The following is a 114842-nucleotide window of genomic DNA, read 5'->3' as shown; positions in this document are numbered from 1 at the left end:
TTGTACAAATGGGGGGTTTTGGCAGTTTACGACTCAGAGACCTTCAGCATGGGGGGGGTGTGGTGGTTTAGTCCCTGCTGGGGTCTGAGACCACGCAGGCCGCTGCCCCTCCCCCACAAAGGGAGTGAAAGGCAAAGCCCCGGGCTGAGATAAGGAAAGGTTTAATACAACAGTGCAACAGCAACACAACAAACAACAACAACAACAGTGATAACAATGAACAGAGCAAAATATCTACCAATACAGCAGCGAGAAGCGCGATGGCACAACACACGTGTTAACCGACCCCTCTGGCTTCCGCGCCAGGATGTGATGTCAGTCCCAATGGTATCTGAGTAACCCGTCCCAATGGTATCTGAGTAACCCGTCCCAATGGTATCTGAGTAACCCGTCCCAATGGTATCTGAGTAACCCGTCCCAATGGTATCTGAATAACCTGTCCCAATGGTATCTGAATAACCCGTCCCAATGGTATCTGAATAACCCGTCCCAATGGTATCTGAATAACCTGTCCCAATGGTATCTGAATAACCCGTCCCAATGGTATCTGAGTAACCCGTCCCAATGGTATCTGAGTAACCCGTCCCAATGGTATCTGAATAACCCGTCCCAATGGTATCTGAATAACCCGTCCCAATGGTATCTGAATAACCCGTCCAATGGTATCTGAATAACCCGTCCCAATGGTATCTGAATAACCCGTCCCAATGGTATCTGAATAACCCGTCCCAATGGTATCTGAATAACCCGTCCCAATGGTATCTGAATAACCCGTCCCAATGGTATCTGAATAACCCGTCCCAATGGTATCTGAATAACCCGTCCCAATGGTATCTGAATAACCCGTCCAATGGTATCTGAGTAACCCGTCCCAATGGTATCTGAGTAACCCGTCCCAATGGTATCTGAATAACCTGTCCCAATGGTATCTGAGTAACCCCTCCCAATGGTATCTGAATAACCCGGCTAGAGCTCCCCCCCCACTGCGGGGGAAACTTAACCCTATCCTGGCTAAGCCAGGACAGGAGGGCTTATGGATTTTTATTCCCCTTAATATTTTTTTTTTTAAACCATACAATTCTAAAGCCTTCATTTGCCAGAATTTACAAGAGATTCTCCTCTCCCATATATAAAATATAAAAATACTTTTTTGGCAAATATTGAACAATTCTTCTCTGAAACAAACCCAAGTAGGTTTTTTTGCCCCAAAAAGCCTGCGGGTTTATGGAGCCCGGGCTCCTGCCGAGGTGCTGCAGCTGCGTGTCAGTCCGTGAGGCTCCCAAATCAGAGGTTATGAGCCAAAAAGCCAGTGAAAAGATCACTGGAAAGGTAAAGGAAGGGCAGAGCTGTGGTTGTACTGGAGGCATGGGCCAGGGCAGAGCTCGCAAGGCTGCCAGAGGTGGATGGTGGGCTTACTTTGAACAAAAAATTTTAAAAAATTTAAAACCGCCCCCAAAATAAAAAAATTAAAAACCCCAAAAATAAACCCCCCAAAACCCCCTAAATAAAACCCAAAAACCCCCACAAAAATCCCCAATCCCCAAATCCAAAATACTGCAAAAATCCCTCCAAAACACCAAAAAACAACTGAAAAACCCCAAAACACCAAAAAAACAAAAACCCCAAATCCCCCCCAAAACCAAAACACCCCAAAACCTGAAAACCCCCCAAACCCCAAAACCCCCCAAACCCCCCAAACCCCAACCCCAAAACCCCCCCCACCCCAAAACCCCCAAACCCCCCAAACCCCAACCCCAAAACCCCCCCCACCCCAAAACCCCCAAACCCCCCAAACCCCCCCAAACCCCCCAAACCCCCCACACCCAAACCCCAAACCCACCAAACCCACCAAACCCCAAAACCCCCCAAACCGCCCAAAAAAAACCGCAAAAAAACCCGCAAAAAAGACGCAAAAAAACCCGCAAAAAAGACGCAAAAAAACCCGCAAAAAAGACGCAAAAAAGACCCGCAAAAAAGACGCAAAAAACCCGCAAAGACGCAAAAAACCCGCAAAAAACGGAAAAAAAACCCCCCGCAAAAAATCCGCAAAACCGCAAAAATCCCTACAAAAAAATCTCCCAAACCCCTGTAAAAAAACCTCCCAAACTGCGGCAAAAAAACTGTAAAAACCTGCAAAAAACCTCCAAAAAACCTGAAAAACAACCCGCAAAAAAACCACGGAAAAAAACCTGCAAAAAACCCACAAAGCAACCTGCAAAAAAACCCGCAAAAAAATCCGCAAAAAAACCCTGCAAATAACTTCCCAGACATCGGCAAATAAACTGCAAAATCCTCCCAAACCTCGGCAAAAAACCTGCAAAAAACTGCAAAAAAACACCCGCAAAAAATGCCCGCAAAAACCCCCTGCAAAAAGCGCACAAAAATCCCGAGCAAAAACGCACAATAAAACCCCACGTAAAAAAACCCGCAAAAACCGCAAAAAAACGCGCAAAAAACCCGCAGAAAAACCTGCAAAAAAATCTGAAAAAAACCCCTGCAAAAAACCCTCCCAAAACTCGGCAAAATACCCGTAAAAAACCGCGCCAAAAAAAGCGCAAAAAAACGCGCCCAAAAAAAGCGCCCAAAACTGGGCCAAAAACCGCGCCAAAAAAAAAAACGCGCCAAAAAAAGCCTGCGCCAGAAAAAAAACCTGCGCCAGAAAAATAATCTGTGCCAGAAAAAAAAGGTGCAAAAAAAAAGGCGCAAAAATGTGCGCCAAAAAAGGGCGCAAAAAAGGCGCCAAAAAAACCCGCGCCAAAAAAGGCGCAAAAAACACCGTGCCAAAAAACACCGTGCCAAAAAAAAAAGGCACCAAAAAAAAAAGGCACCAAAAAAAAAAGGCACCAAAAAAAAGGCACCAAAAAAAAAAGGCACCAAAAAAAAAGGCACCAAAAAAAAAAGGCACCAAAAAAAAAGGCACCAAAAAAAAAGGCACCAAAAAAAAAGGCACCAAAAAAAAGGCACCAAAAAAAAAGGCACCAAAAAAAAAAGGCACCAAAAAAAAAAGGCACCAAAAAAAGGCACCAAAAAAAGGCACCAAAAAAAAGGCACGAAAAAAAAAGGCACCAAAATAGGCACCAAAAAAAGGCACCAAAAAAAAAGGCACCAAAAAAAGGCACCAAAAAAAAAGGCACCAAAAAAAAAGGCACCAAAAGGCACCAAAAAAAAGGCACCAAAAAAAAGCACAAAAAAAAGGCACCAAAAAAAAAGGCACCAAAAAAAAGGCACCAAAAAAAAAGGCACCAAAAAAAAAGGCACCAAAAAAAAGCACCAAAAAAAAGCACCAAAAAAAGGCACCAAAAAAAAAGGCACAAAAAACGCGCCAAAAAAGGCGCAAAAAAACACCGCGCCAAAAAAAGGCACAGAAAAAAGCGTCAAAAAAAAAGGCGCACAAAAAAACCGCGCCAAAAAAAAAAAGGTGCCAAAAAAAAAAGGTGCCAAAAAAAAAAAGGTGCCAAAAAAAAAAGGCGCAGGAAAACGGCGCAGAAAAACCCGCAAAAAAAACGCAAAAAAAAAACAAACCCCCCCAAACCACCCCAAAACCCAAACCACCCCTAAAAACCCCCCAACCCCCCCAACCCCCCCCAAACCCCCCAACCCCCCCCAACCCCCCCCAAACCCCCCAACCCCCCCCAACCCCCCCCCCAACCCCCCCCAACCCCCCCTTACCCCCCCCCCAGTCCCAAGGGTTCCCATCGGCCCTCGGTCCCCTCTGGCGCCGGCGGCTCCTGCCCTCGCCCAGATCCCTGGGCCCTTCCTCGCAGCTGCGCACACCCTCGGCAGGGCCCGGCCAGCCCCCGGAGGCAGGGGGGGGTTAGTCCCGGCATCAGTTCAACTCGGTTCTGCGGGGACCCAGAACAGAACAGAAACGGCAAAAGGCTTTGAAACAGGAGCCCTTGGGGCGAGGAGCCGGGAAGAGAAAACCCGCCGGGGGTTTGGACGCGGGGTCGTCCCGGCAGCAAAACATTTTAAATAATATCGTCCCCAAACCTGCCCGGGGAATGCCCAATGCTTCCCCTTCCGCCCACAAAATCCAACTGAAGTGGTCCATTTTCGTAGTCAGTCCGTGTCAATCCACAACGGAACGATGCTGCTCGGTTCCTCTCGCCATCGTTCCTCGGAGCCGCGGCCTGCGGGGATGTTACTCTCCAAAAATCCACAGGACGTTGACACCGGATAAACCCAGATTGACACGCCTGCAGAAATGAACAGGGTCGGAGTGAACGGCACGGAAATTTAGGCGTCTCTTTCAAATACTACATGAAAAACTATCCTTCGTGCACCACCAAAAACCCAAAAAACCCACCGAAACCACCAAAACCACAAAAACCCACCAAAACTACAGACAACCCACCAAAACCACAAAAACCCCACCAAACCCCCCCACCCGCCAAGCACCTGTTTCAAACATTCAATGAAAAACTCCCCAGGGGGCACTTTACCGCGCAGCATCGGGCTTTGCCGTGACTCCAGCGCGGCTCTTTGAGGCCGAAGCGGAATCTGGACGTCGCTGGTCGCTCCCACCCGTTCACATTTCTCCAATTTTACAAAAAAGCCGCGACCGTTGCAGACGCGAAGGTGGTTTTAGCCCCGTTCCCGTCCCCCCGCTGGAGCGGTTCCAGCTCGACGAGGAGCCTCGCGGCAGGATGTTCCCCTCACCCCGGCACTACTCACCCCAGCATCCCCGACTCCTTGGTCTTGATGATGTACAGGAACATGAGCAAGGTGTGGAACAGGTTGTTTCTGCCCTGAAGCCACAGAGAGAGAAAAAAAACTTTGAAGTCAAGTCCCCGAGGAGAAATCCCAGCGGGATTTTCAGGCGGAGGAAGCGGCCGTTGAGAAAGCCACCGCAAAACGGCCTCACGGGGGGGCTGGCGGCGTTTTTGCCTTCATCCTCGGCTTTTTTCAGCGAGAGAAATGCCAGGAAAAAGACCAAACGTGGGTTTTGGCTGGGTTATCATCTCTAAATACTTGACGTGCTGGAGGTTTTTGGAAAGCAGAGCAGGGATCGATCGAAAATTAAAATTCACTGGAGAATTTTGCTAGTTTGAGAGCGGAAGCTGCGCTGGGGCTGTGCGTGTGGTGGGGTTTTGGGGGTTTTGGTGTCCTTGGGTTTTTGGGTTTTTTGTATTTTTGAGGCTTCAGTGGTTTGGTTTTTTCGGGGTTTTTTGGTGGGGTTGGGCGGGTTTTGGTGGTTTGGGGGGTTTTGGGAGTTTTTAGGGGTTTTGGGGGCTTTGGTTTTCTTTGGGGTTTTGGGGGGTTTTGAGTTTTGTTTTTTGGGGGGTGGGTGGGGGTTTTCGGGATATTTTGGCGGTTTTGGGTATTTTTGGATGATGGGGTTTTGGGGGGTTTTGGTGATTGTTTGGGGGACATAAAAAGGCCTGAACCTTAGGCCTCAAACCAAAGCCTGACCCACAGGCCTCGCACCAGAGTTGACTTCTGAGTGAACCTCCCGACCAGCACCCTATCCGCATGAAATACGACCAGATTTCCTCTGAAAACTAGATAAAGAATATCTCTTTTTGGACCCTAAGCCAGCTGTTTCCTACAAGACAGGAACTCCTCGGATGCGCCCCGGATCCTGGCCAGATCCGGGATGCGCCCGAGTGAAGCCGATCTACCGGATGTTTCCACGCCCCTTTTTTTTTTATTTTAATAGGATTTGTTTGTTAAACTGTATAAAAGCAGGACCCTCAAACAAAACTGAGCCCGGGAAGAAGGGAGGGGTGAGGGGAGGTGTTTTGTAATGCTTCTCTCTGTCCCAGTCTGCCTGTTAAGTGTTGGGTTTGTGAGTGTTTGAATCAAAGCGATGTTCTTGTTCTCCTTCCCCTAACGAGTCTGGGGTTTTGCCTGTTTTAACGGGTGAGGAAACCCCTCCCTGTCCTCATCTCAATTCCTGAGCCTTTTTGTTTAAATTTTCCTCCTTCCCAGCGCTGAGGGGGAAGGAGCGAGTGAAGGGCTGCGTGGGGCTTAGTTACCCTCCGGGCCTAAACCAGGACAGAAGCTTCCCCCCAGGATTCTTAGGGACAAGCCCCGGGTGACAACACACATCAAGGATTACGTGATGTGGTATTTTAAAATAAGTTGTTAGAAAACAAACAAGAGGAAGCTACTGCCTAGGTACGTATGGACCTTAAACAGATACTAAATCTACTATTTAGGAGCAGACTAAGTACAACATCATGGTCAAAGGCCAAGCTAAGGTTTACTGCCTGCACTGAGCCAGCCTAAGTGTCAACAGTCAATAAATGTGGCTAAATTGAGAAAAAAAAAAGCCCCAAATCAGACCCCAATCAGATTTCCTGACAGCCGGAGGACACCGCTACCACCACCGTACCTTGGGCAGGTTGTAGACGCGGCGCCGGTAGATCAGCTCGTGGTGGGGCGGATTGATGCTGCTCTGGTAGATGCAAAATACGTTTTCATTCGAAGTGTCTGCAAGTGAAAAGTTCCAAAGGTGTCGGGGATTTCAAGGGTGCTGACGTGATCCCAGAGGCCAAGGGCAGCTCAATGTGAGCGCCGGTACCTGGTTTATCCGGTGTCTGAATGAAGTGTTGGGAAGTGAAGGTTTTGCCGTCGGGATATTTGGGGTGAGGCGGCAGCCTGGAGTCGAGGTAAGTGCAGAACACGTGCATGAGGATCTGGAAAAATTAAAACAAATCTCCCTTGGAATCCTTTGCGACTTGTCTCATCCATAAAAGCCAATCTCCGATAAACCCAACCCCTTCTCCTGACCAAGCTTTTCCGATCAAATCAGTTTGGTTTTTTTACCTAGTTGAACTCTCTGCTGCTTCTGTTCTTCGTTCCGAAGGAAGGTGTGCAGTGCCTTGAGGTCTGTCATATAATCTTCTTCGCCCGTAGGAGAATGACACAGACCGGGGGAAGAGCAGTAACGAGACCTTAAGCTGCTGCTTTCCACTGGCCCAATGCCAGTGGGGGACGGTGACCCGCTAGGAGAGCAGCTGCAGCTGGAAACCTTGGGCAAATTAAAAAAAAACGCTTGTATCATATAAAGAAGACAGAATTCCACCTTGATTTGTAAATGACATGAATATAAAAGACTCTTGTTTGGGGTTTGGGTTGGGTTCTTTTGGTCTCCTTTGCGCTGACAGTTTGATTTCTTGTTTTTGCTTTGTTCTGAAACAAACCAGCTGCTCCAACCCGATGAGGTGACACGAGGGAAAAAGGACAGATCCCGATAGGACAAACTGAGATCTGCTTTGCCAAAGGAGCAAAGACACACACAGACAACTCTCCGCTGGCTGCTGCTCCCCTTCAGCGGCACAGGGCACAAAGCACAGACCCAAACCGTACCCTCGGGAGCTGGCCTGGTCCTTACCTGACTGGAGCTGCTGCCTGGGGAATAGGTTCCAGCACTGCCGTAAGCAGCGCTGGTGCTTGACAGAGCCCGTCGTTGAGGGCTGTACCCTGGGGTACAACCGGTAGTAAACTTTGGACTGGCGCTTGGGGAGCGGGACGGGCTGGAACTCAGCACACTCTGGCCCTGGATCGGAGGAGAAGGTGTCAGAGACGGGGCTTTCTTTGCCGCCAGCTCACGCGCTGGAGTTGTTTGTACCGCTGCAAGGAGGAAAAACAGAATTAGCATTGTGGATGCAGCAGCCCCAAACTCTCCTCCCCCCTTCAAACGCAGACACAACGCTATCTTAAGGCAATTTAAAAAAGATGCTAGAAGGGACGCTAGAAAAACCAGTGTCCCTACAGAACTCCGCAGTCAAGCCACTGACAGAAAAAAAGAGAAGACTGAGACACAGGACCACAACTCAGCACGAATCCTGCAGCTTCAGATTTCAGTTCAGTGTTACCAGGCACCTTGAGTAACCCAGGGGGGGTCTCTATTTCATCAGCTCGTCCACCTGCCTACTCTGGGCATCTTTAGGCATTGAATGTCTTAATTTATCTCTGCAAATAAACACAGGAGATGCTTGAACCTTGTTGTTGCAGCATTATAACCACCTGCTGCCCATTTCCTAGGGGCAGACCAGCAGAGTGCAATACTACCGTGCTAGCATTTTGCTTTTGGTCTATTTACCTTGTCAGGCTCTTTTCAGAACTTTGCTTGGATCTTCAAAAGCTTTCTGAGTGTCCGCTCTCTAGGCTCATTTTCTGACGAAGGTCTGTCTGTCCCTCTCATTTGGTTCTCGTTACCCAGCGTGACAGCAGTAGGACATCAAAATAAAATATAAACCTGCGCTCTCTGCCTTGCTCCTAGTTCCATGGATAAGTCACAAATTCCTTGTCACACCTCACAGTGTTCAAGTCCCTCTCTGCCCTTCAGCAGCCGCTCTCATCCTGCCCTTGTTCACCGTCTCTGTGTTTGTTTCCCCACCAGTTCTCCCCACAAACACTCATCAAATTATCACTTGACATTGTGAATTTTAATAGGCTGCAGGAAATTCAGTTCACCGCTCCTGTCAGATGAGGCCATTCAGAACTCACTCCACTAAAGAATCCCACCGCTGAGAGAGACACCATCTTGAAACAAAAAAGAAGAATTAAAAAAGATTGCCGGAGATGTTTATTGCACCCACCTGCATTCTGCAACCCCAGCAGGGTCTGCTGGCGAGGACTCATGACCAAGCTGGTCGGTGCCACCGTGTATTTGAAGTACATCCAGAAATCAAATAAGGCATTCAGGCTGAACAGAGATGCAAGTGCAAGTTCTAGAAGAAACAGAGAAGTTTTTACTGTAGCTTGAGCGTGGGGAATAACAAAAGTGGGTTGTTTGCAAACATGGGCATATGCCTATTACAAACAGGTCATTATTAGTGCTGTCAAGAAGTACCAGTTTGGGCAATATCTAAGATTTCTTCACCTTTTTATGTAAGAACCTTCGGAGATAATTTTCCTTTCTATATTGAGATTAATTTATACTGCTACAATTGAATTTCTAAAGACAGACAGTCATTTTCCAAATCTACTACAATTAAGTTTCACAGTCTTTCTCAAAAACCATCCTCTGTCAAATCATCTGTCACTCATCTCAGGATTTTTCTCCTCCTCTTGCTTCATCCTCTAATCACGTTTGATGCAGCTGGCTTAGAGTCTGCTCCTCCGAAACAAACTTTAATTCTTGTGAAATGCCATCCACGCCCACGGTACAACACGGCAGTAAAATCTGCCGTGTCCCCCAAAGCCTTACTCCACACATTAAACAGATTTAATGCACCAAATAAGTTCTCCATACCTAAGAAAGCTGTTAACACTCCTTACCTGTCACTAAAATGGAAGAAATTCCAAGTTTCAAGGGAGATGGCAGAAAGCAAACCAAAGTTTTGGTTTAAATTTAAAAAAAAACAATTTAAAAAAAAAAAAAAGAGCTGGTTTAAAGACCACCTCTCCAGCAATAAAACTGAACAAGTGAATAAAAGAAGAGAACCCTGAAAACTAATTTAAATGCTGCAGCAACTCACCAATATACCAGAGTGGCCAGTAGGTGATGTTGTAATAGGAGCTTATGAGTTTTCCAGACCTGAGAAGAAAACAAAGAAGTTATCCTTTTGCAACTATTCAGTCCCAGGAAACATTCAGGCAGATACAAAGGAGGAGGCTTTGCTTGTTTGACTCAGATGTAACAAATTCACGCACATTTCAGTATAGATCATGCCTGCGATAGACACATTAAGGAGCCCCCAGGCCAAGACCACTTTCCGGGCTTCCATCTCCTTCCTCATCTTGACGGCCCTGTCGATGACGGAACTTGCTGGACTCTGCTCTGCTGCCATGATCTGCAACAACAAACACAGAGAAATGACAGAATTTGACAACTTTTGTACAGTAAGACCCTCAGTCAGCACATGATTAAAGAAAAAACAGCAGTAGTCTAAAACAGACTATGTAAATGGACTTTTCCTTTAGCCAGAGTCATGTTTAGCATATTTAAAAAAAACAGATTCTTTTTACCAGGAAAAATAGGTCATATTTCTTCAATGAACTCTACTGTCAGCACTGTCACCTCATCACCTGACTTTTTCTTCTAGTCCCATCACCAAAATATGCGACTCTTCCTTCCTGCCACTCACTGAAAAACTTGTCACATCATTCTGCACTAGATGGGAACATAAAGAATTTGCTTTCTGGGACAAATACTGCACCTTTACATTACTGCCTTCTTACTGGTACAACGATTCAACGGTGAAATAGTGAGTGAACATCAGGATTACCGGGAGAATTCTACAAGAGCACATTGCCTGGTAGTTTTTTTGACAGGTTTTTCACACGCTTTCAGCCCCAAGACTTCCCTTCCCACACTGACAAATGGAGCAGCCCTGAGCAGAGATCCTCTCCCCAACCCTCACACTCCCAACCTCTCTCCCTGAACCACGTCCTCCTGCAGAAGCAGAAGCTGCACTGTTAGGACACTGAAATCAAAGGGACATTTGGTCCCTTTCTACTCGCTGAGGGGGGCTGGCTGTGGGGTGTTCACCTCCAGACTGAACTACGTCCTGCCCCGTCCCCTGCCCTCTTCTGCTAAGGCACAGGCATGAGGGGAGGCCTCACCCTGACACCCCAGCAGGCGCTGACCCCAGGGCCACACAGGGAGGTCCCACACACCTCCCCTTGCCCCAAACCCCCCAGCTTCCCCCCACGCCATCCCCTCTGCCACACACAGCCCCAGCTTCCCACACCCTCGGCACCCCCCCCCCCCCAGCCCTGTCACACACAGACAAGTGTCACAGCTTCCCCTGCCACGCACAGGGACCCTCGGGGCTCCCCCTGCACAGACCCCACTGTCACACGCAGGCAGCCTCCACAGCTGCCCCCAGACACCACCCCCCCACACCACCCCGGGGGGGTCTCCACAGCTGCCCCCACTGTCAGAGAAGCTGCCTCACGGCTCCCCGCAACCACACCTCACCGTTACACACCGGCAGCCCCACAGCTCACACCGCCCTCACACAGAAGAGGCCCGACATGTCCCCCCCCATCCCGGCCCCTGTCACACAGAGGTGGCCCCGCACCCCCCCCAGTCCTGACCCACCACACAGAGGCGGCCCCAAATCTCCCCCCTCAGACCCCCCCGACCCTGTGCAGGCCCCAGGCGCCAGGCGGTGCCGGCGCGGGGCAGCCACAGTACCTGCCGCAGAGCTCGGGCTCCGGAGAGGTGAGGAGACACCCCCTTCCCCTCAGGCAGCGCAGGGGGTCCCCTTTTTCCAGTCGAGACGGAGGCGGCGGGTGCCGGCAGAGCGCGATCCCCACACCCCTCAGAGCCGCCGGCCGCCCCGGCTGCGCCTGCGCGAGTGTCGCCGGGGCGACCCGGGCTGCGTAACACGGGGGGACGCGGAGCCTGTTGCCGTGGAGACGGGGAGGGGGGCGGGACCGCGGGGAACGCTCGCGCCGCGGCCATTGGGCGGGGGCGGCCTTTTGGCGGGAAGAGGCGCGTGAGGCGGGCGCCGGGGCCGCCACGTTGGCCGCGCTGTGGAGAGGGTGAAGATGGCGGGGAAGGGGTGAGCGGCTGGCTGGCTGTGCTGGGCGCCCTTGCCGTGGTGCAGAGCCACACGTTGCCGTGCTTTTGCTGAGGTATCTTTATAGCTAAATGTGCTGGTTTTGGCTAAGGGGAGAGTTAAGTTTTCTTCACAGTAGCTAGTACGAGCTCTGTTTTGGATTTGTGCTGGAAACAGTGTGGATAACGCAGGGATGTTTCAGTTATCACTGAGCAGCTCTTACACAGAGCCGAGGCCTTTTCTGCTCCTCACCCCACCCCACCAGCGAGTGGCTGGGGGTGCACAAGGAGTTGGGAGGGGGTGATACGGAAAATCCGGTCGAGGAAGAACTCTCTAAGACTCAGAATCAGAGTATTAGAAAGCAGGCATTGTTTATTACAGCGCTGGGTGCACGGGGGATTGCTCCTCCACAAGCGTGCACCCCTTGGAGCGAAAAGCGGCTCCTTTCTATAGTGTAAAGCGTTTACCTATTCATTATAATTCCGAGAATAGGGAGAGATATTACAATCAGTTTTGAGAAATCACTGACGTAAATGCCGCCCCAAGTCCCTCTCCGTTGCGCCTGCGCGGTGGCTCCTGGTGGTCTTGGGCGGGGGTCTGCAGGATGAAGATTGAAGATGCCTCCTCTGCCTCTCGTGACTTTTCACCTAGTTAGCATTTCTATAGTCATGACAACTTAGCCTTCGTTGAGTCCCCATTCCTTATCTTGGGACTCAGTAGTTGCAGCTCCTTCCTTATCTCCAGAGCCCCTCCTGCTGAGAGCCCACCCTTTTATTGCGTTATCCTGCCTGACCAGTGTCTCTCTTAGTTGTCTTGCATCCATTTTGTTAAGGTTCCTCACTTCGGGGGCACAGCCGGGACAGCTGACCCCAACTGACCCAAGGGATGTCCCAGCCCATACGGCGTCATGCTCAGCCTGTAGAACTGGGGGAAAAAGAAGGAAAGGGGGGGACGTTCAGAGTGATGGCGTTTGTCTTCCCAAGTTGCCGTTACGCGTGATGGAGCCCTGATGTCCTGGAGGTGGCTGAGCGCCCGCCTGCCCATGGGAAGTGGGGAATGAATTCCTCCTGACCTGCCACGTTAACGGGTGAAGCATCGCTACAAGTCTTCTCTCACGTGGGGTACGCAACAGATTTCAGATTTCTGCAAAATATTACAGAATTAAACTGCACTCATGCCACTCCATCTGCATTTTTCCCCTCTATCCATTAGAGCAAAGAAAAACGAGACAAGGTGAAAGGTTTTCCTTGCATTAGAAATTGTTGGGTTAAGGCAGACGTTTGGCTTTTTAAAAAGAATACAACAAGAGAAGCATCTCAAGGAGATCCCCACCTGCCAGGCTGCTCCTGTAGTTATCTGACAGACATTTCAGAGGAGTCTAAGAGCCCGGCCTAAGGCTAAGATGCGCAATTGCATTTTTGGGATCGACGCAACGTCCAATCCCCAGGGAACCCCACTGACTGCAACGGGATTATCTGTGGAAATGACGCAAACCGGATTTTACCATGTTCCTCAAAAGACTGACAGGCTACTCCCTCCAGAAAACCTCTGCTGAAAGGCAACCCGCTTTAAGCTGTCGTATCAAGACGGCTGCGAAAACTTACAGAGGAGTCGGTGGGCAAGTCAGTGTACCACTTGCGGCCTTTGAATTCCCCTCCTCTGTTCTGGGGGGTACACAGTGTATTGGGGTACCCAGGGAGCAGGGTACACGGTACATTGGGGTACACGGTACATTGGGGTACACGGTGTGTCGGGGTACACGGTGTATTGGTGTATGTACCCCGTACATTGAGGTACACAGGGTGTGTGGTTTATGGGGGTGCCTGGGGACCAGGCGCAGGGTATTATCGGGGTGCAGAGTTATGGGGGTGCGCAGGGACCTGGGCCCCGGGGCTGCTTCTAGAGAAACACCCAGGTTTAGGTCCAAAAAAAGAGAATTTCTGCCCATCAAGAGCCTTTTGCAGGCGAGTAACGGGGTACAGCTGGGGAGGGGGGAGGCAGGGGGTCAAGCCCAGCTAAACCCGGTTCTTCCAAGTCCCCCCTTGGTACGGCGATGGATTTAGGGGTGGTGAACCCCAAGAAAAACCCAAAGGAGCGTTTGCTAAAACAAACTCCTTTAATACAGGGAAAGCCCGGCGGCTTCCGGGGGAGACAAGAATCACCAATAACGGTCGGTTCACACCAATAACCAGCAGCTCCCCCGGCCCCACAGAGATAAAATACAGTACAAAAAATACATTTTCTCATCCCAAAACACGTGGGGTTCCCCGCCCCCGCTGGAGTTCTCACAGCTTTTATGTACAAATGGGGGGGTTTTGGCAGTTTACGACTCAGAGACCTTCAGCATGGGGGGGGCTTATGGATTTTTATTCCCCTTAATATTTTTTTTTTTTAAAATCATACAATTCTAAAGCCTTCATTTGCCAGCATTTACGAGAGATTCTTCTCTCCCATATAGAAAACATAAAAATTGTTTGGCAAATATTGAACAATTCTTCTCTGAAACAAACCCAAGTAGGTTTTTTTGCCCCAAAAAGCCTGCGGGTTTATGGAGCCCGGGCTCCTGCCGAGGTGCTGCAGCTGCGTGTCAGTCCGTGAGGCTCCCAAATCAGAGGTTATGAGCCAAAAAGCCAGTGAAAAGATCACTGGAAAGGTAAAGGAAGGGCAGAGCTGTGGTTGTACTGGAGGCATGGGCCAGGGCAGAGCTCGCAAGGCTGCCAGAGGTGGATGGTGGGCTTACTTTGAACAAAAAATTTTAAAAAATTTAAAAACCCCCCAAAAAGAAAAAAACTTAAAAAACACCAAAAAACCCCAAAAATAAACCCAAAAAATCCCCAAAATAAAACCCAAAAAACCCCACAAAAATCCCCAATCCCCCAAACCTCCAAATCCAAAAAAGCACAAAAATCCCTCCAAAGCACCAAAAAACACCCGAAAAACCCCAAAACACCAAAAAAACAAAAAACCCAAATCCCCCCAAAACCAAAACACCCCAAAACCTGAAAACCCCCCAAAACCCTACAAACCGCCAAAAAACCCCGACAAAAACCCGCAAAAAAGACGCAAAAAAAAGCCGCAGAAAAAGGGCGCAAAAAACCCACCGCGCCAAAGAAAAGGCGCAAAAAAAGGTCAAAAAAAAAGGGAGCAAAAAAAAAAACCATGCCAAAAAAAGGCGCCAAGAAACACCGCGCCATAAAAAGGCACAAAAAAAGGGCGCAAAAAAACCGCAAAACAACCCAACCCCCTCCAAACGACCCCAAATCCCAAACCACCCCTAAAAACCCCCCAACACCCCCTTAAACACCCCCCAACCCCCCCCCAAATCCCCCCCTTAACCCCCCAACCCCCCCTTAAACCCGCACCTTACCCCCCCAACCCCCCCCCCAGTCCCAAGGGTTCCCATCGGCCCTCGGTCCCCTCTGGCGCCGGCGGCTCCTGCCCTCGCCCAGATCCCTGGGCCCTTCCTCGCAGCTGCGCACACCCTCGGCAGGGCCCGGCCAGCCCCCGGAGGCAGGGGGGGGTTAGTCCCGGCATCAGTTCAACTCGGTTCTGCGGGGACCCAGAACGGAACAGAAACGGCAAAAGGCTTTGAAACAGGAGCCCTTGGGGCGAGGAGCCGGGAAGAGAAAACCCGCCGGGGGTTTGGACGCGGGGTCGTCCCGGCAGCAAAACATTTTAAATAATATCGTCCCCAAACCTGCCCGGGGAATGCCCAATGCTTCCCCTTCCGCCCACAAAATCCAACTGAAGTGGTCCATTTTCGTAGTCAGTCCGTGTCAATCCACAACGGAACGATGCTGCTCGGTTCCTCTCGCCATCGTTCCTCGGAGCCGCGGCCTGCGGGGATGTTACTCTCCAAAAATCCACAGGACGTTGACACCGGATAAACCCAGATTGACACGCCTGCAGAAATGAACAGGGTCGGAGTGAACGGCACGGAAATTTAGGCGTCTCTTTCAAATACTACATGAAAAACTATCCTTCGTGCACCACCAAAAACCCAAAAAACCCACCGAAACCACCAAAACCACAAAAACCCACCAAAACTACAGACAACCCACCAAAACCACAAAAACCCCACCAAACCCCCCCACCCGCCAAGCACCTGTTTCAAACATTCAATGAAAAACTCCCCAGGGGGCACTTTACCGCGCAGCATCGGGCTTTGCCGTGACTCCAGCGCGGCTCTTTGAGGCCGAAGCGGAATCTGGACGTCGCTGGTCGCTCCCACCCGTTCACATTTCTCCAATTTTACAAAAAAGCCGCGACCGTTGCAGACGCGAAGGTGGTTTTAGCCCCGTTCCCGTCCCCCCGCTGGAGCGGTTCCAGCTCGACGAGGAGCCTCGCGGCAGGATGTTCCCCTCACCCCGGCACTACTCACCCCAGCATCCCCGACTCCTTGGTCTTGATGATGTACAGGAACATGAGCAAGGTGTGGAACAGGTTGTTTCTGCCCTGAAGCCACAGAGAGAGAAAAAAAACTTTGAAGTCAAGTCCCCGAGGAGAAATCCCAGCGGGATTTTCAGGCGGAGGAAGCGGCCGTTGAGAAAGCCACTGCAAAATGGCCTCACGGGGGGGCTGGCGGCGTTTTTGCCTTCATCCTCGGCTTTTTTCAGCGAGAGAAATGCCAGGAAAAAGACCAAACGTGGGTTTTGGCTGGGTTATCATCTCTAAATACTTGACGTGCTGGAGGTTTTTGGAAAGCAGAGCAGGGATCGATCGAAAATTAAAATTCACTGGAGAATTTTGCTAGTTTGAGAGCGGAAGCTGCGCTGGGGCTGTGCGTGTGGTGGGGTTTTGGGGGTTTTGGTGTCCTTGGGTTTTTGGGTTTTTTGTATTTTTGAGGCTTCAGTGGTTTGGTTTTTTCGGGGTTTTTTGGTGGGGTTGGGCGGGTTTTGGTGGTTTGGGGGGTTTTGGGAGTTTTTAGGGGTTTTGGGGGCTTTGGTTTTCTTTTGGGTTTTGGGGTTTTGGGGGGTTTTGAGTTTTGTTTTTTGGGGGGTGGGTGGGGGTTTTCGGGATATTTTGGCGGTTTTGGGTATTTTTGGATGATGGGGTTTTGGGGGGTTTTGGTGATTGTTTGGGGGACATAAAAAGGCCTGAACCTTAGGCCTCAAACCAAAGCCTGACCCACAGGCCTCGCACCAGAGTTGACTTCTGAGTGAACCTCCCGACCAGCACCCTATCCGCATGAAATACGACCAGATTTCCTCTGAAAACTAGATAAAGAATATCTCTTTTTGGACCCTAAGCCAGCTGTTTCCTACAAGACAGGAACTCCTCGGATGCGCCCCGGATCCTGGCCAGATCCGGGATGCGCCCGAGTGAAGCCGATCTACCGGATGTTTCCACGCCCCTTTTTTTTTATTTTAATAGGATTTGTTTGTTAAACTGTATAAAAGCAGGACCCTCAAACAAAACTGAGCCCGGGAAGAAGGGAGGGGTGAGGGGAGGTGTTTTGTAATGCTTCTCTCTGTCCCAGTCTGCCTGTTAAGTGTTGGGTTTGTGAGTGTTTGAATCAAAGCGATGTTCTTGTTCTCCTTCCCCTAACGAGTCTGGGGTTTTGCCTGTTTTAACGGGTGAGGAAACCCCTCCCTGTCCTCATCTCAATTCCTGAGCCTTTTTGTTTAAATTTTCCTCCTTCCCAGCGCTGAGGGGGAAGGAGCGAGTGAAGGGCTGCGTGGGGCTTAGTTACCCTCCGGGCCTAAACCAGGACAGAAGCTTCCCCCCAGGATTCTTAGGGACAAGCCCCGGGTGACAACACACATCAAGGATTACGTGATGTGGTATTTTAAAATAAGTTGTTAGAAAACAAACAAGAGGAAGCTACTGCCTAGGTACGTATGGACCTTAAACAGATACTAAATCTACTATTTAGGAGCAGACTAAGTACAACATCATGGTCAAAGGCCAAGCTAAGGTTTACTGCCTGCACTGAGCCAGCCTAGGTGTCAACAGTCAATAAATGTGGCTAAATTGAGAAAAAAAAAAAGCCCCAAATCAGACCCCAATCAGATTTCCTGACAGCCGGAGGACACCGCTACCACCACCGTACCTTGGGCAGGTTGTAGACGTGGCGCTGGTAGATCAGCTCGTAGTGGGGCGGATTGATGCTGCTCTGGTAGATGCAAAATACGTTTTCATTCGAAGTGTCTGCAAGTGAAAAGTTCCAAAGGTGTCGGGGATTTCAAGGGTGCTGACGTGATCCCAGAGGCCAAGGGCAGCTCAATGTGAGCGCCGGTACCTGGTTTATCCGGTGTCTGAATGAAGTGTTGGGAAGTGAAGGTTTTGCCGTCGGGATATTTGGGGTGAGGCGGCAGCCTGGAGTCGAGGTAAGTGCAGAACACGTGCATGACGATCTGGAAAAATTAAAACAATTCTCACTTTAGTGTCCTTAAAAATACAGCAGCTTTCTTGCCATAATCTCAGGTGTTAGTTAGTTTTTGTAATTGCAACGTTGACTCAACCCCTGTGTGTTCAGGAGCCTGAGGCAGTTTAACGCTTAAAGCGGAGATTTCAACGGGCCCAGCACGCCACGGCCGTGAAGGCCGATTTGTTTTTTCCAGTAAGTGAAACAGCATCAGTCACAACACTAAGAACTGATGCTGCGCGTCAGGAGCTCGGTTCCCCCACGAGCAACTCTATCGCGGCATCCTGCAGAATTTGGCAGAGTCATAGATTTAGCAGATTTAGGCCATGAACTCCAAGCAAATTGTTTTAGCCACGGGTTCTGTGCTAGCTGTGAGGATTCGGCTCAGAAGGGCAGATGAAACCAAATTACAGCAAATCTCTTCCCTCACAAAAGGCCAAACAAAAATCACTGGAAAAACCTGAGCTGGCCACGAGTCTTACTGAGAATGCCAAAATTTGGAAATAAAATCCTAAAACAAGTATCCAGAAAACCACACTGCAGCCTGCTATTGGTGGTTTAACCCTTCCCGGGGAGTTCTCAACATTTTATGTGAGCAACATCACCCAATTATCTGTAATCTGATAATTTCTGTGTTTGTTCTATATAACGGGATCTGTTTCACATAAAAAACAAGAGTTTCTCTGGGCTAAATGGCCAAAGTCTAAAGAAATCTGGGAGATGCACCTTGGATAGTACAGCTTTGTATTACCTGCAGTGTGATCAACAAAAATGCAAAATTGTATTTTTTTTTTTATTCTTACAGTAATTGTTTTGAGTAATTTAATGTCAGAACTTCATGGCAAGTGTTTCTTTTACTCTCTTAGATCAGAACTTCTTTCCCAGAATTCCTGGAAGTTTCATTGCAGGGTGCCCTCCTCTGTCTCATGATCTTTAAACACTTTTGAGCTGCTCACCCCGCTGTGGATCAAGACACAGAGTTCCTCCGTGGCCAGTCACTATCAAATATTTAATCATCTTCAGAAATAGAAAATCAAATCCTATTTCAAGATGGATTTTGTACAACTTCAGCTTCCAAGCAACTGACTCTTGTTATATCTTTGTCAGCAAAGCTGTGAAGCTCTGACATTCAGATCTCCTGGGTTTTATTCTCCCAAGTAACTGAAAATCTCTTGATAGTGGGGAAAAAATAAATAAATCACCCTAACTTGACTTTCAGATACAGAGTTCAACTGAAGACTCACACTGTAAAGCTTCTTTTTTCCATGAATTCAATTTCCATTCATTTCCCTGAATTGTTCTGTGGTCTTCCTTTTAATACTTTTTATCACCTCAGTTGAATTTTCAAGTCATTGTTTACACTGAGGTGCTGTTCCTCCTGACCTGCCACGTTAACGAGCGAAGCATCGCTACAAGCCTTCTGTCATGTGGGATATGCAACAGATCTCAGATTTCTACAAAATATTACAGAATTAAACTGCACTCATGCCACTCCATCTGCATTTTTCCCCTCTATCCATTAGAGCAAAGAAAAACGAGACAAGGTGAAAGGTTTTCCTTGCATTAGAAATTGTTGGGTTAAGGCAGACGTTTGGCTTTTTAAAAAGAATACAACAAGAGAAGCATCTCAAGGAGATCCCCACCTGCCAGGCTGCTCCTGTAGTTATCTGACAGACATTTCAGAGGAGTCTAAGAGCCCGGCCTAAGGCTAAGATGCGCAATTGCATTTTTGGGATCGACGCAACGTCCAATCCCCAGGGAACCCCACTGACTGCAACGGGATTATCTGTGGAAATGACGCAAACCGGATTTTACCATGTTCCTCAAAAGACTGACAGGCTACTCCCTCCAGAAAACCTCTGCTGAAAGGCAACCCGCTTTAAGCTGTCGTATCAAGACGGCTGCGAAAACTTACAGAGGAGTCGGTGGGCAAGTCAGTGTACCACTTGCGGCCTTTGAATTCCCCTCCTCTGTTCCATCGGAATGAACTCATGCATCCTCCCTGAGAAAGCTCTGCAAGCAACAAGATTTATGCAGTTACTGGGGGTTGAAAGTGCATGAAAGCAGAATTCTGTGCTAGTTTCAAGGGCTTCATACATGTTTCCGGTGTAGAAAATAGGAAAAGTTCAGCTAATGAAATGCTTGTAAAGATGGTAATAGAGGGAGGTAAATTTACAGGATAATTTCTATTTTTAGTTAATGAAGAGATTAACTGGAGCACTTTGCACCCTGAGCATGCAGGAGGGAAATGAGAAATAAAGCTTTTAAAAAACATTCCCAAAGTTACATCCAAATCTCACATCTTTCCATCGCTATAAAAAATTGTGAAGAAACATCTCTGCTGCTGCTCTCATCCCCACCGTGACTCTTCAAACACGTCCGCTGAAGGAACATCTGACACCACCAACACTTGACTGGTCACGGGAGAGTTTTAAAGTCAGTCCGGTGACACCACGTACCTTTGATCCTCTCAACCAAATACTCCTGGTTTGGGGTAAGATCCAGATACTGCACGAGAGCGTTGAGGGTTGGAATGAGTGGAGCTTTAACGAGCGCTGCCTGCTTCAGACTGCTGATGCTGGCTTCTGCAAGAGAGGAAGAGCCAGCGCAGGTCAGCCCCGAGCACCACAGGACCCCCAAGCACCTCCCATGCCATGCGTCGCTACAAAGAGCTCCCCTTTCTGGTGCATCACTTAAAGTCCTAGAAACACTGACCATCTGACACTACCCCAAACACTCATTTCAATTCCAATGAAGTAGCAGATGTCGCCTTTACATCACAGAATAGAAAAGCTACAAGGAACCAACATCGACTTTGAAGAGCAGAGGGAGAGTAACAAAGTGGGGACAAGAGTGGCACTGACCAGTTTTTCTAGAGGCATCGCAAGAGCTGCGGCTCTTGAGGAGACGCAGCAAAGAGCCCCCGAAAGGTGGGTGTAATTTAAATGCAGCCTATCAAATCCACTTCTCGATTAAGGACATATGGATTTGAAGCAAGAAGAGAAGCAGTTCTTTCAGAATTGTATAGTGACAGAAAAAACAGAACTGGAATTTATCAGAATTTTAAAAACCAGTTTTTTAAGGAAGCATTTGGAAACAGCCGTAGTAGTGGAGACAGTGAGACTTTGTAGGGAGACACTGCGAATTTACAGCACACTAAATGGGGCTGGGGTGGGGGGGTAAGAAGGGGTGGGGATGAAAGGGGGGTGAAGACAGGGGCTCCAAAGCCTCATCCTACCTCCGATCTGCAACTCCGGACACCCCATTCTTCGCAGCTGAGTGCTCACAGACTCAATCTCCTGGACAAGTGGCACTAGAATAGTCTCATTAATCCACTAGGAAAGAAAAAGGTGAAAATTCAAGAGGTCAGAAGCAAGAACAATGTTTAAAAAACCCCAACCTTTAGCTTCCATCCTACTAATCATCACCGTTACAATCACAAAGAAGCTTAACAACAGAAATACTGAAGCCAACCAAGGAGAAAAGTAATTAAATTAGAATATCAAGTTAGGCGGAGTTTAAATGACTCTAATACTTTCTAAAAGACCAGAAAATTCAATATAAAATTGGACTAAAAGATGTAAAAGACCTAAAAGGTCTAAAAGACTAGAGGTCTAAAAGACCAGAAAATCCAAATAAAGGAGTCAGGAAAACAAATCTCTAGAAAGTATCAGATAAAGCTTTTCTTTCTAAAGCTTTTCTGAACAATGAGGAAAGGGGTGTTATAAAGTACAGCCCTCCAACCATAAAGGGAATTTATACTTTGATGAGGCCACTCCCCCTCACAATTGTTTGAGGAAATCAAGAAGCTGATAAACACTATTTTGTGTGGGATTTGTATGCGACAGCAGTTGGGAACTGAAGCGTGCTGGCCCTGGGTTTAGGAACAGATGCTCAGGAATCTGGCATGGATCTCATACTCATCTTTGCTTTTCACCAATCTTACTAAAAGCCAAAAAACCACACAAAACACACAAGCAAAATTATATACCTGATAGATGCTATGACTGATGGGACAATTCAAAGCTAGATTTACTAATTATTTTGCCGTTGTGCGCAATTAAGTTTCCCCTGCTCTAGCAATTCCTATTTCTAAGATCAAGGTTTTTCATTTTGCTTTTATTATGCTGCTCAGGACAGTCAGAAAAAACCCAACCTTTGGGTTGGAATTTTCCACACTTTGAGCCCAGGAGAGTGAGTTAGAAATACTGCAGAAATATCAATTTGGGTTACAGCAAGGAAAACCAGACCTCGCCATAGAGACGGGACGTCTTGTCCTAAGACGGGACTTACGTTTCTGAACTTTGCGGTCCAGGAATCCATGTGATCAAGGAGCTGGCGGTTCATCGTCACCCGTGCCCAAACCTATGGAAAGGTTTATTAAGCACATGTAGGAACTTAAGAGAACACCAAGAGTTTTTAGGGTCTGTGACAATTTCTGATACGAACTACATCATTCAAATAGCATTTTTCCCTTATACATCTGCTGGCTGTATCATGTGACTTCTACAGCAGCTTCACATACAACGCTCTCACTCTCCAGTCACGCTACAATCATCCTGCATGAGTCCAAATTCAGTTTGAAGCTCTCTGCTCTATTAGGACAAAATTGCTCTGAACTGTAGGAAGTTTCATTAGGTTAACGTAGGAAATAATCGATCAAATTTAATTGAAGCCATGTGAATTGTATTCCTTGGCATCAGGCTTCTTTCAGACGCAAGCGTATAGGCTTTATGCTTTATATCCTCCAGCTGTTCCACTGGGTTAAATACAGATCCGTTTCAACTCCATTTTTAGATCAGAAATGTATTTTATCCAGTGTAAGCCTTGCTCTCCAAGGGAGAAATACTTTTCCCACTACAGTTCAGAGTTTGAAACGGCCATTTACAGTGACAAGGAGCCTTGCAAGCTGTATGAAGACAGCTCAGTGCTAGAGGATTTCTCTCTCCCACATTTTTGATGCAGCTCAAATCCAAACCTTTGCACAAAGCTGTGTACTTTACAGCCCCGGTTCTCTCTCCTGACCACTTTTGCTGTGGAATTTACCTCTTCTGCAGCCTGTTTCGAGCTCAGATCAGCTTCATCCTTGTGTGCTGATGGTGCCTGGGACCTGCAAGCCAGCTGATACTGGAACTTTCTCAGCATCTGTGCGCAGTCGGCTATGGAACGGCTGTAGTTCCAGAAAGTTGGGCTGGTGGAAGGGGAGCTGGAATCCGAACTTCCTGAAACAATTCGTTCATTAAACAGTCACTTACAATTATTGCCAGGAAGTTCTCGAAGCAACAGCACAGGCACAGTAGGTCAGTATGTGAAAGCTTTGACAAGAGACACAAACTGCCATGAACACTGAGGTCAGTCTGCAGAAACACCGATTTCACCCCGATTGTCCCAATCCAGGACAAAAACTGCCTGCAGGTAATTCACCCCCCATATCTGAAATGCCTCCTCCACAAGATATCCCTCTCATCACACGGCGACAGAGCCCGGCAGCTTATCACGGGCCACTACAGCCAACAAATGCCACAGAGACAATCTATCAGCACACGTTCCCATCCGATCCCCAGGAAAACTTTGGAGGAAAACTTTCTGAAGATCCTAAGCCACAGAGACAGCTAGAAATCACGCCCTAATCACTCAGGAGAGGACTAAACTAGTCAGCAGCCACTTTTACCAAGGTCACAGGCGATTACCATAAACGAGTTAGGTCTATTTACTAGTAAGATGACGCCGGAATCCTCTGCGAATTTTTTCATCTGTAAAAGCCAATCTCCGATAAACCCAACCCCTTCTCCTGACCAAGCTTTTCCGATCAAATCAGTTTGGTTTTTTTACCTAGTTGAACTCTCTGCTGCTTCTGTTCTTCGTTCCGAAGGAAGGTGTGCAGTGCCTTGAGGTCTGTCATATAATCTTCTTCGCCCGTAGGAGAATTATACAGAACAGGGGAAGAGCGGTAACGAGACCTTAAGCTGCTGCTTTCCACTGGCCCAACACTAGTAGGGTACGGTGACCCGCTAGGAGAGCAGCTGCAGCTGGAAACCTTGGGCAAATTAAAAAAAACCGCTTGTATCATATAAAGAAGACAGAATTCCACCTTGATTTGTAAATGACATGAATACAAAAGACTCTTGTTTGGGGTTTGGGTTGGGTTTTTTTGGTCTCCTTTGCGCTGACAGTTTGATTTCTTGTTTTTGCTTTGTTCTGAAACAAACCAGCTGCTCCAACCCAATGAGGTGACACGAGGGAAAAAGGACAGATCCTGATAGGACAAACTGAGATCTGCTTTGCCAAAGGAGCAAAGACACACACAGACAACTCTCCGCTGGCTGCTGCTCCCCTTCAGCGGCACAGGGCACAAAGCACAGACCCAAACCGTACCCTCGGGAGCTGGCCTGGTCCTTACCTTACTGTAGCTGCTGCCTGGGGAATAGGTTCCAGCACTGCCGTAAGCAGCGCTGGTGCTTGACAGAGCCTGTAGTTGAGGGCTGTACCCTGGGATACAACCGGTAGTAAACTTTGGACTGGCGCTTGGGGAGCGGGACGGGCTGTAACTCAGCACACTCTGGCCCTGGATCGGAGGAGAAGGTGTCAGAGACGGGGCTTTCTTTGCCGCCAGCTCACGCGGTGGAGTTGTTTGTACCGCTGCAAGGAGGAAAAACAGAATTAGCATTGTGGATGCAGCAGCCCCAAACTCTCCTCCCCCCTTCAAACGCAGACACAACGCTATCTTAAGGCAATTTAAAAAAGATGCTAGAAGGGACGCTAGAAAAACCAGTGTCCCTACAGAACTCCGCAGTCAAGCCACTGACAGAAAAAAAGAGAAGACTGAGACACAGGACCACAACTCAGCACGAATCCTGCAGCTTCAGATTTCAGTTCAGTGTTACCAGGCACCTTGAGTAACCCAGGGGGGGGTCTCTATTTCATCAGCTCGTCCACCTGCCTACTCTGGGCATCTTTAGGCATTGAATGTCTTAATTTATCTCTGCAAATAAACACAGGAGATGCTTGAACCTTGTTGTTGCAGCATTATAACCACCTGCTGCCCATTTCCTAGGGGCAGACCAGCAGAGTGCAATACTACCGTGCTAGCATTTTGCTTTTGGTCTATTTACCTTGTCAGGCTCTTTTCAGAACTTTGCTTGGATCTTCAAAAGTTTTCTGAGTGTCCGCTCTCTAGGCTCATTTTCTGACTTCACACGAAGGTCTGTCTGCCCCTCTCATTTGGTTCTCGTTACCCAGCGTGACAGCAGTAGGACATCAAAATAAAATATAAACCTGCGCTCTCTGCCTTGCTCCTAGTTCCATGGATAAGTCACAAATTCCTTGTCACACCTCCCAGTGTTCAAGTCTCTCTCTGCCCTTCAGCAGCCGCTCTCATCCTGCCCTTGTTCACCGTCTCTGTGTTTGTTTCCCCACCAGTTCTCCCCACAAACACTCATCAAATTATCACTTGACATTGTGAATTTTAATAGGCTGCAGGAAATTCAGTTCACCGCTCCTGTCAGATGAGGCCATTCAGAACTCACTCCACTAAAGAATCCCACCGCTGAGAGAGACACCATCTTGAAACAAAAAAGAAGAATTAAAAAAGATTGCCGGAGATGTTTATTGCACCCACCTGCATTCTGCAACCCCAGCAGGGTCTGCTGGCGAGGACTCATGACCAAGCTGGTCGGTGCCACCGTGTATTTGAAGTACATCCAGAAATCAAATAAGGCATTCAGGCTGAACAGAGATGCAAGTGCAAGTTCTAGAAGAAACAGAGAAGTTTTTACTGTAGCTTGAGCGTGGGGAATAACAAAAGTGGGTTGTTTGCAAACATGGGCATATGCCTATTACAAACAGGTCATTATTAGTGCTGTCAAGAAGTACCAGTTTGGGCAATATCTAAGATTTCTTCACCTTTTTATGTAAGAACCTTCGGAGATAATTTTCCTTTCTATATTGAGAGTAATTTATACTGCTACAATTGAATTTCTAAAGACAGACAGTCATTTTCCAAATCTACTACAATTAAGTTTCACAGTCTTTCTCAAAAACCATCCTCTGTCAAATCATCTGTCACTCATCTCAGGATTTTTCTCCTCCTCTTGCTTCATCCTCTAATCACGTTTGATGCAGCTGGCTTAGAGTCTGCTCCTCCGAAACAAACTTTAATTCTTGTGAAATGCCATCCACGCCCACGGTACGACACGGCAGTAAAATCTGCCGTGTCCCCCAAAGCCTTACTCCACACATTAAACAGATTTAATGCACCAAATAAGTTCTCCATACCTAAGAAAGCTGTTAACACTCCTTACCTGTCACTAAAATGGAAGAAATTCCAAGTTTCAAGGGAGATGGCAGAAAGCAAACCAAAGTTTTGGTTTAAATTTAAAAAAAAACAATTTAAAAAAAAAAAAAAAGAGCTGGTTTAAAGACCACCTCTCCAGCAATAAAACTGAACAAGTGAATAAAAGAAGAGAACCCTGAAAACTAATTTAAATGCTGCAGCAACTCACCAATATACCAGAGTGGCCAGTAGGTGATGTTGTAATAGGAGCTTATGAGTTTTCCAGACCTGAGAAGAAAACAAAGAAGTTATCCTTTTGCAACTATTCAGTCCCAGGAAACATTCAGGCAGATACAAAGGAGGAGGCTTTGCTTGTTTGACTCAGATGTAACAAATTCACGCACATTTCAGTATAGATCATGCCTGCGATAGACACATTAAGGAGCCCCCAGGCCAAGACCACTTTCCGGGCTTCCATCTCCTTCCTCATCTTGACGGCCCTGTCGATGACGGAACTTGCTGGACTCTGCTCTGCTGCCATGATCTGCAACAACAAACACAGAGAAATGACAGAATTTGACAACTTTTGTACAGTAAGACCCTCAGTCAGCACATGATTAAAGAAAAAACAGCAGTAGTCTAAAACAGACTATGTAAATGGACTTTTCCTTTAGCCAGAGTCATGTTTAGCATATTTAAAAAAACCAGATTCTTTTTACCAGGAAAAATAGGTCATATTTCTTCAATGAACTCTACTGTCAGCACTGTCACCTCATCACCTGACTTTTTCTTCTAGTCCCATCACCAAAATATGCGACTCTTCCTTCCTGCCACTCACTGAAAAACTTGTCACATCATTCTGCACTAGATGGGAACATAAAGAATTTGCTTTCTGGGACAAATACTGCACCTTTACATTACTGCCTTCTTACTGGTACAACGATTCAACGGTGAAATAGTGAGTGAACATCAGGATTACCGGGAGAATTCTACAAGAGCACATTGCCTGGTAGTTTTTTTGACAGGTTTTTCACACGCTTTCAGCCCCAAGACTTCCCTTCCCACACTGACAAATGGAGCAGCCCTGAGCAGAGATCCTCTCCCCGACCCTCACACTCCCAACCTCTCTCCCTGAACCACGTCCTCCTGCAGAAGCAGAAGCTGCACTGTTAGGACACTGAAATCAAAGGGACATTTGGTCCCTTTCTACTCGCTGAGGGGGGCTGGCTGTGGGGTGTTCACCTCCAGACTGAACTACGTCCTGCCCCGTCCCCTGCCCTCTTCTGCTAAGGCACAGGCATGAGGGGAGGCCTCACCCTGACACCCCAGCAGGCGCTGACCCCAGGGCCACACAGGGAGGTCCCACACACCTCCCCTTGCCCCAAACCCCCCAGCTTCCCCCCACGCCATCCCCTCTGCCACACACAGCCCCAGCTTCCCACACCCTCGGCACCCCCCCCCCCCCAGCCCTGTCACACACAGACAAGTGTCACAGCTTCCCCTGCCACGCACAGGGACCCTCGGGGCTCCCCCTGCACAGACCCCACTGTCACACGCAGGCAGCCTCCACAGCTGCCCCCAGACACCACCCCCCCACACCACCCCGGGGGGGTCTCCACAGCTGCCCCCACTGTCAGAGAAGCTGCCTCACGGCTCCCCGCAACCACACCTCACCGTTACACACCGGCAGCCCCACAGCTCACACCGCCCTCACACAGAAGAGGCCCGACATGTCCCTCCCCATCCCGGCCCCTGTCACACAGAGGTGGCCCCGCACCCCCCCCAGTCCTGACCCACCACACAGAGGCGGCCCCAAATCTCCCCCCTCAGACCCCCCCGACCCTGTGCAGGCCCCAGGCGCCAGGCGGTGCCGGCGCGGGGCAGCCACAGTACCTGCCGCAGAGCTCGGGCTCCGGAGAGGTGAGGAGACACCCCCTTCCCCTCAGGCAGCGCAGGGGGTCCCCTTTTTCCAGTCGAGACGGAGGCGGCGGGTGCCGGCAGAGCGCGATCCCCACACCCCTCAGAGCCGCCGGCCGCCCCGGCTGCGCCTGCGCGAATGTCGCCGCGGCATCCCGGCTGCGCAGCACAGAGGAGGCGCGGCCTGTTGCCGTGAAGACCGGGACGGGGGCGGGACCGCGGGGAACGCTCGCGCCACGGCCATTGGGCGGGTGCGGTTTTTTTGGCGGGAAGAGGCGCGTGAGGCGGGTGCCGGGGTTGCCATGTTGGCCGCGCTGTGGAGAGGGTGAAGATGGCGGGGAAGGGGTGAGCGGCTGGTTGGCTGTGCTGGGCGCCCTTGCCGTGGTGCAGAGCCACATGTTGCCGTGCTTTTGCTGAGGTATCTTTATAGCTAAATGTGCTGGTTTTGGCTAGGGGGAGAGTTAAGTTTTCTTCACAGTAGCTAGTACGAGCTCTGTTTTGGATTTGTGCTGGAAACAGTGTGGATAACGCAGGGATGTTTCAGTTATCACTGAGCAGCTCTTACACAGAGCCGAGGCCTTTTCTGCTCCTCACCCCACCCCACCAGCGAGTGGCTGGGGGGGGCACAAGGAGTTGGGAGGGGGCACAGCCGGGACAGCTGACCCCAACTGACCCAAGGGATGTCCCAGCCCATACGGCGTCATGCTCAGCCTGTAGAGCTGAGGGAAAAAGAAGGAAGGGGGGGAAGTTCCGAGTGATGGCAGTTGTTTACCCAAGTCACTGTTATGTCTGATGGAGCTGTGATGTCCTGGAGATGGCTGAGTGCCACCTGCCCATAGGAAGTGGGGAATGAATTCCTTGTTTTGCTTTGCATGCACATTTGGCTTTTGCTTTACCTATCAAACTGTCTTTATCTCAATCCACAAGTCTTCTCACTTTTACCCTTTTTGTTTTCTCTTGCATCTGACTGGGGGGGAGTGAGCAAGTGGCTGTGGTGCTCAATTACCAGCTGGGCTTATAGCATGACACTAAATTGACTACACATAGTAGTATACGTCAGACTGCATGTTGCCAAGGTCACAGTTAAAACTTTAAGAGATTTTGGGTCTCTTTGCATGCTGTACAGGTGTAACTTCTTACTTCTGTTCTGAAATGCTGTAAATGAAGAGGGTTGTGTGAATTGCATGCTAAATCAGTATATTCAGAATGTTTCACCTGAGGTAAAGATGGTCCCACTGGACAGGGTGGCTTCCAGTGGCCTGCGTGACTTAGACAACTGGATGGTAAATCATGCGACATTGTCAGTGTGGTGACATACTGACTTGTCTTGGTGACATTTTCATGTAATACGTCCTTTTGGGGCAAAAAGTGCAGGGTATGACAGCAGATGGGAAGAACTGGGAGGTAGCAAAGCGAGAGGAGCTGGACAGGGGAGCTGGACCTGGCCTGGGGAGGCATATTGAGCTTAGGTGGCTGCAACAGCTTGTACAAGACAAGGGCAGCAGCTCTGCAAAAGAAAAATTATCTGGGATATTCTAATTATCTGGGATATCCAACCTATTTCTTACTTTTTTCCACTCTGCTTCTAGTTTGGTTAAATACAGTAACTTTCAAGTTGCCCCACCATAAAGGCTGGGGGAATGTGTTATTCCTTTATAAAAAGCTGCTTATAGGAAACATATGGTAATAAAAATAGAATTGGAGAAAGGGAGGAGACTAAGCAGGGTGAAAGTTGATTTGATAGATCCACACCAATGGGTGATTTTGGTTAGTTTGAAAGTCTCTTGACTGACTCACTTCCTAAGCGAGGGGATGAAAGCAAGAAAAGCAATATTGATAATATTGAGATAATATTGAAGGACTGTTTAGAAGTTCAAAGTAGGCTTTTTGTCTCAAACAGCTATTTGAAGATGGGGTGAATGGCTCTTAATCAGTTACAGAAGAAGAGTAGTCTTGTTTTGGTGCAATTCCCAGCCTTGACACGGCTTGAGTGGGAGGAGGTGAATCCCATGCAACAACTCCCAAAGGCTACGGACCACAGGACTGGAGGGCACTCCAGCCTTCCCTGGATTGCAGCTGGAGGACTTACCGGGCAGAAAAGAGACCGCTTTGTGATGCCCTCCTACCTGCCGACACATCGGGACTTCCTGAGGTGGTTGACTGGACAATGTGTTGCTGAGGGGCTGCTCCAAACACGGAAACTCTCGCCCCTTGGAGAGGGGAGAGCCCCGTGTCCCACGTCCAGCGCTGAGGCTCCATGGGAGACCCTTTTTGCTCACTTTGGTGGTATTACTGGCAGAATCACACCTTGCTCTCTGGTGCTAGTCAAAAACCAGATGAGAAGGAAGAGGATGAGGAAGGCTTTGGGGGGATCAGAGGAAAGATCCTGCTCTGCTCCTGCAGTGGCATTTTGATTATCTGTCTTGTCTGCTGTGCTGGAGTAAGACGTTATTTAATTCTGTGTTTTCTGCTGACACCTGCTGGCCCTTAGCAGAAGGTTATTGTGGGCCTTCTATGAAACTTTCCTGCCTAAAGGTCTTTCACAACCTTGGAAGTTGTTATTATTTATAACTATCTCATGGGATGATGTCACTGTTAGAACCAGTCTTTAATCTCTAATGAGTAACTGACTGTATCTCTCCCTGTACCCTTCCCATCCCCTTCTTGTTATTACCAACTACAATTAATCTGTGTGCTTTCTGTCCTAAAATGCAAAGCAACAACGTGATCTGGTGGAGTGTGTGGTGTGTTATAAACTGCTGTATGACTCAAAGACGTGAAATCTAGGGACAACCCTGAAAAGTTGAAGGTCTTGATTTCCCCTAATTTAAGGATATTTGAGTTGGAAGCAAGTAGCTCCACTGCAGTCAGTGTTACTACACAGGCATACAGCTGCAGATTTTCCAGAGACGTCAGAACGAGGGTTCTGCTCCTAAAATTATGTCAGTCACGCCTTCAAATGGTGAGCCACATTCTGAAATCCCTACTCATTCTTTATCCAGGGCATTCCCAAAGTGTCTTGCAGATTAGGAACATGGAAATAATCCATTACTTACAGAAATAATAGTTCTCTCACCAGTAATCCAAAATTAATTGTGTTATAGCCAATTAACTTTGATCATTCAGGAGATGACTTGCCAACAGAGCCCTTTGCCATGTCAGCGTTACAGGTCTAGCTCGAGAAGATGAGAAAAGAAACATTTTCACCCAAAAGGTGAAACACGTATGGGATTTCTGAGGAATATGGGGTTGTTGAGAGTCTCAGTAGAAATGGTGAAGGCGTGAGGGATCCCTTCCTGGCTGTGTTTTCCTGGGGCAGGGGCTGGCACTGCTCCTTGTGCTGTAGCTGTGTGAGAACCAGTCAGTCCCAGAGCTTCTCTCACAAACTCACGCATGGAGTGAGAATTATCATTATATAAGGAATTAATGTTTATATGTTGCTCTAAGTAACATCATATGTACAATGTCATTTCCCTGAAACAGATCCTCCAGAAAGTCCAGGATAAAAGATTATGTTCTGACGAAAGGAAGAGCAATTCTAAAGGTAAATATGAGTTTTCTTAAGCGTAAGGTTTAAAAAAACATTAAAGAAAATGCTTGAGACCCTGTGAGAGAGCAGGAGGTGATGCAGAATGGATGTGGAGAGAGCAGAGGGAACAAGTGGGGCAGCAGGAGCACAAGGAAAGCTCAGTCCAGCACGGGTTGTCTCCCCTCTCTTTCCCTTTCCTACTGAATTGCTGAACATTTATTTGGAGAGGATGGGAGGTAAGGGGGACAGTGGGCTCGAGCTCAGGCATGCTCTGTGGGTATGGCAAGGACAGAGGCTGCCTCTTTCCTAACGGGGACAGGAGAGACTACTATGCTGTATCTTGGTTGTAAGAACCTTTTTTAGGCAGGGGCAATAACAGGGGGTGCAGACGTTACAGAAAAGGAGTGACTCCACCTAAATTTGATGACTTTTGAGGCCTTTCTAGTTAGCGGGGGGGGTGTGTGTGTGTGTGTCATATCTGTTCTGGCCCTCTGCCAATGACAGCCCAGGCAAACTGTCTGTACATCAGTACACCAATTTTAAGCAATAAAGTTTGGTTCACCAGGGTGTTTGTGATTCATTGTACGATCCCACATCCTCTTAGGAGTCTGCAGAGAGTATGTCCCACCCTGTCCACGTTAGTGTGCCAGGGCCCTGCGACCGCTAATTGCCCTGACAGGGCTGATGTGGGGCCCCCACCCACACACCCTCCGCCCCTTGGCGTGGGAGCTGCATTTAAGCTGAGGCCGTTTGTTTTGGTCCTTGTTTGAGCTGCTGTGGGTGCACAGTGGACTTGGGCTTGTAAGTTCTTGACATCCTGGCCGCAGACCTGCTGTGTGACTGTCCATTTCCCTGAGGATCTGGATTGTGGTTTTTCCTGGTCAGTGCCACCAGACCTGCTCCGCTCCTCTCGTTTGGGTCCGTGCTGCTTGTGGTGAGCTCTCTACCCTTGCTGCTTTGCTGTCACCTTTGGCTTCTGGCTTGCTGTGGCAGTGCACCCCTGCTCTTGCTGCTCCCCAGTTTGCTCGGGTGTTTTGGGATCTGAGCACCGCAGAGGCTTCTCCCATAGGGCAGGACTTCTCCTACAGCGCTTCCTCTGTGGTTCAAGGCTGATCTCCAAACTCTGCAGGGCCTTATGGCTATAGCGGGAGGTCACAGTGCTGCAGGCTCCTGTAGCCCCTTCAGTGGGGATTAGTAGGTACAAAGGTTTGGGTTTAAATGCAGCTCCTTAAACACAGTGGGTGGAGGACCCGGATGAGACTGGTCAGGGCACTTGGAGCTCTTTAGACCCTGACATCACGTTTGGCGGGATCTCTTGGCAGCCTTTAAATCCATGCGGGATGTAACATGAGTAATGAAGCAAGCTATAATTTTGCCTCAAATTAAGTCCCTCCTTCCTGTTTTCAATGAGTGAATCCACAGGAGGTGGTGCGGACAGTCTGCTGGTTCTTTATGAAATGTTGAAGGCCGTAAACTACGGGTGGGATTTGACTTCCACCAGAATCACTGTAGTGCTAGAAGCAGGAAATTCTCATGATGGCTCCTGTCTCTTAGGATAAACTCGTGTTAATCTGATTTACACTGAGGGGAGTGGAGATCTTGTTTCCCAAGGACTGGGTTGGGTTAAACCTCAAAGACCTGGCGACTTGCAGGAACATACCTCCCTGCAGAGCGTATGTTCTCCAGTGTGCCCCCAAGATACAACAGTTGCAGGATGACTAATTCCTATGTATCAAAAGAGACAGAATCCTTGCCTGAGGCTCTTTTTGTTCCCAAAAACATGAGGTCTGGCCTTACAAAAGACTTGCTTGGAGTCTGCTATGAGCACATGACAAGAAGCCCCTGCCCTGGCTGCAGAGGAGTAGGGTGGGAGTGGAGATAATGAGAGGTTTGGCACAGGTGAGAGCTTCCTCTGGGGATTGTCAGAGACTTCCTTCCTCTCCTGAGGTTGATTACAGAGTGGCCGAACCATCTCCCTTCTGTCCCGTGGTAGTTCGCAGGAACTCCTTCTGCAGGTATTACGGCAGAGTCAGCACCTGGCTCTTCCTCAGTAACATTTTTAATGGGATGAACAAAAAGTCTTATCCAACAGCCCTCTGGCTCTACCTGTCATTCTGGGACAACCTCAGCTGGGTGTTCCCATGACCAAGGGCAAGAGAGATGGTTCCCAAAGCTCAGGCAGGAGACTGCCCGTCGCTGTTACTCCTTCAACGTCGATAACAACAACTCAAATATCTGGGCGTGGAAGGCGAACAAGATGGAGGCTATTCCCTGTGAAGCAAGACGTAGACTGAGTCCAGCACAAGAGAGCTACTGGATCAGGGAACAGCCCTGTGGGCATTGTAAAGCTGAGGGGACCCGGCTGTTCCAGCACTTCCTTAAACCTGTGTCACCTCTTCCTGAGGAGGATATTTTGTTAGAAGAGAAGTCTAGCAAGCCTGTCCAAGGAGGAGGATCTAGCTGCAGAGTTGAGCTCCTCTAAATTCCCGTTCATCCAAGGCTTTTTTCTGCTCTTACTATACAACTCGCTTTCATGTGAATCTTGCTGCAACCTTAATTTGCTTGAAACACCAGCTGGCTGGATCTGTCTGGAACCATCCCAGCTGAAGACTGGCAAAGTGCTGGTAATTTCAATAAATATATTTAAACTCTCTGGCTTATATCTAGAACTGTGTAATTTGTATATAAGAGTGAATCTCTAGCATGGCCTCAGAGACAACTTGTTGCATAGCAGGCAGGACCCAGCGTTCATCCTTCAAAACAATCACTCGTGTTGAGTATTTTTGCCGGATGAGACTGCTGGCTGCCTCTCTGTAACAAGGAGTGCGCTACTAGAAATCTATCGGAGGAAAACCGATGACCGAGAGTCTACTGGTAGAGCTCCTCACCCCCAGTAACAGCTGGGATGACATTCAGTTTGTCCCTGTTTTTCTCTATCTAAAAAAATGTGTAAAAGGACACTGAGGAGCTTTGAGGGCAAAGCTTTGAGAATGACTCCTCCCTTACAGGTTCCAATGTGTCAGTGGAAAATATTTTTTTGGAGGTGAAATTGGCCTCCTATCTGTTGATTGCCTTGAAAGATCTGATAAATGTGAGAATTTAGTCACATGAAATACAGATGTGTTTTATCTGCAAAAGGGTTTCTTAACGAGTCCTGTATAAATTCACCTTTGCTAGGCTGAGTTGAACTTCACATCAAACATGAAGCTGATTTTGATCTTCAGTGCCCTCTTCGGGGTTTCCTTGTGCCTGGAAACTTTTGTTGGGTGAGTTATGCTTTTGTGGAAGACCTTTCATTTAAGGCTGTATTATCCAGTTGTTATTTTTCATGATCTTAACTTTACAAAATCTGCTTGGGGCACATTCTTTGCTTTTTATGACTGACTTCGTCTTGTTGCTTTGGTATGCCAGTATTTGAAGGAATCATAGAATCTCAGAATGGTTTGGGTTGGAAGGGACCTTAAAGACTGTCTAGTCCAACTTCCCTGCCCTGGGCAGGGACACCTTCCACTAGCCCAGGTTGCCCAAAGCCCCGTCCAACCTGGCCTTGAACCCTTCCAGGGAGGGGGCAGCCACAGCTTCTCTGGGCAACCTGTGCCAGGGCCTCACCACCCTCACAGGGAAGAATTTCTTCCTTAGATCTAACCTAAATCTCCCCTCTTTCAGTTTAAAACCGTTCTCCCTTATCCTATCCCTACCCCCCTGATCAGGAGTCCCCCACCCCTTTCCTGTAGCCCCTTTCAGTCCTGGGAGGCCGCTCTAAGGTCTCCCCGGAGCCTTCTCTTCTCCAGCTGAACCCTCCAACTCTCTCAGCCTGTCCTCACAGGGGGGTGCTCCAGCCCCCCGAGCATCTTCGTGGCCTCCTCTGGCCCCGCTTGAGCAGGTCCATGTCCTTCTGCTGTTGGTGCCCCCAGAGCTGGACCCAGCACTGCAGGGGGGTCTCACCAGAGCGGAGCAGAGGGGGAGAATCCCCCCCCTCGCCCTGCTGCCCACACTGCTCTGGGTGCAGCCCAGCACACGGGTGGCTTTCTGGGCTGCGAGCGCACGTTGCTGGCTCACGGTCAATTTTCCACCCACCAACCCCCCAAAGTCCTTCTCCTTGGGGCTGCTCTCCATCCCCTCCTTGCCCAGCCTGGATTTGTGTTTGGGATTGCCCCAACCCATGGGCAGGACCTTGCCCTTGGTCTTGTTGACCTCCATGAGGTTTGCATGTTCCACCTCTCCAGCCTGTCCAGGTCCCTCTGGATCCCTTCCCTCCAGCGTGTCACCGTACCACACAGCTCGGTGTTGCTGGTGAACTTGCTGAGGGTGCCTCAATCCCATTGTCCATGTTGCCAACAAAGATGTTAAACTGGTCCCACCCCCTGAGGACGCCACTCGTCACTGCTAGAGAGGGAACCCCTCTCTACTTTCATTTGGGTTTTCTAAGGAGAAGGGTCTCGCTGTGGAGTTGAGCCCCTAAATTCATGTTCACCAAGGCTTTGTCTTGGCTTTGGCTGTACCTAGGGAGCAGTCTCAAGCCTTGATCCAGAGCCGAACCTCGCTGCAAAGCTTGAGTGTTCAGTTAGACAGATCTGGTCTGGCACAAAGAAAGAGCTGAAAGACCAGAACCTGGCCTTGGATCAGAAAGGTCACTAGCTTCCCTTTGTTTTTGAAGATTCTAATTTCTCTTTAAATACTTAATTCTCTTCACAGCCTTTCTAAATACATCTGAAGATGTAAGGATTAGGATTAAGAAATAATACACATAATTTACTAAAACCCTAGGATTTGTAAAGCCAGGAGAAGCTATTTTGATTATTTAATCTGGGCTCTGGCATAATGTAGACTGGATTCTTGTGAATTCATTCGTCAGTCGTGTCCAGTAGCTGTGGTTAATGAGCCTCATCTCCTCTTTACAGAAGAATCCAATTCAGAAATAAAGTTTATGGTGGTGGAGAATCCAATAATAAGTTATTAATGTGGTAAAGTGCCTTTAGTGTTGATTTAACTTGGTTCAACAAAAGAGTCTTACACCTCACCTGCCCTGACTCAAGAACCTGGTATTAATGAGTGTCTCTTCTCAGCAGCTGAGGCCACGCTAGTAAATAAACATACACATAACTGAGCTCATATGCAGAGTCCCTTGTTTACCCTGTCTTAAGATGTGTTTTCCAATTCTGCAGTTATTCATGTCTATTTGCTCTGAGTTGTCTCCATTTTTCAGTACTGTTTGCAGCGGGTGCTGGCAGAGCAGCTGGGCCACGTCAGAATATGGGACTCCATGGACTTTTGCTCTGGCTCCAACAGTGGCCAAAGGCAGATGCCTAAGGAAGAGAATGAAAACAAACACACCAAATGCTTTAACCACCAAATGTCCTTTGTAAATGCAGCGTTAAGCTCGGCTTGCTTGCAGTAAGCCCCAGGCTATACAGCTAAGGAGCACATTGGTGCTTTTGCCGACAGCATTGATGCTGGGCTGTACTTCCGACTGATTAATCATTGTGGCTCCCAGGTTTCCTTCAGAATCCCCCCTGGTTTTGTCATTTCATGAAAGCATTAGGTGGGAGGGACCTCCAGAAGTTTTCATCCACCCTCCTGCTCAGCCCAGGGCATGGAGCTGTTTCCCTTGCTATCATCTACCCCTACAGAGAAGAATCCCAGAATCATTCAGGCTGGAAAAGACCCTTGGGATCATGGAGTCCAACCCTCAGCCCCACTCTACAAAGTTCTCCCCTACACCACATCCCCCAACAGCTCATCCAAATGACCCTTAAACACACCCAGGGATGGGGACTCCACCCTCTCCCTGGGCAGCCTATTCCACTCTCTGACCACAAACAAGAGTTTGTCCTTTTTTTGTAACTCCCCTTCAAGCAGTTGTAGGCTGCAGTTAGATCAGCCTGAACAAGCCTGAGCTCATCAGCCTGTCCTCGTGGTACTGTTTGCTTGTACCTATTTCACCAAGCAGCCTGGAACATTGTGTATTTGAACGGGATATATGTTTTTAGTGATCTAAAAACTACGTAGAGACTGTATGTTGTGATCACTGTACGTTGTACAACGCACGGTCTGAGTTAATCGTGGAGGTTATCTCTGTAACCGGCAGTGAGATACTTCCAGATGGTGATTCATTGCACCTGGAATGGTGCAAGCCACCCTCTGATGCTATCACCTTCTGACAACACAGGGAAGTTTGTCAACAGTCTTTGACTAAACCAAAGAAAGGTGAAATTAATCCCGTATTTAGGAGTTGGTTTTCTTTGTTGTATAGTGCTCCCCACTATACAGCATTTGCAAACTCAACCAGAACATTTCTTTCTGTAAGATGTTGACAAAAAATAACTAATTGATTCAAGACTGATCCTTGTAAGCATTTAAAAACTCATCCACTTGATGTCTTGTTTATGATGAAATCTTAAAAATTGCCATTTAACTAGTTACTAATCTAGTGCACATATAACAGGCTGGCCCTGCAGGTGGTTGGTTGAACTCTTGGGTGACACTAAGTCAGCTGCATTGAAGAAGCCTGTATGGTAACATCCAAGTAACGACCCATGACATTCATGATCTCAGTAACGAGCTTGTTCAACCAGACCCCTTTCTGAGACTGTTTCTGAAGAGTTACTGATTTATTGCAGGCACCAGGTTCTCCGAATCAAGACAAAAAATGAGGAGGAGGTTAAGGAGTTACAGCTTTTGGAATCGCTGGAACACCTTGAGGTATGTTATTACCACAGAGACCTTTTTTTAACGTTTCAGACTGGGGTGAGGCTTTTCAGGGTAGGACTTTGCATCGCATTTAAAAGGTTCGTACCATATTGTGGCAGCTGCCATAAATAAATTTGCTGTGTCAATACTTGGTGTTTGATCTGCCAGTTCTAGTACCACCGTGGTATTCAGGAGTGCCTGCAATTAAATTAAAAATATTTTTCCTACTGGATTTACAATCATATTTGAACTGATCTGCTCTTAATCTTAGTATCAAAAAGCTTATCTTGAAAGTGGGGATGCTAATGTTTTTGTACTTGTCTCCCAGCGTTGTGGGAGGAATTTATTGGTCTACACTGTATTGAAACAGCGAAAGACACTATAAAATTCTATGTTATTATTGTTCTTGTTGTCATTGGTGAGAATTTTTATTACCACTTTCTTTAAAAATATTGATTTGAATAGTATAGAAATGAAAATTTAGAAAAGCCCTACCAAAGGACAAATAAAAGGAGAAATAAACCCAATGGCTTTCATATTATCTAATACTGTAATACAGACCTTTTCTTGAAACTATTTCTGGTAAAAGGGAGAACAGTAAAATAATCATTACAGAAGACTAAAATTTCCTCTTGCTTGTATGACTGAAGCTCTGAAGTTGGTGGAAATGCTGACTTTAGCCTCCTGCAGACATTTGTTATTTTTTTGTGGGTTTGTCACGTTAACTGATACAAGGTTGTGGTGAGGCCACGCTAAAGAATGGAGCGTGCTGTACACATGGTGGGCTGCAATACTGCAGGAGTCATTCCATTTGGGAGAAATCAGCATTTCTAAAGCTTTAGAAGAGCTGTTTGCAGAACACTTTCCCCAAACCAAATCCATTTTCCTTTCTCTTTTTCAGCTTGATTTCTGGATAAATCCCTCCACCCCTACACTCCCTGTGGATGTGCGAATCCCCGCTAACAGCCTCCAAGAAGTCAAAGCCTTCCTGGAGTCCCATGGGATTGAGTACTCCATCCTGATTGAAGACCTGCAGGTAGGCAATGCCATTGGCACATATTTAGCTTTTATATTCTTTGGAAACAAATCATGATTCACAATCTGGCCTCTTTCATTAACATGGACTCTTCTATACTCTGCTTTCCATGAGGTCCTGCCCTTATTTTTGTGGTCTGTGGATTAATTTCTCAAAGATGATCTGTGGATCACAGCTGCACTGGGAAGCTGTGGAGATCTGCAGATGCTCTCTGAAACCGTGTTGAATAGTGACATCAATAAACTCATCTGCTCCACAGGGTTCTTCTGATAACCCCTGAGGAATTTTGTGTGGTCTTTTGGCCCCAAACATTTAGGAATCACAATGCTAATGTTACTCATAATTCAGTAAACTGTGTGAAGAGTAGTTCAGGATCATAATCTGAAAGAACTGTACAACAGCATGTGAGAGAAAAGACACCCACTTGAGTACTAATCTGACATTTCTTCATGAACATTAATCCCCAAATAGCATCTAAATTAGCATTAAGTCAGCAGAAACACTGCTTCCCTCCGCGCCCCCCCCCCCCCCCCAAGCTTTCCAACGCTATTCTTGTTCATCTTAAGAAGTGTTTAAAACCCAATGCTGACCATTTAAACTCTGATATTCTTGCCCACTTTGCTGCAGATACATTCAGCAGAAGCATCAGTTTGCTTCATAGCTGTGGGAAGTTTGGGGCTGGAGTCAGTATGCAGCACCACCATTTTGTTATTGATGATAAACATTTGGTCAGCAGTTTGCAAATTAAGCAGGATTTTATCAACATTTGAATGGCTTCTTTTAGGTTGTTCTTGATAAAGAAAAGGAAGATATGGCCTACAATCAACAGAGGGATCGCAGCAGCAACAGCTTCAACTATGGGACTTACCACTCTCTAGATTCCGTGAGTACCTCAGCTCTGGGGGAAGAGGATTCTTTTTTGCTGCCCTTTTTTCATGCTGTCTTCAATTAAACATCCTATATATTAGGATCTAAAATGTATTTCCAGCTTCTTTTGGCACATGGTTTTGTTTTTAAATGTATTAATTGTGTGGTCAGGATAATGAACCAGCACTCTCCCTGATGGTGTTGGAACAGGCAAGTGTTGGTCATATGTTTTTATAAACTCTTCTGCAGAGTTCTGCTAAAACCCTTCCTAAAACCCTCAAAAGAGATTGAGAAATAAATGAATCTTGAAATAGGGAAATACAGGAAACCGGTAGCTATCAAGCAGAGCAGAGGGTAAGGTATTTTTATTACCAGAAGTTCTTAAAGAGGGTTTTGAACTTATTCCTGAAATAAGTAGATCTTGACGATACAGCAGTGCTTCCTTCTTCTTTGTGACGTTAGGAACAGCACTGACTACACCGACATAAGGTGGGATGGGGCTTTGAAGGGATCGCAGTAAGGAAGGCAAAAGGAAAGAAAAGTAGATTTCATCAGGTCCTACAGTTGTTCTAAGTGGTACGATACATAAACGTAAATGGCACCATGACTTTTCATTTCAGATTTATGCAGAGCTGGATCATCTTGTGTCTGAGTACAGCGACATTGTCAGTAAGCTCCAGATCGGGCAATCCTATGAAAAACGACCTTTGTATGTGCTCAAGGTACAGAATATATCACAGAATGTGTGCCTGCCTGTATGTAGACATGTACTAATATACACGTGCATTATAGATACAGCACAATTCAGGCCAAAGCATCCCACTCTATACAGGATGTTCTTGACTAAAAGCCGTCAGTGAGAGTTTTAAAACTTTCTGTTTTGTTTGACAGTTCAGCACTGGAGGAAGCAACCGTCCTGCAATCTGGATTGATGCCGGTATCCATTCCCGAGAGTGGGTTACCCAAGCGAGTGCAATATGGATAGCTAGAAAGGTAGCTTCAGCAGTGATTAATTTTCTTTTTTTGTAATCTTAGCAATGCCTCTGACAATTTAAAAGTATACCACACCTGTATGCGTTTAACCAGCTCTGCTAACTCTCCTTCACCCCTCTTAAAACACAGCCAACTCCAGAGAGAATATGGCAGTTGCCTAGACAAAGAATTGAAAACTGCTGTGTGTTGTTAGAGCAGCTGGGAGAGGTTTAGGTAGACAGAATGTACTAGTCCAGGTGAAATTGTTGAGGACTGCAGGGCTGATAGTTATACAAATAACCCAGGACTTTGAGATTAGTTTGCTGCTTTGGTCTGCTGTCACAGAGAAACCCTGTGTGGCTGGTTACCTTCTACAAAAGTGCCAAAACTTCCAGCTCTGTATAAATGAGCATTTACATTCTTCTGAAAATGGTGAGGCCACAAGAGAAGTGCAGCACAGTTGTATGTTCCCAGCCTGGCTAATTCATCTCAATCTTAGTGACGGCCTTTGCCCATTCTCTGGGACATGCGGGAGAAAATTTTGTTGCCCTCTCCCATTAACTTCCTGTCTTCAGAATAAAATATTAAAACAGATTCATTGCTCTCTCCAAGCTCGAAGTCTAATGAGGAACAGTTATGGCCAGCAGATAATTGATGCTTCTTGTTTGCCTGCCCCAGAAGCCAGACTTGCCTCTGTACCTGGCTGTTAGAGCGTAAGCATGCGGGAAAGAAATCTACTGATAATCACGGTGTGCTACACTGTCTCTGCTTAGATTGCATCTGACTATGGGAAGGATCCATCCATCACCTCTCTGCTGAACAAAATGGACATTTTTCTGCTGACAGTCACAAACCCTGATGGATACGTATTCACTCACACCACAGTGAGTAGGCATGCTCTGTGTCTAAGCTGGTTTAGAAAGCTGTTGTGCTCTTCCAAGTGAACAATAAATGCCAGGGAAGTAGGCTCTGAAAGTCCATTTCTTAATGCTGTACGAAGGAGTTACAAAAGATACTAATTCGGGCAGCCAAAGATACTAATTGTCCAACCCATCTTAACCCCCTGTAAATTCACCAGCCCTTTGATTTCTGTCCATTGGCCCATCTTGGCAGACAGCCCATCGGAAATAATCTTAGGCTTGCGCCTAGGATCGCTTCCTGGTGAATGGCAACTATTTCTGGGTAGCAGTTTTAATGCAAGGACTCAGATTTGCTCCTTTTCAAAGCCATTGTGTGTGTTTGTTGTAGAATCGCATGTGGCGGAAGACCCGCTCCAAGAATCAAGGCAGCGTGTGTGTTGGAGTTGATCCAAACAGGAACTGGGATGCAGGTTTTGGAGGTAGGAAGAAAGTTTCTGGATTCTGGCTGTCACTAAGAAGAAAGTGCCCTTTCACCTTATTGGATCCTGTTACACAGGACCAGCAGTTGCCTTAATATAAGGGAGTCAGAAAGAAAATGGTCAAATAGGATGGTGGCTGTCTTTTGTAAAGATGATTTTGTATGGATTAATTGCCAGTGAGCACAAGATGAAGGCAGTAATGTGTAGAAGTTTTTTACTTGAGTATTCATGCTCTGTTGCTGCTCTTTGAGCATTTATCAGCATTTAAGGCCTTGCCTTTGGCTGAAAACCTGTTCTTAGGAAAGCTTGGCTTTGTGTTGGTCTGCTCTGACCTTTCGTGAATGCCAGTTCTTACAGGTTTGCCTTTGTTCCCTCTTTGCACCAACAGGTCCTGGAGCCAGTAATAATCCCTGTTCTGACTCTTACCGTGGGCCCAGTGCCAACTCAGAGGTGGAAGTTAGATCTGTTGTCAACTTTATTAAGAATCATGGAAACATCCGGGCTTTCCTCACGCTCCACAGCTACTCTCAGCTTCTGATGTATCCCTATGGCTACAAGTGCACTGAACCGGCAGACCACGCCGAGCTGGTGAGACAGAATGCCTTGGCTTTAGCTTCCTCTGGTCTATCCAGCTGGCTTTTTATACTCAAGGATTACAGTGAGATATCAGGATAAAAACAAGAGGCTAAACTCTGCCATCCATAACTAACCACCCACGAGAGGGAACAAAATCCCGGTGCAATGCCACGCTGTTAAAAGAGAAACCTCGGTCATATGCGACCACGTGCTGTCCCCACCCCTTCTCAGCCCTCTTTGCTCATCCATATTTCCCTTTTCTTTAGTGACAGCATCACAGCTGTGACAACATCTTTGAGGCGATAAGGATCTCATGATCGTAATTCAAATGGCACAGACCTCTGGAGGTCTCTAGTCTAACCGCTGCCGAAAGCAGGCAGGCTGTGGAGTCAGAGCTGAATTTAAAGCTGATTGGGTAGCTTAGAGATTTGCTCAGCTGAGCTTTGATTAATTGTTTTGATTTGGTTTGCTATTTCTAAAGACAAATCCCACAGCTTCTTCAAGCCCACCCCAAAATTTCCCGACTATTGTGGGATTTTCTTTTTCCCTAACATCTAAATGCAATTTTCCCCTGTGTGCCTGTTTGGTGCCACTCGTCCTTTTGCCCTGCTCCAAGAAGAGCCTGGCTCTGTTTTCTCCACAACCACCCGTTACATCGTTGAATTGAGCACAAAGCTGATCGCTAACTATTGGAAGATCTCCCACTGCCTTGGGATTTTCTGGTATCTCTTGAACCTTCTCTTGACGAGACAGTGGGTGAGATAAACCACTGGATGATCAGATATAGAACCCGCTGGGATGAGTCTCCTGAACCAAGGGACAAGCACCAGGCCAAGAGGGAATGGCCTCAAGCTGCGCCAGGGCAGGGTCAGACTGGCTCTTAGGAAGGATTTCTTTGCAGAAGGGGTTGTTGGGCGTTGGAATGGGCTGCCCAGGGCAGGGGGGGAGTCCCCATCCCTGGAGGGGTTGAAGAGTCGGGTTGACCCAGCGCTGAGGGATCTGGTGGAGTTGGGAACGGTCAGGGTGAGGTTCATGGTTGGACTGGAGGAGCTTCAAGGGCTTTTCCAACCAAGATGATTCTGGGATTCTGTGAATTCACTTACAATGTCACTTCCCCAAAATACTGTGGAGACTGTGAGCGCTGTCACTAGTATTAGTGATTGAGAAATGGATTGATTTGACACTTTTTTATTGGGGGGTGAAAGATTGGAGATTTTGTGAAAGACTCTGGAGATTTCCCTGAGAATGGTTCAATCTGGCACAATCTTAACATCTAGCCTCATTAAGTGTGGCTACTTCCTGACTTGTCCTTCATTTTCTCCTCTCCAGGATGCCTTGGGAAGAGCTGCTGCCAGTTCCATCCGCTCCCTGTACGGCACCACCTTTACAGTGGGGAGCATCTGCACCACTATCTGTGAGTATTTTGCTAGTCTGAGCTTTTATGGGCTGGCCCAGGCCAACAGTTTTGGGCCCCTGACTCCAAAAAGGCCATTGAATGACTCGAGCGTGTCCAGAGAAGGGCAACGGAGCTGGTGCAGGGTCTGGAGCACAGGTGTGATGGGGAGCGGCTGAGGGAACTGGGGGGGTTTAGTGTGGAGAAGAGGAGGCTGAGGGGAGACCTCATGGCCCTCTGCAACTGCCTGAAAGGAGGGTGCAGAGAGGGGGGATGAGTCTCTTGAGCCAAGTAACAAGCAACAGGCCAAGAGGGAATGGCCTCAAGCTGCGCCAGGGCAGGGTCAGACTGGCTCTTAGGAAGGATTTCTTTGCAGAAGGGGTTGTTGGGCGTTGGAATGGGCTGCCCAGGGCAGGGGGGGAGTCCCCATCCCTGGAGGGGTTGAAGAGTCGGGTTGACCCAGCGCTGAGGGATCTGGTGGAGTTGGGAACGGTCAGTGTGAGGTTCATGGTTGGACTGGAGGAGCTTCAAGGGCTTTTCCAACCGAGACAATTCTGTGATTCTGTGAACAGTCCCTGTCCCCCCGCCAGGGTCTCTCCCTCTTGGCAGCAGTGACATCACCAAACAACCATCGGGGCTGAGTGTTCACATAAAAACCTAATACTTGTCCCTCGTGGCTATAAAAAGTAGGACAGCAGGACCCAAATCAAGCCTCCATTCACCCCCCGGCTCTTTGCCTGTTCTCTTGCAGACCAAGCCAGTGGAGGCAGCATTGACTGGAGCTACGATTACGGCATCAAATATTCTTTTGCCTTTGAACTGCGAGACACGGGTCGCTACGGTTTCCTCCTGCCAGCCAGCCAAATCATCCCAACCGCAGAGGAGACCTGGCTGGGTCTGAAAACAATCATGGAGCACGTGCGAGACAATTCGTACTAAAAGCTGGGGTGGGAATCAGCTGGAGCTGCAAGCCCATAAATCCTCTTCCCTTGGCGTGCTTGCGACGGCTGTAACGATATGGCACCCGGCTGAATAAAACCCCTCTGTGCTTTCCTCCCGCGGCGATACATGTCTGCACATAAAAAACATTTAATGCTCGTCTTGTTCGCTGCATCTCGGTGTGCGTGGTAGACCCTGCAGATTATTTTAAGACACGGTTGTGGTCCGTCTCAACGAACCACGGTAGGAACAGGGATGAGGAGGAGCCCACCTTACACTCCGGTAGTGCCCGTTGGCTGTCTAGAGGAAGGGAGGAATTTCTGTCCAGGCAAGAATTTCTTTTTTTTTTGTGAGTAACAGCTCCATGTTGCTGCTCTTGTCAACCTGGGGGCTCTGCCAGAGCTTCTGGGGGCAGAACACGCTGTGGTGGAAGGCCTGATGTTAAGCAGCATAATCCAGGCTGTGAGACTGATTAATGTAATTTCCTTTAACAAGCCTCGGGATGCTGCCAGGTCACCGGCCACTGGTGGGAGGTGGGGTCTCCTTGTCTAATATATTTGTCCTGCCCTTTTTTTCCCTCCCAGCTGTGCTCGGCAGGCACGGTTAGAGGGAGGATGGTGGTGGGAGGATGCCTGCTCTCACCCAGCACAGCCTATCCCCATCCCTCAAGAACCTGCCTCCCTCCTTCTCTTGTTCCACCTGCTAATTTCTTGGGGATTAAGCACAAACAGCTCGGGGTGTGCACACAGAGATTAATCAGAGATTAGCAATCCCTGCTGTTTTGCAGTCATTATTGAGTCTAAACCAGGTTTATCTCCGTGTCCTGTGCTCCCCCTGGCAGCTGGGGAATTACCCACTGCTCTGTCAGCTCCACCTCAGAGCAAACACACCTGATGCAGCCGGTAAAATATTAGTTCAGACTCAAAGGCTGCAGGGCTGTTGGCCAGGGAGGGAAGGTGAAGGTGGGTTTAGTTTTGGGTTAAGTGTAGGTGTTTTGGGGTGCGGGGCAGCTCATCCCCTTCGCTCATGGCCCTGTTTGGTGGCACCTGCTTCCCAAACTGACTCACCCTTCCAAAAGGGATAAAAACACCCCTGGGAAAACCCCGCTGACGGGCGAGGGCGCGCGGCTGGCTCGTGGACCTGGCCAACTTGTTGCCACCTCTGCGCGGTGGGCAGGAGCTGCAGAGCCCGAGGAGCCTCAGCCGGGGTTGTAGACCCATGGCTTTGAAACTTTGTCCAACTGTTTGCGTCTTGAGGCCACCTGTGCCCAATTTGGGGGCTTGGTGATGGCTGGAGCCAGATTTTGGACCCCTGGCACTGAAGAGACCCAGAGCAAGTCCCCACCAAGAGGGACGGGAGTGTCCCACGGTGGGATGCTGAGGGAGATGGGCTGGAGGGACCTAACAGGGGACCTGCCGTCCCTACGAGGAGGTTGAGAAAACAGAGCCAAGCTCTTTGCTGTGGCTTCAGCTGAAAAAAGAGTGAGCCAGGCTGGGTGTAGGAAAACACTTTTCCACCAGGAGTGAAAAACATCGATGGACACATCGCTGAGGGGTTGTGGAGCCTCCATCCTCGGAGGACTCCAAAACCCGACGTGGAGGGACCTTGGTCTGCCTCCAGAGCTTGACCTTGCTTCAGCCAGGAGGTCGGACACAGCCCTCCTGCCACCCCTCCCCAGGCTGCCTCAGCGAGGAGGATCCCCGGCACCATGTTCATGTTATAAAACTGTGACAGACCCCCGACCGTGGCACCTTCAAACCCCGCTGTCGGTGCCACCAGAAAGACGACCCGATTTTAATGGGGGAAAAAAAACCCCAAAACCAAACAGATGTCTGCTAAAATACTGACCAAGATGATGTCTGCCAGCCCGGGAACCCGGCCCAGGAACCCGGAGCATCCTTGAGAGCGCGGGCGGGAGCGCGGGGGCATCGTAGATAAGCACCCGACAAAGGCGCTGCTATAACCTGCGGAACAAAGACTCTGCTATAACCTGCAGAACAAAGGAACCACTATAACAACTGCCCTAAGACAGCAGAAATCAGCAACGGCTGCTCCAGGAGCTGCCGACCTGCGCCCACTCGTGTAGCAACACGAAAGATGTAAAAATAACTCGCTTTCGACCCCAAAACGAACCCCTCTTTCTCTGAGCATTACCCCCAGGTGAATGTCCTCGCCGGGGACACGCAATGCCTGTCGTCTTTGAAGTGAGGCTTCGTCCATCATCAACTGGCCCCGCTCCAGGGAGAGGTTTGAGGAACAGCGCTGGTAATAATTGGAATATTTGGAATTTTATATGGAGATAGGTGTGTGTAGAATTAATCATAAATATATATGTATATATACTTAATTTGCTGCTAGGAATTTTGTAGCAACTTGTAATAGACAAATGCTTTACTAATCATAATTGACTTATTAATAGTCATCTCTAATAAATTAATTCATGGAAACAAAGGGCCATGTCCTTGCGTACTCTGGGGTCCTCCGACCATGGGTTGGGTGGTGACCGTGACCACGACACCTCACGCCAACCTTGGCCACGCAGCCTCCCCGGCTGCCCGCAGCAGGACCCGAGCCGTTATCAGATCCTCCCTAATTTGGCTGCTCTTTTATTGACTTTGCCAAATAAAACAAACATTTGGGCTCACGGGAGCCATTCCTGGCTTATCGGTTTGCTGCTGCCGGCTCTGCGGGGACGGCAGATGTGGCCTTGGTGAGAAGGTCCGCGGGTGCCCCCAGAGCACTATATAGGGGGGTTAGAGATGCCCTCGGGGGCTGAGGTTCCTCTGCGTCCTCTCGCCATGAAGATCCTCCTGCTCTTCGCCGCCCTCGCGGCAGCCGCCCGCAGTGAGCAGCTTTTTGTGGGGTGAGTCCTGCCGAAAGCGGGGTGGGGGTGGTGGGGGGACAACATCCTGACTGGGAACCTGGGGTGGGAGATGCCCAGCCCCGGCCGCTCTCCTCTGGGTGACATCCCGAAGGAGGGAAATGCGGCAGCTTTTGCTGCGTGGACAGAGGGAAAGATGCGGTTTCAGCCCAGCTTTGGGGGTGCTCAAAGCCCAAGAGCAGCACCCCGAGCTTTGCCAGGGGAAGGACTGGCCCAAGCTGGGGAGACCTCGCTGCCGGAGGAGAGCGTTTCCTTTGCCGCCGGCCCTGGGCGAGCCCAGCCCGGCTGGGGGAGAGAAGATATCGATATCTTAGATATGAAAATATCTATCCATATATTAGATATTTATATATCAGTATATATTTATATATCAACAGAATATATTGATATATTAGATATTTTTATATATATTGATATATTAGATATTTGTATATTGACAGAAGATATTGCTATATCAGATATTTTCATATATATCAATATATTAGAGATTTATATATCAACAGAAGATATTGATATATTAGATATTTTTATATGTATCGATATATATTTATATATTGACAGAAGATATCAATATATTAGATATTTATAGATATCAGTATATTAGATATTTATCAACAGAAGATATCATTAGATATATAATCTAATATATATAATATATATAATATATATATAATATATTAGATATATATCTTTATATATTAGATATTTATATATTGATATATTAGATATTTTTATATATATTGATAGATATTTTTATATATTGATATATTAGATATATATTGGCAGAAGATATCAATATATATTTATATAAATCTCAATATATTAGATATATTTATAAATTGGCAGAAGGTATTGATATATTAGATATTTCCTAACATTTTGGGAGCTCTTGTCATCAAAGGAAGGATGGAGACCACCTCGGGCTGTGTGGCACTTGCTCTTTTTCCCATCGCGGCTGTTCTAAACCCGCATTTTTCACTCTCGCCACCAAACCTCCACCAACTGATGCACTGTCCAACCCAACCGAGCCAGCGTAGACCTTTCACAGCCTCCACCCGGGTCGTGATAGGCCCATGCCAGAGCTGGAGGCTCAGCTCCTTCCCCCTGGCCCGGGAGCCCTCCCGCAGGTGCTGACGGCTCTGCCTCCCCGCAGGGACCAGGTCCTCCGCGTCACGGCCAGCGATGAGGAGCAGATCACCCTGCTCAGGGGGCTGGGCGAGCGGGCGGAGCTGCAGGTGAGCTGCGACGGGGCCCCACGCGTGCCCTGCTGTACAACAGAGACCCTGGTGACATCCAGGGCTCCCTCCTTTTGACCTCCCATCCAATTTTCCTTCCCGTTTTGGGTACGTGTAATTTATAACAATATAATATTTAGCTTGGGGCACCTTGAGCTCAGCTCTCCTGTTTCATATGAAGCAGGAACACCCCCAGCCACTGCAGCATCGTCGTACGCAGGCTGAGCATGCAGATCCAAAATGTCATTGCATTTTTTTGGGCTCAAATGATGACGTAATTACAACTCTGCTCCGGCTGCGTTTGCCCTGCTTGATGTGTGGGGTGGATCCTGGTGAAAAATTTAAGCAGTGGGAGCAGCAAGAGAGAGAGACGGGTGGTGGGGAACAGCATCTGCATCACAAAGCTGATGTCAGGAGTTACCTCTATCGAATTAAAGAGCAAACTGGGCGCACAGCGACCCTGGTGTCTTGCCACATCTGCTCCAATCACAAGTACTCATTGGTCAGAGGGACGTTTGTAGCCAACAAGCTGAAGGATGTTTCTGTAGAAGATCCACTGAGGCAGGCAGAGGGACCCTGACCCATCCTGGTAGCCCTGCATGTCCCAAAACTTGCCCAAAGATCATTTCAGATCCCTCATGGGAGACTTACAAGCCCCGTCTTGGTCCTGGGGAGCTCAATGGATGAGCAGCAGCATGGGACGAGGCCAAACTCTCTCCTCTCCTTCACACCAGGTTGACTTTTGGCGCCACCCCACTCGACCTGGCCACCCAGCTGACCTGCGGGTGCCCTTCCACAGCCTCCAAGCAGTCAAAATATTCCTGGAGTCCAATAGAATTTCCTACAGCATCATGATCAAGGACGTGCAGGTAAGGGCTGCAGTGGGGAGTGGGATGAGCTCCTGCAGTTTAGTCCCAAGAGAATGTCCAAAAAGTTGGAAACCATGAGGAGATGAAAGAAAAACCCAACAAGCCCCTGCTCCTTCCAGCCTGTTTGATGTTTTGTTTTTTTCCCTCCTCAACAGGAGTTATTGGATGAGGAAAAAAAAACCATGATGAAGTCTAGGAGGATGGAGAGAAGCACCAGCACATTTGATTTTGCCTCCTACCACACGCTAGATGAGGTACTTTTTGCTCTGCAGAATATTCACTTTGTCTCACTGGGGGTCATGCTCAGCCCGTGCCATGGTTGCATCCATGTGGTGACGTTCGTGGTGGCAGGTGAGACACCCCGGGACACGTTTCTCCTCCTTGGGTGAGCCAGGAGACCGGGCGTCCCTCCACGTGCAGCATGGCCTCTCCTGGCATCTCCCCACCTCAGTGGAAGACATCTTCAACTTAATTTTGGAGGACAAACCCTGTGCTTGGAGCCCAGTGGGTGGCTGACTGAGGCTGTGATGGTTTGGGGGGATCTCAGAGATTTTCTTCCCCTTAGAGCTTTTGCAAAAACCTTTGTGATGTGCACCTCCCTGTTTGCACAGAGGTCCAAGCACCTGGTCTTCTCCAGGGAAGCACCAGGTTCTTCTCCAGGGAAACTCTGTGTGTTGCATCTGGTTGCTGGATACCCTAAAAACCAAAAAAAAACCCAAAGCCAGGGTGAGACTCGTGACCCAGCAGCTCCTCCTTTCAGATCTACAACTGGATGGACACACTGGTGGACGATCATCCCAGCCTCGTTAGCAAGATCCAGATTGGGCAAAGCTACGAGAACAGGCCCCTGTATGTACTGAAGGTGGGTACGGGGAGGGGCACCCTCGTTTTGCCCAGCCCTGGGAGGGCACGGGGCTGAAATCCCCCTCTCTCCCTGTCCAGTTCAGCACCGGGGGATCAAAGCGGCCAGCCATCTGGCTGGACACGGGCATCCACTCACGGGAGTGGATCACCCAAGCCACCGGCATCTGGACGGCCAACAAGGTAACCACGTGTCCTGGGAACGTGGGACCCCCAAATCTTACCCCAGCCCTTTTTTTAACACCTCCCCACGGCACCACTTGGTTACATCCCTCATCCCTGAGGGGCACCAACGCCGCTCTCGCTCCCCTCCCTGAGCAGATCGCCACGGAGTACGGCCGGGACCCCTCCGTCACCGCCATCCTGGACAGCATGGACATTTTCTTTGAGATTGTCACCAACCCCGATGGCTTCGCCTTCACCCACAGCTCCGTGAGTGCAGGACACTGTGGGGGGCGGGACACACTTGTCCTAATGCTTGTTGCTGGCCACGTTTTTTGGGTGGGGAGGGATGTTCCTTCCCATGTGGGATGGTGAGGGGGTGGAATTGGTCTCCTGCCATCCTGGAGATGCTTGGGCAGGAGGGGACCAGCTGTCCCCCCCGAGGGTGTGGGATTCACAGCCCCGCAATGGTCTTGCCCCCCACCCCCTCTGCTCTTAGAACCGCATGTGGCGTAAGACGAGGTCCATCAATGCCGGCTCCTCCTGCGTTGGTGTGGACCCCAACCGAAACTGGGACGCTGGCTTTGGAGGTGAGAGCCGGACCACCAGGTCCCCACTCTGGGCAACGCTTGTGCCTCAAAGCATCAAAACTTCCTGCTAGAGGGGAGAAACTTGGTGGTGGTGGTGGTGGGGGTTAGAAACCCTTCCCGGGGGCAGCCTCTCTGCATGGTGCCTCCTCCACCATGCCCCAGGCTCCGGCTCCAGCAGCAATCCCTGCTCCGAGACCTACCACGGCCCGTACGCCCACTCCGAGAGAGAAGTAAAAGCCATTGTGGACTTCATCCGCAGCCACGGGAACGTGAAATCGGTCATCTCCATCCACAGCTACTCCCAGATGCTGATGTTCCCCTACGGCTACAAGACAGCACCTGCACCCGACCACCAGGAACTGGTGAGATGGCCCCAAAATGTAGACATGGGGCTGTGAGCACCAGCCTTGCTGGAAAAGTCAGGTGGGATCAGCCCAGGATCACAGAATCATCTTGGTTGGAAAAGCCCTTGAAGATCCTCCAGTCCAACCATGAACCTCACCCTGACCGTTCCCAACTCCACCAGATCCCTCAGCGCTGGGTCAGCCCGACTCTTCAACCCCTCCAGGGATGGGGACTCCCCCCCTGCCCTGGGCAGCCCATTCCAACGCCCAACAACCCCTTCTGCAAAGAAATCCTTCCTAAGAGCCAGTCTGACCCTGCCCTGGCGCAGCTTGAGGCCATTCCCTCTTGTGTCACTTGTTCCTTGGTTGTATCCCCTGCTCCTCTCGTTAGGTGCAAGCTGTGCATTGAAGCTCATCACTGTGTTCTAGGAGGGAGGACAAGTGCAAGATGTACCTCCTGTCCACCAAAAATTAAGGGTGGTTTGGGGAAAAGCAAGAGCAAAGGGGGTGGGAAAGGATGCTGGGCTCTAGACCCCACTGCCCCGGGGTTTCTGCTGCCCCAAGGTCCTGGTCCACTGAGTCTCAGCCACTTTTGGGCTCTCCCTTGCAGAATGAACTGGCTAAAAAGGCTGTGAGCGACTTGGCTGCTGTGTACGGGACGAAATACACCTACGGCAGCATCGTGGACACCATCTGTAAGTGTCCCTTCCTCATCCCTCAGGGTCGTGTGCCCCACAAACGCCCAGCATTGGGATCCCGCCTGTCCCTTCCTCTCCCTCTAGACAAGGCAGACGGCACCACCATTGACTGGGCCTATGACAACGGGGTGAAATATTCCTTCACCTTTGAGCTGAGGGACACAGGGCGCTACGGCTTCCTCCTGCCCAGCACCCAGATCATCCCCACCGCTACCGAGACCTGGCCGGCGCTCCTGGACATCATGGCCTACGTCCTGGAACATCCATACTGAACCCGGCACCTCCCCCTTGTCTCAATAAATAATCCTGGAAATTTCATGGTTTAAGGCTGGTGCCTTTATTTTTTCATGCTAGACTTCAAAAAGCAGTGAAAAACGTTTCCCAGCCCTGCAGGTGTTTATTTTCCCGCCTTGTGGCTCCGGCCCTACAAGTCCCCATCCTTTGAGGCCAACAGCCCTGAAGGACTTGGGGTGGTTTTTGGGCAACAAAACCCAAAGTTGTGGGATTTTGGGCAGTATGGCTCCATCATCCCTCCCCCAGGGACATCGGGCCCCCTCAGGGCCATCGCTGGGTGCAAAGTGTTTTCAGAAATTTCCTGGTTTATTTTTGCCACCTGGGCTGACCGTCACCCACTCTGACCTCTGTCCTGTGCCAAACTTTAAACCAATTTCCCCGCCACCACCATGGCCACGGTTTAGGTATCCAGCTGAACGAGTCCTCCCCCCCTCCCATCCACCCCCTGAGAGAATCTGCATCTCGCACTTTCTGGCCCCAAATTTATCCTCTTCCTCCCCGCCGCAAACACCGTGGGCGGTGGGATTTGGGCACCTCCCTGTGACTCACCGACGGCCCCGGCCAGTTCCTGGGACAGGTTTGGCCGGGACTGGGAGTGCCGTGGTGGGGTGGGGGGGGGGACGGCAGGGCCTGACCTTGGCAGGTGCCAGCCGGAGCCTTCCCACGGCCCTGGGAAAGGGGACAGCTGGGGGGGGGGGGGGGGGGGGGCGGGGCCAGGGGCCACCATCCCGATGGGATTTAAGAGGCCCCGGGGTGCTGTCAGGACACCAGACAGACTCTTTCGGCTGACGATGAGGGGCCTCGTGTTGTTGGCTGCGCTGGTGGCAGCAGCCGCTGGCACCGAGACTTTTGTTGGGTAAGGGGGGGCTGGATGGTGGTGGGGGGGTGGCCGGGATGGGGACGGTGGCACCAGTCAGGGCAGAAGGAGCTGGTTCAGTGCCGAGGGAGCACAGACCCCCCCTTGGGAAGAGGCTCAGCGCAAATCCCCAGGGTAGGGGGGAGATGGATGGGGGTTAGGCTGGACCCACGGAGGTCGGAGCTTGGCCTTGCCACCCCCCCAGCACCCCCTGACCCCGCAGGCACCAGGTGCTGCGCATCATCCCCACCAGCGATGAGGAGCTGCAGAAGGTGCAGGAGCTGCAGGACCTCGAGGAGCTGCAGGTACTGGGTGTAACGAGCAGGGGGGGACTTTTGGGGACACCCTCTCCACCAGCCTGTGTCCCCCCCAAACCACACTGTAGAGCAGGGATGGGTCTGGGGGGGGGCTGGATGTGGGATGATGGGGACCAGTTGGGGAGAAACAAGACACAAGCTGGTACAGGGAAGCGGGGGGCGGCCCAAGACGGACTCTGAACCCCCCATCTCGCTTTCTCCTCCTCCAGCTGGATTTCTGGCTGGCACCCCGTGGCCTCGGGCACCCGGTCGATGTCCGCGTGCCCTTCCCCAGCCTACAGCCCCTCAAAGCCCACCTGGAGGCCAACGGCGTCTCCTACTCCATCATGATCGAGGATGTGCAGGTCAGCGGTGGCGGAGGGGAGGTGGGGAAGATGCAGGGGGAGGGCTCAATGCGGGACAAGGGCTCATCCTGCCCCATGTCCCCCAGGAACTGCTGGACCAGGAGCAGATGGAGATGCTTCGTGGCCGGCGCCAGATGCCAGTCACCACCAACACCTTCAACTATGCCTCCTACCATACCCTGGATGAGGTGAGAAAGCACAAAATTTGGGGTATTTTAGGCATTCTGGAATTGCTCTTGTAAAGCCCTTTTGCTCCACATGCAGCAAGGGCAGGGGGTGAGCTGGGAGTGACACACACCCCCCCCACCCCCCCCCCCAATCCGTCTCCCCCAGATCTACACCTTCATGGACCTGCTGGTGGCTGAAAACCCCAACCTGGTCAGCAAGCTGGAGATCGGTCGGTCGACGGAGAACCGCCCCCTCTACGTGCTCAAGGTGAGGATTTGGGGTTTGTGGGGTGACCGGAGAGGGGGCAAGGACAAAACCAACCCCCCAGTCTCTGCTCTTTCCAGTTCAGCAAAGGGGGTACGAACCGTCCGGCCGTCTGGATCGACACCGGCATCCACTCCCGCGAATGGGTGACGCAGGCCAGCGGGGTCTGGTTCGCCAAGCAGGTACGGGCACCTCCCGGCCACGCCCTACGTCCCCAAAGGGCCACAAGGTCCTGCAGCCACTGTGGACAGTGGGTGGCTGACCCCACGGAGGGGATGGTGATCCAGCAGTGCCAGGGAGCCCCAAAACCACTGTCCTCTGTAGATTGTCCTGGATCATGAGAATGATGAAGGTCTGGCCTCTGTCCTGGACAAGATGGACATCTTCCTGGAGATTGTTACCAACCCCGACGGCTTTGCCTTCACCCAAACCCAGGTACCAGCCCAGCTTTCCTCTCCTCTCCTGTATCAGCTCTAGCGTGGCCAGCAGGGACAGGGAAGGGATCTTACCCCTGGACTCGGCACTGGTGAGGCCGCCCCTCGATGAGTGGGTTCAGTTTTGGGCCCCTCACTCCAAAAAGGCCATTGAATGACTCGAGCGTGTCCAGAGAAGGGCAACGGAGCTGGTGCAGGGTCTGGAGCACAGGTGTGATGGGGAGCGGCTGAGGGAACTGGGGGGGTTTAGTCTGGAGAAGAGGAGGCTGAGGGGAGACCTCATGGCCCTCTGCAACTGCCTGAAAGGAGGGTGCAGAGAGGGGGGATGAGTCTCTTGAGCCAAGGAACCAGCGGCAGGCCAAGAGGGAATGGCCTCAAGCTGCGCCAGGGCAGGGTCAGACTGGCTCTTAGGAAGGATTTCTTTGCAGAAGGGGTTGTTGGGCGTTGGAATGGGCTGCCCAGGGCAGGGGGGGAGTCCCCATCCCTGGAGGGGTTGAAGAGTCGGGTTGACCCAGCGCTGAGGGATCTGGTGGAGTTGGGAACGGTCAGGGTGAGGTTCATAGTTAGGCTGGAGGATCTTCAAGGGCTTTTCCAACCGAGATGATTCTGGGATTCTGTGATTCCCTGGCTCCTACATCCATGCTGGATGGGGCTGGGGAGCAGGCTTGGGGTGCTGCTCATTGTGGCCCCTAAAAGATCAAAGCCTCCTTGTCCCCGTTTCCATGGGATGGGAAGGGACCCACCATGACCTGCTAAACTGCCCCAGACATCAGGTGCTGGTGGACCTCCAGCCCCAGCCACCAGCTGAGCTGGCTCTTCCCTTCCAGAATCGCATGTGGCGCAAGACCAGGTCCAAGCAATCGGGCTCTGCTTGCATCGGTGTGGACCCCAACCGCAACTGGGATGCAGGTTTTGGAGGTCAGAGCTCTCGCATTTGCTGTCCGGGGTGGAGGTTCTGAGGCCATTTCTGGTTGAGAAAGATCCACTGCTGTCCCCTGGGGAAGGGATGGGACTTGCTCTCCGTGGCAGAGACATGGGTTTGGGTTCCACCAGGGTTTTGGTGTCCCCTAGTGACCAGTGTGGTGGGGACCATAAGTGAAAGCCATCATACAAACATCTAGGAGGAGCCCCAAGAATGGTCCTCACTGGCCACCAAGCAGCTGAGGGGTGGGAAAAGCTCTCAGGCTTGGAAATGGAAAAACCTCTTTGTCCGTGTGACTCTCTGAGTCACCCAACCAAAGCCACCAAACGCCCAGATTGTGTTTTCACTTCTCCACAGGGCCTGGGGCCAGTGGAAACCCCTGCTCGGAGACGTACCACGGACCCTACGCCAACTCGGAGCCCGAGGTGAAGGCCATCGTGGACTTTGTGAAGAACCACGGGAACATCAAGGCTTTTGTCTCCATCCACAGCTACTCCCAACTCCTGCTCTACCCCTACGGCTACACCAGGACTCCAGTGCCTGACCAGAAGGAACTGGTAGGGCTGACAGTTTGAAGGGGGCTGGGATGATGTGAGGCTGCTCTCCTCCTCCAAGGAGGAGCAACCTCCATCATGCCCCACGGAGGGGGCACTGGCAAGCCAAGAAGACCCCCCAGGCCAAGGATAATGAGCTTTGGCATCCTTTTTGCCTGTGGCACAAGTGAAAAACTTCTCCCGCAGGTTATATCCTGCAGGTTTTTCCTTTCTTTGGCTCATCTTTCTCCCTTCTGTGTGTTCCCAGCATGAGGTTTCTGCAAAGGCGGTCGCAGCTCTGTCTTCTCTGTATGGCACTAACTACAAGTACGGCAGCATCATCACCACCATCTGTAAGTAATGGGGGGTGCAGGAGGGGTTCTCCCCAAAACAAACCAAAATCACTCACACCTTGGCTGAGACGAAACGTCCCATGAAATCCCTGTGCGACGCCGAGCGACCGACGCCTCGCGTTCCTTCCGTTGTTTCCCCCCTCAGATCAAGCGAGCGGAGGAACCATCGACTGGACATACAATCAGGGCATTAAGTACTCCTTCACCTTTGAGCTGCGGGACACGGGGCGTTACGGGTTCCTGCTCCCCGCCAAACAGATCGTCCCGACTGCCCAGGAGACGTGGTTGGCGCTGAAGGTCATCATGCTGCACGCGCGGGACCATCTGAATTAGCCGTGGGGAGGAAAAGAACACAATAAATAAGTGTGAAGAAAGATGAGAAATGCCTTTTGTTGTTTTCTCTTTTGTCTAAATCATGTCAGAAAGCTTTTTTGGAGGCTGACTTAGCGCTCCTGCGGGCGGCAGCCAACATAAACAGCGCGCGCTGGCCCAGTGGCCCGAGAAGGGATTTAAAAGGGCATGAAAATAGTGGGACACAAAAGGAAGGTGCTTGTTTTCCCTCTGCTCTGGTAGAGGATGGAAGGGGAAAAGGTTCAGTTTGACACTTACTGGGCAAAGCAGAGAACTCGGACACCGCTGTGGCAGCAGGAGGGGTGTCCCCTTTCCCCAGCCCTGCTGGGGTGGCTCTGGGACGTGACGCAATCGGGTTAACACGATTTATTCTGCGTATTTTCGTGGTTGAACACTTGTGGTGCTGGTTGAAAGGTCCCTCCTCACCCTCTGCTGGAGGAGGGAGCCAAGCTCCTGCCAAGTCCCAGCTTCTGCAGGTGCCATGCCACGCTCTCTGTTAGCTGTCAACACTCAAACTGAAAAGAAGCGTTCAGCCATACGGTGGCATTCACTTTTTATTAAATTAAACAATTAAAACTCCCAGACTCCATAGAGTTTGACTCTCTTCTCCAAAAAAACACCAAGTCAAAAGTCCAAAACCATACAAAACCATCAAGACGATGGGAAAGTACATTCAGTTCTCCCTTTGATGCCCTGGATTTGAAGGATCTCAAACAGCTCAGACTAGTTTTGTCCGTCTGTTTCAGGAGGTTTTCCCGTAGCCCAGAGCAGCCAGAGATTTCAGATCCATCTCCCACAGCTGGATAGCAAAATCAGGACTTAAGGCGACACACATGACCCCCCACGTCTCATCTCCATTTTCAGACAGAGGCATTTTATATTTGCTTACAACTTTAACAACATTTCTGCATGCTCACGGAGTTGAAATACCCCCTACTCACACACCAGTGGGACCCCGTGTGCTGTACTGGTCCCTGTCTTTCAAACACACAATAAATGATTCTCTTGGCTCTCACCTCTCCTGTGCACATTCAGTTAAATCAATTTTTCAGGCAAGCTACCATCTGAATTATGCAGGAGATGCTCCTTCGTTCAATGTTTTTATTTCATAAAAATGGAGGTGCCGTATGGAGCAGGAAGGAGCAGCAGACTCAGGGCATCAAGCTCAGACTATGCAGCTGCGTGAGCCACGTTTGTATGTTCAAAGCTAAATGGGGTATTTCTGCCATGCTTCAGTACCAAACTCCTCTGAAATCTTTATTTAGCTTTTATTTATTTTATTAGGCCACCTAAAAGTGTTGCCACTAAAGCCCCCAGAGGCGAGTCAGCTGCCCAAGGCTGTGAGTGAAGAAGAGTGCAGACAAGAACCAGGTTTCTACAGCTCCTGCTTTAGGCTCAGACCATTTAAATAAACACTTTTTTCTTAAGAAGTGATGCTGCCGTTCCACAGAAAGCCAACTGGTCTGAGCTAGGAGGACAAGCTACTTCATTCAAAATAAATACACCTACAACTAAACCAACAAGAAGTCTTCCAGTAATGTGATCGAGTAGGAAGGTGAGAAAGCAGAGCAGTAAGACTGTGAGATGCATCCAGCTTCCTAGGGATGGGCTGAAATAAGGCACAACCAGACCCGTTATCTTCAGCCCTGACCAGCCTGACTCGCAGTGTGTATAAATTAGAGTTGGTTTGTACAACTTAAAGCATCCAAGGACCTCCTTGGGAAGCTGGGAGCTTTAAGTTACCTCTCTGCAATCAGATTTTGTTACATATAAAAATATATTTGAACACACAGGGGCATTCAGCTCTTTGAAGTACTTTGTTTGGTACATTTTAAATGCTGGCTCTGCCTTATATCCCTTGATTTCTCCCTCATTCTCCCTCTGGGGGATCCTGACACCGCAGCAGAGGTTTGTGCTGATCACCTCGCTCTTCTCTGGAGAGGACTGAGGTTACAGCTCTCGTCAGAATGAGTCCCCATATCGGCCCTCCTCTGATTTAAGACTCATGGAGACACAATAAATTTGATAAATGCACTCAGGGATGTTGAGCCTTAAACTGCAAACTGGAAATTACGTACAATTTCTCTCACCTTGCCCCTTCACCAGAATTATCCCCTGATGATCTGCACCACAGGTGAATTTTGGGGTCTGTTGAAGATCACTTGTCTACTTCAAAAAGGGGGAAAAAAAACCCAACACCAAAACCCACCAAGCCATGCACAAAACCCACAAGACCAAGAAGCCAAAGCTGAGCAATACCTTAGGTAAAGGCTAGAGAGCAGGACCTCTCCGTAACTACCTACAGTGTCTCTAGTAGGAAACTCTGCTTTGTCACTGGGTAGATTCAGATGATTTCTGGGTCACCCAGCCAATACTGGTGTGCTGGAAGCACGGATTTGCTGAAAGCTGTGATACTTATTGTCTATGAAATCTTCACACCCTGTTCTGTTACCAGATTCATGGTCCCTGCTAGATTTTAGGGACCCTGGTGAGAGGGCAGAAGAAAATTTCCCTTCAGTGACCCTAACCATAAAGAAGCTACTCAAAAAACACTGGCAAGGGCGTAACTGGGAATAAATTTCCAGCCTCTGTCAGGGACTGGAACTGCAGAGCTATTTGCTGCTCCACTGAGGAACACAGTTTGCCTCCAACTATCACAAAAGCATTTTATGAAGCAAAATGGTGTTCTGTCTCCTAACCTCGACTTGCAGCTGCCTGTACGATGGTGAGGGAAGTCAGCTTTGTCAGCAGAAGAGTGACTGGTTCCTCCACGTATGTCAGAGTTTTCTGCAGCTCCAGTGACCAGCAACCTGCTCTGGCAAGTAGGAAAAGGAGCAAACCAGTGGTACACAGTCAAACTAAAGAGACACTCTGCCTGCACACCAAGAAGAAGGGCACAAGTGATTTTGCCCTAAGACATGTCAGCTAAAACCCAGCTAAAAACCTGCATCTGGCAGCCTTACTCTCTCATTTAATCTCATTTAGAACCAAAACCACCACACAGTAGTTCTCCGTAGCCACAGCAAGGAACAAAGCAGAAAAAGCACAGTTAGAAGGCAAACCTTTTAGGCAGTAAAGGAAAAAAAGAAGCGAGAAAACAGTTATTGTCTCCTCCAGCTCACCTTTAAAAATACAGAATTGTTTCACACACTGTCCATGAGTAAACACGACTGTCAGGTTACAGTGCTACGCTGGACATTATTTCCAAAACCAACTTTATTACAAATACTTCTGTTCATTAACATAAATTTTTTAAAAAAAAAACCTCACGGAATCCTCTCTTCAACATTTTGGCAAATTGCTGAACGTCTGTATCTCTGCTACAAAACACCAGGGTTTTTGTCCACAGATGACTTCTGGCCTGTTTACTTTCACATATGTTCTCCTGTTCGCACAGTCCGTGGTTCCGGGCGCAGCACGGGGAGAGTGTTTGTTACAGACATGAGTTCATTTGTCTGAACTACAAGCTGGGCAGAACCATTTCTACTGGTTGCAGGCTTTACTACCAGTATCCTCCCTCCTCTACAAAATCAGTGATATCAACTCTGTCCTGACACTGCACCTAAAAGTCAGCCTTGCCAAAGTGACCCCGTTCCTGCTTCTACAAAACGTCAACTGTTCCAGCTGCCCCAGCCTTACCCGAGCTGCCATTTATATATCACTGCTCCTTTTCTCTGCAGATTCCTAAAATGACAAATAGGCTGCACTGCTCGGGGTTCCCAGAACCTGGACGTTCAGGTATTCAGCGGAAGAAAACACGGCTGCTTATTTCCACGGCCTGTTCTGGAAGCTGCTCCTGCTGAGCGAGCGGGCAGTGAGGGATCCCACGTTGCCAGCGGTGCTGGGGCTGCTCCTCACGGTTGTCACCTTGGAATCGCGGCCTGAAGAACCACGGCTGAGACGGCCTGTGGAAAAAAAAACCAACACAAAAACCACCCAAATATCAGAAGCTGTGTAAGTGACTGAGCACAAGGACACACAAATGATCTGTTGGTCTTCGTCGGCTCTCCAGCTCTCACTGTAAATATACAGACCCATGAATAATTCAGTGCAGGGTTCTGGGCAGTCTCTATCTAGCTGTGCAGGCTAAGAATTTGAAAAATTTATTAATCACCAGTAACAGACATTTAAATATAGAGGGCAGAATGGTATATGCCCACCGTCAGCAGGCCCAGGATTTTGCCCTCATGTAGCTATATAAGATTTAAGTCCTCTGGGACTGGCATAGCACAGGTTTTGATGGATCTTCACAGTCAGTTTAGAAAAAAACTCTCCCTCTCCCAGCAGTGTCATGGAAAGAATATAGAAAAGCAGAGAACTGCTGCAGGGCAGGCTCAAGAGCTAAAGAAAGTGGCTGCAGCATTTGTCCTGGAGTCTTACTGGCAGTGTCTGAAGGAATGCGTTCCTCTTCCAGGTAGTACTTTATCTTTTGTAGATCATCTGCAGAAAATCTCCATTTATTTTCAGCACGTGCAGGTGGCACTTTGGGAGAGGCCTTTTTACGGGCAGATCCAGTGGGAGCTGCCACCTGGCAGGACACGGGGAATGAGCCGGTGATCAGACCTTCTGGGATCTTCTGTGCAAGGACCTTCAGGCCTGTAGACGTATAGATCACAAATTTTACCAGTCACAAATAAAACACTCAACAGAGCTGAATATCCAGCTTTTTTCAATCTCCAGCTCACTCAACCCTTGCTCTCCGCTCTCGACCTACCCACCCGAGATCTCAGGGAGTCCTGCCCATCCCCACTTACCTCCAGATAACATGAACAAATTCTCAAAGCCCCTCTCACACATGGTTGTCGCAGCCTGGCTCGCTAACCTCTCATCATTGTCATACAAAATGATAATTTTTCCATGTGCATTTTTCTGATAGGTAAAAGAGCTAAGGATTAACTTGTGATTGGTTAGTAACAGGCAATAGCAAGAAGCACCTTCGTGTACAACCTCCCCTCTTCCCTGCAGGCCTCACAATCTAACAATCTGGGAAATTATCAGCCTAATCTTAGCTAATAATCCTCTTTCTCTCCTCCAGAGAAAAGCCAATCCTCATCAAGGTGCTGAGAGGAAGTGAAAGGATTTGATCAATGCATCCCTCAAGAAGCCCAGTGCTCCAGCAACAGCAGGGGACGGGTGTCCAAGTAATACGGCTTTGCCTTCAGCAGCCAAAATCCCAAGAAAAGCCAAATTCAGGCAGCTCCCGCTGGAGTCAAGAGGTGTTGACAGCCTTGAGGAACTAGAATCCAGCATCTGATGGTGGCAGTGGAGCCACACCAGGCAGTCACAGCCAGTGTAAAGGACCTCCCCTCCCACCCTCTTGAAATCCCCAGATTTTGGTGGTTAAACGTTGTCCTGGTCACAGCTCTAATTATTTTTGCTCTGATTGTTTTTGGAAGCCCCCACCAACATCCCCCCATTCCAGCACTTTATACGTAAAGGATACATATTCCAGAATACTATTTGTATATGGGTTCATGGTTCTAGACAGCGTTGCAATAGGGTAGGAATAAGCTGCAGAGGAGAAAGAAAAAAAAAAAAAAAAAAGAGAGAAAATTCATACAGCAGCTAAACACCTACCTGGAATACAACTGACACAGACTTGTTAGAGTGCAACAGACCTGAAAACCCACTGAATAAGGGATTAACATTAGCTTGCTCCCCTCATCTATCTTCCAGGAAAGATGGGTGTACAGGATGAGTGCTGAGAGCATTCTGCACCCAAGCGGTGTCCCAGCATGGGGGAAAAAATGAAGCCAGCCAGAAAACAACACAAAAAGCTGAATATATGATCCCAGTTGACACTGGGCTGCTGTGGGATTCTGGCCTCCTCACCTCCAATAATGTGACACTGGTCGTACGCATCCCGGTCTCGTACATCCAAAAGCAGGAAGGGGCAGTCGGGATAAGGCATGTCTTTAGTCTGAGTGTCCACTTTTTTTGGAGTGTCCTTTTCTATATCCAGTTCACCAACGCCACTTATCACACTACAAGAGGAAAGAGGAGGTTATGGCACAAAAAAAGAAAAGGTCAGAGTGATTTTCCACCAAATGTTTCAATAGCCCATTTATGTTCCAGTCCAGCCAGACACCACATAAAAATAGAGAGACTCTATTTCAGGCTTTCCAGTACGTTGTAAAAGACTGATTTAATTTTTATCAGTTTAAAAAATAAACAGAGCACAGCTTTGCTACGTGAACATACTGTACTCTTTTGGATCAGTCAAGTCCAGGAGTTTTATTCAATGTCTTAAGTGACTCTGAGGTGAGGGAGAATAATTCTAAGAAGCTGCCAACATCGATATCTCAGCAAGTTAGACACAGTAAATAACTGTCAGTGCTACGCAGAGGATTTCCATTTCATCACTAAATTGGATACAGGACATGAACTGAAACCTCCAGATACTCTCAGTGGTCACTAAACTGAAAGCTTTGATACACGATCGTCAAGCTTGTCAGGCTTGTGTCTCAAGTCTTCTGTTAACATTTGCACAGGTACAGCAAGGGAAGGGCTGAGACAAAGCTTCCTCTTAGTGTCTTCCTCATATCTCTGACCTTGACTGGCGATGTAGTGGGTTTGGAAATTGGACTCTTATTCTCAATCATGGGACAATCCATTAAGATCATCAGTAAAGCACATTAGTTTCCCAGAGCAGTTCATAACATGGATTCTTGAACTCAGGGAGCTGGATTGAATTGCACAGACATATTCCCTCGTCAGCCATTTAGACAATCATCTGGTGGCCACAGTGTTGGGTTACAGCCTCAAACCAAACTCATTCAGACAGGAAAACCTGCCAACCCTCTCTCTCGCTCGCATCCTTGGACCTGCAGAATCAGGCTTGAATGAGAAATACAGTATAAAGCCACTTAGCAGCAATTTAAAATAACTGGCTGGATAAAAATAATTGTCTTGCTAAGACAGGGAGAAAATTGAGTATTATTATCAGGCACCTCTGCAGAGTGGACCGATAGGATTCCCCAGCTCCTGTGTTGTTTATGAACAGGACTGGACTAGGTGTCCCATCGGGGCTTCCTTTCCCGTTTGTCCCTGCTGTGACTTCAGCATCTGCATCTGGAGCAGCAGAATCACCATCTGGGGAGAGAACAGGGTACAAAGAGTTAAAACGCTGCAGAAAACAAACAAGCAGGTTTTAAGCCCAGTTTCTATTCTTAGAAGAATGTGTGTCTCAAAGACAGCCTTACCTTCATCCTCTTATAAGGATGACTTACTGAGAGCCTCATATTAAAAATAATAAAGAGCCATATTATTTTTAAGGGCTCAAAATCTCATTTTATGAATTCAAGAAAAACATAATTCTTGATATCTACTGACTTACTACAATAAACTCAGCAGCAAGAGGCCTTTCTTATCTGCAAGCCTTTCTGTTTTAGGAGTGTTTCTGGTCCCAAAGTGGAATGCCTGCAGGCCACAGGTTATTTTTCCCTCCTGATTAAAAGACTTGCTGAATAGTCAGCTCTGTCTGTCAGGACACAGTTCACCATACGACAGTGATCTACAGCTCCTTCTCTTTGTGCTTACAGTAAATACTGTTACCTTCCAGCTTGTGGATCTCCTCATTTGTCACTTCTAAGGTTTCATCAGATAGAGAGGCAACCTGGATGACCTGCAGGAAACAAAAGCAAGCAACTATACCTTGATACGCATGAACCAGTGTCAATGAAAGACAGCAGGGATCAGCTTAAGGAAAAACAATCCTCAACCCAAAACACATTTAACTCAATGCAACTTCTGCTGGACTTCAAGGTCACATACAAGTGCATATATGATGCCTGTATGGCAAGCGTGTCCTTTATTAAGCAGAAATTGTAGCAAAAAAAAAAAAAAAGCTCAACCTTAGAATAAAGAAAAAACAGATGTGCCATGCTGACAATATCAAATACCAGAATATTTTCTGACCTTTATGAAGTTCAGTCACTGAAACATTTCAGAGGATACACTACACTGGCTAAAATCACACATGGTTAACTGGTCTGTGAGCGCAGAGCTGGGATATTCACGTACTAAATCAGTTCATCACACCAGTGAGAGTCACAGGACTGGTCTTAACAATCCAGGGGAACTAAAGATCTGAGTCTGCAGAAACCCACTCCAATATCTGCAGGTTTAACCTTCCCTTTCCTTCCCTCCTTTGAAGACAGCTTGTCTTTTTCTAGTTTTCACTAGTTTTCTTGAACCAACATTTAAGCAACACACAGCTATTTATTTACAGATCAATTTTTCCATTTTTAAATATTTTGATTCATTACTTTTAATTTAAAAAAATATCCAGAAAGCCTTGAAGTCACAACTTTCCCATTTTCTGCAGTTAAACCTGCTATTAGGGAGGGCTTCAGGCTGTGACTACTTGACACAAAACTCGATGAGATCAGATTTGAATGCTACTTTACACAGCCCTTTTCTGTCATAAGAGGCTTGAAGATCCTCTTAAGGCAACAGACAAAAAAATAGGGAGAAAATTTCAAAGACAGGGTCACTACAAACTTCAATTTGCAACTAAAAGCATTTGACTACTCTGAAATCATTGGCCTGAATGGTTTGCTTTAATTAAGGGAAATCTGTGAGGGCAGGAAGAAGCCAGTACAGAAGAATTACAGACTAAGGCTACATCATAGAAAGCTTTAGACAAAGCAAAAGTGCTGTTCATAAAAGATAACAACTTTCAGAGGCCAGAGAGGGAACTATACATACCAGCTGGGCAAAAGTAGTCACTTTCAGCCTTTTAAACAGCTCATCCTTTTTATATCTGTAATCTTCAAAAACAAAACAGAAGAGGACAATGTAAATTTTTAATTAAATTCCCAGCTTTTGCAAATACCAGGTAATGGGCTTAGTCCCAGCTACTCTTCTCCAAGGCAGGATTTCTGGGCACTAAGCTTGTGCTGAAGGATGGGAGCAGCAAACCTGAAGACTTTGTGAAAAGTAATACCAGTTATAGAGAGAGATCTTGTCCAGATACAATTAAAGTGGAGAAGGAAGATTTAGTTGCTTTTAGCCTCAAATGTGCATCACTTTGTGTTTTCTGTTCTTGCTGGGGGAAGGAAGCAGTTTTGTGGATTTATCACCTCGTCTGCTGTTCTTTGAAGCCTGCTACAGTCGCAAAGCCTCTTAAACCAAAAGATTTAATTTACCTGAATTTTTAAATTTGTGTAAGTTACAGCCGAAGCAGAGCACAGGGGCACTGTATCTCAGACTATGTCTTTTCAAATACTAAGCTAAACATGTATGTTTAATCTTACCGATTAAAATGCTCCAGGTTTTCTTACTTTATCTGACAATTAAATTCTAATTCCTACAATTTGCTTATATGGCTAGTTAAAGGAATGGATAACTGACAGAACAGCAGAACAGCATGGATACCAGCTTGAAGCACACATAATTGCTACGGAGAAACTGGACTAATTAAATCTTAAGCCTGAAGACAAAGCTTAGGTAGCAAGAAAACTGAGAGGTCTGTTGGAACAACTGACAAACAACCAGAGCAGAGATTAACAGTGCTAAGGAAGCGATGACAAGGATGGAAGTCTGATTGCATACAGATACTCGAGATGCATAAACACGAAGAAGAGAGAAGCTTTCCAGTGTGAAACAAAAGGGTGTATGGAGTAAGAGAGAGAAGCTAAGACGAGTATCAGTAGGAACATCTTGATATGAAATAGCCTCCCATGGGAAGTAATGGAAGCCTCATGCTTTGGGAAATTTACAGCTAGAAAGAAGATAGCAGAGGAGGGGGGGAAAAAAAAAAAAAAAAAAAAAAAAGATCAATCCTGTGCTGGCAGGGAAAGGCAAAGATGATCAACAAAATTCCTCCTGTGTCAGGCACTGCAGCTGTAACTGAGTTCTGCCTGCAGCTCCTGAAGCCACGCTCTAATGAATCTAAGCTCTCTCAAAAAATAAAATTGCTTCTCCTTTCTTTTCCTCCTTCTCCCTTACTAGGCTCCACCTCTGAAGTCATAGATTTTGATTCATAAAAAAAGAAAAACCCTTTGAATTTTCCAACAATTTAGATATTCCAGACTGGTCCCTCTCCAGCTGTTCAGCTAAGAGGGCTAACAACGGAGTGCAGGACCTTTAGCAAATCCAGCCAGTTAAGCAATTCTAAATCCTCTAAAACCATCTGCTGAATGCTCCATTAGCTTAAACAAGGGAAGATGGGGGAGAAGGGGGAAGGGCTCCAATCCACATTCCTGTAACCACCACACAAAAAAAATTACTGCAAAATTAGCTTATGGAAACTCTCAAGCTGACATGTGTTTAGAGGAGCCGCCACGCGAACGCTGGAGGCTGAGATTTCTTCCCAATATAAGCGGTGATCACGCGCTTCCTGACAGACATTCTGTTCGGACAAGATTCTCCCTGTAGACAGTCAACGGACACATTACGGTCGCAGGACAGACACAGAGAAATTGTGAGCTTTCAACTCTGTTTTTATTTATTCCTATCCTTTCCTCTTAAATATACTTCCTGAAGAGGGAGGCCAATTAATTTTCAGCATTCAGAGCAAGCAGAGTTCCCAAATTCTTCAACATCCTACCCTATATCATTTTTATTAGGCTGCAAAGCAAGTGCCTTCTTGCTACTCCACAGATTGTCTTAGAAAAAAGGAGCCCATCCAAAATACCTCAGTGCACTGCAGTGTGCTCTATGCCTTTCAAACCACGGGTCTGAGGTACAAGACCTGCACATAAACTAGATTTCAGAACGTCAGTTAACTTGAAAATGACCTTCACTGTTCTGGCAAACCCACCTGGTTTCAAGCCTCAAGCTCAGATTGCTAAAGCCTCCCTTTACAGCTTGGAAATAACAGCAAGAATTATCTTTTATACAGCCCATTTCACCTGTCTGACACAAAACCCACACGTAGCCCATGTCCAAATGGTTAAAACTCCCCAGCCACGGACAAAAAGAGCGCTGCAGTCATGTGAAGGGCAAGAAATAAACTTAATTTAGAAGGACAAATAAAAGCAACAAAGCTTATGAAGCCCTGGATGTCTATAAACACTGACAAAGCAGAACCATTGTCACAGTGCAGATAAAAAACAAATGCTGGTTTCCACCCACCTCAAGCAAAGATTATTTATCCCAAAACAAGCCTTTATGACCTAGACCTTGCCTTTACCACCCAAAATTATTTCTATTAACAAGAAAAACCACAGCATAACTGTTTTGTTATTACAAAGCCTGACCTGGAGCAGACCAATCTGAATGCTTGTGCAAGCCTCCCAGCAGTTATAAGAAATTTCAGAAGTGTTGCTTCCAACTACAAAAGCAACACGACGTACCTGCTTCTGTCCTGGAAGATCCATTCGGATTTTCTGACATTTTTTGCTTCGGTGAACTGGTCTGAAGCTGTAATTATTCTGTATTCAAGGATGCACTCCTCACAGCTTCAGAAATGAGTGAAGCAACGCCAGAGAAAAGGAAGAGACTTGATGTCTCTCCTCAAGTCAATCCTCCAAAGGACAAATCATCATGGTTCCGGCTCTCTTATCATTTTTGATTCCACAGCGCGCTCGGGGTATTAAGTCCCACTCTCTCATGTTACACAAGAGACAGAGAGTTGCCTGTGCTGGGTATTTAAAGTTGTGTCCAAACAGTATCATCTATCCATGAGAAATCAAGGGGGAGAAGTTTCTAAACTGCCTGGGAACACAAGGTGTCTATTCAGCCCAAATATAATGAGAAAGTTTCTACCGGACTCCAGAACCACGATTAAACAAAAGGAGTCCTGCCTGAAACAAAACCAGATTCACAGCAGAGATTGAAAACCAACTAGACCCATACAACAAGATTTTCAGCACAGATACAAAGCGATGGCAATCCAGTGTTAAGCACTGAAATCTTAGTCAGTCAACACAGGATTTCGGAAAGCAAGGTCATTTCTCTTTTGATTTTCCCCAAAGACCTGCGGTGTTTAAAAAAAAAAACAACCAACAAACAAACTGGCAACAAAGGACCATTTTGCACAAAGCTGAGCACAAATATATTCACGTGAGAGATTAGTGACCTCCCTTACAGTATGAACACTACCACCTCAGAGGAACACAGTGAGTGGGTCTAAGACTGAACATTTAAAATCCTAATTAGTCATTAACGGGGACGATTTTTCTTTCACATCAATAAATGCAGCTTTTGGGTTTAATAGCTTTCCTGGCTCTCTATGTGAAAATAATCTGGACAGTAGCTGAAAATAAAGTAGTAGAACATTAGCTTTATCAGTAATTTCTTAAAAAAGCCCATTTTCAGTGGGAAAATAGACTGAAATAAATATGAGTTAGGCTTTCATTAGCTTGAACAACCCAAAGTCCTCAAAACATCAGTGTTTAGTTCTGGTGAAGTTAATGAGTTACATAGGAATGAGCTCATCTTTTTCCTACCTTTGAGTATTCTGATAGAAATCTAAGTATGCGACAATTATACAAAGGTAAAGGATCTCAAGTTGTTACCTAGAAGTGAAATAAAATCTCAGAAGCGCAGTCTGAGTCTTCCCAGATGAGTCTAGTCTAGTTTCTTAGTCCAGAAAACCTCTTCCTGTCTGGTTTCCACTCAATAACAAAAATTGCACAAAGAAGGATCTGGAAAGACTCCTAGATCTGCCTGCCTGGTTTCTTAAGTTAAATCTGTAAAGCACTGTGAGAGACAGAGAAATAAGGCACAGCACAAAGTGGAAGGTGCCCAGCAAAGAACCAACCATCTTTGTATCCTGCTGCTGCGTGTTTCTACAGTTCATCCCTGAAAAAGGCTGTGGGCACCATCGGAGTGGAGATCTCCAAGCAAACGGAGGGCCTGGGATTCAACCCCCTGTTCCTCGATGCTCCTTCAGTTTGGAACTAACTCACCGCAAGTTACATTCTGCTCCTCTCCAGATACTCACTTCTTTTGATCTCTTCCAATTTCTCAGTGTATTTTGTTAAACTGTTTCCTGTAACCAAAAAAAAAAAAAAAAAAAAATCAGTTCATTACAATTTTTTAATTAGTGATTTTCTTCAGTGCTATTAAGACCTAGATTTTTTAGGGGAGGAAAATATCAGACTATGATTACAAGTGTTTGTTGTAGATCCTCTTTCACCATGACAATACAAGGCATCCATAAATCAAAAGTACCACGATTTTCCTCTTCGTGCTTTTCTATCGCAAGGAAGGCCGAGCTAAATAGCAAAGTCAGTCAAAGGACTTGCAGGACTCCGACTGCCAACCGCCTCTGGGAACGGGCAGTGGTCCAGAGGTTAAAGCCTCCATACTGGAGAGAGGAAGTCACTGCAAACGTTCATGACCAGAGGAGCTCAAATCTTCTATATATACCCACAGGCGCTGCTTCAGTTTTTCTACAGAATGCACTCGAGTTTTATTTTACAGGATTTTCAGGGAGGACTACAGAATATCCACACCCTGCTACTCACAGAATCACAGGATGGTTTGGGTTGGAAGGGACCTTAAAGATCATTCAGTTCCAACCTCCCTGCCACGGGCAGGGACACCTTCCACTAGCCCAGGTTGCCCAAAGCCCCGTCCAACCTGGCCTTGAACCCTTCCAGGGAGGGGGCAGCCACAGCTTCTCTGGGCAACCTGTGACAGGGCCTCACCACCCTCACAATAAAGAATTTCTTCCTTATATCTCATCTAAATCCACCCTCTTTCAGTTTAAAACAATTCCCCCTCGTCCTATCCCTACCCCCCTGATGACGAGTCCCTCCCCCCTTTCCTGTAGCCCCTTTCAGTCCTGGGAGGCCACTCTAAGGTCTCCCCGGAGCCTTCTCTTCTCCAGCTGAACCCCCCAACTCTCTCAGCCTGTCCTCACAGGGGGGTGCTCCAGCCCCCCGAGCATCTTTGTGGCCTCCTCTGGCCCCGCTCGAGCAGGTCCGTGTCCTTCTGCTGTTGGTGCCCCCAGAGCTGGACCCAGCACTGCAGGGGGGTCTCCCGAGAGCGGAGCAGAGGGGGGGAGAATCCCCCCCCTTGCCTTGCTGCCCACACTGCTCTGGGTGCAGCCCAGCACACGAGTGGCTTTCTGGGCTGCCAGCACACATTGCTGGCTCACGTTGAGCTTCTTGTCAACCAACAAGAATCAGAACAGCGTTATTCCAGAAAAACAGCCTTCCAGTTTACAAGTTCCACACCAAGCCCTCTCTACTCAAAAGCATAAGTTGTTTTGACAATGCTTTGGAGAACAAAGTCATCGCCTTCAGAAAGTCACTCCTTAAAACTCAGTACACTACAGCCCTCTCTCTAAGGGAGCTAAAATCAGGACCTTGGTATTCAAATCCTACCTCCAACATGCTGCTTCAAGCACAACTGGGGCCACACTGTCACTTTGCCAACATTTTTATGTGGATACTATAAGCAGAGATTACTGGATAAAATTGAACCACTTTAACAACAAAAAATCCACAAAGACACCCCTTAAGTAATTATCTTGAATGAAACCCTTGTCAAGGTATTAGTTTATACAAGAAAAGCCCACATACAGAAACTCCAAGATCAGTAATTCCTGTGGAAACTGTCACAACAGAGACATCACGATCGCAATGCAAGTTCTGACATAGCTCCACAGTATCTGGGGTAAAGTAGCTCAGGACAGAGGCAGTTAAGAGATTCATCATATTTTTGTATACTCCTAGATTCACGTTTGGTTTTTTTACCTTACAACGATTTCACTTACCAGTATCAAGGCGGGTTTTTATATGTTGGTATCTGGGATTCTGAGGGATGCGCCTGGTTAAATACTGTTTTAAAAATGAAAATATAAGAGGAAGTCAACATACAGTCATGTATTTGTTTTAAAGGCAAAAAAACCCCCATTAACAGAAAAGGCAATTTGAAGAGCTCTCAGAGACAACAAAAAGAGGAGCGAGACCACAGGCATCCTCTCAGACATCCTCTGCTCTCAGGCAGGACGACAGACCTCTGGATCTCCAACTCTGTATTAAATCCCCTGCCAAACCGCCACTTTAGAGCCTCAAAAGGCAAATTTCTCTCCCCTTTCGTCTCCACCCGCAATTCACCCTGAGCACGCCCAGCTCTAGGGGCCCCAGGAAACCTCCCGCCCGCTCCGAGTAACGCCTCTGGATGCTGCACTGGCCCACCGAGGCCCTCGAGAGCCGCCCTCCGCCCACCCCCCCTCCGGTCCCCACAGCAACTCCCAGAAACGCCCCGGCCGCTGGAGCCCCAGAGCCCCATGGGCCACCCAGGGCTGCCCCCGTCAGGAGCGGAGGCCGCCGCCGCCGCTCTCTGGCCCGGCCCCCCGATTCCCCCCGCCCGCCGGCGGGAGGGTGACGGCGAGGGGAAGGGTCCCTCATCCCACCTCCGGGTTCCCGATACTCCTCCTGCTCGACATCTTCCCGCAACGGAGATTCCTCCCCGCCGCTCCCCTCTTTCCCTCACTCCCGCCCGACCACCCGCCGTCCGCTTCTGGCGTCCCACCCCGCAACTACCCTCGCCCCGATTGGCCGCCCGTCGCGCCGGCGGCCAATCAGGCGCCGCGTAGGGGGCGCGAGCGGCTGACAGCGCTAAAGCGTCGCCGGGCAACCGGGGACGCCGCGGCTGCACGCGCCGTGACGCGCGGGGAGCGGGGCGGGGCGGCGGGCGGCGCATGCGCGGGGCGGGGCCAGCGCCGTGCCGGCGCGCGGCCGAGGTACCTGAGGCAGGTGAGGCGCGCGCGGTCCCGCCGCCCGCCCCGCGGCCCCGCCACGCGCGGAGGCTCCGCCCACCGCCGCCGAGGGGTGGGGCCCGACTCTCTCAGGGCAGGGGGCGCGCGGCAGGGAGGGGGGCGGGGGGCGTGGCTGGCTGAGGGCGAGGCTCGGCCCGTGGAGAGGCGGGGCTGGGGGTGAGGGGGCGGGGCTTGTTTGTGTGGGCGGGGCTTAGCGAGGGTGCGGCCTGTGGGCGGGGCTTTAGGGGCCCCCCCATTTCTGTTTCCCTTTGACCACCAGCCCCAGGTTGGGGCCCACGTTCCCCCTCAAAACCCCCTATGGGCTCATGTGCACCCCCAGACCCCCAGTGGGGCCCACGTTCCCCCTCAGAACCCCAGTGGGGTCACACACCCCCTTAAAACCCCTGTGGGGCCCATGTCCCCCCTCAGACCCCATATGGGACCATGTCCCCTGTCAGACCCCCAGGGGGGCCCGTGTCCCCCCTGAGACCTCTTATGGGGCCCACATTCCCCCTCAGAACCCCAGCGGGGTCACACACCCCCTTAAAACCCCTGTAGGGCCCATGTCCCCCCGCAGACCCCCAGTAGGCCCGTGTCCCCCCTCAGACACCCTATGGGCCCATTTCCCCCCCCAGACCCCCAGTGGGGCCCATGTCCCCCCTCAGACCCCATATGGGACCATGTCCCCTGTCAGACCCCCAGGGGGGCCCATGTCCCCCCTGAGACCTCTTATGGGGTCCACATTCCCTCTCAGAACCCCAGTGGGGTCACACACCCCCTTAAAACTCCTATGGAGCCCATGTCCTCCCTCAGACCCCCAGTGGGGCCCACATACCCCCTCAGACCCCTAACCTTTACTGCAGAGACCACTTTCATGGACCTGCCAGCCTGGGGATGTGCAGGTTATGGGGATGTGGGGGTTTGGGGGACTTGGAGGTGGGTTATGTTGATGTGGAGTTGGGTTATGGGGACATGGGGGTTATGGGGGCAAGGAGGTGGGTTAGGGGCACATGGGGGTTATGGGGCAAATCCTGGTAGACAGGCGCCTCACTCTCTCCCGCAGGATGAAGGAGTTGTGGGTGCAGGTGGGGCTGCTGAGCGTGCCCCTTCTCGCCGTCTACCTGCACATCCCACCCCCCAAGCTCTCCCCAGCTCTCCTCTCCTGGAGGTCCTCCGGAGGCTACTTCACCTACAAGGACCAGAACATCTTCTACAGAGGTGACGGGGCCGCACCGAGCCCTGGGGACACCTCATCCATCTCGGTGGGGAGCGGGGCTGGGGGCTTTGCTCCTCTCGGTGGCCCTGGGGATGTCCCCAAGGCCAGGCAGGGAGATGGCAAATCCCTCCCAAAACATAATGGCTTTAAGGGGAGCTGCTGCATGGATCCAGGTGCAGTGTGGCTGTTCATTATCAAAACGTTTTAATTGAGTGAAGTCATGAAGGTTGGTCCTTGTGCACCAGTGTCAATACCTTGGTCTTCATAGGGAAGGATCCTCTGATGGGTCGGTCACAGCAAGGAAAAGATACCAAAAAACCTATTTGCTGGAGTGGTTGTCACCCAGTGTAGCAACTTAAGTGTAGCTGCAATTAATTTGTGCTAAGTAAAACCTTAGTTTGCATTAAGTAGCTGGTGCCAGAAGCTGCGGTGGCTCATCTGGCCGGGTTTCCGAAGCCACGCTGGCACTGGGAAGCTTCTGTGTGAGTCAAACCCACGCTTGGTTTTGGGGGAGCAAAGGGAAAGGTAACACCGAGCTGCTGGTTGGGCTCGAACGGCAACACCTGTCTTACAAGGGAGGAAATTGGGGGGGGGAAAGCTGACCCTGAGGTGCCTCGTTCCCTCCTCAGATTCAACCGGTGCTGTTGGCAGCTCCGACATTGTCATCCTCCTACACGGCTTCCCAACCTCCAGCTACGACTGGTGCAAGGTGAGGGGAGTGAGTGCACGGGGGGGTTGGATGCCAGCAGGAAACCCCGTGGTTTCTCCCTCTCGGGGATGAGCAGATGGACTCGGGGCTCAGCCCGGAGAGGGAAATGCTCCAGAGGAGTTTCTGCTGGGGGCACCACTGTGCTCTGGGATAGCAGCCCTGTTCCTCTCCCCATGCCTTGCACAGGAGCCGAGCTTTTTTCACATTGCCCTTTCCCACACTCCAGCTCAAAGCAGGAGAAAAAGACCCACAAGTATTTCTTGGCTTTTTTGGGGGATGGTCTTGCTGTTTATTGGGAAATTTCAACCTCCTGCTGTTTTCTTGGAGCTGGAAGGTGCTGTCTGGGGGAGCGGCCGGGAGCATGGCCATCCATGGCTGTGCATTGCCACAGACTTTTCCTCTCTCTGCTCCCATTAGCTATTTTTTTTTAATGCATTTCTCTTCCAGATCTGGGAAGGGCTGACCCAGCGGTTTCACCGGGTGATTGCTCTGGATTTTGTAGGATTTGGTTTCAGTGACAAGCCTGTAAGTAGCCTGGGAAGAGGATTTTTGCAGTCACTTTTGGCCCAGAGGTTGTTCTGCCATGCCAGCATCCCCGGAAAATTGGCGTTTGCAGTCCAGTTTCTTCTCCCATTTACATCTGGAAAAGGAATAAGACATTATAGTAGCAGGGGGGATGAGGAAAGTGCATGGTGGAGATTGGCTCTGTCACCACCTCACCTTTACTTGGGTTTAAAGTGACTCCCAAGCACACCTTGACCCCTCTGGGGCATGGGCAGTGCTCCCATAGGCTTGTGGTCATAACTGCTGGCCCAGGACATCCCAACTGCTCTGTCCGGGATTGCAAACTACTGGTCTCCACCCCGTATTTCTCCATTTGGGTGTTTATTCTGGAGTTTGTGGGCTCAGGCTTTCACTGCGGCTCCTCTCCTGCTTTGCTTCACAGAGGCCCCACCGCTACTCCATCTTTGAGCAAGCCAGCATCGTTGAGGGGCTGGTGCATCACCTCGGCCTCCGCCACCAGAGGATTAATCTCCTGTCCCACGATTACGGGGATACGGTCGCACAGGAGCTGCTGCACAGGTCACTGCAACTACTGATGCTCTGGCTGCTTTTTGTTGTGTCCCCATCAAGGCGATTTCCAGCAGATAAGTGAAAGGATGTAGCGCAGAACCCCCTTTTCCCTGTACCTACAGCTGAACGAAGGCTGAGAGGTCTCAGGACACATCCATGGTGGGCAGATCTGAGGCTCCCATCCATCAGATCCCAGCTGCTAGGATGTTTAACTTCCCTCCCGAGCTCCTTTTTATCAAGCCAGGGACAGCAGGGGAGCAGAGATGATCTGATACTGTTAATTTGACCTGCTGGTCGGTCACTTCTTGGAGCCTGTAGGTCTAATTGTGTTTCACATTCTTCTCTTCTGTCGCCCAGGTATGAGCACAATAAAACTGGAAGCATCTTGATCAACAGCCTATGTTTATCCAATGGAGGTGAGGTTTGTCCAGTGTCGTGGGGTGGGTGGGCTGAGAGGGATGGGGATCCACAGGACAGGATGGCCTTCCCGTCTGAGAAAAAGCACCACCCAAACCCCAAGCGAATTGCAATTAAGGTGCTGTAATTAACCAGCAGCATCAGTCCTGGGGCTGCCTGTGCCACCTTTCATGGCACCATGAAGACGGGGAAGAGACTGGGAGATGCAGAGCAAAACACTTGTAGCGCTACAACTCTGTTCTTTGACATCCTTCCAGGGATTTTCCCCGAAACGCACTACCCCCGGTTCATCCAGAAGGTGAGCTGCTACCCCCTCTAGTCGTACTGAATCGCCCCTCGAGCAGAAGGCTGACTCTGTGAGTTTGGGGTTTTACCTGCCTCAGATACCTGCTGCTTTTCCCGCTTCGGTAATGGCACCTGAGCTGCTCACAGGCATCGTTAGAGGCGGTGGGGAGAAGCAGGGGCTGTCAGGGTGCGGCTTATTGCATCCAAATATCCCAATAATCACCCCTTGAAGCGCTGACGTCTCACCGCCGAGAGCTCGTGTACATCTTGAGGGTCAGGGCTGAGCTGGGAAACTGCCGGAATATGGGGAGCCAGGGGAAAAGCCCTCTGAGGAGGCAGGATTTACCCATCTGTATGATACCGAGTAGTGCTGTTTCTTTTTTTCCCTTCTGCCCAAGATCCTCAAGGATGGGGGTTTGCTGTCCCCTGTCATCACGCGGCTGATGAACTTCTTTTTCTTCTCCAGAGGGTGAGTCTCCATGCTGCTGGGCACAGCCCGTACGGGGGACGTGAGCCAAGCGGGGAGGGGACCAACGTAGGAATTAGGGTATTTGGCAGGTGAGCGGTTTCCCTGGCACTGTCCCAGGAGAGATTTGCCCCTGGATTTGAACGCCCTTGATCTTCTGGGCCATTCCCTCTCCATGTTGGCAAAGCGCTTCAGCCTAATAATAAACCACACGGCTTTTCACCATACGCTGAAATCTTTCTCTCCCATGAGTATTGGACTCGCGCCGGTTACAGAGGCAATGAAAACCCTAATCACATACGGCACGCGATCAGATACATATTTTTATCAGATGTTGCAACCCCTTTTTTTTTTTCCAAAAAGCCCTTTAAACTGGCCAAGTCCAACACTGGGTGCCTTCGGGGGATGATTTACAATGCTGTGCTTGCACCCACATGTTTCACAGTAGAAGCTGGAAGCGCTCAACTGGGGTTTTTTGCCTTTGGCTAGTTTTTGAGTTGTCTGCTAACACGGCTACTGCCGTGCCGCTCTGAACTTTTTTTTTTTTTTTTTTCCAGGCTTGGGGCTGTCTTTGGGCCCTACACGCAGCCTTCGCAGGCAGAGTACTGGGACATGTGGACAGTGGTGCGGACCAACGACGGCAATCTCGTTGTTGACAGGTATGTATGTCACTGTTAATTGCTGCCTGAGCTTAGTTTTACACCCATGGCATCCCTCTGTTTGCAGGCAGAGCCATGCAGCAGCTCGGAGGTTACCAGAGCTCAGCCAGGTCCCTGGACACTGGCACCCCAGAGCCTCCAGCTGCTTCTGCTGGGTCTGGAATCATCATCACACCCCAAAAAAGAGCTGGGCGGTGATGCAGGAGCAGGGATTCTTGCTGGGATGGTGCAAGGCAGGTAAACGAAGTCGAATCAGGAGGATCTGAGCCTGCACACTGGGAGAAGGACGACGCTGGAGATGTACAATGTGGGGTTTTTTTTCTCCTTTAGAAGTTAGGGGCTTGAATCTGTCGTTTTTATTAACAGCTGGAGCTAAATCTGGTTTTCTCCAGTTTGGGATTTTTGGCAGGACCTTGGGCTGGTGGTTGTGAGTTCAGTATCCCCATTCAGTGGGACCTCTGTGTCCCCTTCTCCCCCAGCATACAAACTCCTCTCTCCTCCCACCATCTTCAGACAAATCCCAGTAAGGACCAGACAGCTCAGCCTTACCCAAGGGCACTCATTAATTGCCTTTTGTAACGAGGGATACACGCCCAAGCCCAGCAATGGCTACACTGGCTGACAAACTGCCCCTTTGGCAAGTCACGTCGTGGCAAATTTTTGCTGTGTCACCTTTGTTGGCAGCACAGACCTGATGGGAAGCTCAGTGCCAAAATATCTCCAGCCCTTTAAATGCCATGTGTCAGAGTATCAGTATGTTTATTTAGTGTAGCTTCCCATCCTTGGAAGGCTTTTTATAACCCAACTGACTTGAACCTGAGGTTTAAATTGTGAGCCTCAGCCCCCAAGAGCTGTGCTGAAGCGAGGAGTCACCACGTTGCTGGCTGGGGTGAGGAGACAGGCTGAGGAGCTGTTAGCAGTTCAGATTTTCACTGCAAGACCAGACCAGTGCAATTTCCTCTTCTCCTGCGTTCCTCCACGCTGGCTCCTCTTCTGCGGGGCACTGAAACGGTTTCAGAGCCGCCGTGATGCCTGTGAGCATGGGAGCGCTCAGATGGTGCTGCCTCTGCGGTGGCTGATTTCTGCCCTGACCATTTGTAGGATCTGATTGCAACCCTCCTTTTAGCCCTGCTGCCCAAGCAAAGCAGCACGAGGTTTGTTAAGGGGTAAATCAACCTTTTGGTGCTCATTTGCTGGCTGACTGCAGCTCACTGTGACTCACTCACCAGGCTGGAGCATGGGCTGAGGCCAACTGGAGGAGTTTCACTAAGGCCAAATGCCGGGTTCTGCCCTTGGGCCACAACAACCCCCAGCAGCGCTACAGGCTTGGGGAGGAGTGGCTGGAGAGCTGCCAGTCAGAGAGGGACCTGGGGGGGGATTGATTGATAATGAGCCAGCAGTGTGCCCAGGTGGCCAAAAAGGCCAGTGGCATCCTGACTTGTATCAGCACGAGTGTGGCCAGCAGGGACACGGAAGGGATCTCACCCCTGTGCTCGGCACTGGTGAGGCCGCCCCTCGATGAGTGGGTTCAGTTTTGGGCCCCTCACTCCAAAAAGGCCATTGAATGACTCGAGGGTGTCCAGAGAAGGGCAACGGAGCTGGTGCAGGGTCTGGAGCACAGGTGTGATGGGGAGCGGCTGAGGGAACTGGGAGGGTTTAGTGTGGAGAAGAGGAGGCTGAGGGGAGACCTCATGGCCCTCTGCAACTCCCTGAAAGGAGGGTGCAGAGAGGGGGGATGAGTCTCTTGAGCCAAGGAACCAGCGGCAGGCCAAGAGGGAATGGCCTCAAGCTGTGCCAGGGCAGGGTCAGACTGGCTCTTAGGAAGGATTTCTTTGCAGAAGGGGTTGTTGGGCGTTGGAATGGGCTGCCCAGGGCAGGGGGGGAGTCCCCATCCCTGGAGGGGTTGAAGAGTCGGGTTGACCCAGCGCTGAGGGATCTGGTGGAGTTGGGAACGGTCAGGGTGAGGTTCATGGTTGGACTGGAGGATCTTCAAGGGCTTTTCCAACCGAGATGATTCTGGGATTCTACGATTCACTGCATCGCCCAGCACAAAGGTTACGACAGTTCACCCCCTTTTTTACAACGCCGTGGCGTTTGACTGGGAGCAGAGGACACAAATTTGCTACCATCTCAGCTGGGAAGGATTCAAACCTTATCCTCCCATCTCCCCAGACTGCAGGTTGTTTCTCCCTTCCTAAATAAAGCCATTTCCAGGCTGTGCAACACCTCGAGGCATCGTCTGCTGTATAACAACAGGTTTCTCTTCAGTATTTTGCAGTACATAAACCAGAGAAAGAAGCACAGAGACCGCTGGGTTGGGGCTTTGATGTCCACCTCTGTCCCATGTGAGTAGGAATCCATTTTCTTCGATTTACTGGTTGGGATGTTGGGAATCACCCGCCTCGCCTGCAGGCACTGGAAGGCGGTGTTGGCTCCTTCCACTAATGATGAAGACGACGTGGCTCAAATCCAGTTTGTGCAGGGGGTAACAAAATTCCCTGCTCTTGTTTATGGCTCAGTTACAGCGGAGAGTTGTGAAATTATTAAAGTAAGAGGAAAAAAAAAGAGTTTGTTCCACGGAGCCTCCAGTTTCTCCAGCCCAGGCAAGCTGAGGTGCTTTTCAAGCTCAGGAGAAGTTGCAACCACTCAAGGCAAGTTTGGTGTTTGCAGGAGGAGGGTTGGAGGCTGAACTTGACCCCCAGGGCAGAGAAGCAAGAGCCCCTTTGGCAGCTGGTTTGCTCAATGCTCTGCTGAAAGCTTCCTGAGCTCCATGCGAGGGGGGAACATGTCTGCAACAGGTTTCCTTGGCTTGGTTTAGGGATGTCCTTGGGTATAAAAGCTCTGTCTGCGCTTCTTTCTTGCAGTGCATCTGATCTACGGGCCCCTGGACCCTGTGAATCCACACCCAGAGTTTCTTCAGCTTTACAAGTAAGACAATACCTGCCACAAAGTGGGAATATGCAACGGGGCTTTCATTTTGAGGGAGATTTTGTCTTGGATTTTTCCAAAAAAACCCCAACAAGGCTGTTTTTAATTCCCCCCCCTAACCTGCACAGCCACGCGATTCAGCCAGAGAAGCAGTTTGGAAATCGCTTCCCCATTTTAGGCACCAAAAGTCACAATTCTCAAGTCAAATCAGTCATGCATTTTAAAACCGCATCAGACTGAAGTAAGATTTATCGATTGAGGGAGTCTTCTCTTCCAAACTAACCTGAAGTAAATCCACCACTTGGAAGAGTGATCAGCTGTAGCCGCTACAGCCTTTTTTGTCCCAAAACCATGCTATGAGCAGAATCCCAACTGTGTGAGAGGGTTCTCTCCTCCTCACTGGTAGCACCTGGGTGGTTGTGGGCCGAGCGGCAGTTCCTGTGCTTAATTTGCTGCGTTCTTCTGACAGGAAGGTGCTTCCCACGTCCACGGTATCTGTGCTGGACGACCACATTAGCCACTATCCACAGCTGGAGGATCCGACAGGCTTCCTGAATGCGTATCTGAACTTTATCAACTCCTTCTGAGCTGCTGCAGCTCGGTTCTCGCTCTCTGTTTACAAATCAGGCTTTGTGGGCAGGAAGAAACCTTAATTTTATCTCCAGATCCAACACTCTGCACTAACACCCTAATCTCTGGCTGCCAAACTGCTGCATTTTTGCAGTTAAATCCTTTGAGCACCATAAAACAGCCTGCAGGGAAGGCACGGACAAAACTGTCGGCCTAAACAGAGTTACAGGATGCTGACAGCTCTTCCAGCCCTGCGCTCTTGCTTCTCGAGCAGCCTGTCTCTATCTTTAGAGCCAGGAGGGCTCAAGGGAAAACAGGGGCACCTGAGGGGAGGCAGAGCACATATATCAGCCCCAGAATTCTTTCTTGCCTTCATGGCCAGGCTACGCTGCACACCACAGGTAAAACAGGACCACTAGCAGCCACGGGTTGATGCACATATTCCCAAGATGGATGCCGGTCTGTTTTTTGAGTTGCTGTGCAGGCAGTTGAAATGATATCCCTCTGCTAAGTGTTGTAATACTTGGCCAGCTTGGCAGGACTGAAGAATTTAAAACTGAGTTTGCCTACACTAAATACAGCAGGAGAGCTGGATCTGTAATCCCTCAAAATACAGGCAATGATGCTCTGCACCCCTAAAGGGGCATTTAAGCAGTCATTAGGTCTTCAGTAATCTCTTTTTAATGGCCAGTTACCCAAAGGCAAGCTCTAAACCTCACTTCCTGCATTTCTCTAATTTTCAGCAAGCAGAGCTGCTCACCGACAGTCCCAGGGGTGTTATTACCTCAGGAGCTTCGCTGAAGCTCGGCTGTAGCGAGTTCTACCAGGGCAGGCTCGTCCCTGTTTCACTAGAGCAAGCTGAATATATAACACTGGCACTAGCAAAAGCCAAGCTGTTCTTCTGAGCAATAGCTACGCCAGCCACAGGGATCTGGGATGGGTGTGTAAATTAGCATTAAAATAGTATTCCTGCCTTCCTTCCTCACCCTGATTTGATAATTAAGAAACACCCAGTTCATCAGAGAGATGCAGAACTTCCCTCACAAGAAGTCACCGCAAGGTCCCTCCTTCCCCTTCTCTTCCCAACTTTTGATACAGGATGTTTCACGTCTTTGAGCCCAGGAAGAAGCTGCCCTGTTGTTTGGGATTATCTGACATAAGGCTCAGAGAACTGAAAATGCCTTGATAGGGGAAGTTTAATCTCTCTCTCTGTACATTGATTTTTCTGTACAGAAGAGAGGAGACAATCATGAAGCTATTGTAAATTTGCAGGTTGGCAGACTCTGCAGGTTTTGTGTGTTTTTTAACTGCTTATGTTTGAAATTTTATAGCATCCCTTTAGGAATAAGGGGCTTCTGCTGAGTAAACAGCCATTATGGGCTATTTTTTCTGTACTGAAGCAGACAGAATTAGAACAAAAAATTTCTATTTTATTAACAGTAATTCATATGAATTCCACCACTTGGACCAGTGTTTATTTTCTGTTAATAAAAATCAGTTTTGACAAAAGTCTGATTCCATTTTCTTACCACCTGCATCTTTTATCTTCCCTGCTCTACTGCAAGTGGCCAGAGATGCAATAAGTTAGACGGGAATGTGTAAGTGACAACGAGGGAAGGGACAAGGGAAAGGCTCAGCACCAGCCAGTCACTATTGCCACTACTGTAACATCATACAAAATATTTACCAAATTGAGGAATAAAAACTACATGCAGAAGGACAGACAGGCTGCTTGATATCTGGTAAAATACCCAACCAGTGCTTGCAGAGGAGGTTTCCACCACAGTCGACGTGCTGTAAGACTCAGCCTACGGAAGCCAGGATGACATCTACGGGCGTTTCTTCCTTGCTCCTAACTGTCACCTGCATGGTGACCCCGTCTCCTAGCGCAAGCCTGGACCTCACCAGCACGTCGCAGCCGCCTCTGTATACACCTGGGGACAAAGCAACAGTTCAGAGATTACTTTAAGAGTGGCTCAGTGATCTAGGCCTAACCCAGGAGCCAACAACTTGGTGAGTCCAAGACAGATTCAGCCTACGGCCAGTTGCAGAGAGGGGGAAAATGACAAAAAAAACCCCAAATCCCAAAAATCCCCTGAGCTCTTGAGGTCAAGACTGATGATAACATATACTGTCCTAATGAAACAGACCTGCTGGAGGGCTAGGCTGATTTAAATAGGTAGAAACCAGAAAGTGGCTAGCTGAAGCTCGCTTCTGGTTTGAGAAGGCAACACATACCGTAATTCTGCTGTGCCCTCGCCGTTAAGGGAGGAATAATCCTCCTACACTTCTACTAGTGGGCTTGGAAGCGGCGCTCCTGGAGGTAATTCAGAGCCCAAGTCAAGCCACCTCCAGTCCTACTTCAACACCACTACACAGACAGACCCGGGGTTACCAATTCTACCTCTGAAATAAATTAAGATCTGACTCTTCTGTCACGCTCACGGCGGTTTTGTTTTAATAACTGCAGCAAAGTTTTGTAGAGCACTTCACTGCCAGGGATTGCACAAAACTGTAAGCTTGGACCACAGGCACCAAACAAGAACTTGTGGGTACTGTGGGCCAATTCAGGATGTGTGTCTAGTGATAGGAACTTGAAAACAAGATGGTCCTAGGAACCCCCTTCTGAGATAACCTCAGGCAAGGAGTTTTGTTACGTGTCTGCTCTGGAAGTTCTTCATTCAGAAGATTCACTACTATTCCCTTAAATAAAATACCTCAATTCCAAGAGACACAGCCTAGTCTGAGTACACCCGCGACAGCGGGTTCCAAGTTAGCACCAGCTGCATTCAACTCGCTGGTTCACCTCAGCTTTCTACAGAGAAAAAAACCTCTGAAATAAGAGCAGAAGGTCCTAACCCGTTTCCCTTCATTAGTAAAAATCTGTGGGGACACGGAAACATCGAGTTCAGTAGTGTGAATACTTACCAGCTAAGTAGAGCGTGTGAGAATTTTTGTTCTCTGGCACTTTATCTGATCTCTCACAAGGCTGCATGCCCAAGAACTTGATGATGTTATTGACAGCTTCTGCATTAGAGATTGAAAAAGAAAATGACCTCCAGGTTGGTGCCAGGCTTTCTGTCAGAGCTAGTTTGCAATTAAAGACATTCTCTAAGCACCCATTAACCATTTTAATTCATTACCTTGATTGCAGCCCCACCAACACACCTACTTGCCACATCCCTCCTGCTGTTTTAACAGCCCAGGAATGCAGCCCGACCTTCAACCAGCCTCAAGCAAGAGCACTGCCAACCTTCCACTCACGGTAATCCCAACATTGCAACACAAAAACTTGCTGCTGGGACATAATGCCACGACGGAGGGCACCAAATTCTCCTCCTACCACACTAAATATATCCTCAGCATGGCAGATTTATGAGGATTACTATGTGGGTCACCAATAAATGAGGAGAGATCATCTCACCATCAAGGGTTTTAATCGAACTAAGTGCAAAGGTTTCTTCTTTCTCAAAGTCATCTCCCACTTCTTCCCACGCAGCTGCGAAGTTAGGCTTTAAAACCTTCTGAATATGATCAGACACGGTCACCTCCAAATCTTCCAACTGACAGAAAAGCAAGGGAGATTTTTCAGCTGCCAGTTACAGAAATGATCCTCATCTTAGAAAGAAAAAGACAGACAAAGAGAGACAGCAGCGTTTTGCCAAGACGACTCTGGCACGCCTGGCTTTAATTTCAGAAGCACACAATAGCATCTAAAAAGCAGAGAGGAAAAACAGTATTTATGGTGGTCATCTGTAAAACTTAAAAACATTTACACAAAAACATCTGTGAGACCAAAGAAGCGCAGAAAATGGGGCAGTCACTTTGTGAGTTAAAGCCATTTTAAACCCATACTGGGCATCTGAGGAGAGATTTTTCAGAATCCAGAAGGAGCCTTTACTTCCTCCAAGCCCAAAAGACAGGCACTTTCCTGAGATCTGACTTGTATTTCAGTGATTGAGAACACAAACACAATAAACAGAAGTGCAAATGCTTGGGGGGGAAAGATTGGGCCACAGTTCTGAAAACAGACTGGAAGTTCTTCCTTCCTTCCTGTCTGTCCCCACAAATCTTATCTCCACAGAGCACTAAAGCTAAACTAACTTTTGGCAGAAGAAAGGTTTTGGGGAAGGATCTAAAGTTACAACTACAGCATTTTGAAAACGGAGTTTCAGGCAGGCCTGTCATTCTCTCCTACTGGTTTCAGATCTGGAAGGAAACTGTCAGCCCAATGGCCATGTGTATTCAGAATCAGTGACAAGAAAAAAAAAGACCCAACAAGTCCTGAACTTACCACATATTCATCGTCATAGCCATCTTCTTCTGGCACGCCTGTGTTTGGGTCACAGTCTCGAACAGTGAACTTCATTGTGCAACTGAAAGTACAAGCAACTGAGGGAGGAAAGAAAAAGCCTGTATAGGTTAGTGGTGCAATTTCTTCTGCTTGAGCCCTCGCTTCCCGAAGAGAGACCGGAAAGAACGTACATTAGCTTTGCCCCAGAAGATACAGACGTGGCCATGGTCAGAGCACTGTGCAACTTCTTATAAAATCTCCCTCCAGACTTTAAGACAGGGGCCAAAGGAGGATCTCGGGAGTATGCCATAGTGTAACAAGCACAGGCTCACTGACTCGCAGAGTGCTGCGGCGAGATCCACTCAGCATTAGCTACCAGGAGAAACTCTGCAAGGGTTTCTGACAAGTGGATTACGATCCAAAACCACAGTTCAGGGAATTTGGACTAGTTCTAATCTTTCCTGGTATTAAAGCAATAACCAAGAAATCCACCCTGCTGACAACCTGAGTCATCTTAAACCAACTGCAAATCCAATGGAGTTTCTTTTTAAGTGTGAATAATAGAAGTAAGAAAGGGAAGTTTTATGCCCAAGAATATCCCTTATTTCTACCCTTCATAGCTGTTTCTAAATCTCTAAAGAGAGGAAAAATTGCACTCATCAAATATGTAGAGGCCCAAACTACTAATTTTTTTTTCCATTTGCATTTTCCTTTTACTGATGTTGTTCTTGAATACTACCAACAAACACCAGTGTTTTCAAATGTGCTCCTGTCACTGATTCAAGGTAGTAAATTCTGTTTCCTCTCTTACCTGCATGCTCTCCAATCTTCTTTAACATCCCATTTTTAATCACCCAATACCACTCATTATTTTAAAAGTGCATGTATTATTTTGTAAAAAGCATGTATACTATTTTGCACAAACACAGGTTCTATAGAAAAACCAGCATGTCACACATGAGGAAAAAACCGTGCTAGAATCTCAGTATGCCCTTGCCAAATCTCACACCCTAAACATTTTATTATGTGTTCTCCAAAAGTTTCATTTGAGGGATTTGTCATGCAGAACTACTCCCTCCCAGCAGATACCTGCAGTGGGGTCATCCTGGGGAATCTGGACAAGGGTGTAACACATGCCCGGCTGGTTGTAAGCCAGGCTGGGCGCTGGGATGCAACAGATCACGTCGTAAGCGTCTGACGGCTCCATCTGCACAGTGACTCTCTCTAACAGCTGATCATTTAATGTGTTTGTGCAATCAAACTGCAAAAGAAGAAATTGAAAAGGACTTGAACATAGAAGAAACAATTCTAATCAAGAATTTTCCCCCAAATCAGCTACAATAGTCCACAGCATACATCCTGCACATTTGATCAAGCCTGCTGTTCTCACTGAACAGCTTTTCCCTCCAATTTCACTGGAATTCTTTAACAGATGGGATCATAACCCCCATCCTTTTTTAACTGTTGAGGCAAGTGGCACACGCCCTCTTAACTCAACCTTGCAAATCCCTTCAGAGAAGCTGTCCTCTCCAGGGCAGAGCAACAACACTGCTTACACTACACCCAGGCATCATTAAGGCCCAACTCCTATTGCACCCTGGCAAAAGCACGTAACGTCTCTCACCTGGAAAACGATGTGATTTGTGAACACGTGTTTAATACAACGAACAAAATACTCTGTTTCCGCTTCTGTGAGCTGCACTGGTTCTGAAGACTTGAATAACAGACCCAAGTTCTTAAACTCTGGAATGGCTGCCAGTTGTTCTGCACAGAAAGGAAAAGAAGATGACAGACACTTAGTGACAGCCTTGTTTATTGGCCACAGACCTGTGGCCAATCCTCCCAACAATTCAAGCGCTGGAGACCCACTGATCTTCTCTCCTACCTTGAAATATGTCCTGACGTGAAGGAGCAACTTTCTCAGGCTTGCTGGTCACTAGGGCAATCTCTGTGATGAAAAAAAGCAAAGATATTGTGCTGTCAACTACACCATGCAGGAGTTTCAAATGTTGTTCTATTTCCACTAGAAATTCCTTAACTTGTAGTGTTTCACACATTCTGCTGCAAACCATTGCCAGACTGGTTCCTCACACACACACACTAAAATATCTTTTCTGCAAGACAGTATTGGATTGTAAGGAAAGAAGAGGAGAGATGTTTGAGTAATGATGAAGAAACCACACTTTAGTCCAGAATAGCCAGCAAAAGAGCTGGAAGAACAAGGGGAAAAACAAAACAAAACAAACCTTTTCTTAAAAAGTTGCACAAAGTCAAAATGCAAGAATTGCGCAAGAACATGGAAGAAAGCCAGTAAAGTGACTAAGCGCTTCTGGAATGTACTATTTTCAAATATTTATGAACTAATAAATTCTGATTATGTACAAACTCCTCTCTGGAAACAAGATCAACAAAAGAAATAATGACATTCTTGCCAATCCATATTTCTTTGGAAGAAGGCTGTCTTCCTTTATCTGTGAAGGACTGGGTAGGCTTGCTTCTGCAAAGCCAGTGACATCGTAACCTGGGGGGCTGAGCCACCTCCAGTCTTGGCCTGACCCTACGAGGATGGCAGCCAGTTTACAGACATCAAGTGTCATTATGGCAACCTGAACGCTTAGAGCTGCACCTACAGCTTATTTAAATGAAGCCTGAGTGTTACCTGCTTTCTGTTCAAAGATTGGTGCAGTAGCCAGTGGAACTGTTTTCATATCAAAAGGTTTGTCAGAAGGCTCCAGGGTATACTGGTGCAGGGCTTTCTCCATCCCAGGAACAGAGACGGTCAACCCTGCAAAGCAGAAGCACAGGTAGAAAAAATTTTAATAGCAGCAACTGCCAGAGGCCTCCAGGCACTATGATACAGGCTTCCCAAACGAACAGTGCAAATTTTGGCTTGCCCACTGCACCAAAAGCAGTAAGATGGCAGAGTCTGAAAAAAACTTATCTGTGTCTCATTACCTCCCTCTTAAGATATAAACCAGGAATATTATTTAAACAGCTCTTCTCTGTAGTCTGTCTGTTGGTTCACGCTGCAGAGAAAAGCTCTAGTGAGGAATCTATCAGCTAGATAGATATGGTTTGGACTTTGGCTAATAAAAAGCTGGTAGAAGCACTTAAATTTCTCAGTAAACACAAAACACACATGCTAAGTACTTCAAGATACTGGATAGAATAAAAAAACTGCTCTGAAGATGACACAGGAAGTTGCCATTCCAGAAGGTACTGCAGTCTAAGCAGTCCACTCAGGAAAAGTCCTCTTGCAATAGTCTTAAATATGTTAAATATTCTGCTTGCATGAACTTTCAACTACAAGCCATAAAACATTTTTATAGCCCATTCTGGCAACAAGATTGCCATCCTCATTTTATAATGGAGGAGGCGGAGGAAAGATTAAGAAAATTGCTCAAGTGAAGGAAGAGGCAATGATAAAAAAAGTCCAACCCATACTCCTGCTCCACTTCCTAGAAAATTCTTCCCATATTTTGCTAAATCTGCCATTCTCAGTTAGCACAAGTGCTTTGCAGGTTTGCAGGCTTGGGCCAGAAAAACCACACAGTTCTGTCCTTTCTAGTTATTCTGACTCAAGTTACACTACAGAAAACTATTCTTACAGCAGCAAAGCCCACCCGTAACACAGGATGTGAAATAACAGCTCAGGCTTCTTTCTTTTTTATTACTGACCGTTAAAAATATAGGCAGCATTCAGTGCTATCTGTCTCTGCTGCAGTACGTTCAAGTAGAACGTTGCTCTGTCCCGAACTTCGTCATCACTGTCCATCATGCATCTGTTTTGGGGAACAAGAGGACAGCAGTCAGCCAGCTCAGTGCTAAAAACAGCACCAAAAAGATTGGACTCGATACTGCAATGAGAGTCTGAGCTCCCTCAATAGATTTCCAAATTATGCAAAAAAGGTGTTCGTACAACACAGTAATTGAAGTTTATATGCAAGCGTCACATCAGAAAACTAAGATTAAAGGAGGTGTGTATGTGAATTGCTAACACCATGCACCCTTGCTAAATTATAAAATATACACCTGCATTTTATGGCTAGTAATTCCAATAGGCACCATATGGTTGCACCTTTCCTTTTTTTTTTAAAGCATTCTTCCACAATAGAACAAAAGCAGAAGAAACAGACAGATTACAAAAATAAACATGTTAAGGGTGCTTTCTATTTCAGCCTGAAAAAACGGCTGTGTGCTCGAGTTTTTCAACTATAGCAAGTGGTTTATATAGAGAGAGTCCCTCTCCTTCCTGGCAACTTCCCTCCCTCCCCACATTGCTCAAGTCACTTCTCACAGTTGTAATTCGCTTGCGCGTACATTGAGGTTGCCTTCTGCTCAAGCAGTTCATAATCTGAATTATTCTTCTCCCCACAGAAGCCAGACATGGCACAGGTTTACACCGTAGTGACAAGAGAAATGAAGAACATGGTATTTATGGTACCGACAATTTAAGGAGGCTGAATGGTTTTAACAAGAGACACGAACCTGCGAAGTGGTAACACCTGAGATCACTACTCAACCGTACACAGAAGCTATTTATGAGTAACATGGAAATACATTTTCTTGCTTCAAGGGATGCAAAAAAAGTACTAAACTACTGCAGATTTATTACCCACTGAGGAATGTTTTCAGACCAGATTACAGAATCATAGAATCATCTCAGTTGGAAAAGACCTTGAAGATCCTCCAGTCCAACCATGAACCTCACACTGTTCCCAACTCCACCAGATCCCTCAGCGCTGGGTCAACCCGACTCTTCAACCCCTCCAGGGATGGGGACTCCCCCCCTGCCCTGGGCAGCCCATTCCAACGCCCAACAACCCCTTCTGCAAAGAAATCCTTCCTAAGAGCCAGTCTGACCCTGCCCTGGCGCAGCTTGAGGCCATTCCCTCTTGGCCTGCCGCTGGTTCCTTGGCTCAGGAGACTCATCCCCCCTCTCTGCACCCTCCTTTCAGGGAGTTGCAGAGGGCCATGAGGTCTCCCCTCAGCCTCCTCTTCTCCACACTAAACCCCCCCAGTTCCCTCAGCCGCTCCCCATCACACCTGTGCTCCAGACCCTGCACCAGCTCCGTTGCCCTTCTCTGGACACGCTCGAGTCATTCAATGGCCTTTTTGGAGTGAGGGGCCCAAAACTGAACCCACTCATCAAGGGGCGGCCTCACCAGTGCCAAGCACAGGGGTCAGATCCCTTCCGTGTCCCTGCTGGCCAAGCTATTGCTGATACAAGCCAGGATACCATTGGCCTTCTTGGCCACCTGGGCACACTGCTGGCTCCTGTTCAGCTGGCTAGCAATCCACACTGTCAATTACCATTAGACATTTTCATGATTAATCATATCTTTCATTTGCTTGTCTCCAGCAGTGCTGCGCTCCCTCCAGCCAGGAAGGAAAGACAGAAGACAACCAGCCATCTCCCGACTCCTCACCTGACAACCCCAGTGCAAGTTCTGACCCAGTCTGACCTTGCTTCTGTGGAGCCAGACCACCCAGTGTCACCAACAAACTCAGCACATGCCCAGGCATACCCACTCACCTTTGCAAAAGCACCAAGATGCTCGGAAGAAGATTCTCGTTCTGGGCACCAAACTTTGCTAGCGCACTTACAGCAGCTAGAGAAGAAAATGGGAAGATCTCAGAGGTGCTCAAGCGACAGGCAAATACATTCTCACAGTCAGATTCAAAGCACTGTGAGTACCATTGTCCTGAAGTTCCAATTTACACAGTTTCACTTCCACACCATAAACCTTCTAGTTATGGAAAGACTAAACTACTTCTATGTTCTCAAACGGAAATAGTTTTGTGGCAGGGAAAAACAGAACAAGATCAGCTTAACAGCCCTGCAACTCTGTTCTGAGAGAACTCTCTATCAGATAAGGTTAGTTCAAGCTCCACAGCTCACTGCAGTTATTGGCCCCTCTGCCATTAGCTGTAGCTCACACCCCCAGAGAAATCTGTTTTCCACACACAAGGGTGAGGAGTGTCCAGTGGCAACCAGGGCCAGACTGCACCCTGTGACTTTGTAAGGAGTTGAAACCCCTCAGCAACCACTCAGAGCTGCCTGCCCAAACTAATCTCATTTCAGCTCAGCATCAGCTTGAAGAAATTCCATGTATAGAAAGAAGAAAAAGCTCTATAAGGATGTACAAGCTTATGGCCTTGGCAGTTAAAAAAGAATCCATGTTTTCACAATGACAAAGTTTCTAGACAGTGTACGCTCTCTGGGGGGTGCTCTTCATGTGCTCCTAGGTCACAATTAGGAAACTGTGACCAAAAATCAAATGCAATCTGGATCATACTATATTTGTGAGCTTGTTTTGCTTCCTCTCTCCCAGTAGTACTTCCTCTTCTAACAGGCAGGAGATCAAGCTGATGCTGACATCCCTCCAAATTCAAGCCTCAAGCATGAAAATAGGCTGAACACCCTAAAGGGTTTGTTGTAAAGGCTCCACAGGAAGGAATTATCAGTCTGCAACATGCTTCCAAGGAAGAATCCTTGTCTTGTGGGGGGAGATTTCCATGGAGATGATAGACTATAGCAGACAATTCTGTTAAATAGGGAACTAGCAGCATCCCCTCCTCATGTATTACCTCCTGCCTTCTAGGAGACATACAAAGAAGGGACTAGAAGCTAATATATTGCTTATGTTCTGTGAAGCAGGACCACCAAGGGCTGATGCTAAGATGATATGAGGAGTTTAAACACACTGCAGGATAAAAAAAATTATAGCTAATGTACAAAGATCTAGCTCTTCACAGTGCCTGTGGAGCAACCGTCGCCTCTCATCCCCAAACTCAGTTTTGGGCTTGAAATTTCTAGCAGAGCTCAGATATGAAACCATCAAGCATTTGAGCTGAACTTACCGGCCCTCACAGCCTCGTTCTCCAGCACCACCCTGTTGAATATGAAGCGGATGTACTTGGACGGGGACGGAGTCCTCGGCCCCTCTTTCCCGAGGAGGTGCAGGATCTTTGTGGCTAGGACAGTGTGTTCGCAGTCTTCAATGAACTCGCAGAGGTGAGCCAAGCCTGATTCCTTACTCTCAGGATTCTCCTCGATGATGCTGATTATACAGTCCACAATGGCTCGCTTGTACTCAAAGCCACCCTGGGAAAGGGAAATCAAGGACACTGACCTGGCAGGCAGAGCTCAGACCGCAGCGCTGCTCAGTTCCCCTCACGCTTCAATTAATTCTTTCCATTGAGGAAAAACAAGCATTTGTACATAAAAAGAAAAGAGAAGGAGTGCTGCATGACCAAACAGGGTCTTCCCAGTCCCCCCTGACCCATACAGGCACATCATCTGAGCACCTCTTCAGCCCAGGTTTTGATGTACCGGCTCTAATTCATAAGCACATTTCAGACAGGTCTGACCCACGAGATAAACAAGGTCTTGGCCATCAGTCAGGCCCCATCACTGCTGCGCACCAACAGATGACAGAAGAGACCCTTCCTATCATCAGAGCTACCTGCCAATAACTGCACAAAGAAAGTTTCACACATACATCATCCCTGAGCATGTTGGAGAGGAAGGTCATCATGACGCTGTGCTTCCGCGGGTACTTCTGGCACAAAGCACTGATAGCCTGTACTACCACTACCTGCAAAATGACAGAGAAGGATGTTAGTCATGTGCATTTATTTTTCTATGAAAAACACAGGCTTCTCACTATCTCAAGTTGTCACCTTGGTAGATTAAATTCCTGTAGAAGGATAAAACCAGGCAGTGGACTGTCAGCGTGAGTGTGTTAACAACCCTGGGCTAGCACGCTGCAAGACCTGGCTCTGCTAGAGGGATTGTATTTAGGACAGACTACGTTAATTCAAAGGCCTCCCCTCCCTCCTTCTGCCCAGTGATGATCCTCACCTAAGCCTACCTTAACTTGTTGCATTTTGTCATTAAAACTCTTTGCAGTTTTAAACTTGCCTAATACTTATTTCCTTTTCTCATAAAATCAAGAACTTAAGACCGCTGTACACTAGTGGACATTGACTTTGTAGAGACATGCTATGCTCCTCAAGGTAACTCCATGGTGTAAAAGGGACAGCTACAAGTGAACTACCATCCTTAACCAAGTTATTACCCCAGTTCATAGCAATTAAATTTGACAAACTAGGTAGAAATTTACAGCTCACACTGTTTCCTAACTGTGTATCAAATTGATCAGAAGAGTTAAAATCCCTCTTCCTCTCCAAAGAGGCAACCAGAAGGCAGTACAAGGTTTTGCAGGACACTGCACAGGAGCCAGGAATCCACAAACGACATTTATCCTTTCTTGGAGTGATGGGAGGAAATGACAGAGTCTAAGTTGGAAAGCAGAGGACTACACCTTTGGAATTTCAAGCTGGCTTTGCTCTATCCGACTAACTCACTGAAGTATTAACAAATGGGAAAAGCTTCATAAAAACAAGAATGGGAGAAAAACCTGCAGCTGGAAAGAGCAGAGGCCTCCAATGCCACACCTTAAACTCATCTGATATTTCTGACACGAAGGAAGAGATCTGTTTCATGAGCCTGTCTACACTGCTCTCACTGCCTGTCTTCAGCAGCGTGGTGATGGCGAGGGTAGCGATACTGCGGTTGGAGTCAGTGATGAGGTTTTCCAGGTCCAGGTTGCAGGCGGTGACTGCAGATGGATGCTTCATGGCCACCTGTAAAGCAAACGATTCCAAAATTATACGGGGGGGGTAATAACATCCTACAACTCAAAGTTTTCAATGGGGCAAGAATTAAATCCATTTTTTATTTGTATTTTTTCTAATTACCGCTCTGTTCTGTAAGGATTGCAACTAAACCTACATCATATGACTGCTGGCAAGATGCCATCAAAGCTCAGGTTCTTTTGTTTCAGCGTTTCAAATGAACTGTAAGTTACAGCTCATGGGTTTGACAGTCACAAACTGCTTCCGTTGCGGTGTGCAGCTTTGAAATCAGAATGTTATCTCCTTCACACATGTCCTATTCACACTTTTTGTAGTATTAAACATCTGGAACTCTGCTTCCTTACAGCTGAAAGCTCACAAGTTATCCAATCACAGCTTGGTATAGCCCTGTGATCCAGAAATGAACAAAAATAGCTTGAGTGTAGAAAAGATTTCTGTCACACCGTGAGATCTGGCATGGAAAAGGTAATTCTCCAGCATGGAGTATTTCCAAATACAGTAATCACCAGAGCAGTCGCTCTACTTTAGGTAACACAGCATTAGGCACTGAAGTCTGGCCTCCTCTGAAGCTCAAAGATTTATGCTTGTTTAGAGGGTTTTGGAAACACTCACTTTATTAAGGGTCCGTACAGCTGCGTATCTCAAGACAGGTTTGGGAGAACTACAGAAAAGCTGCAGCACTGAAAAAATTAAAAAAAAAAAAAAAAAAAAATAATCAAAAGTAGTAACTCACAACAAAACGTTACAGAGTAGACACTGTTTAACAAAACCCGGCTCCCAGTACTGCAATTCCAGGCCCCTGTAATGTCTGGGGAGCAGAAGGCGAGAGCCTTCCAGGTGAGGAAAGGGAAATTGCCTTGTGCCAGCACTTTGATATTGAGAGGTGCAAATAGTTTTAGTCTGAATTCACCACAGAAAACCAGATACGGTCTTTTTCAAAGAAACGGAATAGAGAGGAAAGTCTAATGTATCCCATTTCAGCTACGTGCTGCTAAATATTCATGCAGCTCCATCCATAATTTATCACTTGCTCCACAAGCAAGTTAAAAATAACCTCCCGTTTTTCATCTTATATCAATAATAGGTGGTTTGTGTAGTCGCCTGTGGCACATCTGTGCTCCTCTACCTTCCCTCCCACCCCAACTTCCTGCAGCTGGAAAAAGGCAAGAATCGCCCCGTGTCACCTCTAGAGCCCATTCTCTAAAGCTCTGGATGAAATAAGGAAAAGGGATCAATGTGCTTGGAATCCAGAAAGGGATCCAAAAAACCCCTAACCTGGGGACAATCAGAAAATTCAGATTTTGAGCCCAGTATTTTAGTTATACTGTACTGTCTTTGATGTGCTTTACCACCCTTTTTTTCAGCTGCATTGGTGGTACAAAGGACTCTGTGACCAACCTGAAACAGCCGGCGCCAGCTCCCGGGCTGTGCAGTTTGGGAGATGGATGATTGCAGAAGCAGCTTCGTAAATAACCATTTCATGCTTATTCCGCAGACAGCTCTCAATGAAGTCAAAGAGTGGACTTTCATGGCTACAAACAGAAAACATTTCACAGCGTGATGCTGAATTACATACAAACCACTAACAGGACACTTCTGAGAACTGGACAGAAAGCACAGCTAATGTACCAGCTTTCAGGTTTCCTACACGACCATATCGCTCGACTCATACCTGAGCTCTAAATTTGCTATTTATTATTATTCTATTCATCTTTACATTATCTTCTTCAAGCTAGAAATGCTGCATTCTAGAAATAAATACATTACTATTAATCACGTATCACATACCACTAACAAAAATTCCCACTTGATAAGAGAATTTTATCAGGAGCTGATTTTCTCAGATAACTATACCCTCCTCTGCTGGTATGAGAGATCAGAAGAGATCCTGTGGTTTATATCCCCACAATATAGGTAGATCCTTATTGCGTTTGGAATGCATCTCACTAGACAAAGTGTAAAACATCTCCAGAGATTATTTTGCAGTTTTAATCCTACTCTCAGCGAAATTTTGGTGGTGTGGTGCCAAAACAAAAATCCAAACCCTGCCACACGTACCACCACTCAGTTCAGTCTAGCATTCTGCTTCTACCTGCTTTTTATTTTTAACACTGCAGTTCTGTGTGTAGATTTCCACAAACTTTAAAAAACGCAAATTTCCTAGCCACCATTTACCTCAAACTATAATTAGTTTTTGTAATTCACATGCTGCCTCTTACCCCTCTTCAGTTTCCTTCAAGAGTTTGCTTGCAATTCGGATCAGCATGCAGTAGGCAAACTGGGATTTCAGTCCAGATTTAGTGAATTTATTCAGCATCTTGGAAACCGCAAGGCGATCATTTTTTCTAAGGTGATAGAGCAGCCCCAAAGCATGATACTAGGAAATCAGAAACAGAGATGTGCAGGTATTGAATACACACTGCAGTTGGGAAAGCCAGGATGTAAGACATAAGAGGGCTAATAACTGCTGCTTCCTAGCAGAAATACCTTCTAACCTCAAACGAGCTGAGTTTCCTGACAAGTTACAAAGATCTGCAATATTTCCTTCCCCTTCCTGTCCACCAGAAGAGAGCCTCAACATATTTGTGAAGATCAAAAGATCTACGAAGTTAGTTTACTCCCTTTTCTCCCCATTGTGTCAGAACTGCAAAGGCTTCAGCTTACTAAATTATACTGCACGATAACGCTTGCATTCCTAGTACACTCAACATCCCAAGGCCTTTAAATGACAGCTGACCTTACAAAAATTCTCAAGGCATTTATGGTGAAAGTACAAAAGGAACATTTCTAGTCGCTTACCAAGTTGTTTTCGGTTTTTTTTCTGTAAGACTGATTCGCAGTAAGACGTAATGAAGCTGCTAACTGGGCAAGAACAAAGCTGATTTTACAGACTTGTTTCTGATCGTTAGTCTGTAACGCTGACTGAACATACAGAATACTTTCATTTCCATAACTTTGGAATATTTGTGCAAAGATTTTGCTAATAGGGATATCTTACTGATATTTGGGCTAATCTCTGTAGCACATGAGTCCTGTAGCACGTGGCAAATTTTCTGAAGCCAAGACATGAGATGCTGATGTTGTGGCAGTCAGTGAGATAATTTAAGTGTTTTGAAAATTCAGGTTCAAAGCCCTTCTGCAACTACTGTGAAACAGTCAGCAGCATCCCAGCTATCCGAAGGTTAGCAGGGAAAGGGCAGAGGACTGCGCTTAAAGAGCCAGCTCTTAATTACAGATCTTGCACTGGGATCATGGAGAAACTTGTAATTTTTTAAAACAGTTGTTTCCCTCAAGTCACAATTCTTGTTTTTAAAAGAATAAGGGAAAAAGGAAAACCAGTTACTTTTTCTAAGGTTATCTTAAGAACTCACAGAGTACCATTAAAACCCTGTAGAGTTTCCTGGGGCAACCACGCTCAAACATACCTGCACCATGATGTTGTCACTAGAAGCTGCTTCTTGAGCTTCGTTGATCCACCGTTTGACTACGTCATAACTGATCTTCATCATATGCTGGAAGAAGCCACAAATTGAGACTGCAGACAAACTAACATTAGAAGCACAGTGAAGTACCATGAGCCTTGTTTTCAGTTTTAAAGTTTACAGACTTGGAGACGAGCCGGGGCTTTGCTGCATACTACAGGTAACAAAGAATAACTCTCAAATATATGGTTTGTATGGATGCACTTGTTTCAATAAAGAGAATCAAAAACTCTCCGAGTTACTTTTATGTTCAAACAAGACAGAAGACAGTACTAGGACAATTCACCTGCCTATGGTTGGTCCAGCAGGAAGACTTCAGCTCTCAGTGTTAATACAACTTTGTTTGCACCCTCAGGGCCCTAACATAGGCTCTACTCCACCTCATCAGCTGGAGCTCTTGTCTCCTGTTCCGCCTTCTCAATTTACCAGTGCAGCCAGTCTCTTTATCCTATGCACCCATAAACCACTGGTTTTTTCTTACATTGCAGTCTCAGACTACCATGCTTTCACTATTCTCCTCTTTAATAAAAATATTAATCTAACAAGATCTTTCCCAGCTTTTTCTCATAAACAAGGGAGCAGAAAAACAGTGACCTTCTTCATCTTGCCCTCCTACTGCATATCAGCAAAAAGAATCTTGAATTGCAGTCTTATCAGAGCAGCAATTCCATGGATTTGTTTTTTGCAGAGCACAAGGCAGACTGCTTTTATTGCCTGTTACAGAACTCACATGCTCTTTCAGAGTCATCAGTGTTAGTTCTACAGCACAGAACAGGTTGTTTCTACTCACTCTCACCAAGCTGATAAGCACTTTCACAGTTATCAGTGTGCTTCATTTTCCAAACCAGACAAGGCCACTCCCCAGAGAAATTAATGTTCTACACCAGCTGCATAAGGAGGTGACTGAGCGTTTTGCACTTAAAGTTATTATAACTGATGTACTCTAAAGCAGGAGAATGTTAAGGAAGGAGTTTGTGAAGGCAGTCTGCTTGAGAGGAAGGAAACTCCACTACTATTTTTTGGTTATTTTTTCTGTGAGGAGATGAAGTAATCTCAAAGGAAATGGATATGAAGAAAGAAAAAAACAAAGACCAGGCAGAGTTATAAATGCAGCGGACTAGTCTTCCCAGCCACAACACAATGCACAGATTTACAAGAATCTACTGCTTTACTTACTAAGGAAGACACCAGTGCAGAACTAGACACACTGGGGACTTTGTCCACAATGGCTTGCTTCATGTATCTCTCAATGGCTTGTAACATCGTACCCTGTGAAAGGGAAAAAGAAAAGTGTTGATACTTTGGAGGCAGAGCATAAAAGCAGTATAAGGCAAAAAATATACACACAGCACATTCAAAAGGCCCTCAGAAAAAAACTTGAGCTAATTCTGAAAAAGCATAGTTCTGCAAGGGAAAGGAGTACCAGCTGCACAGTCCTGAAGGTTCAGTGACGTGATCCAAGTCTACAGTAAAGCAATCTCAGATCAGAAACCAGAGCTCCGAAGCTCCTGTCTTCTAACTCCATGTTTACAGTGCTACAGCTCCACAGAGCTCCTGACATCTGCAGAGGGCTTCAGCGCAGTCCTCCCTAAAGCAGCAGTTCCATTACTACTATAAAAATACACCCTGCGAGAGTCATTTTTCTATTTTAAATGCACTCATCATCTCTCCCACAACAGTGATGTGATTTGTACTTACATCGGTGATCCTGCAGAGAGCTCTGATGGCCGGGCCTCGGTATACATCCTCCTTCCCTGTCATGTCTTTGGTCAAACTAAAATAATCAAAAGACACCCTGTTAACATTTCTTTAGTGTCTCGATGTCTTGATTCTTTTGTGACAATCACCTCCTCTCATTTAGCTGTTCTTCCAGCTGTTACCACATAACTGCTAAGCTCTAGTATTGGCTAGAAACGACCTCTTAATAATTAGCTGTTTGAAAATTATTAACAACAGATTCTGTGGAAATACAGAACATTACAAAATGCATAGTCTGTAATATTGCTTTGCCATAGGCCTGGTTTACTTAACAACAACACTAAGAAGGACAATGGCTGAGCTCATTCTAACACACGAAATTTTGGTTTAGATAATAGTGAAGTTCAGTTTGCTGAACAGCTTTAAAAAAATATAAAATAAAACAATTGCTTAGTACAAGCCACAGACCCAATTTTTGCCCTCGCAACAACTGTAATGTCTATTCTGTAGCCAAAAAAATTGATATTCAGTTGAACTGAACTGAGCTTTGCTCTGCTCTTCCCTAACTGCTCTGACAGCGAAGTGAAACAGAAATCACAGCCTAAGCTTTCACAAAACCATCAAGCACCAAGAATTTAAAGAAACCAAACAAAACCAAGAAAACCAAGCAGCAACCGACTGATAAACTGCAGGCAAGTCTCTTGCTTTTTTTAGAAAAGCCTAATAACACAGGAGGAAGAAATTAACACTTCATATGGTGACACATACTCTGTATCATGGAACAATTTGTCTTCCCTTGCTGTATCCTTTAGCATAATTACAAAAAACCACAGCAGCTAAAACAAACACATTAAGATGGAGCTACTTATTTCAGAGCTCCAGTACTGTGTTTTCTGTAGGTTCTATTACCTGCTCGTGACAATGATGACATCCTCAGAAATATTGGCCATCTCTTTGATAGTAAGGTAACACATTCTTCTAAGGGTTTGCTGTGAAAGTGTATTGCAGAAAACCATTAAACTCCACAGCAATCATGAATAAACACTTCCTATAAGTTTTAAAAGTTAATTAGAAGTTAAATATTAACTTCAAAAATTAAATAAGCTTTTAAATAGGGCATCCTCTTTCCCCATTTCTATACAAAGCTACAAGCACACAAGTAAAACCATGTTTGGAGACTGGATAACAGCCTTACTCCCTGTTATCAAACAAACCAGGAGAAGAATAAGAGATATAGATCTTATAAAATGGTAAGACCAAAAAATAAATCCACATGTTAATTATGAAAGAAGTGATACATCATGTCTGTATGCAGAAGCCTCCCAATTATCAGTTAAAAGCTTTAAAAATAACTTCCTCTCATCTATTTGTTACCGTAAAAGAAAAATAGAAATATGCAAAGAGCACTGGCACTTTAGTTCTTTGACAGCAAATGATGTATTTACACTTAAAAAAAACCCCAACCTACTTTTTAAGATGTGGATACGAGAAAGGCCTCAAACACCGTACTTCAAAATTTTCATTCCACCTTTAAACAGTTACACATGCAACTTTCCTCAGCCAAATCTCTAAAAACCTGAAGTGCTAGTTCGTTTTTAACAAAAATTAATGAGACACTTCCCCGAGTTCTTACACTGTTTGAAAAAGAGATCAGAGAAGGACTTTACATTGGGGAAAGTCCAAAGTTTAATCCAGCATTTTTAGGATGTTCTCATCCCTCGACTCCATGCTGATTCATCAGTAGAGCAAGTTGTTCTAGGGAATAGCAGTATTTGATCTACAGGCAACTTTTAAATTCTATTTTGAGTTAAGCAGATGGGGGTTATTTGCAAGTGTAAGAAACAGTCATAAAATTATACTGATTTGTATATTAATATACCAATTTGCATATTAAGTGATCACTCACATTCTTTACAACAGTAACTCAACTCAAAAAAAACCAAACAAACAACACACCACCAAAAACAACCTGCAGAAGTAACCATGTTATTATTCAGTTATTTGTTTCCAAACCATGAATTACCTTCAGCAAGTACTTTGCATGCAGAGCTTATCCTCTGAGGTATTTGCCTCACCCTCCTCCCACATCCCAATATCCAACTGTTTTGTCATTACTGCAAATCCAGACAAAACCAGGGAAGCAGCAAGTTGTAGGTACTTACATCATTAGATTGAAATAATCTGGTCATTGCAAAAAAAGCTTCTGTGGCTTCAGTGGTTCCAAAGTGTTCACCCTGAAAATAGCATAAAAGCAGCGAGAGAAAAAACACCATCATTATCGAGCCACCTCCACCTTTCAGTCCCCACTTGCAGTACCTACTCAGACACAAAGAATCTTTTCTCTGAAGACTTTTTCTTGTGCGAGAAACAGTCCCTCCCTCACCGTGTGTCTCCTGAGGAGTACATGCCAAGTTTACCCTTATTATCTACTTGGTTTCAATATAAATGCTCTTCACAGTGGTACATAATGTCTGGTAGAATAGTTTGACAAGTAGCCTGTGTTCCCTCTTTTGACATTAGTGTATTGGCAGTTGTTTTTGTGTCGTGCTTGTTAACCAGAAGGATCCCCTTGCTTAGAAGGGATCTGCTTAAAGATGACTGGTGCCAATTAAGATTGAAGAGCATAGGACCCCCCCCTAATTGATTGTAACTCTATGTTAAATACTGCCTGACGTGCAAGAAACCTGATCTGTGTGGATACCTAAAGAAAATCTCCTTCCTTATGACGTTTCCAACTTCTCCCCAAACGAAGACATCTTCCACTTCACCACTTCCTGGCCTATGTTTTTACCTCACCTCACTTATTCCTACTTTAACTGGGCAAACACAAGTGGCTTTTGAATTGCACAGTGCTGTGGTGATCACAGACCAACCAGCAGCTCTCACTTGGCACGCAGAAAAAAAAAAAAAAAGTCTTAAAAGCTTCAATGACACATACCTCACTCGCCTTAGTGGCAAAATTGGAAGGGATAGCATAACACTACAGCAAAACCACTCCATTTCTGATGTCTGCAAAAGCTACCTCCCAAATCTGACATGAAGAGGTATAAGACTTTCACACGGACAATTATCAGAAATTAGCCTCAGGAACATTCATTCTGGCTGGGAAGAGATGATAACAGTTACCTGGTTCAGCAAGTAAAGGATCTTGGTAAGGATGTGCAGGCATCTTCGTGGATTTATAGGGGTCTCATTAAAGATACGTGCCTACAAACACACAGCATAAATACCATATTACAGTGTAACCCAACAATAATAATTTCTCTTTCACCATAAAAAAGTAAAGCAATTTGTTCTCAACTAAGCAGCTTATAACTTTTTTCATTCTAAAAATGTGTCCCAACGAGTGTACCCCTGTCATTCAGCTCATGCGTGTTTAGTTTGCTGGATGGACAGCAATCTGAACAAACAACAATAACTTGGTTTACCATCTGGAACAAGCAAAAATACTTTAAAATAAAAGTGTAACAACTTAATTCTTTCTGTAGCATCTGTAGCCCAAACACTACATAGCACTGGTCTGCAGGAACACAAAATTGCAATTACTAAGTTCTTACTTATAGCTCTTTGCACCCACAAAAATTTCCCATTATTTAACCACACATTCACCTCATCATTTGCAATCATTCTCAGAGTACACAAAGAGAAGCAGGAAAACCTGTTACACTGTACGTCGAACGAGCACAGGAAAACAGGCAGACCACCTCTTCAGAAAGAGCACACTGAGATCCTGCATGTCCACACGGAAGGCAGAAGCCACATCTAATCTAATTACCATAAACCCCTCAGAGTAACTTGATATGCACTTAATTTACATATCCTGTGATTTTAAACTAACTATACGAATTTAGCCATTCACATTTTCCAAGAGTTGCACTGTAAAACTCCCTTAAGCTGCTAACGCTTCCTGAAGGAAAAAAAATAGAGTTAAACAGTATTAGACTATGATGATTCATACCTCCTGAAGTACAGCACTCTTCTCCAAATGCTGGAAAGGATTAGAGCCACTACCTGAGGAACAAAAAAGACCTCAAAATTAGGGAAATGCATTCTTCACAAAACCCAACAGAACTGAACATGCAGGAACAGCCCCTAAACTTTATAAAAACACCTCAATGTTACTGTGACATTCCTCTTGGAATAACTGATGTTCTCCATCAACAACTTTGAATTCCCTTTCTTAAGTTGTATATTCAGAATTACAGAAAAAAAAAAAAAGCAGTGGAATACTTGCAACATAGCTGGAAAGTGAGGAAGAAGAAAGGAAATTTGTCTTAATACTCTCTTTACATAAAACTATTTACTTTTTTTTTTCCTATTTTTATTCCTTCAGGCACAGAGCACTGAAGACATCAGGACAGAGCTAAGTATCAGGATCTGAAATAGAAGTATATCGATCAATGCACCACTAAAATAGGCTACTCAGCAAACAAAAAGAGCCTGGCTGCTGCACATCACAAAATCGTTAATACTAGACCATACTGTAACTTCTCAGCCTTTTAACAGCCCAGATCCAGCCGCTGAGAGTAATTAATTTCTTGGAAATGACACTTCTCTGTCAGCAGCATACAGAGACCAGCCTTCTAATCCACATACACAGCGAAACCACCTCTCGGAGCCACCGTTACAGACACATAAATCCCTCCAAACCCTCACTACTGCTTCTGACCCTCTTCCTCCAGCAGTAATTTTTCATTTTCAGTTCCCACATCCCAAAGACGCAACCACTCCTGACACACAGTCCAAACCACAAAGTCTTGCGTGTGGGGACGGCTGCTGTCCCGCTACCGGCCAAAGGAGCGGACCCCGATCAAGCCCTGCAAGCACCGCTCCTCCTCACCACACAGCAAGGGCGGGAAAAGGCTACCAGCTGCAGCCCGCAGGCTTGCGGGGAACCGGAGCCCTCCGAGCGTGGCCTCAAGGGCCCGGGGCGGGCCCTGCAGCCCGCGGACCATCCTGAAAGGACGAGGGGAGGCTCCAAGGGAGGCCAGGGCAGGGGAAAACAGGTGGAACCTTCTTTCTCAACGGTCGTTACCCCCCCTCACCTCAGCGGCCGTTACTCCCTCCCTCACCTCAGCGGCTGCTACAGGCCGCAGCACGCGCTGGGCGCCAAACGATCCCTCCCCTCAGGGCCGCACCGCCATGCCCCCCCCCCGAGCCCGCCCCCGGCTCCCTCCCCGCCGCCGCCAGCCCCGTACCGGACTCCTCGTCCTTCTTGTCAAACTTCTTAATCATGTCGCCGCCGGTCGCCCCCCTCCCTTGGAGCTGCACCGCCGCGGGAGCTCCCGGCGGAAGGTCCGCCTCCCCACCTCCATCTCTGCCATCTGATTGGGCTGCGGTGCTGTCACTCAACTCCCCGAGCACCTAGGTGGGGCTGGGCGCCATCCGTCCCTTCAAGCCACGCCCCCACCCCAGCTGCTGAAGGGGCGGGGCCGAGCCGAGGTGAGGGCGCGTCTTAAAGGAGCCGCGCCGCCATTTTGTGAGGGGGTGCTTAGCGTCACAGAATCCCAGAATCATCTGGGTTGGAAAAGACCTTGAAGATCCTCCAGTCCAACCATTAACCTCACACTGACCGTTCTCAACTCCACCAGATCCCTCAGCGCTGGGTCAACCCGACTCTTCAACCCCTCCAGGGATGGGGACTCCCCCCCTGCCCTGGGCAGCCCATTCCAACGCCCAACAACCCCTTCTGCAAAGAAATCCTTCCTAAGAGCCAGTCTGACCCTGCCCTGGCACAGCTTGAGGCCATTCCCTCTTGGCCTGCCGCTGGTTCCTTGGCTCAAGAGACTCATCCCCCCTCTCTGCACCCTCCTTTCAGGGAGTTGCAGAGGGCCATGAGGTCTCCCCTCAGCCTCCTCTTCTCCAGACTAAACCCCCCCAGTTCCCTCAGCCGCTCCCCATACTGACTGACTGTCAGACAGACGAAGCATCTGAGCTCCTTGGCAAAAAACCAAACACACACTTCAGCCACCAGCTCCCCTGTGAAGGGAGAGGCGAGGAGCCTTTGCACAAATGCTGAGGTGTTTTGGCAGCAATGGTAGCGCTTTGCTGCTTGCGCACTGAGGAGGCCACTGCTTCCCTTCTCCCCGTCCCTTCTAAGACAAAAGGTAATGGCCTCAAGTTGCACCAGGGAAGGTTTAGACTAGATATTTCTTTCCAGAAGGGGTTGTTGGGCATTGGAATGGGCTGCCCAGGGAGGTGGTGGAGTCCCCATCCCTGGCGGTGTTCAAGAGTAGGGTCAACATAGCGCTGAGGGATCTGGTGTAGTTGAGAACTGTCAATGGTTGAACTAGATGATCTTCAAGGTCTTTTCCAACCTAGATGATTCTGTGATTCTAAAAATTCTAAAGCTAAAAAGGAGCTGTCTTAAGTTAGTAACACCTCAACAAGGTCCTTCTGAAAGATGGAGAGCAAACAGCCTCCTTCATGGTGTTGGGACCCTCGATAAACCCCAGGGATGATGTGGATCCCCTGTCATGGCACCATTTCCCACAGCAATGACCGACCTGTGAGGTAATGGAGGGATTTATTGGGTTGTAGGTGCTGCTGAGCCACTCGGCAGCTGCCGTCCATGCTGGAAGACATCACTGCCAGGCAAGGGGATGACACGGTGGGTCTGGAGAAGGGCAGAGAGGGACAAGGTGAAGGGAGGTTGCTGCAAGTATACTTGAAATTACAAGACCTCCTGACCTTGTTAGCGTATAGAAACCAGTAACACTATTTTTATTTTTCTATTTTACTGCAACGTATATAACTTCATTTATATTCTTTTCCTAGCTACCCCCTGTAGTCTTACCCATTTGTAAAATATCTTGAAACCTGTAACTCCTTGCCTAGTGGGGATAAAACAAGCCTTGGACAGTCCAGTAAACTCCCTGAATACATTCCTGACAACAGGAATGTAAGAATGCAAGATAAGCGCCTGAGAAGATGCCAGCGTCAAGATAAGCGACTGGAAGCCAGTTTAAACTAACCACCTTGAAACAAACAGGAGCTGAAGGACAGATCAGCTATTGCCATGATCATACGTGGACACAGGAAGCCCAAAGTTCAACTAGCAGACAGTGTGAGGAAGACTACGTGGACCACCACGGGAGGGAGAAGACCCTCACTCTGTTTTTACTACGCGTGCTCAGACTATGTAAATGAATTCTGAGAACCCATTAGCATAAGACTGCCTTTTCCAGGGAATCTGATGAATATGTCTGCTTTTTGTGTATATTAGAACATTTTGGGAGTAGTCGGAGCACTTATGGTGGAGCGATCTCCAGTGCTGGCCAGCGCTGCAATAAAGAATACGTGCTTAACAGTTATACTCAATTCTGACTGTTGAGATAACCTCTTTGTTTGAAAGGGTTCTGGTGGGCAGGTCACCATCTCGCCTCGTGGTTGGGCCAGCACCAGGCCTATAAGAAAGCACATACACTTCCTCAGTGAGGTGGCCCCAGTATGGCCAAGTTTCATGTCAGAGCAGTCTCAGGTGTGTTATTTGGGCATGTTTTGGGGCCAGCTGTAAAACTGGCTCCTTACCTCAAGTGCCTGCTTCGTGAAATGGCTGTGAGGGCTCGCCTGCCTTTAGTCTGCCTCTTTTCACACTTACTGTGTTGCTTTACAGGTAGAAGATTGACAGAGTGAGAGATGGAGATACAGAGCACTGTATCTTTGGCTAGGGGTCCACCTGCTCCTCTTAGTATGAAATGAGAAGCCCAACTCTTGTCAGAAATACTGAGGGAATGGATCAGGTCTTGGGATTGAAGATGAAGCAGTACCAAGCATGGAGCTTGGCATTTACAAAGGGGAGAAGTGGAGAGCCCCGTGTAAAGAGAAGAGCTGTACTGAAGAGCAGGTGCGAAGGAGACGCTTTGATAATTGTGACATTAGGTTCTCGTTGCTAAATTAGTTTAAGATAAATTAGGGGAAGAGGCTGAGAGGAGACAGCAACACTGAAGCAAACAGGATGGAAGGAGAAAGAAAAGGCAGTGAGCGTATAACTGGTTGCCCCGGTAAAGTATTCAAGATGTCATGTCACACTTTACCACACCTGTGATGTGCTCCTGTCTCATCATCTAGGAAGCGTTGGCCCATGTGTCCATAAAGGTTTAGCTTAATCAACTTAAAAATAGATTTGTCAAGCTGATGTGGCATCTTCACATGTAAAAATCTTGAGCTATCACATGGAGTTCTGAAATGGAGACCAGTGACGTAAGGGATGATATGTATGGGTTCCTGCTGCTGGATGTGTGGAGGGTGAATTGCCACACGGGTTTATGATGACTACAGCTGCCAGAGCAGGTTTTATTCAAGAGGCTGAGAGGTGTCTTCACCACCACAGTCAAATCTTTAGTGACTGCCCCATCCCTGGAAACATTCAAGGTCAGGTTGGACAGGGCTTTGGACAACCTGATCTAGTTGAAGATGTCCCTGCTTATTGCAGGGGTTTGGACTAGATGACCGTTAAAGGTCTCTTCCAACCCAAACTATTGTATGATTTTATGATTCTGTGATTGCAGCTTTGCCACAGATGGATGGGGAATGATTGGTGGACTTCTGTAGATCTTGTAAAGAGAGTGGCTTGCAGTAAGCTGGAAAAGGAGAATCTTTTATTATGCATTATTACCCATGGACTGGAGTAGAGGGTACCGATGCTATGTCTCACCTTCCCCACACTCGCTGGTCCTCCTCCCAAAGAGCTAAATGTTGATTTCTGTTTCCTTCTGACTTAATAAAATCTTTGCAGTAGGTGGTGGCTGAGTGCTGGATATGTTCAACCCATCCTTCTCTCCTCTTTTCAAGGAATAATAACTTCCTGCTTGGTTTAGGTAGTGGAGTTGTGGATACTGCCTTTCTTTTTGCTTCTCAGCAAAGGTTTTTGAGAACTGTGCTTCAGCCTCAAAATCGCTGTCTTTGGAGAACCCAGGATGTGAAGGGAAAACTAGACTCAGGAAAGCAACCTGAGGTCCCAGGGGTAGCTTTGTCTTAACTTGATTATGCTTCTGAGTACTTAACAGCAGCAAATCATGCTAATAACAAAAGAGACGGCCCTTTTCATGGGTCAGGGAGAATAAGGCAAGTGGGTATTGCACGACCCTGGGTCCTGTTTCTCAATGGACCAGGACTAAAGCAGACTTTCTGGTGTCTCTGCCAACCCCAACTGCTGAAATGGCTCCATGACTGTTGATGTAGGGTGAAGCAAAGCCCCTACGTGTCCTCCTCCAGCTACTAAGTGCCCTAATCCAGCTATTACGCTGCTGGTTCCAGAGAGTGAGATTTAATCTTGGGCTCAAATACCTGTACTGTGCTGGGGGAGACTCCCATCAGAGCCCACCTGAGCACCATTTAAAACCAGGAATAGCTGACATGGTGGCCCAGGAGAATGGACAGTACAGGAGGGTGAGAAGCCATAGAAATACACAGGCTAAAACATCTGTGCAGGATTGTTCTTATCAATTAAAACGAATCTTAATCACCATTGAAAAACACTCAAAGAGCTTCCTTTTTCCCTTGCATTTAGAAGAAGCAAATCATAGCTTTGCTACCCGCTTTAGGTCCCTTTCTTAGTCTCAGATCAAAGTTACAGCTCAAGATTCTTGTTAGTGCTCTGGCAGGGATTATGTAGTAAAGGAAAGGGTTTCAACTGCATCTAAAGATAAAATGTTTCCCAGCCGTTTCCCCAGGAAAACTTATCCTTGTCTCTATCAGCTCCTTCCGTTGTGTCTTCATCAAGGGAAAGTGAATCTGACTCTTGGGAACAATTCTCTGGAAGAGAATGGATAATTAAACCAAACTAGATATACTGAGGCAGGTTGAAAACATCAACCCTAACACATGAGATAAGCTCTTGGCAGTTGTTCAAGGTACTATAAAGAGGTTTTGCACCAGAAATGAGGAAGTGTGGATCAGCAGGGTGATTCTGTGTGGAGGTAAAAATGGAGTAACTGCTGAAGGAGAGAAACAATGGAGGCCAAAGAGGCTAAGCTGTAGGGAAGGCATTAACACGGCCATCCTAAGACATGCAAATGTGTTTTTGGAAACTATCATGTGAAGCTAGCTGAGATATGTAAGTAAATAACACATTTTTAGTTGTTTCTTTGTTGTTTTCTGATTTGCTGTTGGAGTTCTGTAGTTTCTCTTTGCTGGCATAGAGTCCAAAGCTCAGTTTTAAAGAAAAATCAAGGTCTCTGTGTAATTCAACAACACTGAGGCTGGAATTGAGCTCACCTAACTTCATCTAGCTCAAACTTAGGCATCTAGTCTGAGGTGGTCATCCAGATTTCTTCTGTATTGAGTAGAAGGTGAGAGAGGGAGAGAGAGGGAGACAATGCACATGGACAGAGCGTCCCATCGGGAGGTGGGAACACAGCTACAGGATGCCTCTTCCTGGACCTCTAAGCTTCCTCTGTAATCCAGTTTAAAATTAAAGCCTTACGTCAGAGGTGGCCGTAGTTACATTAGATGACTCCTTCACTTAGACATGAGAGACTGAAGGCAGCTTTTGCCAAACCCTGCCCACGTTCCACTGTAGCCCCCAGTGCTCTCCTTGTACAGTGTTTGCTCACAGGGCTGGTCTCTCCCCCCCGACCACGTAGTCTCCCTGAAATGTGTTTGCAGGCCTCAGCTAGCCATGGCATGCTGTCCTCTCTGTTGACATTGTCACATGCTTTTGTCACTCTCCCTGCCTGAAAGACTATATGCAAACAAGCAAATAGACCCGGACATGAGTGAAACACCAGGCTCAGCACTGTTCCAAGCAGTCTAAACTCTTGTTATCTCCTTTTGCACTCGGGGAATGGAAGAACATGATAGCACAATGTGCTGGCAGTCCTGCTGGAGATGAAGGCATTAGGCTTTGTTGTGATTATAACCCCTTAAGTAATGGAACTGGCTTTGCTGTTTTATTTATTTTTTCTAATCCTGGGTGTGTTTATTCCATGTTATCTGCATATGGCTGGTAACAGCAGCTGAGCTGCCCAGCCAAGGCAACGATGCAAAGGTGAAGGCAAACAGCAAAAACAGGGTGGGAATGGCTTGTCCTTGCAGCACCACTGAAGTCTCTCAGACTTTGACCCTACAGCCAGCCAGAACTGAACCTGAACTAAACCCACAGTCCATGGGTATGGTTTCTTGTCACGTTTAATACAGTTTCAGTGTGGGGCACCCCGAAACCCACATCCTCCTCCCACTTCTAACTGCATGCTCTAGATGATTCCATTGTATAGCAAAGCTGAGGGATCCGCTTGTTGATCATGGGAAATGGACCCAGTGGATATGATTTGATTTCTGTTAAATCATTGGCGTGATCTGCTGCACTCAAACCCAAACAGTCATTGGCCCAAAGTTCAAAATTAACATCCTAGCGCACTGAACGTCACTGCCTTCCGTAGAGCTGTGACTCTCCAGCCCTCAACAGACCTTCTTGATAGTTTAAGAATTAAGCTCGTTCCTTGTGTATTGATTAGCTGTGGAGCATTTTACCATTCCAGGTTGCTTTTTGATGTAAAACGCCGTGTGATTACAATTCAGCTCGGAGAGATGATTGTTTGTTACAATCAGTGTTGTCTTACCGTGGTTGAACAGTGAAGATGTGACCATAACTGCCACGCATCTCCTGCAGCTATCGAGATGCATCGCTGTTGAATGGTGTAAAGTCTCCAGTACCAGGACAAAAAGTAGGGCTGAATTAAAAGAGCCAGCTCCATATATCCATTTTACAATTACAGAAGTAGGAGAACTGCCCTCTTACACCAACCTTGAGTTGCCTGGGCCCACTTTTTGCTGATGGGATCACCTGGAGAGACTCCTGTCTCCAGCAGAAGCGCACACAATATGAGAAGTGTGGAATGGCTGGAAAACAACGGACATATTATGAGCGATCCAGACCGAGGGGCCTCACTGTAACAGCAAGCTGCAGCTGTGTTCAAGGACATAAGCAAGGACGAGATAGACTGAGAGAGTACATTCCTGGCCAAAAGATAAAGAAGTTGGACTGTCGAAAACAGGATGCCTACCTAGTGGGAGAGCAGCGCATGGACACCACACCGGGACCAATCATAGAGGGCAAAAGGGGGCGTGAACAAGTAGCTTTAGCCTATTAGCAATAAGATAGCGGCGCGTGAAGCTTGTGATAGTGTATAAATTGCTGTGTATCCTTTAATAAAGTGGCATCAACCTGATCACATTGGTCGTATAAGTTGTGTCTGGGACTTCCGCGTCAGCAGAGAAGAATCACCCTCACTCCAGCACGCCAGTGGTCACCAGTTGCAGTGATTTCCATAGCTGGGCTGTTGTGTTTAATAGGCATTAATGTCTCTCTTGTGGAGTTGTCTAGGTTGTATTTGAACCAGATTGTATTTATCTGTTACAGCTGTTCTTCAAAGGATGCCACGTAAGGGCTTAGGCACTGCATCTGCTCCAGCTTGCCTGCTGGAGTAATATTTTATCTTGAAGGAGCATGAGTTATTTTATTATTGTTTAGTCTGGAGAAGAGAAGGCTGAGGGGAGACCTCATTGCCCTCTACAACTCCCTGAAAGGAGGGTGCAGAGAGGGGGGGGATGAGTCTCTTGAACCAAGGAGCAAGAGATAGGACAAGAGGGAATGGCCTCAAGCTGCGCCAGGGCAGGGTCAGACTGGCTCTTAGGAAGGATTTCTTTGCAGAAGGGGTTGTTGGGCGTTGGAATGGGCTGCCCAGGGCAGGGGGGGAGTCCCCATCCCTGGAGGGGTTGAAGAGTCGGGTTGACCCAGCGCTGAGGGATCTGGTGGAGTTGGGAACGGTCAGGGTGAGGTTCATGGTTGGACTGGAGGAGCTTCAAGGGCTTTTCCAACCCAGATGATTCTGTGATTCTGTGATTACACCCTCCATTACACTGGTGAAACCATCTCCCATGGCTGGCAGATCAGCGAGGTTTGACCTTGGACCTCCAGACAGCAGTATAGGTGTCACCTGAGCTAAAGAAAAAATGCCCCAAGGCCTGCTCTGCCAGTCCATTTTCTTTTGAAGGTTGTACTCCCAGCGCACTTTTTTTAGTTTTTAGAGGTATTTTTTCTTCTTATGCAGACTCAGTGGCAACAGCAACTTTAATGAGATGGAGTAATGTGAAAATATAACCCACCCCTCGTTCGGTCACACTGGGGAAGGACCATGACACATGCTTTCATCCACAGAAAAGATCTGTAAAATGAAAGTTCAGTGCTTGGTATGTGTCAGCCCTGTAGCTGCCTGGGACTGGACAAAGTGTCCCTGTACTGAGTACTGTGTCCTAAAAGGTGATGGTTTAGTATCAACAGCGACATTTAAGATGCTTCTGCTTCCAAATGAAGCAGCAATAATAGCTTCTCAGAGCTCGGATGTTAATCCACCGGTGTAGCCAGCATGTTTGCTAGCAGAGGAAACAGTGCTGCCTTCTCTTACTGCATTGGGAATGTTGGCATGCTCCTTCTCATGTTGTAAGGAAAATCTTTCCATGCTTGTCACCTCCAGGGATAAGATGAAACCAAGGCAATTCGTTAGCAAACATGGTAATCAAAGCCTGTATCCTGCTAAATACAGCAGCACTGATCTCTGCAGCCACGTTAGACTGAAGTGATAAAATGTTAGGTCATGATTCCATTTATAAGCAACTATCTTTTCAAAGTTGGACTTTTCTTAGTATTTTAGTAATTCAGTCATGAAAGAGATCTTAATTTCATCACAGTTTCCTGACTTCTGCTTATAATGCTGTCTCCTTACCTTTACAGGGGATTTTTCACGAGCAAGGATGTTATACTGTTGCATGGTAATGTGCAGGTATTTATACTTAACCATGGTTCTTTCATGGGCCACTGAGGTGCAGCCGATTTTGATCCAGAAGATTTAATAGTAGAGACAGTAATTTTGAGCAAGAAACAAAGAGCAGAGTGGCCATTTCTGGAATGTCCTTCTCAACTACTCAAATGGGAGCAAAGCCAACTTCTGACATTATTACTTTTTCCTGAAGAATTCTCAGAGAATAAGTTAGGATAAAGGTAGTTGTTGTCCAGTTAAAAATACAAATAGACTGGAGTGGTGGATGAATTAATTATTTTTCCCCAGAACTGTGAAATGAATGCGAAAAAAACAATCTAAAAAGTGTCGTGAATACAACAGAGTTACTTCAATCATCTGTTTTTCCTTTCCCACACTTTGTCTTTAATATTTTTGGCTGTCCTAGGCATCTCCAGTCCAGACAACTGTCTTGCCTTACATTTTTAAATTGTGAAAAGTGATTGGCAGTGCTGCAAAATAGTGTGACGTAGAATCTCAAACACCATTTTATATAACTACTCGAGTGATTTAGAAACTTCTCTCCCACCAAGAGCTGCAGTACACTTTACACGTTTTGCCAAATGGGAGATGTTTGCTGCATTCAAAGACCCAATGGCTTTCAAGAATTTATGTCCGTTAGGGTGTTTAGAAGTTTAGGAAACTTCACTGTTTTGTGAGGAGCTGGCATTTCACTAAACTCCTTTTCTTCCTTCCATGTTGCAGTTATTCTCCGTCTCGGCACAAGTTCAAGGCAAGATCCAGCTGAGAAAGCTGGAGATGTGTCACATTTCTGGTCACGGGAGAGAATCACAGCTGTGGGTAAGCCATGCCAGAGGAACTGCTACCATGTACGTGGGGTCACCAGCATTCCCTTCCTTGCCTCTCTGACATCTGTACTTTCACTGCCAGGACATCCACTCACAGCGTTAATTAAAATTGGCAAAGACAGAGTGTTATTACTAATGTGATACTGTTTGAAGTGCATGTAAGTGTGACCAGCAGAAGTAGGGAGGTGATAGTCCCCCTGTGCTCTGCACTGGTGAGGCCACACCTGGAGTGTTGTGTCCAGTTTTGGGCACCTCAATACGAGAGAGATCTCGAGGGGC

The 114842-nt window shown here is 47.7% G+C and overlaps 9 protein-coding genes across 13 annotated transcripts; 5 read left to right on the top strand and 4 right to left on the bottom strand.

The window, feature by feature from the left end:
• Positions 1 to 2488: 2488 nt before the first annotated feature.
• Positions 2489 to 3588, top strand: LOC141924078 (uncharacterized; the record flags this gene model as incomplete). The annotated part of the gene is made up of 2 exons (XM_074825926.1): positions 2489 to 2792; positions 2855 to 3588. Coding segments are annotated over 2 exons (1008 nt in total), but the record flags the coding sequence as incomplete, so codon positions are not given.
• A 110-nt stretch (positions 3589 to 3698) lies between these two features.
• On the bottom strand, positions 3699 to 11237 carry LOC141924077 (transmembrane protein 209-like). The gene is made up of 10 exons (XM_074825925.1): positions 11096 to 11237; positions 9607 to 9746; positions 9432 to 9490; positions 8550 to 8681; positions 7340 to 7578; positions 6752 to 6976; positions 6527 to 6641; positions 6338 to 6435; positions 4675 to 4748; positions 3699 to 4196 (listed from the first exon to the last, which is right to left on the bottom strand). The coding sequence occupies exons 2-10, from the start codon at positions 9741 to 9743 to the stop codon at positions 4142 to 4144; spliced, it is 1134 nt and encodes a 377-aa protein (XP_074682026.1). The 5' UTR covers positions 9744 to 9746; positions 11096 to 11237; the 3' UTR covers positions 3699 to 4141.
• A 3599-nt stretch (positions 11238 to 14836) lies between these two features.
• Positions 14837 to 28152, bottom strand: LOC141924852 (transmembrane protein 209-like). Of its 2 annotated transcripts, none has more exons than XM_074828124.1 (15): positions 27995 to 28152; positions 26506 to 26645; positions 26331 to 26389; positions 25448 to 25579; positions 24230 to 24468; positions 23662 to 23866; positions 22876 to 23051; positions 22123 to 22194; positions 21068 to 21164; positions 20289 to 20414; positions 19745 to 19842; positions 17704 to 17818; positions 17515 to 17612; positions 15844 to 15917; positions 14837 to 15365 (listed from the first exon to the last, which is right to left on the bottom strand). In XM_074828124.1, the coding sequence occupies exons 2-15, from the start codon at positions 26640 to 26642 to the stop codon at positions 15311 to 15313; spliced, it is 1683 nt and encodes a 560-aa protein (XP_074684225.1). In that variant the 5' UTR covers positions 26643 to 26645; positions 27995 to 28152; the 3' UTR covers positions 14837 to 15310. The 2 variants fall into 2 exon arrangements, with proteins under 2 accessions (XP_074684225.1, XP_074684226.1); XM_074828125.1 differs by lacking the exon at positions 27995 to 28152 and adding an exon at positions 26821 to 26879.
• A 200-nt stretch (positions 28153 to 28352) lies between these two features.
• On the top strand, positions 28353 to 45475 carry LOC141923871 (carboxypeptidase A2-like). Its single transcript, XM_074825514.1, has 12 exons — positions 28353 to 28436; positions 34725 to 34813; positions 38168 to 38249; positions 39139 to 39273; positions 40058 to 40156; positions 40761 to 40862; positions 41032 to 41133; positions 41886 to 41996; positions 42361 to 42451; positions 42840 to 43039; positions 44357 to 44441; positions 45172 to 45475. The coding sequence occupies exons 2-12, from the start codon at positions 34749 to 34751 to the stop codon at positions 45357 to 45359; spliced, it is 1260 nt and encodes a 419-aa protein (XP_074681615.1). The 5' UTR covers positions 28353 to 28436; positions 34725 to 34748; the 3' UTR covers positions 45360 to 45475.
• Positions 45476 to 48118: 2643 nt separating this feature from the next.
• Positions 48119 to 53271, top strand: LOC141923870 (carboxypeptidase A1-like). Its single transcript, XM_074825513.1, has 11 exons — positions 48119 to 48222; positions 49394 to 49475; positions 50210 to 50344; positions 50500 to 50598; positions 51105 to 51206; positions 51287 to 51388; positions 51527 to 51637; positions 51867 to 51957; positions 52120 to 52319; positions 52912 to 52996; positions 53084 to 53271. Exons 1-11 carry the CDS (start codon positions 48119 to 48121, stop codon positions 53269 to 53271), a joined length of 1299 nt encoding a protein of 432 aa, XP_074681614.1.
• A 798-nt stretch (positions 53272 to 54069) lies between these two features.
• On the top strand, positions 54070 to 57817 carry LOC141924075 (carboxypeptidase A1-like). Its single transcript, XM_074825920.1, has 11 exons — positions 54070 to 54149; positions 54373 to 54454; positions 54676 to 54810; positions 54897 to 54998; positions 55144 to 55245; positions 55323 to 55424; positions 55567 to 55677; positions 56504 to 56594; positions 56956 to 57155; positions 57400 to 57484; positions 57630 to 57817. Exons 1-11 carry the CDS (start codon positions 54085 to 54087, stop codon positions 57815 to 57817), a joined length of 1263 nt encoding a protein of 420 aa, XP_074682021.1. The 5' UTR covers positions 54070 to 54084.
• Positions 57818 to 58374: 557 nt separating this feature from the next.
• Positions 58375 to 73231, bottom strand: CEP41 (centrosomal protein 41). 2 transcript variants are annotated; one of them, XM_074828122.1, is made up of 11 exons: positions 73152 to 73231; positions 72510 to 72573; positions 70728 to 70775; positions 66545 to 66606; positions 65390 to 65459; positions 64786 to 64927; positions 63668 to 63819; positions 63279 to 63346; positions 62590 to 62704; positions 62216 to 62431; positions 58375 to 61740 (listed from the first exon to the last, which is right to left on the bottom strand). In XM_074828122.1, exons 1-11 carry the CDS (start codon positions 73182 to 73184, stop codon positions 61601 to 61603), a joined length of 1110 nt encoding a protein of 369 aa, XP_074684223.1. In that variant the 5' UTR covers positions 73185 to 73231; the 3' UTR covers positions 58375 to 61600. The 2 variants fall into 2 exon arrangements, with proteins under 2 accessions (XP_074684223.1, XP_074684224.1); XM_074828123.1 differs by lacking the exons at positions 62590 to 62704; positions 63279 to 63346.
• Positions 73232 to 73436: 205 nt separating this feature from the next.
• On the top strand, positions 73437 to 82540 carry MEST (mesoderm specific transcript). Of its 2 annotated transcripts, none has more exons than XM_074828120.1 (12): positions 73437 to 73494; positions 74560 to 74714; positions 75342 to 75421; positions 75869 to 75946; positions 76368 to 76504; positions 76853 to 76911; positions 77170 to 77210; positions 77596 to 77666; positions 78221 to 78322; positions 80591 to 80667; positions 81187 to 81250; positions 81720 to 82540. In XM_074828120.1, the coding sequence occupies exons 2-12, from the start codon at positions 74561 to 74563 to the stop codon at positions 81835 to 81837; spliced, it is 981 nt and encodes a 326-aa protein (XP_074684221.1). In that variant the 5' UTR covers positions 73437 to 73494; position 74560; the 3' UTR covers positions 81838 to 82540. The 2 variants fall into 2 exon arrangements, with proteins under 2 accessions (XP_074684221.1, XP_074684222.1); XM_074828121.1 differs by having other exon boundaries at positions 73455 to 73569.
• Positions 82541 to 83229: 689 nt separating this feature from the next.
• On the bottom strand, positions 83230 to 105261 carry COPG2 (COPI coat complex subunit gamma 2). 2 transcript variants are annotated; one of them, XM_074828117.1, is made up of 24 exons: positions 105157 to 105261; positions 103917 to 103969; positions 103085 to 103165; positions 102121 to 102192; positions 100868 to 100947; positions 99959 to 100034; positions 99437 to 99529; positions 98204 to 98290; positions 96998 to 97155; positions 96177 to 96310; positions 95391 to 95458; positions 94578 to 94766; positions 93620 to 93715; positions 92979 to 93222; positions 91651 to 91726; positions 89793 to 89896; positions 88774 to 88899; positions 88000 to 88062; positions 87739 to 87878; positions 87204 to 87375; positions 86115 to 86233; positions 85245 to 85383; positions 84749 to 84847; positions 83230 to 83754 (listed from the first exon to the last, which is right to left on the bottom strand). In XM_074828117.1, exons 1-24 carry the CDS (start codon positions 105191 to 105193, stop codon positions 83624 to 83626), a joined length of 2637 nt encoding a protein of 878 aa, XP_074684218.1. In that variant the 5' UTR covers positions 105194 to 105261; the 3' UTR covers positions 83230 to 83623. The 2 variants fall into 2 exon arrangements, with proteins under 2 accessions (XP_074684218.1, XP_074684219.1); XM_074828118.1 differs by having other exon boundaries at positions 86115 to 86212.
• Between the last annotated feature and the right edge of the window lie 9581 nt (positions 105262 to 114842).

This window comes from Strix aluco, chromosome 5, assembly GCF_031877795.1.
Source record: "Strix aluco isolate bStrAlu1 chromosome 5, bStrAlu1.hap1, whole genome shotgun sequence".
NCBI classification, from domain to species: domain Eukaryota; kingdom Metazoa; phylum Chordata; class Aves; order Strigiformes; family Strigidae; genus Strix; species Strix aluco.
The sequence above is the reverse complement of the archived record's forward strand: the minus strand, read 5'-3'. Positions and strand labels throughout refer to the sequence as shown.

What these genes read in the sequence shown, in the direction of transcription:
- LOC141924077 (XM_074825925.1), bottom strand. Translation starts at nt 9,743, where the DNA reads ATGGCAGCAGAGCAGAGTCCAGCAAGTTCCGTCATCGACAGGGCCGTC. An exon ending in CAGGCAGCAGCTCCAGTCAG is followed by an intron (nt 6,977 to 7,339) that starts GTAAGGACCAGG and finishes AATTTGCCCAAG; the next exon opens with GTTTCCAGCTGCAGCTGCTC. An exon ending in GCGTCTACAACCTGCCCAAG is followed by an intron (nt 4,749 to 6,337) that starts GTACGGTGGTGG and finishes CTGTGGCTTCAG; the next exon opens with GGCAGAAACAACCTGTTCCA.
- LOC141924852 (XM_074828124.1), bottom strand. Translation starts at nt 26,642, where the DNA reads ATGGCAGCAGAGCAGAGTCCAGCAAGTTCCGTCATCGACAGGGCCGTC. An exon ending in TCCGGAGTTGCAGATCGGAG is followed by an intron (nt 20,415 to 21,067) that starts GTAGGATGAGGC and finishes CCTCTCTTGCAG; the next exon opens with AAGCCAGCATCAGCAGTCTG. An exon ending in TTTGGTTGAGAGGATCAAAG is followed by an intron (nt 19,843 to 20,288) that starts GTACGTGGTGTC and finishes TGTTGCTTGCAG; the next exon opens with AGCTTTCTCAGGGAGGATGC.
- LOC141923871 (XM_074825514.1), top strand. Translation starts at nt 34,749, where the DNA reads ATGAAGCTGATTTTGATCTTCAGTGCCCTCTTCGGGGTTTCCTTGTGC. An exon ending in CTTACCACTCTCTAGATTCC is followed by an intron (nt 40,157 to 40,760) that starts GTGAGTACCTCA and finishes TTTTCATTTCAG; the next exon opens with ATTTATGCAGAGCTGGATCA. An exon ending in CAATATGGATAGCTAGAAAG is followed by an intron (nt 41,134 to 41,885) that starts GTAGCTTCAGCA and finishes GTCTCTGCTTAG; the next exon opens with ATTGCATCTGACTATGGGAA.
- LOC141923870 (XM_074825513.1), top strand. Translation starts at nt 48,119, where the DNA reads ATGCCCTCGGGGGCTGAGGTTCCTCTGCGTCCTCTCGCCATGAAGATC. An exon ending in CTGGGACGCTGGCTTTGGAG is followed by an intron (nt 51,958 to 52,119) that starts GTGAGAGCCGGA and finishes ACCATGCCCCAG; the next exon opens with GCTCCGGCTCCAGCAGCAAT. An exon ending in CACCCGACCACCAGGAACTG is followed by an intron (nt 52,320 to 52,911) that starts GTGAGATGGCCC and finishes TCTCCCTTGCAG; the next exon opens with AATGAACTGGCTAAAAAGGC.
- LOC141924075 (XM_074825920.1), top strand. Translation starts at nt 54,085, where the DNA reads ATGAGGGGCCTCGTGTTGTTGGCTGCGCTGGTGGCAGCAGCCGCTGGC. An exon ending in GCCCCCTCTACGTGCTCAAG is followed by an intron (nt 55,246 to 55,322) that starts GTGAGGATTTGG and finishes TGCTCTTTCCAG; the next exon opens with TTCAGCAAAGGGGGTACGAA. An exon ending in GGGTCTGGTTCGCCAAGCAG is followed by an intron (nt 55,425 to 55,566) that starts GTACGGGCACCT and finishes TGTCCTCTGTAG; the next exon opens with ATTGTCCTGGATCATGAGAA.
- CEP41 (XM_074828122.1), bottom strand. Translation starts at nt 73,184, where the DNA reads ATGTCGAGCAGGAGGAGTATCGGGAACCCGGAG. An exon ending in TGACTACTTTTGCCCAGCTG is followed by an intron (nt 65,460 to 66,544) that starts GTATGTATAGTT and finishes TGTTTCCTGCAG; the next exon opens with GTCATCCAGGTTGCCTCTCT. An exon ending in GGAGATCCACAAGCTGGAAG is followed by an intron (nt 64,928 to 65,389) that starts GTAACAGTATTT and finishes TTCTCTCCCCAG; the next exon opens with ATGGTGATTCTGCTGCTCCA.
- MEST (XM_074828120.1), top strand. Translation starts at nt 74,561, where the DNA reads ATGAAGGAGTTGTGGGTGCAGGTGGGGCTGCTGAGCGTGCCCCTTCTC. An exon ending in TTGGTTTCAGTGACAAGCCT is followed by an intron (nt 75,947 to 76,367) that starts GTAAGTAGCCTG and finishes TTTGCTTCACAG; the next exon opens with AGGCCCCACCGCTACTCCAT. An exon ending in GATGTCCACCTCTGTCCCAT is followed by an intron (nt 80,668 to 81,186) that starts GTGAGTAGGAAT and finishes TCTTTCTTGCAG; the next exon opens with TGCATCTGATCTACGGGCCC.
- COPG2 (XM_074828117.1), bottom strand. Translation starts at nt 105,193, where the DNA reads ATGATTAAGAAGTTTGACAAGAAGGACGAGGAGTCCG. An exon ending in GCTGGCGCCGGCTGTTTCAG is followed by an intron (nt 95,459 to 96,176) that starts GTTGGTCACAGA and finishes TAATTTTTTCAG; the next exon opens with TGCTGCAGCTTTTCTGTAGT. An exon ending in CAAATCACATCGTTTTCCAG is followed by an intron (nt 87,376 to 87,738) that starts GTGAGAGACGTT and finishes CTTCTTTTGCAG; the next exon opens with TTTGATTGCACAAACACATT.